Source organism: Salvelinus namaycush, chromosome 23 (genome assembly GCF_016432855.1).
Source record: "Salvelinus namaycush isolate Seneca chromosome 23, SaNama_1.0, whole genome shotgun sequence".
In the NCBI taxonomy this organism is placed as follows: Eukaryota; Metazoa; Chordata; class Actinopteri; order Salmoniformes; family Salmonidae; genus Salvelinus; species Salvelinus namaycush.
This window is the reverse complement of record NC_052329.1, coordinates 35,423,784-35,567,962: the sequence shown is the minus strand read 5'-3', so window position 1 is coordinate 35,567,962 and position 144,179 is coordinate 35,423,784. Positions and strand designations below refer to the sequence as shown.

General features: G+C 42.4%; 3 protein-coding genes and 1 long non-coding RNA gene across 5 annotated transcripts; 1 reads left to right on the top strand and 3 right to left on the bottom strand.

The window, feature by feature from the left end:
- Window positions 1-50,223: 50,223 nt before the first annotated feature.
- Window positions 50,224-62,516, top strand: gipr (gastric inhibitory polypeptide receptor). The gene is made up of 13 exons (XM_038961856.1): window positions 50,224-50,277; window positions 50,768-50,864; window positions 51,278-51,385; window positions 53,924-54,045; window positions 55,256-55,362; window positions 55,775-55,928; window positions 56,067-56,226; window positions 56,338-56,398; window positions 56,494-56,563; window positions 60,212-60,300; window positions 61,169-61,307; window positions 61,653-61,694; window positions 62,160-62,516. The coding sequence occupies exons 1-13, from the start codon at window positions 50,224-50,226 to the stop codon at window positions 62,514-62,516; spliced, it is 1,560 nt and encodes a 519-aa protein (XP_038817784.1).
- A 3,313-nt stretch (window positions 62,517-65,829) lies between these two features.
- LOC120018657 (cytochrome P450 2M1-like) lies at window positions 65,830-70,575 on the bottom strand. The gene is made up of 9 exons (XM_038961855.1): window positions 70,384-70,575; window positions 69,527-69,689; window positions 69,232-69,381; window positions 68,434-68,594; window positions 67,228-67,404; window positions 66,901-67,042; window positions 66,495-66,682; window positions 66,255-66,396; window positions 65,830-66,029 (listed from the first exon to the last, which is right to left on the bottom strand). The coding sequence occupies exons 1-9, from the start codon at window positions 70,573-70,575 to the stop codon at window positions 65,830-65,832; spliced, it is 1,515 nt and encodes a 504-aa protein (XP_038817783.1).
- A 5,191-nt stretch (window positions 70,576-75,766) lies between these two features.
- Window positions 75,767-143,628, bottom strand: LOC120018378 (cytochrome P450 2M1). Of its 2 annotated transcripts, none has more exons than XM_038961549.1 (9): window positions 143,258-143,628; window positions 136,074-136,236; window positions 135,776-135,925; window positions 130,941-131,101; window positions 130,605-130,781; window positions 130,211-130,352; window positions 129,822-130,006; window positions 88,930-89,071; window positions 75,767-76,079 (listed from the first exon to the last, which is right to left on the bottom strand). In XM_038961549.1, the coding sequence occupies exons 1-9, from the start codon at window positions 143,444-143,446 to the stop codon at window positions 75,889-75,891; spliced, it is 1,500 nt and encodes a 499-aa protein (XP_038817477.1). In that variant the 5' UTR covers window positions 143,447-143,628; the 3' UTR covers window positions 75,767-75,888. The 2 variants fall into 2 exon arrangements, with proteins under 2 accessions (XP_038817477.1, XP_038817476.1); XM_038961548.1 differs by lacking the exons at window positions 75,767-76,079; window positions 88,930-89,071 and adding exons at window positions 128,303-129,126; window positions 129,521-129,662 and having other exon boundaries at window positions 143,258-143,626.
- Window positions 78,083-79,141, bottom strand: LOC120018379. The gene is made up of 3 exons (XR_005472214.1): window positions 79,093-79,141; window positions 78,335-78,495; window positions 78,083-78,171 (listed from the first exon to the last, which is right to left on the bottom strand). It is a non-coding gene; the product is annotated as an uncharacterized LOC120018379 (long non-coding RNA).
- Window positions 143,629-144,179: the final 551 nt, after the last annotated feature.

The window sequence follows — 144,179 nt, the reverse complement described above, 5'->3', positions numbered from 1 at the left end:
TGAAAGGAATGTAGGAGAATATAACACATTAGATCTGGTAAAAGATAATACAAAGAAAAAAACGTACGTTTCTTTGTATTTTTTTGTACCATCATCTTTGACATGCAAGAGAAAGACCATAATGTATTATTCCAGCCTAGGTGCAATTTAGATATTGGCCACTAGATGGCAGCAGTGTATGTGCAAAGTTTTAGTCTGTTTTGTATCAAGACTGTCCAAATGTGCCTAATTTGTTTATTAATAACTTGTCATGTTCAAAACTGTGCACTCTCCTCAAACAATAGAATGGTATTCTTTCACTGTAATAGCTACTGTAAACTGGACAGTGCAGTTAGATTAACAAGAATTTAAGTTTTCTGCCAATATCAGATATATTTAAGTTTTCTGCCAATACTGTATATGTCTATATCCTGGGAAATCAAATCAAATCAAAGTTTATTTGTCATGTGCGCCGAATACAACAGGTGTAGACCTTACAGTGAAATGCTTACTTACAGGCTCTAACCAATAGTGTAAAAAAGGTATTAGGTGAACAATAGGTAAGTAAAGAAATAAAAACAACAGTAAAAAGACAGTGAAAAATAACAGTGCGAGGCTATAAAAGTAGCGAGGCTACATACAGACACCGGTTAGTCAGGCTGATTGAGGTATTAAGGAAACAGATTTGAAATGGATTAGTTTTCACCCTTCGACTAACAACATTGTTCTGACACATTCAAATAATACCTCGGGCTATTTTCAAAGTACACAACCCACACCATTTACACACTTTCCTACAGTAGAGGTTAGAATCATGAAAACGTATCAAAACTGCTTGAAGACTAAACCAAAGGTTCTTTTACATTTAACAGTACCGTGGTTCATTTGCTGGGTATATTGTTCTCAATAGCCTGTAAGCCACCATCAGCAGCCTTGGGCTATATTTGTCTCTGATATACAGTGCCTTTGGAAAGTATTCAGACCCCTTGACTTTTTCCACATTTTGTTACGTTACAACCTTATTCTAAAATTGATTCAATAGTTTTTTCCCTCATCAATCTACACACAATACCCCATAATGAGAAAGCAAAAACTATTTTTAACATTTTTGATAATAATAATTAAAAAAAAATGAAATATCACATTTACATAAGTATATGTGTCCTTTTATTCAGTACTTTGTTGAAGCACCTTTGGCAGCGATTACAGCATTGAGTCTCCTTGGGAATGACGCTGCAAGCTTGGCACACCTGTACTTGGAAAGTTTCTCCCATTCTTCTCTGCAGATCATCTCAAGCGCTGTCAGGTTGAATGGGGAGCGTTGCTGCACAGCTATTTTCAGGTCTCTGCAGAGACTCGAAATTGAGCTCAGGTGCATCCTTTTTCCATTGATCATCCTTGAGATGTTTCTACAACTTGATTGGAGTCCACCTGTGGTAAATTCAATTCATTGGACATGATTTGGAAAGCCACACACCTGTCTATATGTAACGGATGTGAAATGGCTAGCTAGTTAGCGGGTACGCGCTACTAGCATTTCAATCAGTTACGTCACTTGCTCTGAAACCTAGAAGTAGTGTTGCACCTTGCTCTGCAAGGGCCGCGGCTTTTGTGGAGCGATGGGTAACGATGCTTCGTGGGTGACTGTTGTTGATGTGTGCAGAGGGTCCCTGGTTCGCGCCCGTGTCGGGGCGAGGGGACGGTTTAAAGTTATACTGTTACATTGATGCTGTTGACCCGGATCACTGGTTGCTGCGGAAAAGGAGGAGGTTGAAAGGGGGGTGAGTGTAACGGATGTGAAATGGCTAGCTAGTTAGCGGGTACGCGCTACTAGCGTTTCAATCAGTTACGTCACTTGCTCTGAAACCTAGAAGTAGTGTTGCACCTTGCTCTGCAAGGGCCGTGGCTTTTGTGGAGTGATGGGTAACGACGCTTTGTGGGTGTCAGTTGTTGATGTGTGCAGAGGGTCCCTGGTTCGCGCCCGTATCGGGGCGAGGGGACGGTTTAAAGTTATACTGTTACATATATAAGGTCCCACAGTTGACAGTGCATGTCAGAGCAAAAACCAAGCCATGAGGTCGAAGAAATTGTCCGTAGAGCTCCGAGACAAGATTGTGTTGAGGCACAGATGTGTGGAAGGGTACCAAAAAATGTCTGCAGCATTGAAGGTCCCCAAGAACACTGTGGCATTCATGATTCTTAAATGGAAGAAGTTTGAAACCAAGCACTCTTTCTAGAGCTGGCCGCCCAGCCAAACTGAGCAATCAGGGGAGAAGGGCCTTGGTCAGGGAGTTGACCAAGAACCCGATAGTCACTCTGACATAGCTCTAGAGTTCCTCTGTGGAGATGTGAGAACTTTCCAGAAGGACAACCATCTCTGCAGCACTCCATCAATCAGGCCTTTACGGTAAAGTGGCCAGATGGAAGCCACTCCACAATAAAAGGCACATGACAGCCCACTTGGAGTTTGCCAAAAGGTACCTAAAGGACTCTTAGACCATGAGAAACACGATTCTCTGGACTGATGAAACCAAGGTTGAATTCTTTGACCTGAATGCCAAGCGTCACGTCTGGAGGAAACCTGAGACCATCCCGACGGTGAAGCATGGTGGCTGCATCATCATTCTGTGGGAATGTTTTTCAGCAGCAGGGACTTGGAGACTAGTCAGGATCGAGGGAAAGATGAGCAGAGCAAAGTACAGAGAGATCCTTGATGAAAACCTGCTCCAGAGTGCTCAGGACCTCAGATTGGGGCAAAGGTTCACCTTCCAACAGGACAACAACCCTAAGCACACAGGCAAGACAACGCAGGAGTTGCTTTGGGACAAGTCTCTGAATGTCCTTGAGTGGTCCAGCCAGAGCCCGGACTTGAACCCGATCGAACATATCTGGAGGGACCTGAAAATACCTGTGCAGCAACGCTCCCCATCAAACCTGACAGAGCTTGAGAGGATCTGCAGAGACGAATGGGAGAAACTCCACAAATACAGGTGTGCCAAGCTTGTAGTATCATACTCAAGAAGACTTGAGGCTGTAATCACTGCCAAAGGTGCTTCAACAAAGTACTGAGTAAAGGGTCTGAATACTCATGTATTTATGATTTACTTTTATTTTTTACAAAACCTGTTTTTGCTTTGTCATTATGGGGAATTCTGTGTAGATGAGGGAAAAAACTGTTTAAGCAATTTTAGAATAAGACTGTAACGTAACAAAATGTGGAAAAAGTCAAGGGGTCTGAATACTTTCCAAATGCACTGTACATGAAATAAATATATGGGCTGATCATTGCATAGCTGACTGCATGCATTTTTCTTCTGGCTCACATCACTTCCTGTTAAAGCCTGATTGGACAGTGTTCTGAGGCAGACTGCTGGCTAGGAACAGATGGTGATGAGATACCACTGACCATTGGAGCATTATGGAACTCGCCTTACTTGTTTGTTCATCATAAATAAAGAAGTGCTGCATAGACAACACTGCCATAAGGTACACCTTGAGTGTTCTTCAGTTCTGACTACACATGAGTCATTACATTAATAAAACAGCGGTAGCCTAGGCTATAGGTCATTCCAATCAGCATATCCCTCCACCTCTGTGTCATTAAAATACATTTTACTTTTAAAGATGCACTCTCAAACTTTTGTATAATTTCAGACACTAGTTTTGAAAGTGGGGCTCACGTGCCAAAACGTGTCTAAGTCTTTTGTGTACTAATTCATCTAATTGTGTACTAATTGTGTTATGTTAACAAATTTAGCAATTTGTATGATATCATAGGATTTTTGTAATTCTTGCGATATTCTACGAATCCAATTCGTGCAAGTATGAGTCTATGTAGTATGTAAATATGTATGCTAATGGTAAAGGTTTCCTGGGGTTCAAACTTGCATTAGTCACTAGCACACTACAATCTCCAATACTCCTCAGGTTTCTTTTATCTTCTTTTTTCATGCGTAGTAGTCGAACTGTAAAAGCTGACGTTCTAATAGAGAATCTGACCAGCAGTTGTTAAGTCCAGCCCCTGATCTCAACAAGGCTTACATTTGTGTGTTTCTGGGAAAGTGAGGACCAAATTACAGTTACTATGGATGGGCGTGATTATAACATTCCCAATACAAAAATGCATGCACTCATACGGTAAGTCACTCTGGATAAGAGTGTCTGCTAAATGACTGAAATGTAAAAATATAAGTAGACAATATTGGTTTTGTATAAGTCCTTGATATTGCATGTCAGACGCCTCCCAACAAACCAGTAACATTCCCAGAACATCATCTAAGATTCCCATTAAGTTCTAGTTAGGGTTTTATGTAACATTAAGATGATACCATCCCCAAAACATGTTTTTGATAACAAATATATTTTTTTTAGAAAATGCTTGCAAATTAAATATCCTTGGACTGCTCTCCTAAAGGACTAAAATGTTGCCCACAACATCTGTAACAACCACCACAGATCATTCCCCAAACATTCTCATTAGGTTTCCAGGTAGCGTAATAACACAATGTATCTGCCATGTTTTTAGAACATACTGCCGCAACAAAATGGCAGAGCAATCGAAATGGTTCTGAGAAAACATTACGGGAACATTCTGATAATGTTGATGGAGATGTTATTAAAAACATACATAACCACAAGCAGGGAATATTCCCACAATGCACTCATAAAGATATACTGTGACGTTATGACAATAACGTTCCCCAAACATTCTTCAGCAATCATGTCAGGATTCAATTAAATTGGTTCTGAGAAAACATTACTGGAAAGTTCCGCTAACGTTAAGATTCTCCTTAGGTTGCCAGGGGATGTAATAACACAATGTTCTGGTAATGTTCTTGGAACATACTGCCACAACAAAGTGTGGGTGCAATAGAATAACAAGAAGGGAATATTCCTACAATGGTCTCATGAAGTTAGAGTGTGACATTATGACATGATGGTTCTAATAACATTCCCTGAACGTACTTCAGCAATAAAATGTTGGAGCTAATGTTGATGGAGATATTACTACTAACAACAAGAATAAGAACAAACAAGAAACGTTCCTGCAAGACTCTTATAAAGGTATTCTGTAAGGTTATGACATGATGATCCAGAATTGTTCTAAAAACATACTTTAACGATAGTACAAGTAGTTCCCGAAACATTGCTGCAATGTTCTGCTAATATTGATGTGTAATGTTACATTACTATATGAAGTTGCCAAACTTCGAAACAAATGGCATTTCAATCTTCTTACATCATTATATTTTATTAGGGTATTGTCCAAACATAGCTATAGCTTTTTTAAAGAATGGTAATCAAGTAGATTTGAAGCTGCCATTTTCAAACCTTGCAAGCTACTTAGTCTGCTGTGTCACCAAGATCCTGATGGATTTCCCTTTGTAGTGAAATTGTAAAATTATGATTCAAACTATGGCTATATGTCTTAGTACATATGCAGGATTCAGCTAATGAAATCAGTGCTTTAGGACTTTCTCGCGGCTGTTGTGTCGTTGTCTGCTCTGGCCCATCAGAGCATGTGGTTCATTGTCCCTAGATGGGTTTGAGACAGATAGAAACAGTTAGCCTGCCAGCCAGCCTGGTATTTAGCACACTATTATCCCCCACCCAACCACCCATGCACAGTCAAAACCATGTAGCTTGTCCATTGTTGACAGGCAGTAGTGTAGTGCAGTTTTGCAGGTCCTCCCAAAAAGTCCAAACATTTGCAGTTTTATAGCTAATCTCATGCTATTTTACATAATTTGTCATGAGGCTGAGAGAAAATGTTTCCTGCTATTCTACACATTTGCCATTTTGCAATGGCGCCGGGAGGTTACCTAGGCAGAGAATTCCGGAACATTTAGAAAATATTTTTTATTTTTTATTTGTTTTTTGTTTGAATCTTTTTATTTTAGGTTTTGAATAGCTAAATGCGTATAAATTAAGCCTAGGTTACATCTACTTGTTTCGTGCACCTGGAATTTGATGGCAAATCAGCTCTTTGAACATACTGTAGCTAGCTAACAATGCTAGCAAGTTAGCTATCTAGTTACCTAGTGTGTTTTCATTTGAATATGCCACCTTATTTTCTGGTTGTTTCTAAGGTCTCCTGACCCCTGAGGACTCAATTGGATGGCCAGCTGGCAGTGATAATTCCATTGCTTAGTCTGAGGATTCCTCCAAAGTTTAGTCCGGACTGTCGTCATTGAGTGAGAGGGAACTTAACAACGAACTTCATCTCATACAAGGCAGTACGAGATGCTTGCCACCGAAGTACCTGCTCATCTTTCCCTGTTGACAAACCCCTCCCTCTGTTCCTGCTATGTGGATCCCATCTGTTGGAGGCTTGAAACACCCAAAACGTTCAACTCTAGCTGACAATAGTCCAGACTTACTCTCTGTTATGTAGCTACATATATATTTTACGTGCTACTTGTTTATTTTTTTATTTTCAAGCGCTTTGAGAATCATTCTGTAGTTAAATAAATTATTATAAATTATTATTATAAGGCTGAGAGAACAATCCTTTATTTTGTTCGATGTCGGCGTTGATCCCATACACCTCTATGTACAGAGGATCTCAGAGGGCAACAGAGCAGTCTACTGGATCCTTTAAAGGGCAATGAATGTCATTGATTGGGTAATGGGGGGGAGCAAAGTTTAGACAGATTGAATTGAACTATGAGGGCTTAAAAGCAGATGACTATCTGTGGGTGTTTGTGGACAGAGCCTCTCAATGTATACTCTGTTCATCTGCCAATAACAACAAGGCCTTTAGTTGCTGTGTGGTCTGACCGGACACTCTACAGGGAAACACTGGGATGTTTACATGTTTGTTGAACATTTACTAATTGGTGTCTATTCAGAAATGTGTGTGGGAATGAGTTTGTGTGTGTGGGTTCACGGAAGCGTGTGGGTTTTTCCAGTCTGATGCACACAGTATATACAGTGCATTCGGAAAGTATTCAGACCACTTGACTTTTTCCACATTTTGTTACGTTACAGCCTTATTCTAAAATGTATTAAATCGTTTTGCCCCTCATCAGTCCACAAACAATACCCCATAATACAACTTTTTAAATAATTTTTGCAAATTTATATAACCCCAAAAAATAATAGCACATTTAAATAAGTATAAAGACCCTTTACTCCATACTTTGTTGAAGCACCTTTGGCAGCGATTACAGCCTCGAGTCTTTTTGGGTATGACGCTACGAGCTTGGCACACCAGTATTTGTGGAGTTTCTCTCAAGCTCTGTCAGGTTGGATGGGGAGCGTCGCTGCACAGCTATTTTGAGGTCTCTCCAGAGATGTTTGATCGGGTTCAAGTCCAGGCTCTGGCTGGGCCACTGAAGGACATTCAGAGACTTCAGAGTCCCGAAGCCACTCCTGCCTTGTCTTGTCTGTGTGCTTAGGGTTGTTATCCTGGTGGAAGGTGAACCTTCACCCCAGTCTGAGGTCCTGAGCACTCTGGAGCAGGTTTTCATCAAGCATCTCTCTGTACTTTGCTCCGCTCATCTTTCCCTCGATCCTGACTAGTCTCCAAGTCCCTGCCACTGAAAAACATCCCCACAGCATGATGCTGCCACCACCATGCTTCACCGTAGGGATGGTGCCAGGTTTCCTCCAGATGTGATGCTTGGCATTCAGGCTAAAGAGTTCAATCTTGGTTTTATCAGACCAGAGAATCTTTTTTCTAATGGTTTGAGAGTCCTTTAGGTGCCTTTTGGCAAACTCCAAACGGGCTGTCATGTGCCTTTTACTGTGGAGTGGCTTCCGTCTGGCCACTCTACCATAAAGGCCTGATTGGTGGAGTGCTGCAGAGATGGTTGTCCTTCCGGGAAGATTCTCACATCTCCACAGAGGAACTCTAGAGCTCTGTCAGAGTGACCATCGGGTTCTTGGTCACCTCCCTGACCAAGGCCATTCTCCCCCGATTGCTAAATTTGGCCGGGCTGACAGCTCTAGGAAGAGTCTTGGGGGTTCCAAACTTCTTCGAATAAGGCTGTAACGTAACAAAATGTGGAAATAGTCAAGGGGTCTGAATACTTTCCGAATGGCCTGTACTTTCTCTCTCTCTTTCCAATAGGGGGACAGAAAGGGGCTTGGGAATAGGTCTGTAGAATAAAGGTAGTTTCCATGTATTGGCTCCTCTGTGCCACAGTCCATTTGCAGTTGCTTGTTGTAACATAATATATGTTCCAGCTGAAATTGAAACCACATTCATGTTTTTGGTGGAGGTCCCTCCTTAAAACCCTTTCCTGCAGTCAAATTACCTTGTGGCCTCATGGGTGAAATGTTATTAATATTTTTCATAATTTCATAATTAACAAAAAAAATGATTTTAACCCGCCGAAAATCTGGTGTTCCTATGTCAAACGGTTTTGTTATATTTCAGTCTTCTGTGATGTATATCAATTGTAATATTTGGATGCAAACTCAAAACTGAATACATTTCAACTCCATATCTGACATGGTACAGATGTCTTCTTTTTTTAAGCCCATGACCATGTGTGTGAGGTGTTTACTTTTGTTTAAGACTACCAAGAAACACTCTGTGTGACCCTGATTTAGCCCACTGCAGTAAAATGTTACTTGTGTTACTTAAGCATTAGAGGAATCCTGTATGACAAAATTGTTTATTTTACAGTCTTGTTAAGCATCCATCCAGAGAGCACCCCAGGAGATAAGACTGAGTAACTCTGACAGCTTACCAATGACGTTCCAGCTCCGACATCTGGAGCCCCAGGCCTGTGTTGCCTGTCTGCACTGAAGCCTGTAGTAATTATGACAGTAATCGTATTAGGCCTTTTAGATGTTGCTCTCCTTTTGATCTAATAGGAGAAAAAAGTTTACAAATAACATTTTAAATGAGGACCGTGCAATAGTTATATTAATAGATTGTAAATGCTCTGTCTTTAATGGAGTGACGTATGGTTTTAAATTCCTTTCTATGCAGTACTGAAGTTCACCCTCATCCTAAAGTACCCATTAAGCTACTCTCTCTCTCTCTACCCTCTCCTCTTCCCTTTTCACCCCCTCCCCGTGACTCCTCCTTAGGGGTCCAATCAATGCTGAAATGGTCACATCTCTGAACCCCTCTCTCACAGGCTGAAGTACCTTCCACACACCCTACTTACAACCTCTGGACATTAGTAACAAGGGGGAAATGCTGGCGTGCAATCCTGGAGAAAGGTATTTGCTGAAGGACAGGACGGCTAGTAAAGAATGGCTAGTGATTGACCTTACTTCGTCATCTGGTGCCAAGCCTCTACTGTATTTTTTATTTTATTTTTTATTTGACCTTTATTTAACTAGGCAAGTCAGTTAAGAACAAATTCTTATTTTCAATGACAGCCTAGGAACAGTGGGTTAACTGCCTTGTTCATGGGCAGAACGACAGATTTTTACCTTGTCAGCTCAGGGTTTCAATCTTGCAACCTTTCAGTTACCAGTCCAACGCTCTAACCACTAGGCTACCTGCCTGACATTCATCTCCAAAGGATTGAACCTTGTTGGTGAGTGGTTTTTAAATTGAATACATCTTCCATCTTCATCACTGCTAAGAATAATATAGCTGGCATTATACTGAATATAATGCACCTGCTTCATCACATCCTAAAGGACATCTTTTAGCACGCCACCACCCATTTATCTGGAGGGTTTGGCGTGTGGCCGTGGTCAGGACAGTGCCTTCAAAAAACAATTGGCTGAGGAACACATTTTACCCTGGATGATGGGGGTATTTCGGCAGCCTGTTTGTGCTCTTGAAGCTCATGAGGCTTACAGCAATCAAGGCTTGGATCACGTCCATCTCAGCCACAGCTATTATGCAATGTCATGGATTGTTGCAATGGACACTTTCCATTCCTTTTTTCACAGGTTATTCACTGTATATTCACCTACCCCTTTAAATGGCTTGGATAACCTTTAAACAGTTTTTTTCATTTATCAATGGTAAAATGTCAGCTGTGAAAGGGTATTATAACAATACATTTTTCCCACAGAGTGTGACGTGGAACATTTTGCTTATGGAAAAAGACTACTGTTTCTTTTAGCACTCTTCATGTAACATTAATGTAGAATCTATATCTGTATCTATACTGAATCTATACTTATTGTATACGGTATCATCTTTTACTACACCTTGTATGCTTGCTATATTCATCCTGGCAAGGATGGTTACACAGGGCTTTAATGCATTTTAATGTCACATTGTTAATGTTTGATTGTTCAACAGTATAATAAAGGGTCGTTCCCCCATCAGAAATATCCCATATTTTTTATATTTCTGTCTTTCCACTCTAGCATGGACTGTACTGCAGTGATTCAATTATATATTTGACAGATATAAAAGCCTTATCATCCGTTTCTCTGTTTCTTCTTCTTACTCTCTCTCATCTTCTGAGAGACATTCTGAGTGATATGGATCAGATTGGAAATCCTTTGCATTTTGGTTATCAAATGAAGAGTACATAGCATTAGCACCTTGGTGAGATGAGACATTCATATGGATGACATCATCATTTTTTTGCTTGTAAGCCTAGAGAGGTCATACTCCTTCTCATGTAGCCAATCACGATTCATCATGGAACAGCAATGCACTCCAGACTGCAGAGAGAGCTTTTTTTGCATTTTTGTTGAATGGTTTGTTTCTTGGAATAAATCATTTCTTATTGTTTTTATATTGCATTACTTAGTAATGTAATTGTTGCCATACTGGAATTGTTGGTCAGCCCAACAAACCATAGTACATGTAAAAACCATGTACAGACTTATATTTGCCTAAGCTGTCACTTGTCAAGAACACATGATTTAAGATATTATTCACCAATATTATTGACCAACTACTTTTAACTGGACATTTCTTCACAGACCACTAGTTGACAAATATTTCACATCCACCCATACTAAGTCTATAGAAATTGGATTATTCTACATACTGTGCCTGTGACAAATTTGTTTGTCAAAACTGGTCGATGTTGCTTCGAACATTACACATGCAGTATATTTATCCAGCCATGTCTATCACAGGTGTGCATGCATCTTGTCACAGCTCTGTGTAGCGCTATTGCTCTGTCTTTGTACTCTCTTCAGTCAGAATCTTCTTGTGGCCATCTCTTTGGTTTTTATTGGCACAGTGTGTAAAAATGTCAATAGTGTGAGTCAGAGTCTTTGGTGAACTGTGCCAAGCACCTGTCTCTGAACTCAGTGTCCCTCAATGTTGTGAAATGGTTATCCTCGTGGAATGTTTCAGACCAAGTGAACCCTTAAAAACTATAGGCTGCCATAAGTCTGCAGGATAAAATCTACCACTCCTCTCATAGCCCTAAGTCTAAACAAGGATTAGACTGAAATCTATGAAACTGGACTCTGGATTCTTAAGGATTAAACAGGACAACGGCAAGATGACAGCGATCTGTAAGTCATTGAGAGAGGAGGACATCAGTTCTGTATGTGAATCCATGATAACAATGACAGAAAAATCTGATTATCTCGAGGGACAATTATGGCGGAACAACATTATTGTGGGCAGAATTGCGGAACTTCTACGTGAGACCTGGACGGAGTCTGAGGACAAAGTGAGGGAAATGATCCCGGAGAAACAGAAGATGGATCACAGGACTGGAAAACCCACCACCGGTCCAGATGACAGGCCCAGGCCGATAGTGTTAAAGTTCTTGAGGTTCAAGGACAAGGTAGCTGTTCTGGACAGAGCCAAGAACTTGAGAGGAGCGTACATCTTCTTTCCTGAAGCTGTGCGCCAGAAGAAGAAAGAACTTATCCCAGTAGTGAAAGTTGCCAGAGTGAAAGCTGCCACACACACACACACACACACACACACACACACACACACACACACACACACACACACACACACACACACCAACTATTATGGACTGCTGATTGTTTTTTTTCTTCTCTTGCTTTGTTTGCTCTTTTCCATATTATGTCTACCTCTGATAAGCTACCCAGGAAAGGGCTGAAAATAGCCTATATGATAATAAGAAGATTGTGGGAGCTGTACTGTTAGATTTCAGTGCAGCCTTTGATATTATTGACCTTAACCTGTTGTTGAGAAAACGTATGAGTTATGGCTTGTCAACCTCTGCCATATCGTGGATTCAGAGCTATCTATCTAATAGAACTCAGAGGTTTTTCTATAATAGAAGCTTCTCTAATGTCAAACATGTAACGTGTGGTGTACCACAGGGCCGCTCTCTATGACCTTTCACTGGCATTAAACAAAGCATTTGTGTCCATGTATGCTGATGATTCAACCATATACGGACTAACAACCACAGCTAATGAAGTCACTGAAACTCTTAACAAAGAGTTGCAGTCAGTTTTGGAATGGGTGGCCTCTTTGGGCTAGGAGGCAGTATTTTGACGTCCGGATGAAAAGTGTGCCGAAAAGTAAACTTCCTGTTTATCAGGCCCAGAGGCTAGAATATGCATACACATGGTAGATTTGGATAGAAAACACTCTAAAGTTTCTAAAACTGTTAAAAATAATGTCTGTGAGTATAACAGAACTGATATGGCAGACGAAACCCAGAGGACAAACCATCCCCCCCCAAAAAAAGTTCAGCCTACCACTGTTTCCAATGGCTGTCATGTTTATTATGAGGCGAAATCCTCCCAGATTGCAGTTCCTAGGAACATCTTTAAAACTAAGAAAATTGGATTTGATACAAATCATTCCCTAAGTTCTAGAATCTGGTAATGAATGGTGTGGCTATTGAACAAGTTGAGGAGACTAGTACCTTAGATTGTAAACTGTCATGGTCAGAACATATAGATTCAATAGCTGCAAAGATGGGGAGAGGTCTGTCCGTCATAAAGACATGCTCTGTTTTTTTTACGCCACACTCCACAAAGCAAGTCCTGCATGCTCTAGTTGTATTTATCTTGATTATTGTCCAGTCATATGGTCAAGTGCTGCAAAGATAGACCTAGTTAACCTCTTAATTGTGGCCTAAAATGACATACCCAAATCTAACTGCCTGTAGCTCAGGCAGGACCTGAAGCAAGGATATGCATATTCTTGATACCATTTGAAAGGAAACACTTTGAAGTTTGTGGAAATGTGAAATGAATGTATAAGAATATAAGACACTAGATCTGGTAAAACATAAAACATGTATTTTTTTGTACCATCTTTTAAATCCAAGAGAAAGGCCATAATGTATTATTCCAGCCCAGGTGCAATTTAGATTTTGGCCAGCAGTGTACATGCAAAGTGTTAGACTGATCCAATGAATCATTGCATTTCTGTTCAAAATGTTGTATCAAGACTGCCCAAATGTGCCTAATTTGTTTATTAATAACTTTTCAAGTTTATAACTCCTCAAACAATAGCATGGTATTCTTTCACTGTAATAGCTACTGTAAATTGGACAGTGCAGTTAGATTAACAACAATTTAAGATTTCTACCAATATCAGATACGTCTATGTCCTGGGAAATGTTCTTGTTACTTACAACCTCATACTAATCGCATTAGCCTACATTAGCTCAACCGTCCAGCGGGTTATGCCATTATGTGAGCCATGACCGACCTTTCAAAGCACTTCATAGCTACTTACGTGAGTGCTACGGGTCGGTAGTCATTTAGGCAGGTTACCTTGGTGTTCTTGAGCACAGGGACTATGGTGTTCTGCTTGAAACATACAGGCATTACAGACTCGGTCAGAGACAGGTTGAACATTTCAGTGAAGACACTTGCCAGTTGATCAGCGCATGCTTGGAGTACATGTTCTGCTAATCCATCTGGCCCTGTGGCCTTGTGAATGTTGACCTGTTTAAAGGTCTTACTTACATCGGCTACGGCGAGCGTGATCACACAGTTGTCCGGAACAGCTGGTGCTCTCATGCATGCTTCAGTGTTACTTGCCTCGAAGCCCACATAGAAGTAATTTAGCTCATCTGGTAGGCTTGTGTCACCGGGCAGCTCGCGGCTGGGCTTCCCTTTGTAGTCTGTAATAGTTTGCAAGCCCTGCCACATCCGACGAGCGTCGGATCCGGTGTGGTAGGATTCAATCTAAGTCCTGTATTTACGCTTTGCCTGTTTGAAGGTTCGATTGAGGGCATAGCGGGATTTCTAGAGTCCCGCTCCTTGAAAGCGGCAGCTCTACCCTTAAGCTCAGTGCGGATGTTGCCTGTAATCAATGGCTTCTGGTTGGGGTATGTACGTACAGTCACTGTGGGGACAACGTCATCAATGCACTTATTGATTAAGTCAGATTTGCCAAATGGAGAGCGAGGGAGAGCTTTGTACGCGTCTCTGTGTGTGGAGTAAAGGTGGTCTAGAGTTTTTTCCCTCTTGTAACATGCTGGTAGAAATGAGGTAAAATGGATTTAAGTTTCCCTGCTTTAAAGTCCCTGGCTACAGTTTTTAATGTCCCGTTGGTAGGATAGTCTTGAACGGAGATCATCCAGTTTATTCTCCAACGATTGCATGTTGGCCAATAGGACAAATGTTAGAGGCGGGTTACCCACTCGCTGACGAATTCTCACAAGGCACCCAGACCTATGTCCCCTGTATCAGCGTCTTCTCTTCATGCGAATGTCGGGGATTTGGGCCTGGTCGATATCTGGTGTAAATCCTTCACGTCTGCCTCGTTAAAGAAAAAATCTTCGTCCAGTTCTGATATCCAGAAGCTCTTTTCGGTCATAAGAGACAGTGGCAGAAACATTATGTACAAAATAAGTTACAAACAGTGCGAAGAAATACACAAAATAGCAGAATTGGTCAGGAGCCCATAAAACGGCAGCCATCTCCTCCGGCGCCTATCTGTGTGTATGTACTGACATGTACTGTATGTGTAACTGATAGATGCACACACACGCACACTACATGTACATTTTTTAAATGTATTTTTCGTTATTTGTCGGACCCCAGTAACACTAGCTGTCACCATTGTTGTCAGCTAATGGGGATTGTGATTTCAAAAGTGTATATACTATAAAATGTTATTTTTTCTCATACTCAAAACGGCCTACTATTTAGGATGCAAGTATGGGTATTCGGACACGGCCAGTGGATTTGGTATTCCAATCTGGAATTTCATCAGTGCAGAACCCTTTGGACTAGATGGATGAATTTCCTGGATTTAGTCCTTATGTTTGTTCTTTCTCCATTTGTGTTACTTTTCCCTGTGGGATTTCCATGTGTATGTTTTATTGTTGGCTTAAACACTGTTGTTGGCTAAATCCAACAAGTTTAATGACCAATCGATATGGCACTGTCATGCCCTGATCTGTTTCACCTGTCCTTGTGATTGTCTCCACCCACTCCAGGTGTCGCTTATTTTCCCCAGTGTATTTATCCCTGTGTTTCCTGTCTCTCTGTGCCAGTTCGTTTTGTTCTGTTTCAAGTCAACCAGTGTGATTTTCCTGTGCTCCTGCTTTTGCTATTCTCTCTCTTGCTAGTCCTCCCGGTTTTGACCCTTGCCTGTTTTCTGGACTTTGTACCCACCTGCCTGACCAGTCTGCCTGCCCTGACCTCAAGCCTGCCTGCCACTCTGTACCTCCTGGACTCTGATCTGGTTTTGACCTTTTGCCTGTCCACAACTATTCTCTTGCCTTCCCCTTTTGGAACTAATAAAGCACTCAAACCATCTGCCTCCCGTGTCTGCATCTGGGTCTGGCCCTGAGCCCTTACAGGCACATCACTTGAAATGATGTCAACAAATTTGTCATCCGAATGACATGACACCTTGGGACCACAACTCGTCACATGAACTGGAGAGCCCAATGTGTCGTATTCCTAATATACTGTACATAGCTATAGCTTCTAACAAAGTCATGAACATACCAACACCATCAACAAAGAACAACCAATTTTTGTTTTCCATTTGCAGGTATTATTTACTGGTGATTATTGGCTTTACCCAGGGCTTCTTCCAGGGGTCGACATGCGAAATGTAAACCGTTCTTTACTCTACAGAGCTTAATAATCACCATGACACTCAAGATTCAGGGTCTAAGAAGGTGCTACAGTTCAATTTCTTTGAATATGAGGCATGAGGGGTAGACATGGCTGGGGAGGCACACATCAGTGCCACTATTTGTTTCATGCGTTGTTCCCCCTGCTTACGATGTATCACTGTTTTACTCTGCTCACTGGCTGGTTCCTATAATGGAAACATCCGTGATAGAGAAAGGAAAGGGGATACCAAGTCAGTTGTACAACTGAATGCATTCAACTGAAAAGTGCCTTCCACATTTAAGAGGGAGATGCTTTAGTAGCTTTCTCTATTGTTAAAGACAGTCAATCGTCTGGTTTCTGAGGCTCCAAACTAGAGAAGTACTGTACAGTATGTGTAATTGGAGTAGAATTGGTTTGTCTGTCTGAGTTCGACACATGGTTATGATTTTGAACAAACCGCAGAGAACGACTATGTTCTCATGGCTAATTCATAGATTGTGATTAGTCTGACATTAGGGCTCATGTATGCCATCATAATGATGCACTACACTGGATTGCCATTCTCATGTTGCAACGAGACTCATTAGGAAAATGCCTCCCCAGCTGTGTTCTTAGCGGGGCGGGGCCTGAGATAGACACGAGTGACTGTTAATGAGGTTATTGTCACGATCCATTATGTTTCAGGTGGGAGCGGTCAGCACTTTAAGAGACCATGAGAGGAACATTTCCTATCCAATTTCTTTGAATGGATCTGAGTCTAGAATATCTAGAGTCTGTATTGAGTGTATGGCACTCAATCTAATTTCAAATGAGGCATAAATGGGAGCGGTTTCTGCTATGTGCCCTTGCACTTTTCTCGGAGCCCAAACACTGCGCAGCCAGCAGTGGGAATAATAACAGGAGGCAATTGCCCTACCTTTCCCTACTATTATGCATAATCACTCCTGTACTTCGTTTTGGGGACACTTATGAGGCAATGACATTGTAGAACCTTGAATAGAGTCAGTGAGGATAACAAACTATCACGACACAAGCCGAGACCCAGATGCAGACGCAGGATTCAGATGGATTATAATAAATACCAGAGCTCAAACCAAGGGATAGACAAAAGGCAGGTCGGAGACCGGCAAGCGTTCATAGCCAGGGCAGAGTCCAAAACGATACAGGACGGCAGGCAGGCTCGAGGTCAGGGGCAGGCAGAGTGGTCAGGCAGGCTCGAGGTCAGGCAGAGTGGTCAGGCTGGCGGGCTCAGAGTCAGGACAGGCAAGGGTCAAAACCAGGACTATGAGAAAAAGAGCGACCGGGAAAACCCGGCGCTGAGAGAAAACCGCTGGTTGACTTGGCAAACAAGACGAACTGGAACAGACAGACAGAAAACACAGGTATAAATACCAAGGGGATAAGTGGGGAAGAAGGCCGACACCTGGAGGGGGGTGGAGACAAGCACAAGGACAAGTGAAACAGATCAGGGTGTGACACAGACAATTAGTCATGTAGCCTTGTAACATAGACAGAATGTAATTTATTCATTAGATATGATAAATAGATATTTCCTGGATGGCTCATGGGCCAGTGGAAGAATCAAGTGGAACATTTCTCAAAGAAAACACCAGAAGAACCATAACCACACACACAAAAGTTGACGACCCCGTGACACGTATGATTACTGAGCTGAATATCCCTCTTTGTGTGGTGCATCAAAAAATTACTTAGCACAGTGACTCAACACTGGCCCTTTAAATAGTGTTAACCTATTTTCCAAAGAGGCACTGTTGACGGCAACATCTGAAGCGATGCAGTTGCCTCATTAAGAAAATATTGAAAAGAAAGTGTTAAAAATGTTCATGTTAACGGTTGCTTTTAAAACCTCTGATCAACACACAACTATCCTACTGTCTTTTCCTTGAGCATTTATCTCCTGCGGCAGGGGTCAAAGCAGAAAAAGTAAATTAGGGCATTTATTTAAGATTGCAATCAATGAGAAATGCCACGTAACCCTGTGCCAGGACTGTATCTATGCTGCTGCTGTATGTGATATCATAACATTTCAGTGAGAATATTTTTGTTTCAATCTTGTGTATTGACATGTGTTTGAAAATGTGAGGATTTGGAAAGCTAGGGGAATAACCATCATTGTGTTTTCATAATGGCTAACACGAGTGCTGTGCCAAGCACTCTTTTGGATTTGCGCGAAACATAAAAAATGGTCTTCACACAGAGGCATGGTTTTTGTTTGGGTTTTGATCAGTCTACCTGTTCCCCCATGAAACACTCTCCATATGATGCTAATTTGGTGATTTTTCCCACAAATATCAACAAGACAGAAAATGATGGACCATTCTTTAATGTATGAGCCCTATTTATGAAATATCTAATGTACTGTGTACCACATTGACCTGTGAGTACTGCATTTGCTCACACAGCAATCAATGGTAAAGAATTCCAGTCTCCTGCAAGTTTAAACATTTCCTGACAGGTGTTATTGTATAAGCACTTTACATGTAAATATTCAGACCATCCACAGTTCAATATAGTTGTGTTGATTAAAACTTCTTCTGGCTGCAAGCCCGACGTCGGTACACTTATGACAACAGCCAGCTCAAAGTGCAGGGCGCGAAATTCAAAATATATATTTTTTTAATATTTAACTTTCACACATTAACAAGTCCAATACAGCATATGAAAGGTACACATCTTGTGAATCCAGCCAACATGTCCAATTTTTAAAATGTTTTACAGGGAAGACACAATATGTAAATCTATTAGCTAACCACGTTAGCAAAAGACACCACTTTTTTTACTCCACCAGTTTTTTACTCCATCAGTAGCTATCACAAATTCGACCAAATAAAGATATAAATAGCCACTAACCAAGAAACAACTTCATCAGATGACAGTCTGATAACATATTTATTGTATAGCATATGTTTTGTTAGAAAAATGTGCATATTTCAGGTATAAATCATAGTTTACATTGCAGCTACAATCAGAAATTGCACCGAAAGCAGCCATAATATTTACAGACACCAACGTCAAATACCTAATTACTCATCATAAAACATTTCTGAAAAATACATAGTGTACAGCAAATGAAAGACAGGCATCTTGTGATTCCAGCCAATATTTCCGATTTATTAAGTGTTTTACAGCGAAAACAAAATGTAGCGTTATATTAGCTTAGCACAATAGCCAGAAACACTTGGCCGCCGACGACTAGTTCACATCTACGACAGATATATGAAATAGCATCATAAAATGTTTCTTACTTTTGCTGATCTTCCATCAGAATGTTGGACAAGGTGTCCTTTGTCCAGAACAGTCGTTGTTTGGATTTAGAACGGCAACTTTCCCTCTTCAATTAGCATGCACACTAGCCAAGTGGCGCGAATCTCTCCATGTCAACAAACGGAAGAGAACGGAACACGGCAAAACTCCCGAAAAATTTTCAATAACCTGATGAAACTATATTGAAAAAACATACTTTACGATGATATGGTGACATGTATCAAATAAAATCAAAGCCGGAGATAGTAGTCGCCTATTACGGCAGCTAAAGAGAAGGCAATCCCACTGTCCACGTCGCGCTCTTCAGAGTACCGAAAATGGGGGACACGTCATTCCAAGATGATGTGTTCCATCTCAGACCAAGATAATCACCTCATTTCTTCTCTCACAGCCTCTTGACATCCAGGGGAAGGTGTATGACGTGCATGTATACTAATAGATCTCATGCCCATTTATAGGCAGGAAGTAGAAGAGAGCCTCGGTTTCAGACTTTCCACTTCCTGGTCAGGAAGTGTGCTGCAGAATGAGTTCTGTTTCACTCAGAGAAATAATTCAAACGGTTTTAGAAACTAGAGAGTGTTTTCTATCCAATAGTAATAATAATATGCATATTGTACGAGCAAGAATTGAGTACGAGGCCGTTTGAAATGGGCACCTTTTATCTGGCTACTCAATACTGCCCCTTGCAGCCCAAACAGGTTTTAACATCCAAATCAGCACTATTGAGAAAGTGCATATTTTTACAACATTTCTGATAATAGCTGCTTTTCCTGTTATAACTCAATATAATTTCCCCAACACAGATGCCAGTACATTAGTAGAGTCAATGTATTGACATAAGGATATGACTCAAGCTGGTTTTAGGCCAGAAAGTGCTTGTGAAAAAGGATAGCTATCAGCCAACACAGTCATAATCCATCCAACAATCCTTTTGTGGCCAGCTCAAGGACAGCAGTAACGGCAGTCTAGCTCTTCCTCCTCCTCGGACGAGGAGAGGCGAGAAGGATCGGAGGACCAATGTGCAGCGTGGTAAGTTTCCATAATTTAATGACATGAAAACTAGACAAGAATACAAAACAACAAACGTACTAACCGCCACAGTCCCGTGTGGCACAAACACTGACACAGGAAACAACCACCCACAAATCCCCAACACAAAACAAGCCACCTATATATGATTCTCAATCAGGGACAACGATTGACAGCTGCCTCTGATTGAGAACCATATTAGACTGAACACAGAAACAGACAAACTAGACACACAACATAGAATTCCCACCCAGCTCACGTCCTGACCAACACTAAAACAAGCACAACACATAAGAACTCTGGTCAGGACGTTACAACAGCCTTCCACTGGTTCCTGGTCTGCTGGACTATACTGCGCTTCAGTGCCTTATTGATTCAAGTAGTTAATTTACTGAATGTGGTAGAAAATCAGGGATCATGAACTAGGAACAAAATTACAAATAATTTGTAGAGTGCAAATTGACCGCAAGAAGCCCAAACAGATATAATGTTTGACTAACACATAATAATTTCAAACCTTGCTTACATTTGTATACGATCATGTGTCTCTCTATTATGCGTGGGAATACTTGGGTACAGATTTCTTAGATAAAAATCCTGGTGTTTTTACAGTGTTTTATGTCCAACAATAAAAAATAAAAAAAGTAAAAAAGTATTTTTCTCAGTACATATTTTTGTTCCAAAAATGTTGGGGGTCAAAGAAAACCACCTGTGGGGAAAAGTCGGTCCGCGGGCCGCAAGTTGGGGAGCCCTGTTTTAGGGTTATCGGGAATGGATCAGGATAATCTCAGTCAGGAGGAGAGTGTGACTTCCTGGAGACAAGAGAAAAACACATGCTACAAGCCTCAATGCTTTCATTCCAATCACTCAATGAATCATTTGTCTAATGATGGTTGGAGTGGGCCAGATCAGCTTCCTCTCTCGTACTGGGAGTAGAGGTGTGAATCTGACATACAGTTTGGTCCTCCAGGACCTGAGATGGGCAGCAGAGCTAAAAGATATCAGCTGCGATGAAGCTCATGCATGAAGCAGCTGCCAGACTGCCACTTGCCAGTTGGAACACTTTGGCCTGCAGCCATACAACGACATTCAGCCAGCATCCTTAATGATCCCTGACAAGTGCAGGAAACAACCACCGCCCAGCAATGGGAAGTTTCCACTTCTGATGTCTGATATGGTTCTATGTTTCTCATGTGTTTCCCTGCATATCCAGATCTTATCATCTTTCCAGCCAGGGGAGATTATATCCTTCTATAAACTCAGCAAAAAAATAAACGTCCCTTTTCAGGACCCTGTCTTTCAAACATAATTCGTAAAAATCCAAATAACTTCACAGATCTTCATTGTAAAGGGTTTAAACACTGTTTCCCATGCTTGTTCAATGAACCATAAACAATTAATGAACATACACCTGTGGAACAGTCATTAAGACACTAACAGCTTACAGACGGTAGGCAATTAAGGTCACAGTTATGAAAACTTATGACACTAATGAGGCCTTTCTACTGACTCTGAAAAACACCAAAAGAAAGATGCCCAGGGTCCCTGCTCATCTCCATGAACGTGCCTTAGGCATGCTGCAAGGAGGCATGAGGACTGCAGATGTGGCCAGGGCAATAAATTGCAATAAATTGCAATAAATTGCAATAAATTGCCTAAGACAGCGCTACAGGGAGACAGGACGGACAGCTGACCGTCCTCGCAGTGGCAGACCACGTGTAAAAACCCCTGTACAGGATCGGTACATCCGAACATCACACCTGCGGGACAGGTACAGGATGGCAACAACAACTGCCCGAGTTACACCAGGAACGCAAAATCCCTCCATCAGTGCTCAGACTGTCCTCAATAGGCTGAGAGAGGCTGGACTGAGGGCTTGTAGGCCTGTTGTAAGGCAGGTCCTCACCAGACATAACCTGCAACAACGTTGACTATGGGAACAAACCCACCATTGCTGGACCAGACAGGATTGGCAAAAAGTGCTCTTCACTGACGAGCCGCGGTTTTGTCTCACCAGGGGTGATGGTCTGATTCGCGTTTATTGTCGAAAGAGTGAGCATTACACCGAGGCCTGTACTCTGGAGTGGGATCGATTTGGAGGTGGAGGGTCCGTCATGGTCCGTGGCGGTGTGTCACAGCATCATCGGACTGAGCCTGTTGTCATTGCAGGCAATCTCAACGCTGTGCGTTACAGGAAAGACATCCTCCTCCCTCATGTGGTACCCTTGAGGGTCATGCTCATCTTGACATGACCCTCCAGCATGACAATGCCACCAGCCATGCTGCTCGTTCTGTGCGTGATTTCCTGCAAGACAGGAATGTCAGTGTTCTGCCATGACCAGGGAAGAGCCCGGAACTCAATCCCATTGAACACGTCTGGGACCTGTTGGATCGGAGGGTGAGGGCTAGGGCCATTCCCCTCAGAAATGTCTGGGAACTTGCAGGTGCCTTGGTGGAAGAGTGGGGTAACATCTCACAGTAAGAACGGGTAAATCTGGTGCAGTCCATGAGGAGGAGATGCACTGCAGTACCTAATGCAGCTGGTGGCCACACCAGATACTGACTGTTACTTTTGATTTTGACCCCCCCTTTGTTCAGGGACACATTATTCCATTTCTGTTAGTCACATGTCTGTGGAACTTGTTCAGTGTATGTCTCAGTTGTTGAATCTTGTTATGTTCATACAAATATTTACACATGTTAAATTGACAGTGAGTGGACGTTTCTTTTTTTGCTGAGTTTATGTCTCCTAGATTTTAATACTGTATCACCCTTAGGGCAACATTTATTGAAGCTTAGTGAGTTATTCAACTCTCTCCTGTGCTAATTTATAACGTGCTCTCTTGACAAACACTATGACTGGTGTCATATCAGCTGTCAGCAGCAGCACCAGCCTCAGCTGCACGAGTAACAAAACACATCTTGTTGTGATGGCGCCGACAGAGATGGTCCTTAGGACTATGAAGTAATTTGTTTTTTAATGTATTATTTCTTACATTGTTAGCCCAGAAAATCTCAAGTGTTATTACATACAGCCGGGAAGAACTATTGGATATAAAAGTGACGTCAATTTACCAACATTACGACCAGGAATACGTCTTTCCAGAAGCGGATCCTTTGTTTGGACCTCCACCCTGGACATGGGATCTTATCCCAGAGGCCGATCCAAAACAATGCGGTCGCCGCAGGAGAGACAGACGGAGTGGCCTACTGATCAGACTTAGAAGACGAGCACACCATCCTCCGCTTCCGAGCATATTACTCGCCAATGTCCAATCTCTAGACAACAAGGTGGATGAAATTAGGGCACGAGTTGCCTTCCAGAGAGACATCAGAGATTGTAACATTCTCTGTTTCATTGGAAACTTGGCTCACTCAGGATATGTTGTCACAGTCGGTACAGCCACCTGGTTTCGTTACGCATCACGCCGACAGAAACAAACAACTCTCTGATAAGAAGAAGGGCGGGGGTGTATGCCTTATGATTAGCGACTCATGGTGTGATCATAACAACATACAGGAACTCAAGCCCTTTTGTTCACCTGACCTAGAATTCCTTACAATCAAATGCCGACCGCATTATCTACCAAGAGAATTCTCTTCGATTGTAGTCACAGCCGTGTATATCCCCCCAAGCAGAAACCTCGACGGCCCTGAAAGAACTTCACTGGACACTAGGTAAACTGGAAACCATATATCCTGAGGCTGCATTTAATGCAGCTGGGGATTTTAACAAAGCTAATCTGAGAACAAGACTTCCAAAATTCTATCAGCATATTGAACGCGCGACACGGGCTGGTAGCATTCTGGACCATTGCTACTCTAACTTCCGCGAATCATACAAAGACCTCACCTGCCCTCCCTTCGGCAAATCTGACCATGACTCCATTTTGTTTCTCCCAGTTTATAGACAGAAGCTAAACAGGAAACGCCCATGCTCAGGTCTATCCAACGCTGGTCTGACCAATAGGATTCCTCACTTCAAGATTGCTTCGATCATGTGGACTGGGATATGTTCCGGGTAGCCTCAGACAATAACATATATGCTGACTCAGTTAGCGAGTTTATTAGCAAGTGCATTGGTGATGTACCCACTGTGACTATTAAAATCTTCCCTAACCAGAATCTGTGTATTGGTGGACAAAGTAGTCTCAATTTAACGGTTCAAACACGAGACGTATGTGGCAGGGTCTACTGTCAATCACGGAGTACAAAAAAAAGCACAGCCCCGTCGTGGACAACGACGTCTTGCTCCCAGACAAATTAAACAACTTCTTTGCTCGCGTTGAGGACAATACAGTGCCACTGAGACGGCCCGCTACCAAAGCCTGTGGGCTCTCCTTCACCGTGGCCAATGTGAGTAAAACATTTAAACGTGTTAACCCTCGCAAGGCTGCCGGCCGAGACGGCATCCCTAGCCGCGTCCTCAGAGCATGCGCAGACCAGCCTGCTGGTGTGTTTACGGACATAGTAAATCATTCCCTATCCCAGTCTGCTGTCCCCACATGCTTCAAGATGGCCACCATTGTTCATGTTCGCAAGAAAGCTAAGGTAACTGAACTAAATCGCTATCGCCCCGTAGCACTCACTTCTGTCATCATGAAGTGTTTTGAGTCAAGGATCATATCACCTCCACCCTACCTGATACCCTAGACCCACTCCAATTGGCTGACCGCCCCAATAGGTCCACAGACGACGCAATCACCATCACACTGCACACTGCCCTATCCCATCTGGACAAGAGGAATACTTATGTACTGTAAGAATGCTGTTCATTGACTACAGCTCAGAATTCAACACCATAGCACCCTCCTGGTCCACCCACACAGTCAGCATTGTGAAGAAGGCGCAACAGCGCCTCTTCAACCTCAGGATGGTGAAGAAATTTGGCTTGTCACCTTAAACACTCACAAACTTTTACAGCTGCACAATCGAGAGCATCCTGTCGGGCTGTATCACCGCCTGGTACGGCAACTGCTTCGCCCAAAACCGCAAGGCTCACCAGAGGGTAGTGCGGTCTGCACAACGCATCAATAGGGGGCAAACGACCTGCCATCCAGGACACCTACAGCACCCGATGTCACAGGATGGCCAAAAAGATCATCAAGGACAACAACCACCCGAGCCACTGCCTGTTCACACCGCTATCATCCAGAAGGCGAGGTCAGTACAGGTGCATCAAAGCTGGGACCGAGAGTCTGAAAAACAGCTTCTATCTCAAGACCATCAGACTGTTAAACAGCCATCACTAACATAGAGTGGCTCCTGCCAACATGCAGACTCAAATCTCTTGCCACTTTAATAAATGTAATAAATGTATTTAATAAAGGTATCACTAATCACTTTAAATAACATCACTTTTATAATGTCTACATATCGTACATTACTCATCTCATATGTATATATTGTATTCTATACCATCTACTGCATCTTGCCTATTGCCGCACGGCCATCGCTCATCCATATATTTGTATGTACATATTCTTATTCATCCCTTTACATTTGTGTGCATAAGGTCTTCATTGTGAATTTGTTAGATTACTTGTTAGATATTACTGCACTGTCGGAACTAGAAGCACAAGCATTTCGCTACACTCGCATTAACATCTGCTAACCATGTGTACGTGACCAATAAAATTTGATTTGATCTTGTGAAATGCTTGAACCTGAGCATTGTGCTTAGAGGGCTTCTGTGGGCTGCCACTGTTACAGTGTGTTTAGGCAGAGACGTAGCCACCATAGTCTCTCAGACTGCTGTTGCAGGTCTTGTTTCTTCAACATGCATAACCCACTCGATGTCACAGTATCCAACTCTCTGTGTACATAACATCGTAATCCTCTCATTATTTCTCTCGAGCTACCTACCAACATTCCCTTCCTTGCACCCCGCCTTCTTGTCCCCCTTCCCTTTCTCCTTAAATCTGTAAATTAAGAATTTGACAGCTCTCTTCTGACCTCGGTGAACCTTCTAAATTGTGATGCATTGGTTCCCTTGGAGTGATGTTCAGATGTTAATGAGGCTCTGTAAATCAGGTCTGACTCCTGTTGACTGGCTTTTCCCTTGTGCTGCTGCAGGATGTGCTACTGTAGGTTCCTTTCGTCTCGTGGTGGTCAGGGTGCTGAGGATGGTTTGTTTCGGTTTATCCTGATACACCCCAAGGTTGCTATTGTTTGAAACTAGAGATGGTGGCTGAATGAGGATTTGGGAAGTAAGGCATGCTGCTGTTGTGCCTCCATAACATTAATTCCCACACCCCACCAATGAAAATGGTATTTTGAGAATGTTTCCTCTCTCCTTTCCTCTCCTGATATAGCCATGCTGCTCTTATTTCTCGTATTTTAAATATATGGTGTTACACATATACTGTAGCATGTTTAATATTGTATGTGGAGGCTGCTGTATGTGTAGGAAGGGGATTGGTGGAATTGGGGGGCAAATGCATGAGTATTGAATTCCCAAAGTCAACAACTTCCTTGGAACATTTTCACATACACAGTCCTTGATCGATATGCCTGGAGATTAAACAGTGGAGTTACCACTTCACAGCCCCCCCCCCCCCCCCCCCCCCCCCCCCCACAAACCCACCTCTAGGGATGACCCTGGGGATGATCTGTTTGGGAGTGAGTGAGAGTCCCTATCAGTTCTGTTTATTTACGATGAATGGGCTCGTGCTCAGGGTGAATGATGGCTTATGAAACAAAGCTCAGTCATTCATTCTTCACCATGAGGAAAAACAAACCATTGAACCAACAGTGGGCTAAGCTAGCAGGGTGGTTAACCGTAATTGCCTGGGGGTCCCTTCTCTCCCATACATCCCAATCAGCGTTGACGCCCCAGAGCGGTGTTGGAACATGCAGCTGCAATCCATCACTTAATGAAACACACTTCAAAAACAACAGCAGATACGGCTTATCAGAGAATCAGCCAGTGTTCTCCCAGAGGTGTGCTGAGACAAATAATGTCTGTCAGAGATAATGGTGGTCACTGTCACGGCCATAGAGAGGTTTTTATTCTCTATTTTGGTTAGGCCAGGGTGTAACTAGGGTGGGCATTCTAGTTTCTTTATTTCTATGTTTTCTATTTTGTTTTTGGCCGAGTGTGGTTCCCAATCAGAGGCAGCTGTCTATCGTTGTCTCTGATTGGGAATCATACTTAGGCAGTCCTTTTTCCCTTTCATTTGTGGGTAGTTATTTTCTGTTTAGTGTCTGCACCTGACAGAACTGTTCACTTTTTTCGTTTTGTTACTTTGTTCGAGTGTTTTTTTGATATTAAATAAAATCATGAACACTTACCACGCTGCGCTTTGGTCCACTCCTTCTGACAACGAGCGTTACAGTCACACACAAAGCATGTTTCCTAGTAGAGGGCTATAGACAGAACACAGGGCAATAGGTCAGATGGATAGAGAATGATGTCATTGATAAAGAGAGGGTGTCACTCATTTAGGGTGTCACTCACTTACTCAGAGTACACGTTGGTAGCGTTTGCTAGTTGGGAGTGTTATGACAACAATTGTGTGCTAGTATAACATGCTCACAAGCAAGGTTCATGGATAAATTAGTCACTTCTTTACCATGAGGGGTGGAGGGCCAACTTCACAATAAATGCAATGCACTAAGGTCTCCCTGTATGTATGTCCCAGAATGTGAGGGTGGAGTGTGAGGAAAGTCACCCAAACTGGTTGACATTGAACCCTGCACTCTTGTCCATTGTAACCCTGATCCAGTTTGTTGCTGGGGTGTTGGGTCTAGTTTGGGCAGTCATGTGGGATTGGAGAGATATAGGTTTTGAAGGATAAACAGTCACAGTACCTTTGTGTGTGCATGAGAACAGGAACGAACAGAGAAACAATAGGTTGCTAAACAAACAGTGTGATTCTGGCACGCACATTTTACACAGTTAATATTCACTGAATTATTGTTGGTTTAGTAAGGCAGTAAATAGTCCAGTATTCTTCTCTTTTGACCTCTGAATATCCTTTATCCAGGGTCATTCTCTGATAAACTTTGAATAAAAAAAATACTTCACATAAATCTTTGGTCGTTTCCAAATTGTTTTGCTTTGAAAATGAACACTTTAGACCCATCGCTGTACCTTTAAAGGGGCAATCTGCAGTTACTACATCCACTAATGGTATTATAAGTGAATGATATAGACTAGTTTAGTTCAACTGTTGTAACCCATCAGAAGCCAAACTGTAAGCTTGTTTGTTCAATGTTTGTAAACAAAGTATATGTCAACAAACACTGTCTAGCCTCAAAACATGGTTAAAACTATCATTTTGATATCTTTGCATCCATAGCTCGGTCTATGCATTTGAGTGTGTTTAAATTTCTCCAGGCAAATCGCTTAATCTTTTACCGAAACAGTGGCGGGCAATGGGAAAATGCTTTGTTATTGTTTCGACTGCGTCAGCGCCAGACATCATTTTCCAAGAGTTTAGTGTTTCGCCCGTGTTCCCGAGCTCACAGCGCAGTCGACAGACAGTGGGCAGGCCGGATGCTAATTTGGTTCAATTCCCTGCAGAGTGATTTTAAGCTTCACATGTATCGCAGTGCTACGGGTGGAGGCGCCTCTGTCCTACAAACTTTATGGATTCCGCTACAAACCTGTAATTTTGAAATACGCTCTGTATTTGGCGTTTAAAGGCCATTTCACTTGTACACGGGATCTAGACAATTAACTGAAAAAAAATGATTCCCCGAACGGTAAGATTCTGCTTTCAGTATTAATCTCAGTGATAGTATTTATTAATGGTCTCTATTGCATTGGCAACTTTGTAGTCTGCATTGATAAAGAAATGCGTGAGATACTTTTTGAGCACGAGTTGTCTAAAAATATAGTTATTTTTAAGTGGTTTAGCTCAGTGTGAGGCACATAAAGCCACTTGCTAAGAATTGTGCATCATTTGCCCAATTATGTGTAACATGATTACAATTCGGGGAATTCAGGCGTCCAGGCTTATGCAATGCTATTTAACATGATCAGAAAGCAGACTTGCGCCTGGAAGAATTGATATTCGACCTAATTACAAAATATATTGATCATTATCACAGTGAAAATGTATTATAAATTGTAGGCTATATTATTCTTATTAGTAGTAGTAGTAGTAGGCCTAGTGATATATATATTATTAGAGTAGACTTTATATTGTATATGTTACACTTAATATTTTATATTGCTACATGTTATTCGTTTTCTTATTAGGGTTTTTCGTTTTCCTTTCCATTAGGCCTATTTATCTGATATGGGATGGTTACATGTTTGTTTCATTTTCAAAATGACACGTTTTCAAACGCCAGTAGGCTTGTTGTCACATCAAGATTGTGATAAGTGGTCGAAAGTTGATACGTTGGAAATAACAAATCATGGTTGTGCATGCCGGCTGCGGGTAGGCTTCATCTCTGTGCCTTGCGCACAACTAGCGCTCCCTACCCATGACTTTGCTATTGACAGCTCTAGTGCAGAATGATTGGAAGGCGCTAGTCTGGTGTCATTTTATCACTTGGTCAACCGTTTTATATGTATTGGTTGGACAAAAAGCTGAAATGTCTTTGGTTTGAGGCCCGAGTGTGGTTTTACCTATTTGCTGTCATAGACTGTACAATTATTTGTGTGGTGTGGTAAACAAGCTTTGAATGTGGAGAAGATCTTTGAACCAACAAAGAACGGAAACCTCCGGGGCGTTTTACGGGAAAGCAAATAAAACATTATTGCTCTTTTGTTGAGGTTTGAGGTGTGTTCAGAGGTTATTGAACACATGACATCATAAAAAAATAAAATAAATAAGAGTTAATTATTTTACATTTATCCAAGTTGTTATAGCAAGTAGCTGCAAGAAGTCATATCTACAGGTGAATTCTTCTTCAAGAGGCAATGATGAATTCCTGACAAAAGACAACTGTGCACTGACTTGCATCATTTTGATTAGATTAGTTGTTATGGTCACTATGATTTATGTTTAGAGATGTTATTTCAGAATAAAGTGTCCAGTACAGTACATTGCTGATAGGCAATCACAGATTTGGCTGAATGATAGTATTGATGGACTGTTACATGTGTCTTCCTTCACCCTCCGCTCTCCACCCTCCTGTTAGTGGTAGGGGGTTTATGCAACACAAACCTTGGCTTCCATTGTCATGCTGTAACATACAGTACTGTTCATTATTATTTAGACCAGTGCTGTTTCCTTAACATCATCCCCAAACACAATCACCTCACTACCAATGCCTCTTATGTGTAAATGCAAGCAAGATGAGAGTACTTTTACTTTTTGAACATGTGAGAAGAAAGCACTGGGTAACAGTTCAGCATGGCTCATTGCTTCGTCTTTGGTAGCAGGTGCTGTCAGATAGTTGTTACATGCAGCGCATATACACATATTTTTACGGTACTTGGACATCTTGATGTATTCATATTCACAGAGATCACCACAGGCTACACAGACACACATCAACTGAGCAAATCACATGCACATACTGACTCTCCATACCCGTCTCTCTCAAACACACTCTCTCTGTCTTTCTCTCTCTGAGAGATAGGATCACGGACGCCAGTTGTAGTAACAGTCCTGTTATGTAAAATGAGAGCTCTTTCTGTCGGGGGTGTCAGTGTTAATTGTGCTGGCACCTAATGGCTCTGTGTGCTCCTCTGTTAGAGGCACAAACAGTTGTGCCGTGTGTCTGTCAATGTACTGGCCCACGCACCTGACACCACTCAGAATGACAGGGTTGTGACATCAGGCGCTCCATGAATGTGGTGCCAAGGGGTTCCCGGTTTAGAGCAAAGGAATTTCATACCAGCAGGGGCATCTGGTTGCTGGGATATGCCACAGCTCCTATACTTTACAAGGAGTCCATGAGTACATTACTGTAATGCTTTGGTTGGCTTGGTAAACATCAGTGGCTTCGGGGCCTCCCGAGTGCTAGAGGCGTCACTACCGATCCGGATTCGATTATGAGGCGACGCACAACAGGCCCAGCGTCGTCTGGGTTAGGGGAGGGTTTGGCCGACTGGGATGTCCTTGTCCCATCGCGCTCTAGCGACTCCTTGTGGCGACCGGGCGCATGCACGCTGACTTTGGTCGCCAGCTGTAAGATGTTTCCCGATGACACATTGGTGCGGCTGGCTTCTGGGTTAAGCGAGCAGTGTGTCATCACGTAATTGGAGAGAAAAAGTGGTAAAAAATAAATAAAATAAACATCAGTGGCTTGCAACTTCTTTAAAGAGAATCCCCGGATTAAGTGTAGACGGACACAAAATAGATGTCTTGAGCAAATAAAATAGTGTTATCTGAAGTACAAAGTAAATTGTGTGTATGTGTGTGTGTGTGGCATTGCCCTATGGCACCTGGATGAAATATATTTTCATTCTTCTACTGCCTTATTGTGTCCTGAGTCCTGACCTATTTGTGAGCCAAAATTCCAATATTTCTTATTTCATTTAATAGAATGTATTAAAAAATGTACACGTAAAATCTAGGGAGAATGGTCAATGCTTGTTCAAGGTTTTCTACTTTTGAAGATTATAAAATGTACCCGTCCTTGAATATTAGCAATGATCTTCCAAACATGTTTTCAATGATTCTGTTTGTGATTTTCCGTAATGAATAGGGTTTATGTACTGACATCAAGACGGGGAAAAGTCTCAAAGGGAGATTTCCTTTTTATCTTGTTTGCCGTCTTGAAAATACAAGTAAACAACACAAGCATGTTGTGGGTGGTTAGTTGATTACTTTTCCTGATTTAAATGCAGTGTAACCTTTCATTCAGTCATACCCATGATCTGATCAAGACCTCAGGTACAATAAATCCAATTTGGTCAATGAGGTCAGCATCAATTGGCTGAAGTCTATGGAGTCCCTAAGTTGTACATTTACATTTAAGTCATTTAGCAGACGCTCTTATCCAGAGCGACTTACAAGTACATACATTCATACTTTTTTTGTACTGGCCCCCCGTGGGAAACGAACCCACAACCCTGGCGTTGCAAGCGCCATGCTCTACCAACTGAGCCACACAGGGTACAGACAGTTGATCATGGCAGGATAAAAGCCAGTAACACCAACTTTCAGTCAGATAAGCATACATAAAGCATCTATGACCATCTTATGAGGCAACACCCGGTATAGACATCAACAAAAACACTAAGACAACAGACAACAACAAAAACTGAAAAGCTCGCTTTAAACACCCAATCCTGTTGTTCACTATGGAATGTTCGCGTCTCGATTTGAAGGGAATACCTTAACTGGAATGCTATTGTTGCAGGTCTTTCTGTTGGCACTTTTACAGTACATGGGAACCCCACAAACAGTTATCCCCTCTTTTCCTTCACCCTCTAACTTAGGTAGACTTCTAAATGGCCTGAGGGGTTTGGTTTGTTTCTAATCCTCCTCTATTGAGGATGTGCCAAGGCATAGCCCTGCTGCAGCCGGGCTGAAGGCAAACGGCACATAGAGCTTTTGTTACGAACAATGAGGAAAATTGTGAGGAGTCAGGCGCAGAGAGCAAAGATATGGGGAAAAACCACTCTTTAATGTCCAACCAGAAGAACAACTGGTAACGTCAAAACATTGGCGTAAAAATCCACTTGAATAAAGTACACACTGGAAAAATAAATCCAGACTGTGGAAAACCCCAAATAAAATGAACAACCTCATACAAAACAGAAAGACAAGCCCGCACAAACAGAAGCGGGCTAAACGAACTTAAATAGCACCACCCTAACAACCAAACAATAAACAGGTGAAAACAATTAGTCAAAACCAAACGAAAAGGAAAAAGGGATCGATGGCAGCTAGTAGACCGGCGACGACGACCGCCGAGCGCCACTCGAACAGGAAGGGAAGCCACCTTCGGTAATACTCGTTACAGTACCCCCCTCCTGACGCGCATCTCCCGCAGCGTGCCGACGCCGGCCTCGAGGACGACCCGGGGGCCGAGGCGCAGGGCGATCCGGATGGAGGCGATGGAACTCTCTCAGCATAGATGGATCCAATATATCCCCCACCGGGACCCAGCACCTCTCCTCCGGACCGTACCCCTCCCAGTCCACGAGGTACTGCAGGCCCCTCACCCGGCGTCTGGAGTCCAGAATGGACCGTATCGTGTACGCCGGGGACCCCTCTATGTCCAGAGGGGGCGGAGGGACCTCCGGAACCTCACCTTCCTGCATGGGACCAGCTACCACCGGCCTGAGGAGAGACACATGAAACGAGGGGGTAATACGATAATACGAAGGAAGTAACAATCGGTAACACACCTCGTTTATTCTCCTCAGGACTTTAAATGGCCCTACACACTTGCCTGAACACTCATCAGACCACCCCTGTAGAGCTCCCTGTCTCCACGAAATCTTCGGATTGTGAATAGCCAGCCAGGGAATCCCCAGCACCACCGGAAACGCAGGTAAGGAACAGACTAATCCGTTCCTTATGATTCCCCTGCGTAATCATCTCCAAAGGAATTGTGGCCTCCCTGACCAGCCCTGACCCTAATGGTCGACTATCTAAGGAGTGCACAGGGAAGGGGGGTTCTACCTTAACTAACGGAATCCTCAACTTCTGAGCGAGTCCGCGATCTATAAAGTTCCCAGCTGCGCCTGAATCGACTAGCGCCTTATGCTGGAGAGAGGGAAAAAATTTAAGGAAACATATTAACAAAAACATGTGACCAACAGGAAGCTCTGGGAGAGTGTGGTGCTGACTCACCTGAGGTGACCGAGGAGTGTTCTGCCTGCCCTCTCGATTCCCAGATGGATTCCTCCAGCACCGACCGGAAGTGTGCCCTCTTCGGCCACAACTGGTACAGGAGGATCCTCCTCCTCCGATCTCCCTAGATGCTGCCCCTCCTAGCTCCATCGGGATGGGAGCAGGAGAGTCAGGAGGTGGAACTGACAGGACCCTTTCAGAACGTCCGCGAGCAGCTAGCAGATGGTCTAACCGGATAGACATGTCTATTAGTTCATCCAAACTGAGCGTAGTGTCCCGACAAGCCAGCTCTCTGCGGACGTCCTCTCTCAGGCTACACCTGTAATGGTCTATCAGGGCCCTGTCGTTCCACCCTGCTCCAGCGGCCAAGGTCCGGAAATCCAGCGCGAAGTCCTGCGCGCTCCTCGTCCCCTGTCGGAGATAGAACAATCTCTCACCCGCCGCTCGGCCATCTGGAGGGTGATCGAACACGGCCCGAAAACGGCGGGTGAACTCCGGGTAGTGGCCCCACGCTGAGTCGGGCCCGTTCCAGACCGCATTGGCCCACTCTAGGGCTCTACCCGTCAGGCAGGAGACGAGGACACTCACGCTCTCTTCGTCCGAGGGAGCTGGTCGAACGGTGGCCAGGTACAGATCTAATTGTAGCAGGAATCCCTGACACCCCGCCGCCGCTCCATCGTACTGACTTGGAGGCGTAATATGCAAAGCGCTGGCACCGGATCCCGCTGGAGGAGATGGTATAGTTGCTGGAGGGAGGGTAGGTGGGGTAGTAGGGAGACCACTCCTCTCCCAACGATCCATCCTCTCCATCATTTGATCCATAGCTGATCCGATGCGATGGAGGATGGACGTGTGATGAAGGACTCTCTCCTCCATCGTGGGGAGAGGGGTGGTCGCTGCTCCTGCTGGCTCCATATGTAGGTGCGGGCTTCTGTTACGAACAATGAGGAAAATTGTGAGGAGTCAGGCGCAGAGAGCAAAGATATGGGGAAAAACCACTCTTTAATGTCCAACCAGAAGAACAACTGGTAACGTCAAAACATTGGCGTAAAAATCCACTTGAATAAAGTACACACTGGAAAAATAAATCCAGACTGTGGAAAACCCCAAATAAAATGAACAACCTCATACAAAACAGAAAGACAAGCCCGCACAAACAGAAGCGGGCTAAACGAACTTAAATAGCACCACCCTAACAACCAAACAATAAACAGGTGAAAACAATTAGTCAAAACCAAACGAAAAGGAAAAAGGGATCGGTGGCAGCTAGTAGACCGGCGACGACGACCGCCGAGCGCCACTCGAACAGGAAGGGAAGCCACCTTCGGTAATACTCGTTACAGCTTTTCTTATCTGCGTCGTGTAGAGAGGGAATCTGAGGTATTAGTGCAAATATGAGATCTGAATCTCTTTACCCTATTAAGGACGATAATTGGGATGTGAAGCAACACACAAGGCTCCAGTAGTCCAAGCTTGTGTTTAGAAGCTACAGAGTTCTCGTGAATGTACTGTGTCTCTCACTGCCTCTTTTCTTGCCGCACCAATTGTTCATGTTCGATTCTTCTTTGCTATGAGTCTTTGGTCTTGACAGAGTAGGTGAAGTCCTATTTGTTCTGTTCACAGTAGGTAGGCTATTGCATTTATAGGGAAACATTTCTCGTCATGTTTACTCAGTCCTCCATATTTCACCTTTGAATGTACTGATCTATGGTTTCTACAGCCTAAGTTACTCCCAAGGAATGTCTGCTTAATGATTGATTGACTGTCTTGCCAAGTCATGGCTGCCATGTCATGTGTTTGAGTACTAATTAAAAGGACTAAGGCCCACTTATGAGGAAACATCTGTCTATCATCAAGCCTTCAGGACAGAGAAAAATAAACATGGGAATTGAATGATGCCTTCCTCTTTTATTTGGCATTGTGGTTGCCTCGTGATTTATCAGGGAAAGATCCTAATGTAACCTATCTGTTATGAGATGTCAGACATTGCTATTGTTTGTTTTATCATTATTATCACATTTCAAGGTAAGACCCAGATGCAGACTGTGTCGAAGTAACAATGTTTATTACAACAACAGGGGCAAAGGTACAGGATGGCAGGCAGGCTCCGGGTCAGGTCAGGCAGAGGCCGGTAATGCAGAGTAATGGGGCAAAGGTGCAGGACTGCAAGCAGGCAGGGTCAGGACAGGCAGAATAGTCAAAGCCGGGAAAAACTAGAAAACAGGAACTTAGACAAGACAGGAGCAAGGTGGGAAATGCTTGTAGGTTCTACAAACAAAACGAACTGGCAACAGACAAACAGAGAACACAGGGATAAATACACAGGGGAAAATGAGGGGAGATGGGAGACACATGGTGGGGGGTGGTGACAAGCAAGTGTGTGTGAGTGTGTGTGTGTGTGTGTGAGTGTGTGTGTGTGTGTGTGTGTGTGTGTGTGCGTGTGTGCGTGCGTGCGTGCATAATAATAATACATTTAATTTGTATAGCGCTTTTAATTACTAAGTTATCTCAAAGCTCTACTGAGGATTTTTTTTAAACAATTGTATACAATAAAAACAACATATATTTAGAATGAAGGCAGGTAAAATAGAGATAGTGTGCTAGTGCTAAATAGATTTTAGATTGGGACTATAAAAAATACAGTCTGTAGAAGTGAGTTTTAAAGTGGGTTTAAGGCCTGTTTTAAAAGGGGCAAGGGAGCAGAAGTCTTGGTCCTCAATAGTTCGGAGACGTGTCTTGGGGACTTGAAAGTGGCTGGAGTGAAGAGTACAGGGTGATTGAGATGATTGAGATGATTGAGATGAGGTCGCTGATGTAGATGTTAATCCATCAAGGCTTTAAATGCAAGCATGAGGATTTTATAGTTGATCCTGTAGTTGACCGGTAGCCAGTGGAGCTGGGCTAGGATCGGGGTGATGTGGTCTGACTTCTTGGTCCTGGTCAGGACCGTGGCAGTACTGATCTGGATTAGTTGGAGCCTCTGTAGTGATTTGGCTTGGAGGCCCCCAAACCGCACATTGCCGTAGTCGATCCGAGCGAAGATGAAGATGTGAAGAGTTTCTCTGCATATGGCTGGAAGAGTGATGGTATAACCCAGGCAATATTTTTAAGATGGAAAAATGATGTTTTACCTATTTGTTTTATGTCAGCAGAGACAGAGAAGGATCAAACTTGACTTCTAAGTTGGAGATGACAGAAGACAGGTGGATAGCCTGGCCGCTGATTGTAGGGCAGATGTTTCCAGCACTGGCGACCTGCTTGGGTGTCCCAATAAGCATAACCTCAGTCTTGCTACTGTTCATCTGGAGGAAGTTCTCTTTCATCCTTACCAGTGGAGGCTGCTGTGGGGAGGACGGCTCATAATAATGTCTGGAAAGGAGAAAATGGAATGGCATCAAACACATGGAAACCATGTTTTTGATGTATTTGATACCGTCCCACTAATTCCGCTCCAGTAGTTACCATGAGCCTGTCCTCCCCAATTATTTGTATACATTCTCTTGGAATGTTATCAGCCCTGGTGAACTTTGTGTGGAGATATGTTTTATAAAAGCAGATAGAGAGGAATCTGTGTATCATAGTCCGGTTCTCTGTAGACCTACAACCTCTGGTGTCTTGCCATCAATGCTCCCCCTGTGTGGTTGAAATTGTAATTGAATCACCCTTTCCTCTTTGGCATTGGGTTGTATCATGATTTATCAGGACAATAATATGATGTAACCTCAATCTATTATGTATGCATACACACAATAATGATAAAACACAATATTTGACATCTCATAATTAGGGCCAAGATGATTATTTACCCCTTTTGCGATATCCAATTGGTAATTACAGTCTTGTCCCATCACTGCAACTCCCATAGGGACTTAGGAGAGGCGATGGTCGAGAGCCATGCATCCTCCGAAACACAACCCTGCCAAACCGCACTGCTTCTTGACACACTGCTCGCTTAACCCGGAAGCACCAATGTGTCGGAGGAAACACCGTACACTAGGCGACCGTGTCAGTGTGCATGCGCCTGGCCCGCCACAGGAGTTGCTAGAGCGCAATGGGACAAGGACATCCCTGCTGGCCAAACCCTCACAACGCTAGGTAAATTCTGTGCCGCCTCATGGTTCTCCCGGTCGCAGCCGGCTGCAACACAGCCTGGGATCGAACCCTGGTCTGTGGTGATGCCTCTAGCACTATGATGCAGTGTCTTAGACCGCTGCGCCACTCGGGAGGCCCGAGGCACTGTGCTTTTACCGGTATTTCCAGCATTGTCCACTAGTGTTGCTGCAGGTAAGAAATCCTAGGAAACGTTCTGTAATTGACACAATCAGTTAATCAATGTCTGGTTGTGCGTGTGTGTTCGGTGGGGGGATTGCCTAAGCCAGGGGAGGCGTAGCTCTGTGAATCTTAATCGCACGTAACCTATTATTTGGCAGGGAATACTATTTGTAGATCAGTGATTCTACTTCTCAATGTGCTCAAGCTGATCCTCTCCAATGGACTCAGAAGATGTCGCAAAAAAATAGGTCAATTTGGGGCAGTTAAAGTGGAGAGTCAATGAAACCAACCATGGAAGTATATTGGAGCAAATTCCAGGGGTAGTCCCAACCGGAACTCGAACCCAGGTCCAGTAACTATCATGCCAACACCTTAACCGTTACTGAATGTTTCCTAGGATTTCCTACCTGCAGCAACACTAGTGGACAATGCTGGAAATACCAGTAAAAGCACAATGCTTCAAAAGTGCCCCAAAACACCTGCCCAAATGATGACATGTTAGACATTGTGTTTTATCTTTATTGTGTGGGTGGGTGCGTGCGTGTGCTGGATGGCGTGCCTGTGCATATCTGCATGCATGTCTTTGCCCATTTCTGTGTACTTTGCCATACAGTATACCGGTATCTGTGCGTAAACAGTGCCATGTGGAAATGACAGGTCTCTCTCTGAAGTAAAAATCATTCAGTGGTTACTATGTAGATCCCCCCCCCAATCCCTCCCTCCCCTCTTCTACACAACAAGATGATTGAAAAATGGATGTCACACAGGGAGAGGGGCCAATTGGTCCACAGCTTCTTGTAACCTTCCACTGCTCATCAGAGCTCTGATCTGCCTCAGAGATACTACAGCAGCAGGAATTCAACAACAATTCCTCTCCTCTTCCCTTGCAGGCTATAGTACTGAATCTGAATTTGAAAAGGCATTCATCCGTTTTATCGCTGTAGATTCCATCATCCATGCACCACACATTTCATGTTTGAAATATGCTGGCTACATGTCAAAGTGCTGATGCATAGAGGAGGTTGAATTATTTCCCGCTTTCTGTGTCTACAGCAGTGTAAAGGGAGCAGTGGGTTGTGCTGGCTTGCTCCAGCTTGCCGTAGCTAGACGGCCTCTGTCTGTCTGAAACCGATCAGATCAGGTCCCACCCGACTTTCCCCTAGTTATGCACACAAGCTCAAATCTCCAGTTCTAATCTTTCCCCGTTTGAAGCTGCCGTGCTTCCAGACCTTGGTAAGTGTTATTACCTTAGTCACAGACAATGAGTTGGAGGGGCCACAAGGGCCACTGGACTGGCCTGAAATAGCCCTGGTGTTAAGGAGACCCAGTAGCCTAGCTTTGATCCTCTTACACCTCCTGCCCAAACCGTTTCCCGTTTGACCATGATGGAGAGGGTCACACGCCATCCACCCTGTTTTAAAAGCATATCTGCCTTTGAGGACAGAAAAACTGTGACAGCACTGGTAAGAGACAGTCCCTCTACTGCAAGTTATATGCAACCAACCCCTGGCTCATGTGCTTCCTATTACTGTCGGTGAAAGATGCCAGCTTCCATGGACACAAGATTAACTGTATTGTAGAAACTTTGGGAAATAGGGAAAAAAAACGACTGAAAAACTGTGGCGCAGTTTAGATAACACAACTGACCACATATCCTTATACCTTGGGCTTCCCTTGTTTTCATCCTCAAAAGACTGTGACTCTACTCTATATCACAGGGCTGGCATTGATACATGAGGTCATTGCCATGGTAAGTAGACCTGAAATACATAAATAACAGTCTAGATCTGTGCACTATATTCATCAATTCTCCAGGCTGTCGTTGGTGAATATTACTCCACCTGACAGTCCCATTTTACGGCTTTCTTCAACATCTCTTCACCTGCTTATATTTGTGTCTATTTGATTCCAGGCAAAGCGCCATTCTGCCCCAAAGCGATGTTCTTTTTTGAATTTTCCTCTAATGGATCTAGTCAAAGACGCCCTGTGTGTTTTCCCTCAAATATGTCATGAAGATGTCATTTGTGTTTAAAAATAACATTTGTAACAACTATCCCTGAAAATTGCTCCATTCTGATGTAATATTGCCCACCAGATTCCAAATCACTGAGTGCATGATTCACTCTTTGCAGTGAACTGTCAGTCAGAGCTTTGGATCTCTTTAAAGGTAAGCCAGATGTTTCATAACAGCCTTTGCAGATTATTTTTGTTGCGTTCTAGTCTAAGCCTTTTATCATTACACCTGGCTCTAGCAGGGTTGACAGAGGTTTGCCAAGGACACGGGAATAGGATCCGTTGTCTCCTTCAAAGCGTGTCGTCAGGGAAAACCTGAGCCAATGTTTGAAGGAACCTTAAACGGAGGACATTTCACTCACCACTTCATCTGGTGGATGGAAGCGTATGTGTGTTCCTTCAATAGGCCAGACTTGTCACTGCCGACACAGTACAGGGATGGATTAAACCTACACAGATATGTCAAAACATTGCAAGCGTATAACACCTCATGAAAAGAGGCATGATAAACATGCCACTAATGATATAAAATACTCTAGATTCTATCACTTTTTGAAAATCACATGTTACCACGAGTGTCTGTAACGTAGCTTGGTTTTTGAGAAGTAATTCCTTTCTTGACATTGAGTAAGTCATCCTTGCTATGTTGGCTTTCTCCCTATTGCTCACGTCTCACAAACGTTGTCCAAACCTGTTATGGCAGCCCAGGTTGTCTCATGATGCTGCCTCTTACCTGTCTACACTCTGGCGTCAGATGGGTTCGAGTTTGAGTGGTTTCCTGCCAGGTATGACTGGCATTAGCAGGTTATCATCACTCCCATCTCATGCCTGGATTTCAATTATCTTTTCACTTTCTTTGCAGGGTATACATGTGTAGGCTAGCTCTTTGTATAGCTACAGTCTATGTGCATACTGTAGCTGTACATTCCACTGAGACCCTACAGAAAATATGTATTTTTGAGATGATAATGCTGTAATTGTTTGCCTAAAACCTCAGCAGCTTCAACGGTAGAATCGCCTGGATGTTTTGTGAGACCAATTCCAATAATGAGATAATTAAATCCTGAATATTCTGGCAGAATGTGAAATCTCATAAAAAGTCATGTTTTATTCACCATGGTACACTGGAATTGCCCGAGGCCCGAGGCCTCACTAACGAGTTGGGTTTTAATTAGGATTCATTAATGTGCAAATATCCCCCACCACATAACGAGCAGGCTGTCACCCAGCAGACGTGCGATAATTTCCTCATATGTTACCAGTGGCAATTTTATCATGTAATCTTGGTGGAGCAAACTCAAAATAAATGTTTTAGATGCATGCCAGCAAAGCCACAACACAACACTAAACAATACATTAATTGCATTATAACGGCGACAAGCGATGCCCACAAACTGTTACCTCCTACATAAAGCTATCCCAACAGCAGAGCTTTCTTTTCAGCACCATTCAGAATCCTTACCACCGCTACACCTTCAAATCAAATCAAATCAAATTTTATTTGTCACATACACATGGTTAGCAGATGTTAATGCGAGTGTAGCGAAATGCTTGTGCTTCTAGTTCCGACAATGCAGTAATAACCAACAAGTAATCTAACCTAACAATTCCACAACTACTACCTTATACACACAAGTGTAAGGGGATAAAGAATATGTACATAAAGATATATGAATGAGTGATGGTACAGAACGGCATAGGCAAGATGCAGTAGATGGTATAGAGTACAGTATATATATATGAGATGAGTAATGTAGGGTATGTAAACATAAAGTGGCATAGTTTAAAGTGGCTAGTGATACATGTATTACATAAAGATGGCAAGATGCAGTAGATGATATAGAGTACAGTATATACATATGAGATGAGTAATGTAGGGTATGTAAACATTATATTAAGTGGCATTGTTTAAAGTGGCTAGTGGTACATTTTTACATAATTTCCATCAATTCCCATTATTAAAGTGGTTGGAGTTGAGTCAGTATGTTGGCAGCGGCCACTAAATGTTAGTGGTGGCTGTTTAACAGTCTGATGGCCTTGAGATAGAAGCTGTTTTTCAGTCTCTCGGTCCCTGCTTTGATGCACCTGTACTGACCTCGCCTTCTGGATGATAGCGGGGTGAACAGGCAGTGGCTTGGGTGGTTGTTGTCCTTGATGATCTTTATGGCCTTCCTGTGACATCGGGTGGTGTAGGTGTCCTGGAAGGCAGGTAGTTTGCCCCCGGTGATGCGTTGTGCAGACCTCACTACCTTCTGGAGAGCCTTACGGTTGTGGGCGGAGCAGTTGCCGTACCAGGCGGTGATACAGCCCGACAGGATGCTCTCGATTGTGCATCTGTAGAAGTTTGTGAGTGCTTTTGGTGACAAGCCAAATTTCTTCAGCCTCCTGAGGTTGAAGAGGCGCTGCTGCGCCTTCTTCACAACGCTGTCTGTGTGGGTGGACCAATTCAGTTTGTCCGTGATGTGTACACCGAGGAACTTAAAACTTTCCACCTTCTCCACTACTGTCCCGTCGATGTGGATAGGGGGGTGCTCCCTCTGCTGTTTCCTGAAGTCCACAATCATCTCCTTTGTTTTGTTGACGTTGAGTGTGAGGTTATTTTCCTGACACCACACTCCGAGGGCCCTCACCTCCTCCCTGTAGGCCGTCTCGTCGTTGTTGGTAATCAAGCCTACCACTGTAGTGTCGTCCGCAAACTTGATGATTGAGTTGGAGGCGTGCATGGCCACGCAGTCGTGGGTGAACAGGGAGTACAGGAGAGGGCTCAGAACGCACCCTTGTGGGGCCCCGGTGTTGAGGATCAGCGGGTTGGAGATGTTGTTACCTACCCTCACCACCTGGGGGCGACCCGTCAGGAAGTCCAGGACCCAGTTGCACAGGGCGGGGTCGAGACCCAGGGTCTCGAGCTTGATGATGAGTTTGGAGGGTACTCTTGTTTAAGACAGCTGAGCTGTAGTCGATGAACAGCATTCTCACATAGGTATTCCTCTTGTCCAGATGGGTTAGGGCAGTGTGCAGTGTGGTTGCGATTGCGTCGTCTGTGGACCTATTGGGTCGGTAAGCAAATTGGAGTGGGTCTAGGGTGTCAGGTAGGGTGGAGGTGATATGGTCCTTGACTAGTCTCTCAAAGCACTTCATGATGACGGAAGTGAGTGCTACGGGGCGGTAGTCGTTTAGTTCAGTTACCTTAGCTTTCTTGGGAACAGGAACAATGGTGGCCCTCTTGAAGCATGTGGGAACAGCAGACTGGGATAAGGTTTGATTGAATATGTCCTTAAACACACCAGCCACCTGGTCTGCGCATGCTCTGAGGACGCGGCTGGGAATGCCGTCTGGGCCTGCAGCCTTGCGAGGGTTAACACGTTTAAATGTTTTACTCACCTCGGCTGCAGTGAAGGAGAGCCCGCAGGTTTTGGTAGCGGGCCGTGTCAGTGGCACTGTATTGTCCTCAAAGCGAGCAAAAAAGTTATTTAGCCTGTCTGGGAGCAAGACATCCTGGTCCGCGACGGGGCTGGTTTTCTTTTTGTAATCCGTGATTGACTGTAGACCCTGCCACATACCTCTTGTGTCTGAGCTGTTGAATTGCGACTCTACTTTGTCTCTATACTGGGACTTAGCTTGTTTGATTGCCTTGCGGAGAGAATAGCTACACTGTTTGTATTCGGTCATGTTTCCGGTCACCTTGCCCTGGTTAAAAGCAGTGGTTCGCGCTTTCAGTTTCACGCGAATTCTGCCATCAATCCACGGTTTCTGGTTTGGGAATGTTTTAATCGTTGCTGTGGGTACGACATCGTCAATGCACTTTCTAATGAACTCGCTCACCGAATCAGCGTATTCGTCAATATTGTTGTTGGACGCAATGCGGAACATATCCCAATCCACGTGATCGAAGCAGTCTTGAAGCGTGGAATCAGATTGGTCGGACCAGCGTTGAACAGATCTGAGCGAGGGAGCTTGTTGTTGTTCTGTTTGTAGGCTGGAAGCAACAAAATGGAGTCGTGGTCAGCTTTTCCGAAAGGAGGGCGGGGGAGGGCCTTATATGCGTCGCGGAAGTTAGTATAACAATGATCCAAGGTTTTACCAGCCCTGGTAGCACAATCGATATGCTGATAGAATTTAGGGAGTTTTGTTTTCAGATTAGCCTTGTTAAAATCCCCAGCTACGATGAATGCAGCCTCAGGGTGTGTGGTTTCCAGTTTACAAAGAGTCAAATAAAGTTCGTTCAGGGCCATCGATGTGTCTGTTTGGGGGGGAATATATACGGCTGTGATTATAATCGAAGAGAATTCCCTTGGTAGATAATGCGGTCGACATTTGATTGTGAGGAATTCTAGATCAGGTGAACAGAATGACTTGAGTTCCTGTATGTTGTTATGATCACACCACGTCTCGTTAATCATAAGGCATACACCCCCGCCCCTCTTCTTACCAGAAAGATGTTTGTTTCTGTCGGCGCGATGCGTGAAGAAACCAGCTGGCTGCACCGTCTCCGTTAGCGTCTCTTGAGTGAGCCATGTTTCCGTGAAGCAGAGAACGTTACAATCTCTGATGTCTCTCTGAAATGTTACCCTTGCTCGGATTTCATCAACCTTATTGTCAAGAGACTGGACATTGGCGAGTAGTATGCTAGGAAGTGGAGCGCGATGTGCCCGTCTCCGAAGCCTGACCAGGAGACCGCCTCGTTTGCCCCTTTTACGGCGTCGCTTAGGGTCGCCGGCTGGGATCAGATCCATTGTATTGGGTGGAAGGCAAAACACTGGATCCGCTTCGGGAAAGTCATATTCCTGGTTGTAACGATGGTGAGTTGACGTTGCTCTTATATTCAGTAGTTCCTCCCGACTGTATGTAATGAAACCTAAGATTACCTGGGGTACCAATGTAAGGAATAACACATAAAAAAACAAAATACTGCATATTTTCCTAGGAACGCGAAGCGAGGCGGCCATCTCGGTTGGCGCCGGAAGTTGCACAATCTGGTAATCAGCAGAGCCTTGTCTGGCAGCGAAACAATTCATCCAGCCTCGTTTACTGCCTTTTTTTAAAAACATAGCTGATATGGCTGACTTGCTTAAACAAATACTGACATTTGAGATGTACAAACTATGGCATAAGGGAACGATGAGCGGATAAGAGACATTCCGTAATTTCGATTAAGACATTAATTTAATGAGCGAGCTAAGACGGACATAGTCAATATAACTATGTGTTCAGCACTTTTGAAATGTACAGCAACAGAATGCAGAACATGGCCTGCTTTTACATTATTTTCCCTGTACACCAAGTGAGAACCGTAGGATAAATAAAGGGGGCATTTAAGCAGACAATGAAAGCTCTTACAATATTAGATGATGACATTTCTCAAAAACAGTTTATAGGCTACATGTGCACTGCCGAGTCAGAACAGTAACGTTAGGCGAAATTAAGAAGTGAAAATAGACCAAATTATTAGGGTGAGGCACATGGGCTACTAACAGCTTACTACACAACATACACTTAGTATTACTTTCTTAGCTACAGTATATATATCTCCCTGGCATATTACATCACTTATGCAGCAGCATACAGTATAAGACATTTTTGGACTCACCTTGTTGTGATGTGCTCACTTGAACAGGAAGGTGGCACGGCGGTCCTTCGTGGGCAAATTTTGTTATCAAAGAAAGAGAAAGATTTACAATTCCGAGTTGGATGACCGTTCAAAACTTATTTTCCCAATCTGAGCGGGTTTATTCCCGACTTCCCAGTTGCAATGCTTGCAGTTAGCCACTGTCCCCGATTCCTTCCAAACAATTCATTGTTGAATTTGCGATTTCCAACTTGTTGTGTAATGTTTATATCCAATGGCCGATGAGCACCGATACGTTTGATCTATAATTTATCTTCATATGACAAGGATTAAAAATGATTTGCCAGTAGATTGTCTACTTGATTCATGATGATGACTGCTAGCTAAGATTTTGAAAGTATTATGTTGACATGATCAGTCCAATCAAAGCTACTGTAGATATAATGTGATTTGACATCATTTTATCCATGGCCAATGACCTTGAGCCTTGAGTGACAGAACACTGAACCAATCACGATGCAATGCTCCTATTTTCTGCTGGCCTGCCCCACCATCACAGAAAGCACTGAGCTAGGCTGAAACACCTACATTTTGGAGCTGCCCCCCCCCCCCCCCCAAAAAAATATATATTCTTTATTTATTTAGCAAAAAATGTGGGGCTCTGCCGGGTCACCACTGTATGTTACGATGTAAAGTATTGTCTGTTGGATAATGCGGAACTTCCTTTTCTGTTTTGTGCGGCCATAGTACCTGTAAGGGTTGGATTAGGGTTCAGTAGCTTGGCTGACATGTTGACTTAAACAAAGATGTGTTTTTCATGATGAGATGACATGGTAATAATGACCTATCAGGCTGTTATACACTGCTCAAAAAAATAAAGGGAACACTAAAATAACACATCCTAGATCTGAATGAATGAAACATTCTGATTAAATACTTTTTTCTTTACATAGTTGAATGTGCTGACTACAAAATCACACAAAAATGATCAATGGAAATCAAATTTATCAACCCATGGAGGTCTGGATTTGGAGTCACACTCAAAATTAAAGTGGAAAACCACACTACAGGCTGATCCAACTTTGATGTAATGTCCTTAAAACAAGTGAAAATGAGGCTCAGTAGTGTGTGTGGTCTCCACGTGCCTGTATGACCTCCCTACAACGCCTGGGCATGCTCCTGATGAGATGGCGGATGGTCTCCTGAGGGATTTCCTCCCAGACCTGGACTAAAGCATCTGCCAACTCCTGGACAGTCTGTGGTGCAACGTGGCGTTGGTGGATGGAGCGAGACATGTTGTCCCAGATGTGCTCAATTGGATTCAGGTCTGGGGAACGGGCGGGCCAGTCCATAGCATCAATGCCTTCCTCTTGCAGGAACTGCTGACACACTCCAGCCACATGAGGTCTAGCATTGTCTTGCATTACAAAGAACCCGGAGCCAACCGCACCAGCATATGGTCTCACAAGGGGTCTGAGGATCTCATCTCGGTACCTAATGGCAGTCAGGCTACCTCTGGCGAGCACATGGAGGGCTGTGCGGCCCCCCAAAGAAATGCCACCCCACACCATTACTGACCCACCGCCAAACCGGTCATGCTGGAGGATGTTGCAGGCAGCAGAACGTTCTCCACGGCGTCTCCAGACTCTGTCACGTCTGTCACATGTGCGTGTGAACCTGCTTTCATCTGTGAAGAGCACAGGGTGCCAGTGGCGAATTTGCCAATCTTGGTGTTCTCTGGCAAATGCCAAACGTCCTGCACGGTGTTGGGCTGTAAGCACAACCCCCACCTGTGGACGTCGGGCCCTCATACCACCCTCATGGAGTCTGTTTCTGACAGACGTTTGAGCAGACACATGCACATTTGTGGCCTGCTGGAGGTCATTTTGCAGGGCTCTGGCAGTGCTCATCCTAATCCTCCTTGCACAAAGGCGGAGGTAGCGGTACTGCTGCTGGGTTGTTGCCCTCCTACGGCCTCCTCCACGTCTCCTGATGTACTGGCCTGTCTCCTGGTAGTGCCTCCATGCTCTGGACACTACGCTGACAGACACAGCAAACCTTCTTGCCACAGCTCGCATTGATGTGCCATCCTGGATGAGCTGCACTACCTGAGCCACTTGTGTGGGTTGTAGACTCCGTCTCATGCTACCACTAGAGTGAAAGCACCGCCAGCATTCAAAAGTGACCAAAACATCAGCCAGGAAGCATAGGAACTGAGAAGTGGTCTGTGGTCACCACCTGCAGAACCACTCCTTTATTGGGGGTGTCTTGCTAATTGCCTATAATTTACACCTTTTGTCTATTCCATTTGCACAACAGCATGTGAAATTTATTGTCAATCAGTGTTGCTTCCTAAGTGGACAGTTTGATTTCACAGAAGTGTGATTGACTTGGAGTTACATTGTGTTGTTTAAGTGTTCCTTTTATTTTTTTGAGCAGTGTATGTCGGTTCTTGGTTTTAGTCTAATACCTTCATTGGTCAAGAAAACCCTCACAGTTAGTGTGCTTGTTCAGGAGTTACCAAACAAGTTAATCCAATGGCTATCCAATGGCATCTCCAGCTTTGGATCTTAATTCTTATTTTCAGAGCGTTCTTCTGAAGTGAAGTCAAAGCTTTTCAGGGTGTTTTGAAATGGCTGCTCATAGTTTGCGAAGCAATAAAGTACCGACAGTGTACTGTGGATCACAATCTGTGTTTTGAGTAGCTACTCTTGATGTTGTGTGTATGCTACAGTGTTTGACTGCAGACTTACTGGATTTTCTTTTGTACAGAGGAACAACATAGAGACACCTGCTGGGTCCCCCTCAACTCTTTTCTGGCCTAAAACTTAAACATGTCATGTTCGATAAATGTACACAGTTGGGGTTATCTTTGTAGGCTTAGAACGTTTTTCAAATCATGAGAGCATTAGCAAGAGAAAAATAGAATTCAGAGAAAAATACATCTTGTCAATGTGACTGATGTTATGCATACAACTTCCAAATTCCTTGTACAGAAAAAATGACCCGTCATAAAGGACTCCTTGTAAAAATTGATTAGATTAGTTGATTTGATTACAACCCTTTCATTGGATCCTCTGCGTGCATGAAGCATGGCCCTAAAAGCACAAACTCAAAAGCACAAACAATGACGTTATCACAGTACAGTATGTACATTGAGGGAGTTGCTGTATAGACCAATGTGTTCCAGCTCTTTAAGTAACATAGCAGGGACAATGGGAACAATATGTTATGTTCAGTGTTTGTATTTTTTAAAGAGAAATCACAGGTTCTTACACTGTTTAGCACAACACCCCCCACACAAAACTATGAATAATTGACTGCAACCCGGTCATACATGATTTAACAGAACACTTTGTCTCTGGATACAGGCGTCTCTTCTTCAGAGCTATATTTAGAGAGTTAGGCCAACTTTTTGAATTCTGAATATTGTTTTAATTTTTAGATATTCAGTTATATAGCATTATACCATGGCATTGTTGAATACTCATTTCTGATTAGCTTGAAGGGCATTCCAGAGTGAGGATTATTTCCCTATAACGCACGGTATACAGTGTATGATAGCAAGCTAGGACTGATAATTTGGTTAGCTAAACTAGCAAGTCTGTATGTATGGTTACCAAGGCACCTACTGTAGATATCTAGTAAACTTGCTAGCTACTTCAGTAGCCCCGTGTTAATTATCCCTTACTTGTTTAAATATTCCCCATGTAATGATAATGGGGTGCAAACATGGCTGCCATAGAATGTTGTAGTGTCATGCAAATGCATCCTAATGCAGAAACCTCAAGGTCCTCTCCAAATACAGTACATGTCTCTGGGCTTCTTTATGTAGATGTTTACAACATTACAATAATTGGCTCTCCCATCAGATTGTCAGATAGCACTCTGGTTAGGTTTCATTGAGAAGTCTTTGGGAGACGTGGGTGTGGACATGACATCGATGCTCAAATTGTGCTGCCATTTGTCTAATAACGCATGCCCTTGTCTCCAATCCAGTCCCAAGTAACGAAGTGTCCCCATTAGTGTCATGCTCACAGAGAAAGCCAGAAATTAGCCTACACTACAGTAGCAACAAAATGGGTGTCTTGTTGTCACTGTGTCATTGGGAAATAGTGGGCTGAAACCTCTAGTGCTCTAATCAGCTACATGGTCTAATTGGCCAACGTTTTGACTTCCTTTCCCCAATCAAATGCCAAATCCTATGCCCATTGTGGACCACACGCTTGTCTTAGCGTAATAGGTGATAAGAATTGTAACCCAAACCCATATTGTGTGATTGCTCTGTACTGTATACAGTAGGTCTAACTGACTGTGTGTGTTGTTTTGCAGGGTGTGGGCTATGGGGTGGAGGTCTGAGGCATGGCCTGGTTCTGGCCCCCCTGGGTGAACAACACCCAGTAGCCCTGAGATGATGAGTGGCCCTCCGCCCTGGCACTCCTCTAAGTGATGAAGACCCCTGCCATCCTCCTCCTCATCCTGTCTGTCCTGTGCAGAACTGTGGTAGGCACTTTTGACTTTGTTTCTGCTCATTACGGCAGTAGTGATTGTGCTTAACATTACTTTCCACCTTCAATCCATCCGTAGAAGTGTGTCAGGTCATTAGACGCTGCCGTCGTTCGTTTGTTGGATTACCCTTAGGAGCTGTTATGAAATGTAAGTCATGTGAAGATGATTCACTGTTCTGAATCACTGCAGGTCATAATGGTCTCAGTGTGCTATATAGAACACAATCAGAGTGCTGGGAAGCTGATCTGAACAGCAGTGCAATGTGCTTTGCATCCTCAATCGATGCAGCTGGTTTTAGTGGATGTGTCAGCTTTTATGGAGAATTTAAGTTACACCACTACAGTAAGCCAAGGATTTTGTGTTTTATATCCAGTCAGATTTTACACCCAGTCAGGCCCACTGCAGTTAGGTATTGTGGGGCTTACCCAGAAGAACCCACTGGGGTTGACCCCTGATCCTCCATCTTGTGATTTGTGACCGGCAGCTTGTGTCAACGAAGTCGGTGAAGCACACAGTGGAGGAATGGAACAAATACAGGAGCGAGTGCCTGCTGAGAATGAGCACGGACCCCACACCCCCAGGTAAGACTCAAAGACATACACCTGTCCTATGTCCTAATCAGGCACACCTGATTGTGGGTTTACCGATAGAATAGAATAACATCTAAAACGTTATTGTGTAGACAGTGGAAATATGCCTTTGGCTTCACAATTTAAAAAAACACCAGGAGCTTCATCACCCCTCTCCTTTCCCTCAAACAAATATATATTTCAGAGTCCACAGAATCTACCCAATTCTTAGACTAAGTACCATGAGACAGGCTTCGACTTAATGTCTGACCCAAAGGACTGGATCCATTGCAGGGCATCATTACTACTGTTTTCCCAGGTGGTCTTCATCCAAACACTAAACATTCTCTATCCTACTTAGTTTAAGACAAAATCTTAGGGATTCAGGGTCTGCTTACTGCTTATATACTTACTTCTACCCCCAGGCTTATTCTGCGGCCGCATGTTTGACATGTACGCCTGCTGGCCGGAGGGCATCCCCAACACCACCGTTAAAGTGCCCTGCCCGTGGTACCTCCCCTGGTACAACCAAGGTACTGGTGTGGCATTGGTTAGTGCTTTATGGTTTGGTAGAACAAATGAGATTCTGTTTCATCCAACTTCCAGCTAGGAGGTTAATGCTAACACCGTTTCTATCTAAAGCCGTGCAGAATCAGGCCCCCAGTGTCTGGTCTGGTGTGTGAAATCACAAGCTCTGCTAGTCAGCTACTGCATAGAAACCTAGAGGGGGCAAAAGCCTGGGGCCTTATTTATAACCGTGCACCATTTCTGTAAGTCTGCGCACGTACAAAAATATTGAGATTTATAAACTTGACGCACGCCATATGTACGCATGTTTCCCATTATAAATCAGCCCTGTCGTAAAACTGTGGATACGTGAACGAGCATTAAAAATTCGCCTGGAAAACGCTTCACCTTTTATGGTGACAATAACGCCCTTTATTTGCTGTATAATTTGGAACTATTGGAATTACACCATGGCATACAAGAGACACGTTGCTGTTTAATAGTTTATCAATAGATTATTGGGTTTTTGGTTGTCCTGCCTTGGTATGGACCCTGAGATTAAATAAGCAATGATGTCGCGCTCCTATCTGTAACGGCAGTCTAAGTCGTCCTCCTCCTCAGACGAGGAGAGGCGAGAAGGATCTGAGGACCAAGGTGCAGCGTGGTAATTTTCCATTATTTAATAAACACAAAACAAGACACTATACAAAATGACAAAACAAACTAACCGTCACAGTCCTATCTGGTGCAGACAAAACACAAAGACAGGAAACAACCACCCACAATCCCCAACACAAAACAAGCCACCTATATATGATTCTCAATCAGGGACAAAGATTGACAGCTGTCTCTGATTGAGAACCATATTAGGCTGGGCACAGAAACAGACTAACTAGACACACAACATAGAATTCCCACCCAGCTCACGTCCTGACCAACACTAAACAAGCAAAACACATAAGAACTCTGGTCAGAACGTTACACTATCGCACAGCAATACTGTAATCTACCCTGTCAAATATTTTACATAAACTACCAGCCTATTTACTGTGTTGGCAAAACGTTTAATCTTTAGCAGTGATTTATGCTGTGCCTGGAACAGGACTGTGTCCGTTTCTGAACGTGAAAACAATGGCAAATTGTCATGGACCTGTCAGCAGAACATTTGATTTCAACAATGTTTTATATCGACTTTTCCCCCAACCTAAATACGATGGACTGCCCGAGCATTCTGAAACATTGGTAGGGCTACTACATTTTTTAAATCACAGTACTTACAGTTCTATTTCTCGTGTACTTTTGTTCTATTTGGCTTTTTTTATTTATTATAGTACTACTGATATGCATTACTGTATTGTTGGGAAAGAGCATGCAAGAAAGGCATTTCACTGTACTTGTGCAAGTGACAATTAAAATGTGAAACTTGATTCATACTGTAGGCCTACTTCAATGTAAACGATCGGCTGTTAAATTCGACTGTAGCCTAAATTCTGTATTATAAACTGCGCTGCCTATGCTATTGCAAATCTTGAAATACATATAGCCTATTTACATGGCTACTAGGTCCAATTAAATGAGAGATGCACATGGTAATTGTTGTATGGCTCCTTTGGTAATATGAACCTATCACGGACAGAAAAGTGAGGAATATATTCTGCAATGGTTATGAAAATAGGAAAGATATTTCTATGTCTAGTTATAAGATTCCTATGTCAAATTGTTTTTTACAAAACAAATCTAACAGATTTTCGCTCTTCTCACTAATGGAAAATGTTGCATTCTTGTTAATATGTTTTCCTGTTTTTAGTTTTTTTATCAATAAGCTTTTCATCATATCCCTCATTTGCACAAAACACTTACTTGCCAGCTTGCCATACAATATCTCAACCACTAGCAGATGTGCTTTTGCATGGTCTAAAGTTTGCGGGAAAGTGAACACATTCTCATGTCAAGTATTTTTTTTAAATAAATGCCTACTTTTGCATGAAAACTGGAGCACGCACATTTTGGGCTATATTTTGTACATACACACGGTCTATAAATGAGGCCCCTGGTCTGCCCTAAAAAGCCTATGTAAATTACGATCGCCAGAACGGCCCCAGCAAAAATGTTCCAACTATTTTGGCCTCTAAAATTTGTTTATTATGATCAAGTTCGATCCACACTGTGAATTATTTTAAAGGCCACTACAAATTAAATAGTGATTCATTCTGACTACTACATTTGTCGTCACACATGACCATGTGCTGACATAGACCAATCACGGGCCGGCAGGCTATTAGGAGGCTCCCGGTCAATGCTCAGTCAGGATGAAAACGACTACATTAACCATGATCCTTAGCTAGTTATTGCCACTTTCACCATGATCCTTAACAATTTTGTGGTGCCATTCAGCGATATGGCGTGCTTAAAATTCAAGTAGTTCCGGCTTCATGCGCCATCGGGAATACGTGGATGATGTCAGCGCTATCACTATCTGCTGGTTTTAATGTCTATGTGCAGAATTGAATTTATCTCATCTGTTTGCCTTCTTCCTTTATCTCTCCCTCCCCGTGTCTGTGCAGTTCGTAATGGATATGTGTTGCGGGAGTGTGGGCCTGATGGCCAATGGGCCATTAACAACACCAGTAGCACCTGGAGGGACCACTCCCAGTGCAACGCAGACAATAACCAGCAGGTGGCACAGGTAATACCCATCATGCACCATTCCTGAAGTAGACCCTCCTCTCAGAGCACATAATAACATGCGTTGCTAAGAGTAGGACAGTAGACTTTCAAAGGGTTAATGCTTTTAATTACTGAATGTGACTTTTAGAAAACTACACCAGTAGTCTTAGGAGACCCTCCAAGTACTGACAGATGTTTTGAGAGGTAAACTAATGAATAGCCATTCAAAAAGCAAGGATTAATAGAGTAGGTACTCCAATGGGAAACCACCTGTAGGGGACATAGAAATGCAATTACCAGAATGGCCATTCTTTTACGATAATGCTAGAGTGCTCTGATTGCTTATGACTGTTGAGGTGGGCTAGCAGCAGCAGCAGCCGTTGCTGTGCCCTAATGTTGACTTCCACTCATCCCTATCAGCATGCTCAACTCGCGTCCTCCTTACCCTCTCTTAATATCACATCTAGTGCTGCACTCCATTACGAGCTCAGTAATGAAATGGCCCGTTTACTACGTAAATATAAAAGATCTCATTACTTAGTCGGTATTACATACAGGGTTATAGATCTGCCAGGGCTACAGAGTGTGAGGGGTGAGCTCTGAAAGACACACAGTCCTCTCTTTATGAAGAGGGAGACAGACGTCACCTAGGGGTTATGTTGTTGCTGGCAACCGATGATGCAACGCTGCTTTGCCTCATTGGCCCCACAACTGAAATGTACTCCAGTCTGCAGCCAGACTTTCTGATGATAAGAAAAATAGGTGGGTAAACGGTGATCACCGTTCACGGCCATTCGCCGTGAATAAAATAACGCTCCCTATATTTCCAATGCATTTTTCCATGATAGGTGGGTAAATGTGCGTTTACGCTCCACTTCACCATTGTTTGACACCAGTTACACTCACGTGTTCTAATCTGTGAGATTCATAAGCCTAGAGTATACAATAATGGAGTGTCACATGTTTTTAACAGGAGCTTATTACTGTACTGAGCGTCATTAAAGCATTCATGAGCATTTTCCAAGGCATAGGCAACAAGACAAGAGGACTTCTTGCGGTCAGTGCATCTACTTCGTCTGTATCTGTGTCTCTGTTTGCACTCTACTAAAAGGACAGGGCATTCGTTCAGTACAGCACATCCATAAGAGAGTCAGAGAGTTATAGGTGAAAACAGGGTCATGTTCCCTCGTCTACTTGGGATTTGAGTGCAGGTCTTTGTGTGTCCACAGGAGAACCAGATGGTGATCTTGGCCTACTTCCGGGTGATGTACACTGTGGGCTACTCTCTGTCCCTGGCCAGCCTTTCCCTGGCCCTCATCATACTGCTCATCTTCAGGTAAATACTGGCTCTGACCACAGTCATAAACAGCATACAGTACATCTTAATATGTCAGGATTTGACTCTATGGGACTGTTTGTTAGGACAAGGCAATGGATTCACTTCTAGTCTTCTGATGTGAATTAGGCAAATGTAAATCATACAGTAGTAGGAAACTAACCCTGCAGCAACAGGAAATTTGAATTATTATGTGGATTATTATGTTACTGCAAATTCTGACATTTTAAAGTGTAAATTACAAACTTTAGAACCTTGGATACACTACAAGTTTGCATTTCCTGCTCTGCAGGAAAATTCTCAGTAACAAAAGCGTGATCAAATTAAGACCCTACATCTGTATATGACATATACATGATGCTGGAAAGAATTTTGTGATACAGTCATCTCAATGTCAAGTGTTGTACCCTAGGAAACTAAGGTGCACCAGGAACTATATCCACACCAATCTGTTTGCGTCCTTCATCCTGCGAGCCATATCCATCCTCACCAGAGATGCTGTTCTCACCAGGGACACCCCCGAGTTCAGAGACAACAGAGACGTGTCCAACGTCCTCAGTGATCAGGTCGGGAACTAAAGGCTATACACACTAATGCAGGTTACAGAAATACACACACACACAAACGAACAGTTTACAGACTCAATTCATCATTCGTACTTTAGACAGCCATCCTTGACCTCTTCCCCTGACCTTTGCCCCCAGGCTCTCTCTGGCTGCCGTGTGGCCCAGGTGCTGATGCAGTACTGTGTGGGGGCTAACTACTACTGGCTGCTGGTGGAAGGCCTGTACCTTCACAACCTGCTGGTGCTCATGGTCTTCTCTGAGAACAGCTACTTCTGTGGATACCTCTTCATCGGCTGGGGTGGATACACACGCACACTCACACATACAGATGGACACACACACACATATGATAAATTATATAAATGCTGTTTCCTGACAGTAATGTATGGGTTTATGACACTGTGTGTAGGAACCCCAGTGTTATTTGTGGTCCCCTGGATTATTGTGCGGTACCTGTATGAGAACGCACGGTGAGTCCCTCTCATTTCCATTCAGTCTTATTTCCTCATCATCTGTTACTAGAAACAGAATTCCGACTGAGAGATTGTGACTCACCTCCTCCCAGGTGCTGGGAGATCAACGAGAACATGGCGTACTGGTGGATCATCCGCACACCCATCCTCCTGGCCATTCTGGTGAGTGTGTGTTGACGTGTGTGTCGACTATGTTGTGCGCCCTAAAGCAATGGGGGCCTATGGGTGAGTCATTCGTCAACGCCCCGCTCCTCTCCTCCACCCCCCACACCTCCCCCTGCTTCCCCTGCAGTTTTGTCTCTTTGAAGTTAGCAGACCGTGACAAACCTGGGGAAATTGTGCGAAGGTGAAAGCTGAGTGGGCATGTTTTGGTTTCCGGAATGTACTGTACATTAAAATTAATGGATGACTCATAAACCCAGAAGAGATAAAATGAATGTCACCTGGTTTCTTTTATTTTCTTAGTAACACTTAGAAATAAGGACCTAGACCTTTAATACTTATGAGTGTTTAATTAGTGTCACGTTCCTGACCTGTTTTCTGTTGTTTTGTATGTGTTTAGTTGGTCAGGACGTGAGCTGGGTGGGAATTCTATGTTGTGTGTCTAGTTTGTCTGTTTCTATGTCCAGCCTAATATGGTTCTCAATCAGAGGCAGATGGTAATCGTTGTCCCTGATTGAGAATCATATATAGGAGGCTTGTTTTGTGTTGGGATTTTGTGGGTGTTTGTTTCCTGTCTCTGTGATTGTCTGCACCAGATAGGTCTGTGTCGGTTTTTGCACATTTGTTATTTTGTATTGTTGTTTGTAGTGTTTTACTTGCTCTTTATTAAACATGTTTAACACTAGCCGCGCTGCACTTTGGTCCTCTCCTTCACCCCTGGAAGAAAACCGTTACAGAAACACCCACCAAACCCGGACCAAGCAGCGTGGCAACGGGCAGCAGCAACAGCAGCAGCGGTACAAGGAGGAATGGACATGGGAGGAGATTCTGGACGGAGAAGGACCCTGGGCAGAGCCAGAGGAGTGTCGCCGTCCCAAAGCGGAGCTGGAGGCATCAAAAGCGGAGAGGCGGCATTATGAGGCGCTTGCAAGGCAGAGTGGGTGGAAACCCGAGAGGCTCACCCAAAAATTTCTTGGGGGGGGGGGGGGGCTAAAGGGGAGTGTGGCGAAGCCGGGTTGGATACCTGAGCCAACTCCCCGGGCTTACTGTGGAGTGAGAGGGCGTCGTACTGGTCAGACACCGTGTTATGCGGTAAAGCGCACGGTGTCCCCAGTACGCGTGCTTAGCCCAGTGCGGACTATTCCACCTTGCCGCACTGGGAGGGCTAGGTTGGGCATCGAGCCGGATGTCATGAAGCCGGCCCAACGTATCTGGCCTCCAGTACGTCTCCTCGGGCCGGCGTACATGGCACCAGCCTTACAGGTGGTGTCCCCGGTTCGCCTGCATAGCCCAGTGCGGGTTATTCCACCTCGCCGCACTGGCAGGGCTACGGGGACCATTCAACCTGGTAGGGTTGGAGAGGCTCGGTGCTCAAGAGCGCGTGTCCTCCTTCACGGTCCGGTATATCCGGCGCCACCTTCCCGCCCCAGACCAGTACCACCAGTGCCTACACCACGCACCAGGCTTCCAGTGCATCTCCAGAGCCCTGTTCCTCCTCCCCGCACTCGCCCTGAGGTGCGTGCCCTCAGCCCGGTACCTCCAGTTCCGGCACCACGCACCAGGCCTACTGTGCGCCTCAGCAGGTCAGAGTCGGCCGTCTGCTCAACGCCGCCTGCACTGCCTGTCTGCCCAGCGCCGTCTGAGCCATCCGTCTGCCCAGCGCCGTCTGAGCTGCCTGCCTGCCCAGCGCCGTCTGAGCCATCTGTCTGCCCAGCGCCGTCTGAGCCATCTGTCTGCCCAGCGCCGTCTGAGCCATCCGTCTGCCCAGCGCCGTCTGAGCCATCCGTCTGCCCAGCGCCGTCTGAGCCATCCGTCTGCCCAGCGCCATCTGAGCCATCCGTCTGCCCAGCGCCATCTGAGCCATCCGTCTGCCCAGCGCCATCTGAGTCATCCGTCTGCCACGAGCCATTAGAGCCGCCCGTCTGTCCCGAGCCATTAGAGCCGCCCGTCTGTCCCGAGCCGCTAGAGCCGTCTGTCAGTCAGGAGCTGCCAGAGACGCCAGCCAGTCAGGAGCTGCCAGAGACGCCAGCCAGTCAGGAGCTGCCAGAGACGCCAGCCAGTCAGGAGCTGCCAGAGACGCCAGCCAGTCAGGAGCTGCCAGAGACGCCAGCCAGTCAGGAGCTGCCAGAGACGCCAGCCAGTCAGGAGCTGCCAGAGACGCCAGCCAGTCAGGAGCTGCCAGAGACGCCAGCCAGTCAGGAGCTGCCAGAGCTGCCCTCCAGTCATGAGCTGCCCTCCAGTCATGAGCTGCCCTCCAGTCATGAGCTGCCCTCCAGTCATGAGCTGCCCTCCAGTCATGAGCTGCCCTCCAGTCCGGAGCTGCCACTCAGTCCGGAGCTGCCCCTCTGTCCTGAGCTACCTCTCTGTCCTGAGCTACCTCTCTGTCCTGAGCTACCTCACTGTCCTGAGCTACCTCCTAAATCATGTGGGGGCCTTGGGGAGGATTCTTAGGCCAAGGTCGTGGGCGAGGGTCGCCACTCAAAGGACGCTAAGGAGGGGGACAAAGACAGTGGTGGAGTGGTGTCCTCGTCCTGCGCCGGAGCCTCCACCGCGGACAGATGCCCACCCAGACCCTCCCCTTGAGTTTTAGGGGTGCGCCCGGAGTTCGCACCTTGAGGGGGGGGGTTCTGTCACGTTCCTGACCTGTTTTCTGTTGTTTTGTATGTGTTTAGTTGGTCAGGACGTGAGCTGGGTGGGAATTCTATGTTGTGTGTCTAGTTTGTCTGTTTCTATGTTTCTATGTCCAGCCTAATATGGTTCTCAATCAGAGGCAGATGGTAATCGTTGTCCCTGATTGAGAATCATATATAGGAGGCTTGTTTTGTGTTGGGATTTTGTGGGTGTTTGTTTCCTGTCTCTGTGATTGTCTGCACCAGATAGGTCTGTGTCGGTTTTTGCACATTTGTTATTTTGTATTGTTGTTTGTAGTGTTTTACTTGTTCTTTATTAAACATGTTTAACACTAGCCGTGCTGCACTTTGGTCCTCTCCTTCACCCCTGGAAGAAAACCGTTACAATTAGCATCTCTCAGTGAAACTCTGAGAGGAAGAGAATATACTTTTTTCTGTGGTATTTTGCATCAGAAGCAACATGCCAGAAGAGATGAGGATTCACATATGACTTGCCATTTGTCCCACAACTCTTGCATTTCCCCTCAGGACAAAATGCCTAACATGGTTTGACATAATAAATAAAAAGACTGTGTTTTGTATTTCTGTTTCACCTTTCATATTGTACTAATGTGTATATTTTTGTAATTACAATGCTCATCTGTAAAAGAGGCTTTGGTCTCAGCATGACTCCCTGTCAAAATAAAGGTTAAATAAATAAAAGGAGTAATTCATACGTAATATGGCGTGCAGTTACACTCTGTCACCTGGACTTTGCAGTTAATACCCCTAACATGCTGCAGTCTGACTTTGGAACTCAAACTTTAGCTTTTCACATTATTGTGGAATTCTGACATATTCACCCTACTTCAACAGTAGCAGTTATCCTTGTTTCCCTTTCTCATACAATACTGAAATGCCGCAGAGCAGACCTATTTGGATATATATCCTTTTTTGATGTCAGATTGTTACATTTTCTTGTTGGTGTCAATAAAGATAATATTGTGTGGTTTGATGTTAATTTTTTTTTAAATTCCAGGTCAACTTTTTCATATTTATTCGGATCATACAGATCCTTGTCTCCAAATTAAAGGCGCGCCAAATGAGGTACACAGATTATAAATTCAGGTAAGAAAGATACAGCAGCTTCTAATCCATGAATGGCATTAAAGCAAACCAGAATAAAAACACAAAACAAACACGGTATTGTAGCTTCTGACACTGATTTAGTCAACTCATTGCTTACTCATTGCTTGTCTATGTGTTTCTTGTCACGTAACTTTGTCTATGTCATACCTTGTTAAACGCCCTTCCATTCACGGAACATTGCCGTGCGATGTTGTCAACTATCGTCTGGCGTGAACACACAAGGACTCTGCTCTTGTGCGAGTCAGAAGACATTGTGATGACCTAACACTATTCACACTAAAGGCATTTGCTTCAAACTCAGTTGACATCCATTACCTCAATAATTCATCACTAAATTGACTTGCACTTCTACTAACACTTTATGGCATGCAGAGTAAAGGGAGCTGTGGAATCCTTTGATGTTTATGTGGTATTCAAAGGGGCCTTCCCATCCTTTGATTGTGAGCCGTGGTCCTTTGAGACGGCATAGACTTTTTTTTAGGAAACCAGCCACATCCAGCAGATCAGTCGCATACCTAATGCTCTGAACTAAGCCTGGCCTCAAGGCACACTGGACAACATGAGTCTGATTGGAATCTAAGCACAAATGCAGCTGATACACAGATTCTGAACCACCAAAGAGTCATGGGAAGAGGAGGCTTTTTTGATTTCCCAAGATGCTTTGTTTGAAGCCGTTACTTATCATCCCTGCTCTGTGGAAGTTGTGGCTTTCCTTGTTTGGCTTTTATGCGTTTGTGTGAAACGTGAACCATCCATTGATGTGAAAGACATTCACCATATAGGACCAAACAGACCTCTCTAATAGTTGCCCTTGCTTGGCTCTGTAAAGGATGCTCTGTGTGTGCAGGTTGGCTAAGTCCACTCTGACCCTCATCCCTCTCCTGGGCATCCATGAGGTTGTCTTTGCCGTGATGTCAGAGGAACAGACAGAGGGCATCCTCCGAAATATCAACCTCTTCTTTGAACTTTTCTTCAATTCTTTCCAGGTAATATGATGAGGTACAAAGGTTATGCATTTGTGTGTGTGTGTGTGTGTGTGTGTGTGTGTGTGTGTGTGTGTGTGTGTGTGTGTGTGTGTGTGTGTGTGTGTGTGTGTGTGTGTGTGTGTGTGTGTGTGTGTGTGTGTGAGTGTGCGTGCGTGCGGGCGGGCGGGCGGGCGGGCGGGCGTGCGGGGGTGCGCAGGAGCATGCATGTGTCCCGTGCGTGCAGGCATTCTTTCTTGTTACTGCATGTTATTTCTCTCTGTGGTGCTTCTGTTAGGTGTGTGTTAGATAAGGGGAAAATGGAGAGATCACTCTTCTTCTGATACCTGTCTCTCTCTCTTCCCGCAGGGTCTCCTGGTTGCCATCCTGTACTGCTTTGTCAATAAAGAGGTGAGTAACGAAGTGAAGTGTGCTCTCAACAAAGCCCAGGGCAAAACAAGTGCACTTGAACATCAGTAGCAAACACCTGAGGTGATGGCACATTCGTCTCTGTTTGTTCCTATGAGAAGCCAGCGCTTTCTGTGACCTGCTGGGTATGTCACCTTGTCACTGTGGGTTAGCTGTCACAGAGAAGCTCACTACCTACGTCAACGGGGCAACGAGATGTCAATGAGGGACCCAGCCATGTGTAGAGTCAAGAAGTGTATAGGCCACTGTGACATGAAGGGTCCGATGTATCTCCTGTTGAGGTATGGGCTAGTTTGGTTGAGGTAGCCTACAGAGTAGTGAGTAAAGAGAATAATGATCAAATTTGATATAATTTGTCTTTTAAAAGGTCAGGAAAAACTCATTACTTTCCCTCGTTCATCCCTCTCTCCCTCTCTCCATCTCTCTCCCTCTGTCCATCTGTCCCAGGTGCAGTCAGAGATAAAGAAGAAGTGGCAGCGATGGAAGCTGGGCATGACCGTCCTGGACGACCTTCGCAACACCGGCAGCAACACGCCACAGGGGGGCACCGGCGGCGGGCAGTGCCACCACGACCCGCCCTGCCAGCCTGACTGTCCACAGGAGGATATCCACAACCTCTCCTCGGACGCCTCCGCCTCGGAGCCGCATGCCCACCCGCGCCCACACCACCACCCAGGGGCCAAGAAGGGCAAGGCCTACTGCTACATTTCCGCCCGCAAGCAGGTGCTGAACGGCCTTGATGGAACTCCGCTGGGCAACGGGGGAGGAGAAGGAGCCATCAAATACTCTGAGAGCTACTGCTGAGTGGCCCTGTTGGGGGCTAACGAGGGCTAACGAGTAGCTGGCTACCTTTGTAATTTCTAGTGGAAGGAATCCGAACCAGACAATCACCTGCTTCCGATTCAGTTGTGTACTTCCAGATCTATGTGGCCTACTTGGTGTTTCGTCGAACCCATGTCTTAATAATTGTGTGAACATGATCCGGGACTCTTTGGATGATTGCCAGAATGCCTTTTCTGCACTGTGTGTTGTGACTCCTAGAGGCTTCCAGTGGCAGATAAGATGACCCATCCCAAGTGAAATATCGCCTCAATCGACCCAGATGTTGAGGAAAGCTACTTAAATTAGGAAATGAACACCGTCCAACCTTTATCTGCTCAGATTTGACTGTTTTGGGGGGTTTGCCTCTTTGTTCTCTACCTCTCGCTCTACTTGTGGACAAAGTGGAAAAGTTACGTGCCAACCGTGGACCGTCTTTTCATGTGCAATGGATATTATAACAATAGTGTGTTTTATATGTTGGTATTGGAAAAAGTCTCTGTGAGTGACTTAGAAAAGGCAAGAGGTGAGCAAACCAATACTGTCTTCCTCAGTGAGTTAGCCACACACACACACACACACACACACACACACACACACACACACTGGTTTCCCTAGGCAACGCTGTGTTTTGAATTCCTCTCACCCAACCGTTGAAAACCTCTCATGCCCCTTGCTCTCTAGCCATACGTTTATCGCAACCTTATAGTCGTAGCTGAATACAGTGAGCAAAGGAACCGCGCTCTTACGCAATACCAATATCATAGACCTCAAGGAAGGCACATCACTTTCATGGTGGCGGCTGTGTGTGAGGCATGACTCCTGCAAAATGACTCGAGGCTGAGAAAGACAGGCACGTAATCAGAAACATCTAAGGAGGGTTCGATCACATGCACTATATAGAAGATAACTAGCAAGAGATGTATTCTTCAAATGGAGTCAGTGGGGGAAGGGGAGTTCCTTTACTGCGCTGTATAAAGGGGTTGAATGATTTGTAATGTCCTATTAACATAGTGAAAACTATCACAGAATGGAAGGTGACCATAATCCAGAGGTCTTTTAAGCGCTGTATCTATACGCCACAGGAGGTTGGTGGCACCTTACTTGGGGAGGACAGGCTCATGGTAATGGTTGGAGTGGAATAGGCGGAATGGTATCAAATATATGAAACACATGGTTTCCATGCGTTTGATTCCATTCCATTTGCTCCGTTCCAGCCATTATTATGATCCGTCCTCCCCTCATCGGCCTTGGTGCAGTCTGCGGCACCTTCTGTAATATTCTCCATTTTTCACAGGTTTGTGGAGTCTGGGATGAAAATGATCTCTCTCGTGGTGAGTTATGTTACTGTTACTCACCACAAATCGTTTTTTTCTTGTAGCTTTTCCAGACTAACCACAACCACTTACCACCCAGCTGAAGGTTTTACATCCTGCTGAGCACAGGTCGTAACATGCCAAGAGGGAATCTCTCCTCTGCTTCTGGGGATTAAGGTCCCAGCGCCCCTGCGGCCATGTAGCTTAATCACTATGGTTCAATAGGAAATGGCTCTCTACACGATAGACCACAGCCACAAAATACACATTTAGTATTCTGCTGCATGCGTGTTGATGGTATGCTGTAGGTCTACATGTCTGACGTCATGTTTGCAAAGCTAGGATCCATTCTGTTCATCCTCTGTGAAGACGTCTGGTACGTTACATACATCTGTGTAAGGTTGCCAAAAACTCAGTTCTCCGTGCTGGAATCTGTGAGAAACAAAATATTTTGCACTGATCTCACCCTCAGTGAAGTTTTGAAACACCAATTACCCAATATGAGTTTAGCTAAAGGTGCTTTATTTGAACCCAGCTAACAATCCCCCACTCTTATTTAAAGACGGGTTTCAATCTAAAACTAGTACAGCACAACCCTAACTTCTCCAGATATAGCTTGATTACTCGGTGTGTATGGATCTGTCTGAGCATCCAGAGCCCTCAACTCATTTTACTGTTTGTAATTAGTCTCTTCTTGAGGGTCACATTGCACCTAATGGCTCCCCACCGGTTGAACAGGGGTTCTGTATAAATGTAGGCAATTAAACCAGGCAATTTCCAACTTCACTTTTGAAATAGCTCCTCTAACCAACATACACAGAGGCCCCATCTTCACACATACCAATGGAGTAATGAGGTAGCCTTGTCTTTCTGTCTTCCTATTCACTCCAAATGGGAACCCGTTACCCAAGCATGTCCACCATCTCTCAGTGTCAACAAAATGCAGCATGTCATACAAATGAACATTCATTTTGTCACCAGGAGTATTCCTAATAGGGTCATTACTGGTGCTTGACAGAGGGGCCTCAATGCCTCTGGTGGCATAGATCATTACTCTAATGGTGTGTGTGTGTGTGTGTGTGTGTGTGTGTGTGTGTGTGTGTGTGTGTGTGTGTGTGTGTGTGTGTGTGTGTGTGTGTGTGTGTGTGTGTGTGTGTGTGTGTGTGTGTGTGTGCGCGCTATTATCTTAATTTCCAAAGTGGCTTGGCTGATCCTCACAACTGAAATAGCATTCACGAACTGAGCATTGCACTTCACAAATATCTTCTAGTATAATGTACCTTTGGCAACAGCACGCATAGCCTTTGGAATTTCTTTGGCAAACATGACAAAATACTGTGTTGTTTGTAAAACTGCTTATGTCAGACATTGACCTTTCAATTAAAAAATGACCAGATGTAGCATATAGTTAGTTAGCATTGCTAGTATGTGTTACAGTGGTAGCGTGACCTGGATCTAGAGAGTGGATCCAGTAAATTGAGGTCAAAGGGAGGTAGATTCAATGGAAGCCTATGTTAGAACCGTGCAGTGGGTTAGGACTGTACTGTCACCCTGGACCCATAATACATTGGGTCCATTGTGGCAGAGGTGGAACGTGTTACATAAACGGACATGACCTTCTGACGTGACTCCACATGTTCTATATACCTGTCAACAGGTAAACTTGGCGCACTGACACTCAAATGATATTTAACTCTGTGTGAGTAGGTTATCATCACCGGGAGATTACAGTACAAAGAGCAGCACTAAATCTCACATATAAGACTATGTGACATGAATGGACACTATTTTTACTCACTTTTTATTTACGTGTTTGTTATTTAAATTAAATTATTCTTAATCTGACAGTATTTGTCTATTGTTTTTTTGTATCTAACAAAAAAATGGACATTAATAATGACATGACAACTTTGCTGTTGAGCTTCCTTATTCAGAAAAGAAATCACATTGAATTTAATCAAGATTAAAAGCTGTTTGATCAATTAAATATTTGGTGTCCTGAGTTTGACATAGCAGGTGTAGGGGCGCGCCAGGCGACCATGAAAGTAGGATACTACACTGGCGTCAATTTCCTCTGGAGGTTTGGTGCCCCTGAAGGTGAAGCGCTGAAGAAGGGAAGTAAAGAACAGGAAGAGCACCGTCCTGGGAATCCCCATTCCATCTCCCAGGCAGTAGCGCTTCCCTGATGGACAGTGAGAGGAGAGAAGTTACCTTCAGCAGTCAACCTACACTCCTGAGACTGAAACCTACACATTGGCCTTGTTTGACATGCAAAACCTATCAAACAAGATGCTAGCAATGTGTATATTGTGTGATGATGTTTAGTCTTTTTATCTGAGAGCTACTACAGAGTGGTTATTGTTTTCACATTCTCATATTATTCTATTAGCCAATTGTAACATTTTACCCAGTCCAAAAACAAGAAATCCATTGTTTTCCTTAAAGACTCCATTTTCATCCAGGAAGTTCTCTGGGTCAAACTCATCTGGGTTCTTGAACAGTTTGGGGTCAAACAGCACAGATGACAACAGCGGAAACACCGTGGTACCCTGGAAGAATTACAAAAGAGTACTTACGTAAAACAATTGACAGTTTAACAAGTCAAAATGATAGACGTTTAGGATAAGTCTGCGGAAATGGTGGTCACCTTTGGGATGTGGTAGTTGTGGAACGTTGTGTCTCGGGTCATTTGGTGAGGGAAAGAAATGGGAGCAAGACTCATACTTCTCTGGATTTCGTGGATTACAGCGTCCGTGTAGGGCATCTTATGTCTGTCGTCAACTGTGGGGACTCTGTTTGAGCCAATCACCTCGTCTATCTCCTTCTGAACTTTCTCTGAGGAAGAAAGACAGTCATAGGCCTTCATAGCTTTTGGGTTAATATACAGTGTTTACAGTCTATTGGGAATGAAGAAATGCCCGCATGTATGTGCTGCTTACATGGTGTGTAATGTAAACTCTCTGTTGCAGCTATTTGGCTGGTTTACCAGTACTATTTTCTATTTGCAATACATTTGTATAATTTCAATAACAGTGATGCAGAAGAGAGAATACCTTGGATGTCAGGGTACTTGATCATCATCAGACAGGCGTGTGATAGGGTGGAGGACTGGGTCTCCGTGCCGGCAGCAAACAGATCCCACACACACGGAAACAAGTTCTCATAGTTGAACTCGGTCTCGGGGTGACCCTTCTCCTAAGGAAAGTTGGAAGATACCTCTAAATCTTACACTGATAGATTTGTGAAAAAGTACGATTTTTGCACAAAGGTTCAGACCCACGTAAACATTGATCATATATTTTCTTGTGGCTAGTTGGTGCTATTACAATATTTTGATACTGTGAAAGAGGTTCAACATCAAATTCCAAATTCTGTTTTACCTCCAGCATTTTAACCAGGAAGACGTCGAAGTAGTCCTGAGGGTTAAAGGTGTCCAGGTTTTTAAGGCGACGATCTGCTTCCTCTCGTATGTAAGCTTTGGCCTTGTCTATGGCCTTACCCAGCTCATGGTGTTTTCCTGGAAAGCACTCAACAATTCTGGGGAAAATGTTGTACAGCTAGAAGAGACGCAACATTGGAAACATGGGAATGAAAGAAGGGGTGGTTGTTATATTCAAATGGTGACACATTTGACACATATGGTGACACAAATGGTGACACATACTTTTGTTATCATTATCCATTTCGGCAGGCAAGCTTATAAGACACAATCAAGTCATGCTTTGGAAGAGCGTGTATAGATAAATAACAGGCATACAGTGTATTTATCCACCTTGGATTTGTTTCACATTTTGTTGCATTACAAGCTGGGTTTGACATTTATATAATTATGATTTCTTTGTCACTGATCTACACAAAATACCAAATAATGTCAGTGAAAATAACATTCTATACATTTATTTTTTATTTTTTATTTTTTAATAACTCAAATGTCTTGGTTATATGAGTATTTGCCCTCTTTGTTGTGGCAAGCCTTATTAGGTTCAGGAGTCCATTTACCTAACAAATCATAGAAGTTGCATGGACAATAATAGGGGTTAACATGATTTATTGAATGACTACACGATCTCTGTACCCCACACATACAAGTATCTGTAAGTACCTTCACTTGAGTAATGTTTTTTGAGGACAGATTCAACCACATTGGCTTTTCCAATGCCTCGCAAAGAAAGGCACCAATTGGTATATACAAATGTTTTTTTGTTTTTTTACAGACACTGAATATCTCCTTGAGCATGGTAAAGTTATTAATTAGGCTTTAGATTATGTATCAATACAACCAATCATAAAAAAAGTGAAATCACTGAGCGGTTTCCTTCCTTTCTGGCAACTGAGTTAGGAAGGACACCTGTATCTTTGTAGTGACTGGGTGTATTGATACACCGTCCGAAGTGTAATTAATAAATTCTCCATACTCAAAGGGATATTCAATGTCTGCTTCTTTCCCCCCCATCTATCAATAGGGGCCCATCTTTTCAAGACATTGGAAAACCTCCCTGGTCTTTGTGGTTGAATCTGCATTTGAAATTCACTGCTTGACTGAGGGACCTTACAGATAATTGAAGGCACTGTATGTGCTACCATACCATTGCCACTTTGCTTTTTAGCATGTCGAAGTATGTATAGACAGGCTTGTAGAGGATCTGAAACTCTGGGTCGTTGTATTCAAACCTGCGCCCAAAGACTATGGACCAGAATAGGTTGATGATAGAATGGAACAGGAGTTCTTTGGGGTCGACAGTGGAATCTGGAATAGAGACAGCAGACAAGCATAAACACGCATGCTTGCACACCACAGGAGGTTGGTGGCAAATTATATATTTAAAAAAACATTTTACCCCTTTTTCTCCCCAATTTCATTATATAAAATTGGTAGTTACAGACTTGTCCCATCGCTGCAACTCCCGTACGGAATCAGGAGAGGCGAAGGTCGAGAGCCATGCGTCCTCCGAAACACGACCCTGCCCAGCCGTACTGCTTCTTGACCGAAGTCAGCGTGCATGCGCCGACCCGCCACAAGGAGTCACTAGAGCGCGATGGGACAAGGATATCCCGGCCGGCCAAACCCTCCCCTAAACCGGATGACGCTGGGCCAATTTTGCTGTGACACAGCCTGGGATCGAACTGGGTCTGTAGACCACTGTGCCACTTGTGGAGGCAGGTTGGTGGAACCTCAACTGTGGAGGACAGGCTTGTGGTAATGGCTGGAGCGGAATAAGTGGTATGGTATCAAATACATCAAACACATGGTTTCTATGTGTTTGATGCCATTCCATTCACTCTTTTCCAGACATTATTATGTACCGTCCTCCCCTCAGCAGCCTCCTGTGATGCACTCATGCACGCACACACACGTACAGATGACACCGACAAAAACAACATACCTCCATGTTCACTGAAGGTTTTCACTAGACTCTTAGCTTCCTCTTGGACCCTCTCCTCGAGGCTCCTGCATCCTTTTCCAAGGTTTTTCAGGGACATCAAGGAGAAACTGCGAAGAGTTTTCCATCTCTGCCCATTACTCAATCCCACCCCTAGATTGATGAGTACAACAAGACAGAGAGATAGGATGAACAATGCACAGTACTTCCCTTTTCTAAGCAAAGTCAATTCCCACGCAGATTACAACACTATGACACATGTATTTTACAACATCCCTCTTCCAGTCATTTTACTCACCGTGTTCGTTAACAAGTTTCAGGGTAATGGCAGAGTTGGCTCTTCCATTGAAATCTTCTCCTTGGTTGACAAAAGCATCCTTGATAGCCTGATAGCCAGAGATCACCACTACAGGTTTGGAGCCCAGCCATACAGTAAACACTGAGCCATATGTCTTACTGAACTGATGAGAGATGAGAGGAACCCATTGATTCTTGAAGAATATAACGTATAACTCCTTCATGAACTTAGTACAACTGTCTTATCCCCTCATCTTATCCCATTGTTTTTAAACAAATGCTCGGGGTAGAGTAGATTACTTTGTAAATATAATCTGTTACAGTTGCTAGTTACCTGTCCAAAATAAGAATCAGTAATGTAACTTTTGAAATGTCCAAACTCAGTAACTTTACTTTCCCCTCAAGAGGCAATAGAAAAAGACACAAATGATCCATCAAACTAATTTGGTATGTCTTCATAGTGGTCTCTGACTCGTGATCAGACTCGCTCAGGTGGAACAAACTTCAACTTGTGCCTTTTTTAAATGCAGAATTGAATGTCATTGACAAAAAAGTATATATTTTTATTGCAAACATCCTTTCTGAATAATCCAATAAGTAATCATCTCGTTTTTCAAAAGTATCTGTAATCTGATTACAATATTTTTGGTGGTACGTAACTGATTAGTTAGTTTTGTAATCAGATTACATGTAACTGATTACAGTACATGTAATCAGTTAATCCTCAACACTGCAAACAATGTATACTGTAGCTTCAAATTATTAAAACTATAATATTGATCTATGACTGCAGTACTTGCATCCGTAGCTACATCTATGACTTTGAGAAAATCAAACAGATTGTAGCTTTTAACTGACCTTCATGTAGGACATGTCCGGTCGTTTCAGATCCATTTGTAACAAGTTACCAAGCAGAGGAATTGGTGAAGGACCCGGAGGCAAACGTCCATAGCTGCTCTGTTTCCCCATGTACTTCCAAAGTAAAATAATAACCACTATAGCCATTATTATGGACAAAATGTTAGTCTGCAGTACATGTAGTAAATCCATGTTGAAGTCACTTAAGGACTAAGATGTGTCTGAGCAGTGTGGCAGTTACTCTTAGCTATGTACTGTAGGCAAAGAGAGAAAGTGGGACGTTGTGTGCAAGATGCTACAGGTAAGCTGTGGTTGGAGGGTAAACAGGAACTATCATTTAATGAATGACTAATAAACAAGAAAGATGTGTCTGACGACTGTCAGAAAAAATAGTGACTCTTTTAAGGGCTCCTCACAACACCCTCGGGGTATGTAGAGTACGCTCTCCTGCACTGTATGTAGCCTATTTTAACAGACAACGTGTATAACTGATTTGTAAAAAATGTTACGCAGACAAAATCAGTTAAGAAAATAAACCGCACAATAGACGGGTTCAAATCAAAATGTATTGGTTGTGTACACATATTTTGCAGATGTTATCGCAGGTGCAACGAAATGCTTATGTTTCTAGCTCCACCAGTGCAGTAATACCTAACAATACAAAACAATACACACAAAGCCAAAAAATAAAATTAAGAAATATCAGAACGAGCAACGTCAGACTCCAGAATATAAATATATATGTTTATGATGGTGTGTATAGACAATGGACAGTATATGAATAGAAAAGGAGTGAAAAGGTGTGAACAGCACCTGTTCTATAAGGATGAGCCTTGCCTAGACTACAGTATATACATATGAAGTGGGTAAAACAGTATGTAAACATTATTAATGTCACCAGTGTTAAATGACTATGTACAGTTGAAGTCGGCAATTTACATACAGCTTAGCCAAATATATTTAAACTCAGTTTTTCACAATTCCTGAAATGTAATACTAGTAAAAATTCCCTGTCTTAGGTCAGTTAGGATCACCACTTTCTTTTAAGAATGTGAAATGTCAGAATAATAGTAGAGAGAATGATTTATTTCAGCTTTTATTTCTTTCATCACATTCCCAGTGGGTCAGAAGTTTACATACACTCAATTAGTATTTGGTAGCATTGCCTTTAAATTGTTTAACTTGGGTCAAATGTTTTGGGTAGCCTTCCACAAGCTTCCCACAATAAGTTGTGGGAATTTTGGCCCATTCCTCCGGACAGAGCTGGTGTAACTGAGTCAGGTATGTAGGCCTCCTTGCTCGCACACGCTTTTTCAGTTCTGCCCACAAATTGTCTATAGGATTGAGGTCAGGGCTTTGTGATGGCCACTCCAATACCTTGACTTTGTTGTCGTTAAGCCATTTTGCCACAACTTTTGAAGTATGCTTGGGGTCATTGTTTATTTGGAAGACCCATTTGCGACCAAGCTTTAACTTCCTGACTGATGTCTTGAGATGTTGCTTCAATATATCCACATAATTTCCCACCTCATGATGCCATCTATTTTGTGAAGTGCACCAGTCCCTCGTGCAGCAAAACACCCCCACAACATGATGCTGCCACCCCCGTGCTTCACAGTTGGGATGGTGTTCTTCGGCTTGCAAGCCTCCCCCTTTTTCCTCCAAACATAAAGATGATCATTATGGCCAAACAGCTCTATTTTTGTTTCATCAGACCAGAGGACATTTCTCTATAAAGTACGATCTTTGTCCCCATGTGCAGTTGCAAACCGTAGCCTGGCTTTTTTATGGCGTTTTTGGAGCAGTGGCTTCTTCCTTGCTGAGCGGCCTTTCAGGTTATGTCGATATAGGACTCGTTTTACTGTGGATATAGATACTTTTGTACCTGTTTCCTCCAGCATCTTCACAAGGTCCTTTGCTGTTGTTCTGGGATTGATTTGCACTTTTCGCACCAAAGTACGTTCATCTCTAGGAGACAGAACGCGTCTCCTTCCTGAGCAGTATGACGGCTGTGTGGTCCCATGGTGTTTATACTTGCGTACGATTGTTTGTACAGATGAACGTGGTACCTTCAGGCGTTTGGAAATTGCTCCCAGGGATGAACCAGACTTGTGGAGGTCTACCATCTTTTTCTGAGGTCTTGGCTGATTTCTTTTGATTTTCCCATGATGTCAAGCAAAGAAGCACTGAGTTTGAAGGTAGGCCTTGAAATACATCCACAGGTACACCTCCAATTGACTCAAATTATGTCAATTAGTCAATCAGAAGCTTCTAAAGCCATGACATCCTTTTCTGGAATTTTCCAAGCTGTTTAAAGGCACAGTCAACTCAGTGTATGTAAACTTCTGACACACTGGAATTGTGATACAGTGAATTATAAGTTAAATAATCTGTCTGTAAACAATTGTTGGAAAAATGACTTGTGTCATGCACAAAGTAGATGTCCTAACCGACTTGCCAAAACTATAGTTTGTTAACAAGAAATTTGTGGAGTGGTTGAAAAAGGAGTTTTAATGATTCCAACCTAAGTGTATGTAAACTTCTGACTTCAACTGTATATAGGGCAGCAGTCTCTAAGGTGCAGAGTAAAGTATTGGGTGGTACCCGACTCGTAACATTGACTAAGTTCAGGGCAGGGTACTGGGCGGAGGCTGGCTAGTAACTGTGACTAAGTTCAGGGCAGGGTACAGGGTGGAGACTGGCTAGTAACAGTGACTAAGTTCAGGGCAGGGTACTGGGCGGAGGCCAGCTTGTGGTGACTATTTAACAGTCTGATGGCCTAGAGATAGAAGCTGTTTTTCAGGCTCTCTGTGCAAGCTTTGATGCACCTGTACTGTCTCCTCCTTCTAGATTGTAGCGGGGTGAACAGGCCGCGGCTCGGGTGGCTGAGGTCCTTGAGGATCTTCTTGGCCTTCCTGTGACACCGGGTGCTGTAGATGTCCTGGAGGGCAGGCAGTGTGCCCCCGGTGACCTCACCCATCTCTGGAGAGCCCGGTGGTTGCGGATGGTGCCGTTTCCACACCAGGCAGTGATACAGCCTGACAGGATGCTCGCCATAGGGCATCTGTAGAAGTTTGTGAGGATCTCAGGGGCAAAGTCAAATTTCTTCAGCCTCCTGAGTTTGCACCTTCTTGACCACATTGTCTGTATGGATGGACCATTTCAGGTTGTCAGTGATGTGGACGCAGAGGAACTTGAAGCTTAATGATGAGCTTGGAGTGCACTATGGTGTTGGTTGTCTAGCAACAAAACCGATGCGTGCACAACTATGGGGCAAAACAGACTGGATTGGCTTAGATTGTTGATGACATGTAAACTATATTTTGTGAGCACTGGTCTCTCAAATACATCGTTATGGTTGTTGGTAGCTAGCTAGATAGCTAATTATTAGCCATATTAGCAGAAATGTGACAGTCAAAACAAGATATGGTATCAACAGCAAGATCAAATGAGCTGAAACGAGCCACTTACGGTTCACGACATGGCAGTTTCGTGTCATTGTTGTTAGCTATCTGGCCATCCAGAACCATAACATACAGCTTTCTGTCCATTTGAAGCGCACATTGTTTTCATGACGTTGTTAGCTAGCCAGTCTATTTTCTTGCCAGTATCACTGACAGTGAAAAAGTATTTGCTCCCTTTCTGATTTTCTCTATTTTTGCAAAAAAAAATTCAACAGATTATTATCAGATCTTATTAGATAAAGGAAACCTGAATTTACAAATAACAAACAAAATGTATACTTATTTTATTTATTTAATTAACAAAGTTGTCCAACACCCAATTCCCCTGTGTGAAAAAGTAATTGCCCCCTTGAACTTAATAACTGGTTGTGCCAGATTTAGCTGCAATGACTGCAACCAAATGCTTCCTGTAGATACGTCTCTTACATCTCTGTGGAGGAATTCTGGCCCACACTTGCATGCAGAACTGCTTTAACTCAGCAACATTTGTGGGTTTTCAAGCATGAACTGCTCGTTTCAAGTCTTGCCACATCTCAATTGGGATTAGGTCAGGACTTTGACTAGGCCATTCCAAAATGTCTTTTTTTTTGCTTTTTAACCATTCTCGTGTAGACTTGATTATGTGTTTTGGATCATTGTCTTTCTGCATGATCCAGCTGCGCTTCAGCTCACAGATGGACGACATGGGTTCCATTATGCCGGGCGAAAACCAAACACTGCATTCCACAGTAAGAACCTCATATCAACGAACAGCATGGTGGTGGTAGTGTGCTGGTTTGGGGATGCTTTGCTGCCTCAGGACCTGGACGACTTGCCTTAATAGAAGGAACCATGATTTCTGCTCTGTATCAGAGAATTCTACAGGAGAACGTCGGGCCATACATCTGTGAGCTGAAGCTGAATCATGCAGCAAGACAGTGTTTCAAAACACACAATAAGTGTACATGAAAATGGTTAAAAAGCAACACATTTGAAGTTTTGGAATAGCCTAGGCTGATCAACAACTATAGTAAGAGTTTTGTTGGAGTCATTGCAGCTAAATCTGGCACAACCAGTTATGAGTGTAAGGGGGCAATTACTTTTTCACACAAGGGCATTGGGTGTTGGATAACTTTGTTTATGAAGTAAGTATGTAATCGTTGTGTCGATTTTGGTTGAAGATCTGAGTACATTCATAATCAAAAATATGTAAAAGTAGAGAAAATTAGGAAGGGGGCAAATACTTTTTCACAGCACTGTAGGTTTAAGTTTGCAAACAAACTCAATATCAGTTGAGCCAAACACAACCATTGTGTCAAAAGCATATGAAAAATGTGTTGTACCATGACAATACTATTTTCATGAGTAAATTGATTTATTTTTCTGGTAACCACTAACATTCCACTAACAGTGTTCTTCAGGTCTGGACACACAAGATATTGTTTGAATCTGGCTGAAGTGTGTAGTACTATTTATTAGTTGAAGCAAAAGTTACAACCAAATGTTGTGTTACAATACATCAGTCATGTTGAAAACAAAGGCAGACCCCACAGTATACATAGTGTACAGTACCCCTTAGTGCTCTGCCAGTATAGATGTACAGTCCTAACCACATAGCAACCTACACAACAAGACCAATTTCAGTTGCTTACATTTTAACACCTGAAACGTTTGGTCCTTTCACCATAACGTTTCAATAGACAATTGAATATGAACCTATATGCCTGTGCAGAAATGTTGTCCTATTTAACAAGGGCACAAAGCAGGGGAGTGTGATAAAAAGTATAGAGATATGGTAAGCAACATCTCTGATGGGAATTCTTGAAACCTGACCAAAAACAAGCTTAAAAATGCATGAATGTGGACAGAAATTTGCCTTGACATATCAACCAATACCTTAGAGATCCTCATACCTGAGGATAATAGCAAGATACATGCAACTCACTAACCCGTCTATAGTTGTCTACAAGAAAAAAGGTGGTAAATGTAAGGCTATGGTTACTGTATAATGACAAGCAGCTGCCTGTGAAGCTGAACCTGTGACCTCTCCACAGTAAAGTGGTCACTCCTCAGTCCTGAGTTTGATGTAGCAATCATAGGAACGTGGCATGCGGCCAAAGCTGGAGCACACTGGCTCGATGTTGATCTCCTCTGGAGGTTTGGTGCCGGTGAAAGTGAAGCGCTGCAGGAGGGAGGTAAAGAAGAGAAAGAGCTCCACTCTGGCCAGAGCCTCCCCAGGACACGCCCGCTTCCCTGAGGGAAAAGAGAAAGGAGAAGGGAGAGGTAATTGTCAGTCAGCTGAGCCTATAACTGAATTGAAGTTAACAAGAAACCTGAGAACCTCTGGTTAAGTTTTTTAAATGAGTGGGGAAATCCTAGGCTGGTGGATCAGGCTAGCTCCACCAGGCTAGGGCTGTCAAACCCTGATCTGTTTCACCTGTCCTTGTGATTGTCGCCACCCCCCTCCAGGTGTCGCTTATTTTCCCCAGTGTATTTATCCCTGTGTTTCCTGTCTCTCTGTGACAGTTTGTCTTATATGTTTGTCAAGTCAACCAGCGTGTTTTTCCTGTTCTCCTTTTGCTAGTCTTCCTGGTTCTGACCCCTGCCTGACTCTGGACTACTTTCCCGCCTGCCTGTCCTGACCTTGATTCTGCCTGCCCTTCGGTAACTCTGAACTGGTTTTGACCTTTTGCCTGTCCATGACCATTCTCTTGCTTTACCCTATTGGATTATTAAATATTGTAAGACTCCAACCATCTGCCTCCTGTATCTGCATCTGGGTCTCACCTTGTGTCATGATAAGGGCAGTCACAATCCTCTCATATTTTAATGTTTTTTGTGGCTAGGATAGATACAGGAACTCACTTAATCCACAAACTACTTGCAGCATGATCTTACTCAAAGCGAAGAATCCATTTTTCTTAAAGACTCCATTCTCATTCAGAAAGTTCTCTGAGTCAAACTCATCTGGGTTTTTAAACAGTTTGGGATCAACAAGCGCAGAGGACAGCAGAGGCAGGACCATGGTACCCTGAATGAATTACAAAATAACATCCTTCACTTGCAATGAAAACTGCACGTTGATCAGTAAAACAATTTTAACAACACTTCCACCATGTTAAACAAAAGATGGTGAAATGTAACATTCAGTGTTGGTACAGTTACATAATTGTGGTCACCTCTGGAATGTGGTAGTTGTAGAACTCTCTCTGATCACTTTGTGGGGGATAGAGGTGGGACTGAGGTCCATGTATCTCTGGACTTCGTGAATGACAGCATCCGTGTAGGACATTTTAACTCTGTCATCAACCGTTGGCACTCTTGAGCCAATCACCTCGTCTATCTCCTTCTTCACTCTCTTAGGAAGATTTAAGTCACACTTTACATTACGTTGCACTGATACTATGTACGGATTGTTGTTGGAGTTATTACATGTCACTACATCGTAATAACAAATGTCAAACTATTTATAGTCCAGGACTATTCTTTTTGGGATTACAATGTTATCTAATAGGTCTAGGAGACTTGGATGCAATCGATAAAGAGCTGGGTAGCAGGGTACCTTGAATGTGAGGGTACTTTATCATCATCAGAAATGACTGTCTTAGGGTGGATGATGTGGTTTCTGTTCCAGCAGCAAACAGGCTCCATGCAGTCATCACCATATTATCATTGTTGAACTCAGTGTTGGGATCATCTTTGTCCTAAGAGAAGAGAATAAGTCACCATCAGTTATGTAAGTAAACAGCGACATCTGGTGGCTAGTTGTTGCCATCTCCACATACCTATTACCACTAAATACATTGGAAAACCAGACATTGGCCTCTCACTTGTCTATTCACTCATGATAGCCGAACTAGCATAAGTGGACATGGATGGTATCTTAATTCCAGCCACATTCCATATTTTCATAATGTGTAAGAGGTTCACCCTCCAATGTGAGGATCATGCCGTGTTTTCTACCTCCAGCATTTTAACCAGGAAGGCCTCGATGAAGTCCTGAGGTTCAGAGGTGTTATTCTGCCCTTGAATTGCGTTCCCATGCAAAACAACTAAGTCTTCAATAAAACTCCCAAGGCGTGAATTTTCTTGAATGAATATATTGAAAACGTTTATGTTGTGAAACTGCAAAATACAGAAAAGAATATACTTTAGTATTCAATTCACATCGACATACTGTAGCTGTATATTATACATTTCAAGTTGAAGTTCCATAAATACAAAGGGTTTTAAGATGGATTTCTGCTTGCCCTTGTGTGTAATCTTTGGCCTTGTTTATGATACCAAACATCTCATGGTGATTGCCTGGAAAGTACCAAACAATTCTAGGGAACATGTTGTACATCTGAAAGAAAAGGGATGGAAGGGGAGGGGTTTTGTTAGTGAAAACAATGGCTTGGTCAGCTCAAGGCCATTTTGTGCAATTACTGTGATAGAGCTTCAATTTAGCAGGGCGTTGAGAGCAATGGAAGATTCTATGAAAAGAGATGAGCTGAAAGTTACTGTACCGCTCCAATAGGGCTGCTGAGGACATTGAAGTAGGCATCAACAGCCTTTTGGATGAGCTGAAACATTGGGTCGTCATTTTCAAACCTGTGCCCAAAGACTATGGAGCAGATCACATTGCCAACACAATTGCAAAGCAATTCTTTGGGATTGACAACTGAATCTAGATTAGAAAAGGAAGGCAAGGACAGACAAATACTTTAAAATACCTGATTGGTTATCCATGAAGTATGTAATATTATGATGGTGAAACTTTTAGAAATAGCTGTGAGAAGCAACAACTACGTTTGAATTAAACACTAGTTTTTCCATGTCTTTTAAAGTAAAATGTTACCTTTTCAATGACATGTTTAGTGTTAAAATCTTGCTGAAGATAATATACTGAGAATAATGTATACAGTTACTTCCTTACCTGTGATGACATTCACCCTGCCCCAGTTCTCAGTTACACTGATTACAAAACAAATGTTAAACTCCCTTGTAATTTATCCCTAGGGTCCTGGAGGGAGAGGCAGGTCCTGGCAAAGTGCTCTGTCTGGTTTTGTACTGGGGAGGTTTTACCAGTGGCGGACTTACCATTAGGCAGAAGAGACAATTCCCTAATCAAGGGGCCTCGCTCGTGAGTTGGCAAAAAAAATAAATGTATAATTAAATCATTTCTACGCTTGAGGCCCCGCATGCTCCGCTCGAGGATATTGCCAATAAAGTTATTATAAAATATATTTCAAATGCAAGAAAAATACTCTACCTAACAATCTACCTCCATATTCACTGAAAGCTTTCACTAGCATCTTAGCCTCTTCTTGGACCTGTTCTTCGATGCTCCTGCGCCCCATCCCAAAGTTGCAAAGAAGTGCCTGTCCAATAAGGCTCAAGGTCATTGGCCACAGATAAAATGACGTCAAATCATGTTATATCTACAGTAGCTTTGATTGGACTGATCATATCAACATCCTACTTTCAAAATCTTAACAAGCAAGCTAGCAGTCATCATCATGAATCAAGTCGACAATCTACTGGCAAATCCTTTTCAATCCTTGTCATATGAAGAGAAATAATTATGAGAAATTATAGATAAAACGTATTGGTCGGCCACTGGACATAGCATAGACTAGAAAATGTTCCGGGATTCTTCCGAAGGCAATGAGGAGTACACCACATCAGTCACTGGCTTCATCAATTAGTCCATCAATGACGTCGTCCCAACAGTGACTGTGCGCACATACCCCAACCAGAAGCCATGGATTACAGGCAACATCCGCACTGAGCTAAAGGGTAGAGCTGCCGCTTTCAAGGAGCGGGATTCTAACCCGGAAGCTTCAAACCATCAAACAGGCAAAGAGTCAACACAGGACTAAGATTGAATCGTACTACACCGGCTCCGACGCTCATTGGATGTGGCATGGCTTGCAAACTATTACAGACTACAAAGGGAAGCACAGCCGCAAGCTATCCAGTGACACGAGCCTACAAGACGAGCAAAATTACTTCTATGCTCGCTTCGAGGTAAGTAACAATGAAACATGCATGAGAGCATCAGCTGTTCCGGACAACTGTGTGATCACGCTCTCCGTAGCCAATGTGAGTAAGACCTTTAAACAGGTCAACATTCACAAGGCTGCAGGGCCAGATGGATTACCAGGATGTGTACTCCAAGCATGCATTGACCAACTGGCAATGTCTTCACTGACATTTTCAACCTGTCCCTGACAGAGTCTGTAATACCAACATATTTCAAGCAGACCACCATAGTCCCTGTGCCCAAGAACACTAAGGTAACCTGCCTAAATGACTACCGACCTGTAGCACACACGTCTGTAGCCATGAAGTGCTTTGAAAGGCTGGTCATGGCTCACAACAACATTATCCCAGAAACCCTAGACCCACTCCAATTTGCATACCGCCCCAACAGATCCACAGATGATGCAATCTCTATTGCACTCCACACTGCCCTTTCCCACCTGGACAAAAGGAACACCTATTTGAGAATGCTATTCATTGACTACAGGTCAGCGTTTAACACCATAGTGCACTCAAAGATCATCACTAAGCTACCGCCCTTGCACGCTGCTGCTACTCTCTGTTTATTATCTATGCATAGTCACTTTACCCCTACCTACATGTACATATTACCTCAATTACCTCAACTAACCGGTGCCCCAGCATATTGACTTTGTACCGGTACCCCTGTATATAGGGGTACCTTTGTACTGCTGCTCTTTAATTAATTATTTGTTACTTTTATTTTTTATCAAATTTTTACATAACACTTATTTTTCTTGAAACTGCATTGTTGGTTAAGGGCTTGTAAGTAAACATTTCACTGTTGTATTCGGCGCATGTGACAAATAACATTTCATTTGATTTGATAAACATTACACAAAAAGTTAGACATCTCAAATTCAACAATGAGTGGTTTGGAAGGCATCAGTGGCATTACATTGCAAACCAATCACTTGCCTGCTATTCAGTGGAGTGGGTATGTGGTGCTAAGTCTGGGTTAAAGGGTCTCTTTTCAAAGCTTAAAAGGATAAACATTCAACACTGTCAATCCAGCATTACTTCTGCTGCGCTCAAAACGACTGTAAACTCGAAACTGGGAAATCTGACTTCAGTGAGTTCAAGACAACTGAGAACTCTGAAAGAAATGAGCTCCGACTGGGAAAATACGTTTTGAACTCGGGCCTCTTTCTAGAGCTCCGACCTGAAGATCTCTAACGTCATCATGATTCAACCTTGTTTTTGTCTGAGTTCCCAGTTGTCTTGAAAGCACCATAAATCCAGAGAATGCCAGACTTTGATGACAAAGTTGGATGACAAAATTTGCCCACGAAGGCCCGCCGGGCCACCTTCCAGTTCAAGTGAGCATAGCACAACAAGGTGAGTCCAAGAATGTCTTGTATGCTGCTGCATAAATGAAGTAATATGCCAGGGAGATATGTATACTGTAGCTAAGAAAGTAATATTAAGTGTATGTTGTGTAGTAAGCTGTTAGTAGCCCATGTGCCTTACCCTAGTAATTTGGTCTCCTTTCCCGTCATAATTTCGCCAACTTTTCTATCTTCATGGTGCACATAGTTTGTTTCAGAGAAATGTAATCATTGAATATTGTAAGAGCTTTCATTGTCTGCTTGTATGGCCCCTTTATTTATCCTACGGTTCTGACTTGGTGTACAGGGAGAATACTGTATGAACGGCACATGTTCGGAATTCTGTTGCTGTACATTTCAAAAGTGCTGAACAAATAGTTATATTGACTATGTCCGTCCTTGCTGGCTTAATCAATAAGATTTCCTCTAATCTGCTCGTCGTCCCCTTACGCAATCTCAATTGTCCCCTTACGCAATCTCAATTGTCCCCTTACGCAATCTCAATTGTCCCCTTACGCAATCTCAATTGTCCCCTTACGCAATCTCAATTGTCCCCTTACGCAATCTCAATTGTCCCCTTACGCAATCTCAATTGTCCCCTTACGCAATCTCAATTGTCCCCTTACGCAATCTCAATTGTCCCCTTACGCAATCTCAATTGTCCCCTTACGCAATCTCAATTGTCAATAGAAACCACATTTGCTAAGTAAGTCAGCCAAATCAGCTATGTTTTTTTTTAAAGGCAGTAAATGAGGCTGAATGAACTGTTTCGCTGCCAGACAAGGCTCCGCTGAAGGTGTTGGGACTGCTGTTGGGACTCTGCTGTTGGGACATCTTTATGTAGGTCCTAACAGTTTGTGGGCACCATTTGTCACCATTATAGTGAAATGAATGTATTGTTTAGTTTTGTGTTGTTGCTTTCCATCTAAAAACATTTTGCGGTGAGTTTGCCCCACCAAGATTTACATGCTAAAATAGCCACTGACTACAAAGCATAGCACCATCATCTTCAGTACAAGGCTACAATTGCACAATTTACTTGAATACCTCTAAACAGTGAAATACGATGTTATACCCATATAATGATGTACCATATACGTATACAATTACAAGGCATATAAACAACGCACTGGGGGACAGTATCCTATACAAATAATTACAGGGTTACTAGTAAATGTCTGAAATGATATGACAACCAAAACAGAGCTAGCCAGCTCACAATAGCTAGCTTGCGGTAGAAACGGCTAATTAGCATAACAATAAATATGACATTATCGTTGCAGAGTGCATCTTCAAACATAAACACCTGAAAGATATGAAATATGTACTTACATGTCAACACGGACGCACACTGGCCTTGGCTAATACAATGAAAGCTAACTGGTATGAAAACACAAGGATGGCTGGAACTTTCTCTCACTTGACTTCTCTCAAGCTGATCTTCTCTGAGATGGAGATCGCCCAGCATGCTCTGTTCCACTTCTGTCCAGTGTTTTCCACAAAGCATATTGCATGTACAGTAACTGTCACGATCGTCTTCTGGTGAAAGAGTGGACCAAGGCGCAGCGTGATACGAATACATCTTCCTTTTTATTGACGAAGATGAACACGAAAACGAAACACTTTTACAAACTAACAAAACAACAAACGATCGTGAAGCTATAAAAACTACGTGCACACATGCAACATAGACATAGACAATTACCCACAACCTGCCTAATGCCTATGGCTGCCTAAATATGACTCCCAATCAGAGACAACAATAGACAGCTGTCTCTAATTGAGAACCAAACTAGGCAACCATAGACTTACCTAAACACCTACACTGAACACAACCCCATACACTCTACAAAACCCCCTATACAATACAAACACCCTAGACTAGACAAAAACACATACATCCCCCATGTCACACCCTGACCTAACTAAAATAATAAAGAAAACAAAGATAACTAAGGCCAGGGCGTGACAGTACCCCCCCCAAAGGTGCGGACTCCGGCCGCAAAACCTGACACAGAAGGGGAGGGTCCGGGTGGGCCTTCTTACGGCGGTGGCTCGGGTGCGGGACGTGGACCCCACTCCACCATAGTCAATCCCCGCTTTGGTGGCGCCTCTGGAACGGCGACCCTTGCAGCGAGTCCCGGACTGAAGACCATCCCAGAGGGCGCCACTGGACGGAGGGGCAGCTCCGGACTGAGGGGCAGCTCCAGACTGAGGGGCAGCTCCGGACTGAGGGGCAGCTTCGGACTGAGGGGCAGCTCCGGACTGACTGACGGCTCTGGCAGATCCTGGCTAACTGACGGCTCTGGCAGATCCTGGCTGACTGGCGGCTCTGGCAGATCCTGGCTGACTGGCGGCTCTGGCAGATCCTGGCTGACTGACGGCTCTGGCCGATCCTGGCTGGCGGGCGGCACTGGCAGATCCTGACTGGCGGGCGGCTCTGGCAGATCCTGACTGGCGGGCGGCTCTGGCAGATCCTAACTGGCGGGCGGCTCTGGCAGATCCTGACTGGCGGGCGGCTCTGGCTGCTCCTGACTGGCGGGCGGCTCTGGCTGCTCCTGACTGGCGGGCGGCTCTGGCTGCTCCTGACTGGCGGGCGGCTCTAGCGGCTCCTGACTGACGGACGGCTCTGAAGGCTCAAGACAGACGGGCGGCTTTGAAAGCTCAGGACAGACGGGCAGCTCAGACGGTGCTGGGCAGACGGGCAGCGCAGGCGGCGCTTGGCAGACGGACAGCTCAGACGGCGTTGGGCAGACGGGCAGTGCAGGCGACTTTGGGCAGACGGACAGAGCAGACGGCTCTGGGCAGGCAGGCCGCTCAGATAGCGCTGGGCAGACGGCAGACTCTGGCCGGCTGAGGCGCACAGTAGGCCTGGTGCGTGGTACCGGAACTGGAGGTACCGGGCTAAGGACACGCACCTCAAGGCTAGTGCGGGGAGCAGCAACAGGACGCACAGGACTCTGGAGACGCACAGGAGGCTTGGTGCGTGGTGCCGGAACTGGTGGTACCGGGCTGGAGACAGGCACCATAGGGCGAGTGCGTGGAGGAGGAACAGGGCTCTGGAGACGCACTGGAAGCCTGGTGCGTAGTGTTGGCACTGGTGGTACTGGGCTGGGGCGGGGAGGTGGCACCGGATATACCGGACCGTGCAGGCGTACTGGCTCCCTTGAGCGCTGAGCCTGCCCAACCTTACCTGGTTGAATGGTCCCCGTAGCCCGACCAGTGCGGGGAGGTGGAATAACCCGCACTGAGCTGTGTTGGCGAACCAGGGACACCATGCGTAAGGCTGGTGCCATGTATGCCGGCCTGAGGAGACGCACTGGAGACCAGACGCGTTGAGCCGGCTTCATGGCACCTGGCTCAATGCCCAATCTAGCCCGGCCGATACGAGGAGCTGGAATGTACCGCACCGGGCTATGCACACGTACAGGAGACACCGTGCGCTCTACCGCATAACACGGTGTCTGCCCGTACTCTCGCTTCCCACGGTAAGCACGGGGAGTTGGCGCAGGTCTCCTACCTGACTTCGCCACACTCCCTTGTAGCCCCCCCCAAGAAATTTTTGGGTTTGACTCTCAGGCTTCCAGCCTCGCTTCCGTGCTGCCTCCTCATATCGCCTCCTCTCGGCTTTAGCTGCCTCCAGTTCTTCACGAGGGAGGCGATATTCTCCCGGTTGTGCCCAAGGTCCCTTTCCATCCAGTATTTCCTCCCAAGTCCATGAATCCTGTGTATGTTGCTCCTGCTGCTGCTTAACACGCTGCTTGGTCCTGGTATGGTGGGTAATTCTGTCCTTTTGTGGTGGGTAATTCTGTCACGATCGTCTTCTGGTGAAAGAGTGGACCAAGGCGCAGCGTGATACGAATACATCTTCCTTTTTATTGACGAAGATGAACACGAAACGAAACACTTTTACAAACTAACAAAAACAACAAACGACCGTGAAGCTACAAAACGTTAGTAGCTTGTGTCTGCACTTTCGTTTTGTAGCTTCACGGTCGTTTGTTGTTTTTGTTAGTTTGTAAAAGTGTTTCGTTTCGTGTTCATCTTCGTCAATTAAAAGGAAGATGTATTCGTATCACGCTGCGCCTTGGTCCACTCTTTCACCAGAAGACGATCGTGACAGTAACAGACAGTTACATGACCTACAGCTACATGTTTGTGTTGCTTCACGGTCCCCGCTGTTCCATAAGTTGTATTTTTATCTGTTTTTTTTAATCTGAGTGTGCGTGCGCGCAAGTAGAAAAACATGTGGACTCCCCCCAATTGAAAAAAGGTAAAACGAAACAAAGTGCAGCTAGTTTTCAGTCTTTACAGCTTCGGTTTCAAGGGATTGTGTTAGCTGTGTTGTTGGCTAGCTCCTCTGAACAAGTGTCCTGACAAGTGAGGACATTTTCTAAGCCAGGTGAAATAACACCTCATTTGCTCATTGTTATGGATGTATCCAAATAAATGTCACTAGAAAACAGCTTAAACAAATGCAAATGCTGCGACTTTGCTGTTATTCTGGATGCACTTTTTGACCCGACTGTAAGTTAGCCGTAGTTGGCTAGCTAGCAAGCAAGGGATAAGAACTTTGCCAGCCAGTATGGCAATGGAGCATTTAGAAGGAACTGCTGGGTCGCGTCTCTAGCAACTGAACCGATTGAACTAACGACCAGCCGGCTTGTGTAGCAACCCTAGATTTGTGTCGGGACTATATCTTGTGGAAGAATTAAATAGTATGAATAAATTCATCAAAATAACTTTGTTTATGAAACTATGTCAATCATTATTTTAAATATGTTGGTAACCCGTTATATAAAAGTGATAATGCCCTCTAAGCCGGTGTTTGGAGGATATATTGACACGGTTTGCAACACCCATGTCCATATGTCCTCCAAACACCGGGTTCTCAGGCATTATCACTTAATGGTAACACACATATTCTTTTGTCATTTTGGCAGGCAATCTTACGACGCAATCAAGCTATGCTTTGGAAACAAGCATAAACACGCATGCACACACACACAAACCTTACTCTTGGACCCTCTCCTCGAGGCTCTTGCATCCTATTCAGAGGTTTTTCAGGGACATCAAAGAGAAGCTGCCTAGTAAACACTGAGCCATATTTCTTACTGAGCCGATGAGAGATGAGACGAACCCATTGATTCTTGAAGAATATAACTTATAACTGCTTCATGAACTTACAACTTTCTTATCCCCTCATAACCCCAAATAAGTCTGGGACTGGGTGACTACTCAGTATCGAGGGAAAGATGAACAGAGCAAAGTAGAGAGAGATCCTTGATAAAAAACCTGCTCCAGAGTGCTCAGGACCTTAGACTGGGGCGATGGTTTACCTTCCAACAGGACAACAACCCTAAGCACACAGCCAAGACAACACAAGAGCAGCTTTGGGACAAGTCTCTGAATGTCCTTGAGTGGCCCAGCCAGAGCCCGGACTTGAACCCGATCGAACATCTCTGGAAAGACCTGAAAATAGCTGTGCAGTGACAGTCCCCATCCAACCAGACAGAGCTTGAGAGGATCTGCAGAGAATAGGACAAACTCCCCAAATACAGGTGTGCCAAGCTTGTAGCGTCATACCCAAGAAGACTTGAGGCTGTAATTGCTACCAAAGGTGCTTCAACAAAGTACTGAGTAAAGGGTATGAATACTTAGGTAATGTGATAAATAGATTTGCAAAAATGTCTAAAAACCTGTTTTCACTTTGTCATTCTGGGGTATTGTGTGTAGATTGGTTAGATTTTTGTTAATCAATTGTGGAAAGACCACCAGAGGGCAGGCTGGACTCACGGATAGTAGCCCAACTAGGCATGTGAGTCAAGGGGACCTGAGGCAATTAAGCACAGCTGATGGTACTAATGACCTATGATCTTTTCCCTACAAGAGAGAGGCGGGAACCAGCAAGAAGGGAGGAAAAACCTATCTCTGGAAGAAGGCTACCAAGAGAGAGAAGCTAACCACGAAGAACCATTAAGACAGTGACAAACCCGTGACTTTTGTTGTAGTTTAAAGATAATCGTATTGTGTTCCTGTTTCATCTGGAGAAGATGTATGTTTTTCCTTGGGAGATTTTCATTGATTATGTTGGAGTGTTTGTATTGACCAAAATCCCTCAATAGAGAACTGTGTTCAATCAAGAAACCAACTCCTGACTCGTTTATTCCACCTTTCCGCTTTAGAGTGACGCCAAATTACTTGGTCCGCTGAAACAATTCTAGAATGAGGCTGTTACGTAAACATTTTCAGAAAAAGTGAAAGGGTCTGAATACTTTCCGAAAATGTACAGGGCCCAAGTCTCTATTTTCATGAGTTAATTGATACATTTTTCTGGTAACCACTAACATTCCAGTAACAGCGTTCTTCTTCTGTGAAACAGATATTGTATGTGTACATGGATATGGCTATACTTATGTGTCTACACAAGTCTAATACGACAGTTCTATGTGAGCAGGTAATCCGAACACAAAGCTCACTTTTTAATGACAGGTCTGGACACACAAGATATTGTTTGAATCTGGCTGAAGTGTGCAGTACTATTTATTAGTTGAAGCAAAAGTTACAACCAAATGTTGTGTTACAATACATCAGCTATGTTGAAAACAAAGGCAGAATAACATAGTGACCCCACAGTATACATAGTGTACAGTACACCTAAGTGCTCTGCCAGTATAGATGTACAGTCCTAACCACATAGCAACCTACAAAACAAGACCCATTTCAGTTGATTACATTTTAACACCTGAAACATTTGGTCCTTTCACCATAACGTTTCAATAGACAATTTAATATGAACCTATAGGTCTGTGCCAAAAATATTGTCCTATTTTACAAGGGTACAAAGCAGGGGAGTTTGATATACAGCATATGGTGACCAACTCTGATGGCAATTCTTGAAACCTGACCAAAAACAAGCTTTAAAAGATGTTAATGTAGACAGAAATTAGCCTTGAAATATCAACCCATACCTTAAGAGATCCTACCTGAGGATAATAGCAAGATGCATACAACTCACTAACACTTATATAGTTGTCTACAAGAAAAAAGGTGGTAAATGTAAGGCTATGGTTACTGTATAATGACAAGCAGCTGCCTGTGAAGCTGAGCCTGTGACCTCTCCACAGTAAAGTGATCACTCCTCAGTCCTGAGTTTGATGTAGCAATCATAGGAACGTGGCATGCGGCCAAAGCTGGAGCACGCTGGCTCGATGTTGATCTCCTCTGGAGGTTTGGTGCCAGTGAAAGTGAAGCGCTGCAGGAGGGAGGTAAAGAAGAGAAAGAGCTCCACTCTGGCTAGAGCCTCCCCAGGACACACCCGCTTCCCTGAGGGAAAAGAGAAAGGAGAGAGGTCATTGTCAGTCATCTGAGCCTATAACTGAATTGAAGTTGACCAGAGGTTCTCAGGTTTCTTGTTAAGTTTTTTTTAAATGAGTGTGAAAATCCTAGGCTGGTGGATCAGGCTAGCTCCACCAGGCTAGGAAAGGCCCAATCCTCTCATATCTTTTAAAGTTTTTGTTGTGGATAGGATAGAGAGATACTGGAAAGTTATTAGGAGAGTGTGCTGAAAAGCAGCGGGTCAGATTCAAACCAAACCCACGCTGGCAGCGGAACATAGTACCTCCAGAGAGGCAGCGGCTTACTGTAGACTGCAAGACCACCCCAGGCCACTGGGTTTCTTGTTTTTAACTCACATAATCCACAAACTACTTGGAGCATGATCTTACCCACTCCAAAAGCAAAGAATCCATCATTTTTCTTAAAGACTCCATTTTCATCCAGGAAGTTCTCTGGGTCAAACTCATCTGGGTTTTTAAACAATTTGGGATCAGCAAGCACAGAGGACAGCAGAGGCAGGACCATGGTACCCTGAAAGAATGACAAAATACCACCCATCACTTGCTATGAAAACTACATGTTGATCCGTAAAATGTAAATCATCTTTTTTAAACAACAGTTCCACCACGTCGAACAAGATACAGTGAAATTGAACATTCAGTGTTTGTACAGTTTCATAATTGTGGTCACCTCTGGAATGTGGTAGTTGTAGAACTCTGTATCTCTGATCACTTTGTGGGGTATAGAGGTGGGAGTGATGTCCATGTATCGCTGGACTTCGTGAATGACAGCATCCGTGTAGGGCATTTTAACTCTGTCGTCAACCGCGGGCACTCTTGAGCCAATCACCTCGTCTATCTCCTTCTGAACACTCTCTTAGGAAGATTTAAGTCACACTTTACATTACGTTCCACTGATACCATGTACAGATTGTTGTTGGAGTTATTACATGTCACTACATCGTAATAACACATTTCAAACAATTCATAGTCCAGAATTATACTTTTTGGGGGATTACAGTGTTATCTAATAGGTCTAGGAGATTTGGACGCAATCGATAAAGACTTGGGTAGCAGGGTACCTTGAATGTGAGGGTACTTTATCATCATCAGAAATAATTGTCTTAGGGTGGATGATGTGGTTTCTGTTCCAGCAGCAAACAGGCTCCATGCAGTCATCACCATATTATCATTGTTGAACTCAGTGTTGGGATCATCTTTGTCCTAAGAGAAGAGAATAAGTCACCATCAGTTATGCAAGTGAACACCGACATCTGGTGGCTAGTTGTTGCCATCTCCACATACCTATTGCCACTAAATACGTTGGAAAACCAGACATTGGCCTCTCACTTGTCTATTCACTCATGATAGCCAAACTCACATAAGTGGACATGGATAGTGTCTTAATTCCAGCCACATTCCATATTTTCATAATGTGTAAGAGGTTCACCCTCCAATGTGAGGATCATGCCGTGTTTTCTACCTCCAGCATTTTAACCAGGAAGGCCTCGATGAAGTCCTGAGGTTCAGAGGTGTCAAGGGTTTTAAGACGGATTTCTGCTTGCCCTTGTATGTAAGCTTTGGCCTTGTTTATGATAGCAAACATCTCATGGTGTTTGCCTGGAAAGCACCAAACGATTCTAGGGAACATGTTGTACATCTGAAAGAAAAGGGATGGAAGGGGAGGGGTTTTGTTAGTGAAAACAATGGCTTGGTCAGCTCAAGGCCATTGTGTGCAATTACTGTGATAGAGCTTCAATTTAGCAGGGCGTTGAGAGCAATGGAAGATTCTATGAAAAGAGATGAGCTGAAAGTTACTGTACCGCTCCAATAGGGCTGCTGAGGACATTGAAGTAGGCATCAACAGCCTTTTGGATGAGCTGAAACATTGGGTCGTCATTTTCAAACCTGTGCCCAAAGACTATGGAGCAGATCACATTGCCAACACAATTGCAAAGCAATTCTTTGGGATTGACAACTGAATCTAGATTAGAAAAGGAAGGCAAGGACAGACAAATACTTTAAAATACCTGATTGGTTATCCATATATAATATTGTGATGGTGAAACTTTTAGAAATAGCTGTGAGAAGCAACAACTCGTTTTTCCATGTATTTTAACGTAAAATGGTACCTTTTCAATGACATGTTTAGCGTGAAAACCTTGAAGATAATATACTGAGAATTATGTATACAGTTAAACCGATTACAGAATAATGTATCTCAGTTACACTGATTACAAAACAAACGTTACCCATGGGGTCCTGGAGGGAGAGGCAGGTCCTGGCAAAGTGCTCTGTCTGGTTTTGTAGTGCGGAGGTTTAACCAATGGTGGACTTACCATTAGGATCACATCATCAAGGGGCCTCGCTCGTGAGCTGGGCATAATATTATTTGTTGTTGTAATTAAGTTATTTCAACGCTTTTTTCCCCCTCATCCATCGACACACAATAAATACCCCATAATGACAAAGCAAAAACAGGTTTAGAAATTTTAGCAAATGTATAAAAAATAATTTACATCATTTACATACACTACCGTTCAAAAGTTTGAACTCACTTAGAAATGTCCTTGTTTTTGAAAGAAAAGCAAATTTTTTGTCCATTAAAATAACATTAAATAGTTCAGAAATACAGTGTATGTCACGCCCTGACCTTAGAGATCCTTTTTTATTCTCTATTTTGGTTAGGTCAGGGTGTGACTAGGGTGGGTAGTCTAGTTTTTTCATTTCTGTTGGCCTGGTATGGTTCCCAATCAGAGGCAGCTGTCTTTCGTTGTCTCTGATTGGGGATCATATTTAGGCAGCCTTTTCCTACTGGGTTTTTGTGGGATCTTGTCTATGTCTAGTTGCCTGCGAGCACTACATTCGTTTCACGTTTCGTTTTGCGCTTTATTGTTTTCTGTGAGTGTCATCCAATAAACATGTGGAACTCTATGCACGCTGCTCCTTGGTCCATCAATTCAACCAACGATCGTGACAGTGTAGACATTGTTAAGTTGTAAATCACTATTGTAGCTGGAAACGGCAGATATTTTAATGGAATATCTACATAGGCGTACAGAGGCCCATTATCAGCAACCATCACTCCTGTGTTCCAATGACAAACTTGGATTAGCTAACACAACATATCATTTTAAAAGGCTAATTGATCATTAAAAAAAACTTTTGCAATTATGTTAGCACAGCTGAAAACTGTTGTTCTGATTAAAGAAGCAATACAACTGTCCTTTAGAATAGTTGAGTATCTGGAGCATCAGCATTTGTGGGTTTGATTACAGGCTCAAAATGGCCAGAAACAAAGTACTTTCTTCTGTGTCTATTCTTGTTCTGAGAAATGTAGGCTATTCCATGCGAGAAATTGCCAAGAAACTGAAGATCTCGTACAATGCTGTGTACTACTCCCTTCACAGAACAGCGCAAACTGGCTCTAACCAGAATAGAAAGAGGAGTGGGAGGCCCCGGTGCACAACTGAGCAAGAGTACAAGTACATTAGTGTCTATTATGAGAAACGGATGCGTATCAAGTCCAAAACGGGCAGCTTCATTAAATAGTACCCGCAAAACACCAGTCTCAACGTCAAAAGTGAAGAGGCAACTCGGATGCTGGCCTTCTTAGAAGAATCCTGGTGGTTCCAAACTTCTTCAATTAAAAAATTATGGAGGCCACTGTGTTCTTGGTAAACTTCAATGCTGCCGAAATTATTTCGTACCCTTCCCCAGATCTGTGCCTCGACACAATCCTGTCTCGGAGCTCTACGGACAATTCCTTCTACCTCATGGCTTGGTTTTTGCTCTGTCATGCACTGTCAACTGTGGGACCTTATATAGACAGGTGTGCGCCATCACAAATCATGTCAATCAATTGAATTTACCACAGGTGGACTACAATCAAGTTCTAGAAACATCAAGGATGATCAATGGAAACAGGATGCACCAGAGCTCAATTTTGGGTTTCATAGCAAAGGGTCTGAATACTTATGTAAATAAATTTTCCAAAAACGTGTTTTCACTTTGTCATTATGGGGTATTGTGTGTAGACTGATGAGGGGGGAAAAAGTATTTAATACATTTTAGAATAGGGCTGTAACGTAAAAAAAAGTTGTGGAAAAAGTCAAGGAGTCTGAATAGTTTCCACGAGACAGCGGGGCGCTGTTTCGCTCGAATGCTTTCTCCGATGAGATAAATGCGCAAGTGGCTGAAACTAAGGAAAGTAAAGTAATGTGAATAAATGATGGTTAATAAATGAGTAACAGGCAGTCACTTGTATTAATTGTTTAATTCTGTGTTATAACAACATTTAAACAACATAATGCATACTGCACTTCATGTTTTAAAAAAATAACTGAAACCGAAAACCGCAATTATCTGATCGAAATGACCTCAAACATCAGTAATCCCTCAGCACTAAAAAGGTACATGTTTACAGGTAAATTACATGTCTATACTTTAAAAGCCCTGTACACCCCATGGGTGTTACTGTTACTATATTCTGCAGTAAACCATGTATCTTCAGTTTCTCACATTCCAACAACCTGAGTAATATTGCCCATAAAGTAATTATAAAATATATTTCCAAGGCAAGAAAAATACTAAGAAAAACAATCTACCTCCATATTCACTGAAGGCTTTCACCAGCATCTTAGCCTCTTCTTGGACACGTTCTTCAATGCTCCTGCGCCCCATCCCAAGGGTTTTCAGGGTCATCAGCGAGAACCTGCGAAGATCTTTAGATCTCTTCCCACTGCTCACCAACACCCCTACAGTAAACAGTATGACAGAAGCACAAAGAGGAATAATTAGAATAGCATAACATAAACCTAATGTAATTTCCACACAGACTGACTGTAGCAAGGTCAATGACACCCACCCACTCCCATTTAAAAAATAATAATAATCACCCACCATATCCTTTAGAGACTGTCATGATCGTGGGGTAGTTGGCTCTGCCGCTGAACTCTTCTCCTTGTGTGACAAAAGCATCCTTGATAGCCTGATAGCCAGAGATCACCACTACAGGTTTGGAGCCCAGCCATACAGTAAACACTGAGCCATACTTCTTACTGAGCTGAGGAGAGAAGAACCACAGGATTATAGAAACCAGTACAGTGATGTCTCAGATCCCAGGTTTATATGGAGCACAGCTGACAGTCCTGGGATGTGTGACATGGAAGTGAAATGATTGTGGCCCTGCTATTCCTTTGGATAAGTGGTGGAGCGACCCAAGAGAGCAAGAAATGCAGTGGCAAATTGAGTACATTATACTCACTTAGATATTGAAAATGTGTCAACATAAATGTATTTATAGCATGTCATTTTATGTTCCCAACAGTAGCGGTGTGTGGGTAAAATCACTGAGGAAGTCGAGCCCCCCCTCCAACCATATTACAACCTATGTGTTGTGATAATTGCGTTGCTTGCTCCATAACCTTTCAATTCATATGCCTTGCAATATATAGGCCTAAAGGCCGAGCCAATAAGAAGACCATTCAACCACACCTGTAAGTGAGGACTTGGTGGACTGTATATTCTTTAGGTTATGTTTACTTTGTGTTCGCTCCCGTGTGCTGGTTGTAACATCCATAGTTATTTAGATTGCGTATGTTTATAAGAACTGAGGTCGGGGCTGTAACTGACAATTAACCTGTAAGTCTATGTCGTTGGTTTTTTATTTGAATTGTTTACGTGTTTGCTATGCGGGGGAAACGATAAGACAAGAGGAACTACGTGGCTAATAACTGTTGTAACGGGGATCATTATCGTAGCAACACACCTTTGGGGTGAAGGCAATCTCGCGCTGTGTTAGCTAAATTTTCATGTCTTCGGGTGTAGTTCGTAAAGGTTGAAGTGTGTATGTTAGAATGGTAACGTTATAATAATTAAGGATGAAGCGTGAATTCATGCCAGGAATAATAAGTGTGAAGTTTTTGATTTCCTCCCTTCTGTAATAAGCAGCCAATGAGGTATTTTTCCTTTATTCATGTGTTTAAGTGTTTTATTTTATTGGAAATATTGTTATTTGAAACATGATATCACTTGGCCTATTACAACATCACCATCTCATATGCAGGCATAGCCATGTGTTTATAATAAACCATTACTATAACATAAACCATTATTATAACAATTTATAATAAACCCAGCATGTAAAAGATCCAAACAATACATAATTCTAAAAGTATAGGTATTAGGAAACCATAGGTATTACGAATACCCATATTAACATACTGTATACGACATACTTAATGAGTATATACTACATACTATTAGTTCATTATAGTATACTGTAAACAAACAGTCCTTTCAGTTGAGCGTACTAGCTCTTTGCCTGTCTACCGGAAGTTGATGCTGTTGCTATGCATCCTCTTGCTAGCTAGTTAGCATAACAAATTACAAGTTAGACATCTTACGACTTCGGGTGTGTTCTTAAATTCAATCTGGAGTGCCAGAGTGCGCTTGTAAATTCAGAGCGTTGTCATATTGTCTTGGAGTGCACACTGGATGCTCGGGCCAAGGAGTAGGGTTGATTTGAGCGTTCTGACCTTACAACGGCAGTCAAGCACCCAAGCTAATGTTGGCTAGCTTTCTAGCTACTTCCAGACACAAATGAGACCACTCTGACCATTTATCTCGCCCTAGCAGAGCTGGTTAGGCAGTTTTCATGTTATCCAGAGCGTTGGTGACTATAACTGTGCTGCTGGCAACAATTTCATTACGCTTTTTTGCCAACGTTTACTGACACCGGTACACTCAGACGAGAGTGCTCTGAAATCGGAGTAGATAGCCAGAGCGAATTTACGAAAGCACCCGAATGTCCATTGAGAACGCACAACAACTACCATTTAGCTAAGCTAAGAATGACTGGAATAATCAAGTATATAAAAGTTGGGTAGTTAGTTAGATAGCCTATAGTTAACATACTGCTAAGTTTGATGTATAAATAGCCAACTAACGTTAGGTAGCTAGCTAACAACATATCGGTACATACTGCTGTAATGATATGGTATGTGGTTTGTAAGGACAGCATAGTGTTAGAATATTTTATCAAGGGTTAAAATAAATGATTAAATAATTCTACCCAGAAACTTAACCATTAGGATTATTTTTTAGGTAGCATGTAGGAGTGTAGAAAGGAATGTCTGTGTGTGTGCCTAAAGAAAACTAAGGGATCATTAACCTATGGTTGAACCACTAAGCTATAACTCTGTGGAGATAAGGGAGAATAGTTCAAGCCCTCTGGGTTTTCTGTATCTGGGGGTGGGGGGCTGGAACTGTCAGCTAAGTGGTAATAAACTGTGGTAAAAGGCTTCAGGAGATAATCCAGATTAGTGTGTATGTATGTGCGTTAGTAATAGAAGGGATAAAAAAAATCGGTTTTGTATATGCACGTCAGAGATCTCTCGAGAATAAACACTATTGATTAATTTGGACACGGGTCTATGTCTATTTTATGCAAATAAGGATCTTACATATTCTTAGAAACGGACAGAGTGTTTGCTTTGTATAATTAAATTGGTTAATGAACATATAGGAAACAAATTCCTTCAACAATTGGTCCTTCGAGCCGGATTTCAAAACCTACCTCTGTCGTCCCAGGAAACTGCTGAAGACAAAGACCTGACCTCTGAGTTGAGGGTAAAATTCAGGCCAGGGGCGAACTGGTACACGACAGAGGTGGTGACGAGATCCAAAATACATTGCTTTTCCCAGTCTAAAGAAAAGGTCAGTAGTCTTTGTTCTCAAATTTGGGTGGAATGATTTGAGATATCTTTGATTTGGTATTCTAAAAATGCTTAGAATGTATCAATAATAGGAGTTTTTGCTATTCCAAACAGATTCCAGGGGTTTTGTATGACCAGAATACACAGGGTTTTGTATTACCAATATACACAGGGTTTGTAACAGGTCCGCGATGACCTGAGGTAAGGTGCGCTACCATAAATAAAACTAAACTTAATAACTGAGGCCCGTTCGCCCGAGATTAAGCCGGGATACTAAATAGGTGTTGTTAGGTAGTACGTCTTGTACAAATAATAACTAACAGGATAACTTAACTTCTAGTTCCTCCCAAACCCGGATCCGGGAGCACCCCCATCAGTAAAAAAGCTGACTAGCATAGCCTAGCATAGCGTCACAAGTAAATACTAGCATCTAAATATCATTAAATCACAAGTCCAAGACACCAGATGAAAGATACACATCTTGTGAATCCAGCCATCATTTCTGATTTTTTAAATGTTTTACAGGGAAGACACAATATGTAAATCTATTAGCTAACCACGTTAGCAAAAGACACCACTTTCTTACTCCACCATTTTTTTACTCCATCAGTAGCTATCACAAATTCGACCAAATAAAGATATAAATAGCCACTAACCAAGAAACAACTTCATCAGATGACAGTCTGATAACATATTTATTGTATAGCATATGTTTTGTTAGAAAAATGTATAAATCATAGTTTACCATTGCAGCCACCATCACAACTCTCACCAAAGCGACTAGAATAACTACAGAGAGCAACGTGTATTACCTAATTACTCATCATAAAACATTTCTTAAAAATACACAGCGTACAGCAATTGAAAGACACAGATCTTGTGAATCCAGACAATATTTCAGATTTTCTAAGTGTTTTACAGCGAAAACACAATATAGCGTTATATTAGCATACCACAATAGCAAACATCACAACAGCATTGATTCAAGCCAAACATAGCGATTACGTATAAACCACCAAAAGATATTAATTTTTTCACTAACCTTCTCAGAATTCTTCAGATGACAGTCCTATAACATCATATTACACAATGCATATAGAGTTTGTTCGAAAATGTGCATATTTAGCGGCACAAATCGTGGTTATACAATGAGAAAAGTAGCCAAGCTGCAAAGAAAATGTCAGGAGAAATCTTGGGAAAGGCACCTATTCTAATCGATAAGTAATCATAAACTTGACTAAAAAATACAGATTGGACAGCAAATGAAAGATAAATTAGTTCTTAATGCAATCGCTGTGTTAGATTTTTAAAATTAACGTTACTGCGCAATACAGCGTGCGCTAAAGCGAGACCGCCCCATAATTCATGGCGGAATTATTATTTAACATTTGTCAACATAAGTACGAATTAACAGCATAAAGACTGCTTACTATTAGCTGAGCTTCCATCAGAATCTTGGGCAAGGTGTCCTTTCTCCAGAACAATCGTCTTTGGGTTGAAAGATGTCCTCTTGTCCGGTCGAAATAGCCGCTAATGTTAGCCACCAACTGGAGAGGTGTCCAACTCGTGAAAGCGCATGACAAAGAAATCCCAGAAAATCGCAATAAACTGCTATAAACTGCTATAAGTCGGTTTAAATTAACTACCTTATGATGTCTTTAACACCTATAACGAATAAAAACATGACCGGAGATATAGAACTACTAAAACGAAAGCGTTTGCAGGACGCCATTGTGATGTCTTCTTGCGCCAGGCGCACCGTTGAAAAGGACGGTACTTCCGTTCCACGGTCTTATATAAGGTCCCAGATTGCGCAATCCACTCCATTCAAATTCTCCCCGCTTACTGACATCTAGAGGAAGACGTATGCAGTGCATGTAGCCCGATGGCTTACATGGGGACTTATAAACTGACCTCAGAACAGGGACCTCGATTTCTGAAATCTCACTCCCTGACAGGAAATGTGCTGCAGAATGAGTTCTGTTTCACTCAGAGAAATAATTCAAACGGTTTTAGAAACTAGAGAGTGTTTTCTATCCAATAGTAATAATAATATGCATATTGTACGAGCAAGAATTGAGTACGAGGAAGTTTAATTTGAGAACGATATTTTACAAAGTTGAAACAGCTCCCCCTATATTGACAAGAGGTTTTTAACCTACTCAACACATGGATAGTGTCCAAAAAATAGGAGAGGGAAGCCTAAAGTAGCGGATTTAGATACGATATATTAGTGTACTTTAAAAAGCCCTCCGACACAAATAAGAGGTTAACTAGGGATTTACGACTCCTGGGTAATAGCTTATAGTTGTAAAGGTAAGACCTAATATCCGATCGAAAGTCAACGCTATAGATAAAGTTTCCAGAAAGGAGAAACACACATTAAACATTACATACACATAGAGTGTGTAAAAAAATACACATAGATTTTCCGGAATGGCACGAAGGTATCTGCACGCACTAAACTATCTAATGTTGAGACCTAACCGTTAAATTGGCCAATATACATTAGCCGATCTAATATAATAAGATCTAACAGTAAGACCTAAAAGTAAAACTGGTTGAAGTAATTGATCTAAAGTATATTAGTAGGGAGGGAGGCAAGAACTACCGGAGGCGCGCAAAATAGGTTTGACCATTCCACGAAAAGAAAAACACACATAGATCATAGAGGCCTAATATAGACACACACACCATAGAGTGTGAGAAGAAATCAGAGTTTTAACTTCTTTGGGCTGCAAGCCCGAAGCCGGGCACAATATGACAACAGCCACTTCAAGTGCAGGGCGCGAAATTCAAAATATATTTTTTAGAAATATTTAACTTTCACACATTAACAAGTCCAATACAGCATATGAAAGATAAACATCTTGTGAATCCAGCCAACATGTCCGATTTTTAAAATGTTTTACAGCGAAAACACCACATATATTTATGTTAGCTCACCACCAAATACAAAAAAGCACAGACATTTTTCACAGCACAGGTAGCTTGCACAAAACCAACCAAACTAACCAAGAACCAACCAAACTAACCAAGAAACAACTTCATCAGATGACAGTCTTATAACATGTTATACAATAAATCTATGTTTTGTTCAAAAAATGTGCATATTTGAGGTATAAATCAGTTTTACATTGCAGCTACCATCACAGCTACCTTCACAAATAGGACCGAAGCAGCCAGAGTAATTACAGACACCAACGTCAAATACCTAAATACTCATCATAAAACATTTCTGAAAAATCGATGGTGTACAGCAAATTAAAGACAAACATCTTGTGAATCCAGCCAATATTTCCGATTTTTTAAGTGTTTTACAGCGAAAACACAATATAGCATTATATTAGCTTACTACAATAGCCTAACACACTACCGCATTCATTCATCAAGGCACGTTAGCGATAGCAATAGGCACGTTAGCGATAGCGAATAAACCAGCAAAAGATATATAATTTTTGACTAACCTTGATAAGCTTCATCAGATGACAGTCCTATAACATCAGGTTATACATACACTTATGTTTTGTTCGAAAATGTGCATATTTAGAGCTGAAATCAGTGGTTATACATTGTGCTAACGTAGCATCTTTTTCCCAGAATGTGCAGATATTTTTATGACACTCAACTATTCTGACCAAATAACTATACATAAATGTTACTAAAAAATACATGTTGTATAGGAAATGATAGATACACTAGTTCTTAATGCAATCGCTGTGTTAGAATTCTAAAAATAACTTCATTACGACATCCAGCTTAGTTATAGCGAGAGAGTGCCCAAACTCTGGGCGCAAACAACTATTTCACATGTTCGACAGATATATGAAATAACATCATAAAATGGGTCCTACTTTTGATGATCTTTCATCAGAATGTTGTACAAGGGGTCCTTTGTCGGGAACAATCGTTGTTTGGATTTAGAATGTCCTCTTCTCCAGTCAATTAGCACGGAAAGCTAGCAAAGTGGCGCAAAGCTCTCCTTCCTGAACAAAGGCACACAACGCAACACGCCTAACGTCACGAAAAAATTTCAATAATCTAATAAAACTATATTGAAAAAACATACTTTACGATGATATTGTCACATGTATCAAATAAAATCAAAGCCGGAGATATTAGTTGTCTATAACGACAGCTTATCAGAAGGCAAAACCAGGTCCCTTCACGCGCTCTCCAGAAAACAGGAAACTGGTGACACGTCATGCCGAGAGCTTTTATTCGACCCCAGATCAAGTTATACACTCCATTTCTTCTCTCACTGCCTGTCAACATCTAGTGGAAGACGTATGAAGTGCATGTATTCTAATAAATATCAAGGACATTTATAGGCAGGCCCTAGAACAGAGCATCGATTTCAGATTTTCCACTTCCTGTCAGGAAGTTTGCTGCAAAATGAGTTCTGTTTTACTCACAGATATAATTCAAACGGTTTTAGAAACTAGAGAGTGTTTTCTATCCAATAGTAATAATATGCATATTGTACGAGCAAGAATTGAGTACGAGGCCGTTTGAAATGGGCACCTTTTATCCGGCTACTCAATACTGCCCCTGCAGCCCAAACAGGTTAAAAAGCACAACACATAGAAGAACAAGATAATAATTTGCGTATGTAATAGATATATTAATCATATTATAGAGACGCATATTAAGTAGTGACATAGACATTAATTGTGAGAGACTTAGAGATAAAGTTTTAATAACAATGGCCAGTATATTTTCAAAGGAGGTCCCGGAATTAACGGGAGATGAGCGCTTAATGGAACAGAGAGAAACAGAGAGCCAAGAAACGCTGGCCTCCGCTCCCACAGCCGAAAAAGTTAGCCAATAGGGCGGGGGTGGGAGTAAAAAACTATATCCTTCTCTAGTAAACCAAGAGGGAGGGAGAAAAAATGAGCGGAGATGTTTTAATTGTAATAAAACTGGACATTTCGCCAGAGAATGTAAGACACCTTGTAAACATTGTGATGAAAAGGGCCATAATCACTGCGATTGTAAACAGAAACCACAGGGAAAGTGGGGTAAAAAAGAAAAGAGAGAGGCGCCCAAAGCCTGACTCAGGCAGTGACGATGATGAATCCTGACTAGAAACTGATCATTCTAAAATAGTCAGGAAGGAGTTAGTCGACTGGTACAACGAATATGACTGTGACAGTATTGAGGACAAATTAGACCTTGATATGTTGGATAAGTTGGACTCTGAGACCGAGGTGTTTGAATTAGCAACAGTAGACTTTACTCTCGCTCAAGAAGAGAAACCCTTCTTGACACTGACGGTCATGGGGAAAATAATTAAATGTCTGTGTGATACGGGGGCATGCAGGACAGCTATATGCAGTGAGGACGCACCGAAAGGGATTCAATCCTCGCTGGGGAAAAGCTTGGACCTTTAAATTAGGGCTATTTTCTGGGAAATTGTCTCGGTGCCAGAGTTACGACTACAGACAATTATAATAATTGGGTTGTTTGAGGCTCCGTCATTCCAATAGTGATGGTGGTCGAGGGGTGGAACTCTTGCCTACAACGCGGGAGACTCGGGTTCGTATATTAGACTAAAATTCTATCGGATTGTAATTCAACTATTGATATGTTTTGCCGGGAAAGATACGGTTGTTAGTGTTTGTTTAAGATATAAACTGAACGTTTTAATAGCTTGTTTAGGTTAAATTGAAAGACTAAGCCATTCAAAATAATAGCGAGGCGATTTCGATGTAATACGTTATGTTGCCTAAATGATCTGATGGAATAGGCTGAAGTCGTATTTAAATTACTGAATCATAGAAGAGACAGTTACCTAAATCTAATGAATTACGATAGAGTTGTGTTCATCTAAATGTTTTTATTATTATGGATTGACTGACATACGTTATAAATTTAGCGAAGTACATGGTACTTTTACATTTTGGAGTAGAGAAAGTTGGAAAGTTTGATTTTACTTTTATGATAGAATTAACCTCTCTGGGATAGCGGGACGCTTGCGTCCCAACTGGCCAATAGCCAGGGGAAATGTAGAGCGCCAGATTCAAAAATATTATATAAAATCAAACTTTCATTAAATCACACATATAATATACCAAATTAAAGCTACACTCGTTGTGAATCCAGCCAACATGTCCGATTTCAAAAAGGCTTTTCGGCGAAAGCATAAGATGCTATTATCTGATGAGAGCACAATGTCAACAAAGAGAGTGTAGCCTATTTCAACCATGCCGGCGCTACTCAAAACGCAGATATAAAATATAAAACATGCATTACCTTTGACGAGATTCTTTTGTTGGCACTCCAATATGTTCCATAAACATCACAAATGGTCCTTTTGTTCGATTAATTCCGTCCATATATATCCAAATTGTCCATTTATTTGGCGCCGTTGTACCAGAAAAAAACAGCTTCCAATAAGCGCAAAGTCACTACAAAATATCTAAAAAATTACCTCTAAACTTTGCCAAAACATTTCAAAGTACTTTTGTAATAGAACTTAAGGTATTTGTAAACGTTAATAATCGATCAAATTGAAGACGGGTCAATCTGTTTTCAATACAGGAGATCAACAAACTAACACTACTTTTCTAGTCTTGCGCAACTCTCAAACAGTACACAAGACGTTACTCTACTTCCATTTCACAAATGAATAACCTCAACCTATTTCCCAAGACTGGTGACATCCAGTGGAAGCAGTAGGAACTGAGAGTAGAGTGATTAGAAATCTGGCCTGCAAATAAAACCTCATTGAACAGACAGTGACTTAAAAAAAAAAAATGGTTAGTCCTCAGGGTTTTGCCTGCTACATAAGTTCTGTTATACTTACAGATATGATTCAAACAGTTAGAAACTTCAGAGTGTTTTCTATCCAAATCTACTAATAATATGCATATCTTATATTCTGGGGATGAGTAGAACGAAGTTGAAATTGGGCACGCTATTTTTCCCTAAGTGAAAACTCTGCCCCCTATCCTGAGTTAAAGCAGAACTCAATCTGAGTAGGGGATATATTTTTGCCTAGAGGCAGGACTAAGAGTTGGTTGCAGTGTTACCAACTAATTTTCTGGGTAAATTGCTGGAGGAAGGTTGATTTGTTGCTAAATAATGTTGTGATATCATTGTGTGATAACGTACATAAGTGACCAACGATATTAATTGGGTTTGGCTTGTTGAACCCGTAGAACTGCTGCTGCAGTCAGCCAATAATGATTTGCAAATCGTTGAAATTGCTGCTGCCTGGGCACGGGCTGAGAGCCTGCTGCTGACGTCACTCACAATGCACTGGTGCAGCCAGGCAATGATGTTGTGACTGAGGGAGTGACAGAGAAAATTGTTTGTGTCATTTAGAGGGAAAATGCGTGCATTGTAGCTTTGAGACACTTTTAAAAAGTTGCTAAAAGTTCAAAAAAAAAAAAAATGTAAGTAGCTGAATTTGTCAGGATAGTCTGAAAAGATGCTAAATATAGGAAAAACCAAATTGCTAGAAGGGCATCACTGGTTGGTTGTGAGAGCTGGGTTATATTTGGCTGTAAGCGATTCAGGTCGGAATAGTTGAATCGTAAAAGTTTGGTGATAGTTTCTGGTTATTGATTTTTGGTTTGATTGTTTAGGTAACACCAGTGAATTTGAAGTTAACATATTCTAAACATTATAATCTGTTTCCATTACGTGGAACCAGGTCCGGTAGGTTAAGGGAATTGAAGGTTAGTTAATATTATTTTAAAGGATAGGTGCACGTTAATCACAGTTGTGGGTATGTAATGGCAGGATATTCCTATTAAGAATTTTGTGAGACTGTCTGCAAACAGAATGAATGGGTTTCACATATAACCATTGAGGAAATTTAAAACTAATGATTTGAGGAAGTAGCTAGAATTATCATAATTATTAGGTTTTGTTTGAAGTAAACATTTGGGTTTGAGGGGATCTCCATGTTTCCCAGAGACTAGTGATCTTAAAGGGGTACACTCACATATGGAATATTAGGAGTTTTATTTTCTGAGTTTTAATTAAAAACGTGAATCCTTTAGATGAAGGGTTCTTTAATTTGTCTAATATAGTATGTAACATGACTGTAAAAGGGTGGTATAACCTTTGACCTCTATCATGGCTTTCTCTTGTGGTCTGATCAGCCTCATGGGAGGGCCATTTGGATGGAGATTTAGAGGTCGTTGGTGATACTGATTTTAAGGTAAATTGAGTAATTGATAATTATGAATGAGTTTATAGTTCTTTTACATAGTGGTAATTTGAACCAATAAGAAGAAAGAAATGGCATAGCCTTGGATTAATGGTAGATTTATGTTAAGTATTTAGAACATAATCCAGGCCAACAGGACAGGGATAAATTACATTTGTGTTGATTCCGAATTATGCGGAACACAGAGATAACCTTAATCAACCTATGTAATTACTTTGGAGATGGCCACCATAGACAGGTAATTTTTCCAAAATCTATGAGTTCAGACTGTAAGACACTTAGTCAAGATTTGGCAACCACCCATATAATTGACAGACCAATTGGAGAAAGGAGGAGCCCTCCCCACACTGCTGAGACCTTGAAGGTTGGGAGCAGAGAGGAGAAGGTGGGGAAGGGGGGCAGCAAGATAGGAGTGACACAGACTGAGTCACGGTTACTGAGGGGAGACAAAGAGGGAATGAAAACTTAGTTGGTTTCAGGAACTAAGGGGCAGCACTGATAACTTTTAAAGTAGATAAGACACTTGACAGAGAATTGATACATGATAGACATGAACGTATGTGGAGAATGAAAGGGGCGATCCTACATGATAAGGTCAGAACATGAGGATAATTTACTAATCTTACCTAAGTCATTGTTTAGAAGATGCGGCAAGGATGTTACCTGGGCGGAGCCAGGTATCAAAGGGGGGATGGGTAAGTTGTGGCCTAGGATAGGACGGGGCCTAGGGGGGCCTAGGATAGGACATTTTGTGGCCTATTGGATAATAAAATAATACAAAATAAAAAAACTTATAGCTAACAAGTAGACATAGAAGTTGAAGATATACTAGCAGAACACATGAGAAGACTGTTTGTTAACCAAACCCGTATGTCCAAGATTTTGTGTCCAACAGGTGAATTACAGGAGAAGGTGATTCACTCAATCCAACCAGGAGACTGGGGGGGGGATCCAGTCCCTGAGGAGAATAGACGGGAAGCAGCCCGTTGAGAAGGCCCATACCAGGTTACGTTAAACCACCGCCTTTGCAATTAGAATAGCTGAGAGAGTCACTTGGGTTCACGTTACCCACTGCAAGAAGGTATGTACCCATATAAGCACTGCTGATCACACATAGACTTAGGAGAAGAACCGAGAACCAACAGGGTCCGGGGGTTACCTCCTTAAACGAAGATTTCCTACCCCGACAGTTCCACACTATGTGTGCTCCTAGAAGTGTGAGTATGGGATGGTACCTAGCAGACCGACTAAGGGCAGGCGAGGGTTGGCGGTTTTTGGGAAGAGTAGGGGCTCTGAGCTGCATCCTAGTCTTTGAAACCTTTCTGATTATCCAAATCAACCACCTGGAGGTACTAGTTATATGACGCCATTGTCATTGATAAGAAGTAAAATATAAACTATATAATTCACTGATATGTGACTAACAAAATAAGGAGTCAAAGAAGATCATGATGTAGGATTTAAGGTAAACATTACACAATTACCTAGGAAAGCAAATAACTGTACAGGGATTGGGATGGCCAGATTGAAGTACTCGGCCAACCCACCTCGGTTCACTTTAACTTCTGATGAGTGCCAGTGTTAAAGATACAAGGATGGCACCGAGAAATTAGATGATTTGAATGGCTGAAAGGTAATCGTTAATGTGACGGAGTTAGGTTTGGAAGGACAGGAGACAATTCTTAACATCACAGCACCTATAACTGATGTAGGATGGGCTCATACCAGCAAAGGACGCATACGACAGAAACTACCAAAAAGGTGGTCAGGAAATTGTGCCCCGGGGTTATTGGTCAAACCAGTTCGAGTTAGTCATCAGAGGCCAGTTATAGGAGGCTAAAGTAGGCACAGGAGGTGTTTTGACCAGGATGGGAGTTTAGATGGATGCTATTGGCATCCTCAGGGAAGTTACAGATGAATACAAAAATATGGATCAAATAGGTGAAGACTTAACCACTACATTATATTGATGGTTGACAATAAAAATAAATATGGATTGGATTAATGACATCTATTATAAGAAGATTATAACGAAAATTCTGACAAAAAGAGTTATGATTCTGATGTAGGCCTGGAACAGTCAATGTAAATACATATATCGTTTTTTTTTGTGTGGTTGATTTTGAGTATAATGGATAAATCGAATGTAAATACATGTATTGTTTTGGTATATTTTTGTATAAAATTAATGTTTACATATAGTGTTTGATATGTCAGGATGTATTATTTAGTCATTAAGGGTGGATTGTTAGAATATTTTATCAAGGGTTAACCTCTACCGCTTCTCTCTCCTCCTCATCAAAAAAGCTGACTAGCATAGCATAGCCTAGCGGGACAGGGATATCATATAATATAATTTCATGAAATCACAAGTCCAATACAGCAAATGAAAGATAAACATCTTGTGAATCCAGCCATCATTTCCGATTTTTAAAATGTTTTACGGCGAAAACAAAATATGTATTTATATTAGCTAGCCACAATAGCCAAACACACAACGGCATATTTTCACCATGTTTCCACCGCATAGGTAGCTTTCACAAAACCCACAAATAGAGATACAATTAATCACTAACCTTGAACAACTTCATCAGATGACAGTCTTATAACATCATGTTATACAATACATTTATGTTTTGTTCAAAAATATGCATATTTATAGCTACAAATCCTGGTTTTACATTGCAGCCACCATCACAAATAGCACCAAAGCAGCCAGAATAATTACAGAGAGCAACGTGAAATACATAAATACTCATCATAAAACATTTATGAAAAATACATGGTGTACAGCAAATGAAAGATAAACATCTTGTGAATCCAGCCAATATTTCCGATTTTTTAAATGTTTTACAGCAAAAACACAATATAGAATTATATTAGCTCATCACAATAGCCAAACACACAACGCCATTTATCCACCGCAAACATAGCTTTCGCAAAAACCAGCAATAGATATAAAATGAATCACTAACCTTTGGACAACTTCATCAGATGACAGTCTTATAACATCATGTTATACAATACATTCATGTTTTGTTCGAAAATGTGCATATTTAGAGCTGCAAATCGTGGTTATACATTGTGAATACGTAGCAACAATTCACCAAAATCTCCGGAGATATTTTGGACAGTCACCTAATCTAATCAAAGAACTCATCATAAACTTTACTAAAAAATACATGTTGTACAGCAAATGAAAGATACACTGGTTCTTAATGCAACCGCTGTGTTAGATTTTTTAAAATAACTTTACCACAACATACAGCATGCGTTATTGTGAGACAGCGCTCACCTATTCTCTGCGGTGTTGGAGTCAACATATTACACAGAAATACGAAATGACATCATAAATGTTGTCTTACTTTTGCTGTTCTTCCATCAGAATGTTGTGCAAGGAGTCCTAGGTCCAGAATAAATCGTTGTTTGGTTTTAGAATGTCCATTTCTTCTGTCGAATTAGCAACTTTGGCTAGCCATGTCGAGCTCACGTGTCCATCATCTCTTGACGCATGGAACGAAAAATTCCAAAATTCCCAATAAACGTTGAATAAACTGATCAAACTCGGTTGAAAAATCATACTTTATGATGTTTTTCACATATGTATCAAATAAAATCAGAACCGGAGCAATTCGCCGTGTATACCTAGCGCTTTTCAGAAGACAATGTTGAGTTCCCCCGCGCGCCGTCGAAAACTGACAAAATACCGGACCTGCCACTCCAAAAGCTCTTATTCGGCCTCACATCAAGCTAGACACCCCATTCAACCTTCCACTGCCTGTTGACATCTAGTGGAAGGCGTATAAAGTGCATACATATCAATAAATAAAAGCCAATTGAATAGGCAAGCCCTGACACAGAGCCTCGTTTTCAGATTTTTCACTTCCTGTTTGGAAGTTTGCTGCCAAATTAGTTCTGTTTTACTCACAGATATAATTCAAACAGTTTTAGAAACTTCAGAGTGTTTTCTATCCAATAGTAATAATAATATGCATATTGTATGATCTAGAACAGAGTACGAGGCCGTTTAATTTGGGCACGATTTTTTCCAAAGTGAAAACAGCGCCCCCCTATTCACAAGAAGTTTAAGATAAATGATTAAATAATTCTACCCAGAAACTTAACCATTAGGATTATTTTTTAGGTAGCATGTAGGAGTGTAGAAAGGAATGTCTGTGTGTGTGCCTAAAGAAAACTAAGGGATCATTAACCTATGGTTGAACCACTAAGCTATAACTCTGTGGAGATAAGGGAGAATAGTTCAAGCCCTCTGGGTTTTCCATATCTGGGGGTGGGGGGCTGGAACTGTCAGCTAAGTGGTAATAAACTGTGGTAAAAGGCTTCAGGAGATAATCCAGATTAGTGTGTATGTACAGTGGGGAGAACAAGTATTTGACACACTGCCGATTTTGCAGGTTTTCCTACTTACAAAGCATGTAGAGGTCTGTAATTGTTATCATAGGTACACTGCAACTGTGAGAGACGGAATCTAAAACAAAAATACAGAAAATCACATTGTATGATTTTTAAGTAATTAATTTGCATTTTATTGCATGACATAAGTATTTGATCACCTACCAACCAGTAAGAATTCCGGCTCTCACAGACCTGTTAGTTTTTCTTTAAGAAGCCCTCCCGTTCTCCACTCATTACCTCTATTAACTGCACCTGTTTGAACTCGTTACCTGTATAAAAGACACCTGTCCACACACTCAATCAAACAGACCCCAACCTCTCCACAATGACCAAGACCAGAGAGCTGTGTAAGGACATCAGGGATAAAATTGTAGACCTGCACAAGGCTGGGATGGGCTACAGGACAATAGGCAAGCAGCTTGGTGAGAAGGCAACAACTGTTGGCGCAATTATTAGAAAATGGAAGAAGTTCAAGATGACGGTCAATTACCCTCGGTCTGGGGCTCCATGCAAGATCTCACCTCGTGGGGCATCAATGATCATGAGGAAGGTGAGGGATCAGCCCAGAACTACACGGCAGGACCTGGTCAATGACCTGAAGAGAGCTGGGACCACAGTCTCAAAGAAAACCATTAGTAACACACTACGCCGTCATGGATTAAAATCCTGCAGCGCACGCAAGGTCCCCCTGCTCAAGCCAGCGCATGTCCAGGCCCGTCTGAAGTTTGCCAATGACCATCTGGATGATCCAGAGGAGGAATGGGAGAAGGTCATGTGGTCTGATGAGAGAAAAATAGAGCTTTTTGGTCTAAACTCCACTCGCCGTGTTTGGAGGAAGAAGAAGGATGAGTACAACCCCAAGAACACCATCCCAACCGTGAAGCATGGAGGTGGAAACATCATTCTTTGGGGATGCTTTTCTGCAAAGGAGACAGGACGACTGCACCGTATTGAGGGGAGGATGGATGGGGCCATGTATCGCGAGATCTTGGCCAACAACCTCCTTCCCTCAGTAAGAGCATTGAAGATGGATCGTGGCTGGTTCTTCCAGCATGACAACGACCCGAAACACACAGCCAGGGCAACTAAGGAGTGGCTCCGTAAGAAGCATCTCAAGGTCCTGGAGTGGCCTAGCCAGTCTCCAGACCTGAACCCAATAGAAAGTCTTTGGAGGGAGCTGAAAGTCCGTATTGCCCAGCGACAGCCCCGAAACCTGAAGGATCTGGAGAAGGTCTGTATGGAGGAGTGGGCCAAAATCCCTGCTGCAGTGTGTGCAAACCTGGTCAAGACCTACAGGAAACGTATGATCTCTGTAATTGCAAACAAAGGTTTCTGTACCAAATATTAAGTTCTGCTTCTCTGATGTATCAAATACTTATGTCATGCAATAAAATGCTAATTAATTACTTAATCATACAATGTGATTTTCTGGATTTTTGTTTTAGATTCCGTCTCTCACAGTTGAAGTGTACCTATGATAAAAATTACAGACCTCTACATGCTTTGTAATTAGGAAAACCTGCAAAATCGGCAGTGTATCAAATACTTGTTCTCCCCACTGTATGTGCGTTAGTAATAGAAGGGATAAAAAGAACGGTTTTGTATATGCACGTCAGAGATCTCGAGAATAAACACTATTGATTAATTTGGACACGGGTCTATGTCTATTTTATGCAAATAAGGATCTTACATATTCTTAGAAACGGACAGAGTGTTTGCTTTGTATAATTAAATTGGTTAATGAACATATAGGAAACGAATTTCTTCAACACATAGCTAACAAATTGTCAGCCAACATAATGTGGAAGATGACTTTTCAAATAAGTTATTACTTTATTACATTGCTCAACATTTTCTTAACATTTGTCATAGTTTGTTAAAGCAATGAATTTGTATCAGCCATTTTCTTAAAATCTGAAAATGATGTGAAGCCACGCCCATTTCCTGAACAATTGCATTATGGGCCCTAAAGTACGGAAATAGTGTCCTCTGCGTGTATACTTCAAATTTTGGCGAATTTAGTACGACATCAGGGAACTTTTGGCACACTAACTATACCCATAATATGACCAATAAGCATACCCTATACTCAATTTAAGTCACAAATAGTATAGTTAGTGCGGTTAGTATGAGTATTCGAACACAGCTCATGTGTAACATTAAATGCAGACTCATGGCCTGTTAGCACAGGTGCACCTTAATGTTAATTAAGGTCGTGGCCTGAGGTATAAATGTTTGGATTTGATACACATAGAGCCACTGTAGAGCAGCTCCAGTAAGGAATCTGATTTACAAAGCCTTGTATTGACAAGTGATGACTACATGGTACTGGAGTTGGGAGAAGCTGGTGAGTATTAGGACAGTGACAGGGGGAGGGGATTTTGGGGAGGGAATGGAGTAGGAAGAGGTTGAAGAGAATGAGGGAACCAAAGGTTGAGGTTGAATCTGATGGGGATGGTGATAGTTTCAAGTTTTAATGTCACATGCACAAGCACAGTGAAATGCCTTTCCTGCAAGCTCTAACCCGAACAATGCATTAATCAATAAAATGTAACACTACCATATTTACAATGTGCAGGGATACTGGATCGATGGAGGTACACTACCAGTCAAACGTTTTAGACCAGCTAAAGGGTTTTCTTAATTTTTTACAATTTTCTACATTGTAGAGTAATAGTGAAGACATCAAAACAATGAAATAACACATATGGAATCATGTCATAACCAAAAAAGTGTTAAACAAATCAAAATATATTTTAGATTTGAGATTCTTCAAATAGCCACCCTTTACCTTGGTGACAGCTATGCATGCTCTTGGAATTCTCTCAACCAGCTTCACCTGGAATGCTTTTCCAACAGTCTTGAAGGAGTTCCCACATATGCTGAGCACTTGTTGGCTGCTTTTCCTTTACTCTGCGGTCTGACTCATCCCAAATCATCTCAATTTGGTTGAGGTCGGGGATTGTGGAGGCCAGGTCATCTGATGCAGCACTCCATCACTCTCCTTCTTGGTCAAATAGCCCTTACACAACCTGGAGGTGTGTTGGGTCATTGTCCTGTTGAAAAACAAATGATAGTCCCACTAAGCCCAAACCAGATAGGATGGCGTATCGCTGCAGAATGCTGTGGTAGCCATGCTGGTTAAGTGTGCCTTGAATTCTAAATACATCACAGACAGTGTCACCAGCAAAGCACCCCCACACCATAACACGTCCTCCTCCATGCTTTAGGGTGGGAAATACACATGTGGAGATCATCCGTTCACCCACACCGCGTCTCACAAAAACACAGCGGTTAGAAACAAAAATCTCCCATTTGGACTCCAGACCAAAGGACAAAGTGCACCGGTCTAATGTCCATTGCTCGTGTTTCTATGCCCAAGCAAGTCTCTTCTTCTTATTGGTGTTCTTTAGTCATGGTTTCTTTGCAGCAATTCGACCATGAAGGCCTGATACACAGTCTCCTCTGAACAGTTGATGTTGAGATGTGTCCGTTACTTGAACTCTGTGAAGCATTTATTTAGGCTGGTAACTCTAATGAATTTATCCTCTGCAGCAGAGGTAACTCTGGGTCTTCCATTCCTGTGTCGGTCCTCATGAGAGCCAGTTTCATCATAGTGCTTGGTGTTTTTTTTCGACTGAACTTTAAGAAACGTTCAAAGTTCTTGAAATGTTCCATATTGACTGACCTTCATGTCTTACAGTAATGATGGACTGTCATTTCTCTTGCTTATTTGAGCTGCTCTTGCCATAATATGGACTAGGTCTTTTACCAAATAGGGCTATCTTCTGTATACCACCCCCAACTTGTCACAACACAACTGATTCTCTCAAATGCTTTAAGAAGGAAAGAAATTCCACAAATTAACTTTTAACAAGGCACACCTGTTAATTGAAATGCATTCCAGGTGACTACCTTATGAAGCTGGTTGAGAGAATGCCAAGATTGTGCAAAGCTGTCATCAAGGTTAAGGGTGCCTACTTTGAAGAATCTCAAACATAAAACATAAAACCACTTTTGTGGTTACTACATTATTCCATATGTGTTATTTCATAGTTTTGATGTCTTCACTATTATTCTACAATGTAGAAAATTGTAAAAATAAAGAAAAACCCTTGAATGAGTAGGTGTCAGCTTTTGACTGGTACTGTATTTGCTTGTTTGTGCATGTGTTGGTTTCCATGCTCAAACCCACATCCTTTGTGCATTTACTACTACTACCGTAAAATACAGTGATGAAAATGAAGTACATACTAACAATTAACGTCACACCTTGCCAAATTTGGACTTTTTGTATAATGTGAGGTCATGATACTGTAGGTTAACTTTTGGTTGAACAGATTTGAAGTTGCCATAAACTTGGTAATTATTTACTAGTTAACCATCAGGTACAGACTGTGCCTTCTAAGCAAATAATTTCTATCTCTGAGGCCTCCAATGTCAAACAGAGTAGACACAAACACGTCCTGGTTGATATATTACTGTGGAAAAGGTGCTTCTGTAAAATATATTTGGGAACCAGTGGCGTGTATTCATGGATGCCAAGGGATGCCAGGCTTCCCAAAAATGTTGACACATTTATTTTATTTTAAATCTTTCGTCTCTGTGTTTCATAATTTCCCTTCAATTCACAAGAGGCTGAAAGTATCTCACAGGAGAAAGCATCCGAGTGAGCAAAACAACGCCCCTCTGTCTTTCTAGTTGTAGGCCATCTGTCTGATGCTGTCTGGTCCAAACGAGTATGACATTGTTCCAAACTCACTTTGCGGAATTCAAAATGATGATGCTTGTCTTTTATAATTCAGATATACAGTAGCAGTTAAACGTTTAGACACACCTACTCATTCCAGGGTTTTTCTTTATTTTTTACTATTTTCTACATTGATGAATAATAGAAGACACCAAAACTATGAAATAACACATATGGAATCATGTAGTAACCAATAAAGTGTTAAACAAATCAAAATATAGTTTATATGAGATTCTTCAAAGAAGCCACACTTTGCCTTGATGGCAGCTTTGCACAATATTGGCATTCTCTCAACCAGCTTCATGAGGTAGTCCCCTGGAATGCATTTCAGTTAACAGGTGTGCCTTGTTTAAAGTTAATTTGTGGAATTTCTTTCCTTCTAAATGCGTTTGAGCCAATCAGTTGTGTTGTGATGAGGTAGGGGTGGTATACAGACAATAGCCCTATTTGGTAAAAGATGCCTTCCTAATATTTAGTTGCACCCCCCTTTGCCCTCAGAACAGTTTCATTTTGTCAGGACATGGACTCCACAGGGATGCTGGCCCATGTTGACTCCAATGCTTCCGACAGTTGTGTCAAATTAGCTGGATGTATTTTGGGTGGTGGACCTCTCTTCATATACACGGAAAACTGTTCAGCGTGAAAAACCAAACCGCATTGCAGTTCTTGACACACTCAATCTGGTGTGCCTTGTACCACACCCCGTTCAAAGGCACTTAAATATTTTGTCTTGCCCATTCACCCTCTCAATGGCACACATGCACAATCCATGTCTCAAGTCTCAAAAATCGTTCTTTAACCTGTCTCCTCCCCTTCATCTACGCTGATTGAAGTGGATTTAACAGGTGACCTCAATAAGGGATCATAGCTTTCACCTGGTCAGTCCATGTAAAGGAAACGTTTTGTACACTCAGTGTATTTGGATGCCAACCACCATAAAACCTAATCCAAGAAGAACATTGAGCCATTAAATGTACTACCAGTGCAATAATATGGGACTAAAAACAATGCCTACAATGAAAATTATTTGATAGACTAGAAGTGTGGTAATGTTTAGGCTGTTACAAATGGTATAAGGGGATTCTGTCAACTTTGAGAAAAACGATTTAGTTGAACCTGTTGCTCACGCGCGTATCTGCCATCACTATAATGTTCCCACCTAATCTAGATTTACATTTTAGTAATTTAGAAGATCTCTTCTTCCTTTAATCATTGAGGACATGTATTTCCATTAAGGGCATTTGTATATCTGGCCCGCGTTACCCCGTTGTGGGAGTTTAAATCGGGTGAAAGGTGATTGCAAAGGTGATGTAGTTAACCACGTGGAGTAATGAGCAGGCTTCTGTGTTTTCACATGCGAAAGTGATTACTTTTGATAAAAACTTTGTCTTCCCGATTGAAATTAGTTTTAATGTTCTAACATGTGTTTTTTATGGAGATGAGACGATGCACCTTGCTGCCTTGTTGACAACATGACCGAGCGGCGCATATAACTATTTGATTTGAGAAAGGTGCTCCTCCCTCCCCGCTTTCGTTCGATGACATGCCGGGCCATTGCCAGGTTCAAACCGGTCCATCTTAATATAACGCCCCCAGTATTAGCGCTGTCACTCGGCTTTCTTGTCAATATAATGGATCATCCCTGATGAAACTCACAATTGTGCAACTTCAACCCACTTTTTGCAGTAGAAGGCTCTGACCCGGTACAGAACTTGGAGGGGCAAATAAAGCTTTCCGATATCAGTTTTTCTGTTAACTCCGTAGCCGATCATTGTCCTCGACTCTACTGAAGATGGATGTACTTCATATTTTGCAGACGAACTTTGTGTCTATTGTAATCGGCTTTGTCGTTATTCTTTTACTGTGGATGAATCGAGGCAAACAATGCAACTCGCGTTTGCCTCCTGGTCCTGCACCGATTCCTCTGCTCGGTAACTTGTTACGAATGGATGTGAAAGCGCCATACAAGCTCTACATGGAGGTCAGTCAAATACTTGAGCTAGATCAGTGTGCAAGGTTATGTCAAAGATATAGAATATGGGTGTAGAATGGGATATACATTTAATTACTTTTCCACAGAACTTGGCAAAAATGCATTATTTTCATTCATACAAGCTAAATGTAGGCTAGATTATTATTGTTTTACATTAATTTCTGTGTTGGTTATTGTAGCAACAAAGCAGTTCAGTATTTTCATGTGACTGCTTAGTTACCAGCCTACTGTACATTTTTATTGAATTGCCCCTCTTGTTTCAATATTCATCCAAAGTTTACTACATGCATGTATTTGAGAACTGAAAAAGTGTGTGTGTGTGTATATATATATATATATATATATATATATATATATACATACACATATACACACACTTTTTCAGTTCTCCAAATATATATATATATATATATATATGTATATATCTATCGATTCCATAAATTAATTTGTGGAATTTCTTTCCTTCTTAATGCATTTGAGCCAATCAGTTGTGTTGTGACAAGGAAATTTTCGGTATTGACTGACCTTCATGTCTTAAAGTAATGACGGACTGTCGTTTCTCTTTGCTTATTTGAGTTGATCTTGCCATAATATGGACTAGATCTTTTACCAAATAGGGCTATCTTCTGTATACCACCCTACCTTGTTACAATACAACTGATTGGCTCAAATGAATTAAGAAGGAAAGAAATTCTACAAATTATCTTTTAAGAAGGCACACCTGTTAATTGAAATGCATTCCAGGTGACTATCTCATGAAGCTGGTCTAGAGAATGCCAATAGTGTGCAAAGCTGTCATCAAGGCAAATGGTGGCTACTTTGAAAAATCTAAAATATATTTTGATTTAACACTTTTTTGGTTACTACATGATTCCATATGTGTTATTTCATAGTTTTGATGTCTTCACTATTATTCTACAATGTAGAAAATTGTAAAAATAAAGAAAAACCCTTGAATGAGTAGGTGTCAGCTTTTGACTGGTACTGTATTTGCTTGTTTGTGCATGTGTTGGTTTCCATGCTCAAACCCACATCCTTTGTGCATTTACTACTACTACCGTAAAATACAGTGATGAAAATGAAGTACATACTAACAATTAACTTCACACCTTGCCAAGTTTTGTCACGTTCTGACCATAGTTCTTATGTGTTTTGCTTGTTTTAGTGTTGGTCAGGACGTGAGCTGGGTGGGCATTCTATGTTGTGTGTCTTGTTTGTCCGTTTCTATGTTTGGCCTAATATGGTTCTCAATCAGAGGCAGATGTTTTGTGTTGTCTCTGATTGGGAATCATATATAGGTGGCTTGTTTTGTGTTGGGGATTGTGGGTGGTTGTTTCCTGTCTCTGTGTTTTCTATGCACCAGATAGGGCTGTATCGGTAAGCCACGTTTGTTATTTTGTAAGTGTTCACAGTTTTGTCTTGTTTATTAAAATCATGTTGAACACGAGCTCCGCTGCGTCTTGGTCCGATCCCTGCTACACCTCCTCTTCAGACGAAGAGGAGGAAGGCTGCTGTTACAAGTTTGGACTTTTTGTATAATGTGAGGTCATGATACTGTAGGTTAACTTTTGGTTGAACAGATTTGTGGTTGCCATAAACTTGGTAATTATTTACTAGTTAACCATCAGGTACAGACTGTGCCTTCTAAGCAAATAATTTCTATCTCTAACAGAGTAGACACAGACACGTCCTGGTTGATATATTACTGTGGAAAAGGTGCTTCTGTAAAATATATTTGGGAACCAGTGGCGTGTATTCATGGATGCCAAGGGATGCCAGGCTTCCCAAAAAATGTTGACATTTATTTTGTTTTAAATCTTTTGTCTCTGTTTCATAATTCCCCTTCAATTCGCAAGAGGCTGAAAGCATCTCACAGGAGAAAGCATCTGAGCGAGCGAAACAACGCCCCTCTGTCTCTAGTTGTAGGCCATCTGTCTGATGCTGTCTGGTCCAAACGAGTATGACATTGTTTCAAACTCACTTTGTGGAATTCAAAATGACGATGCTTGTCTTTCATAATTCAGATATACAGTACCAGTTAAACGTGTGGACACACCTACTCATTCCGGGGGTTCTTTCTTTTTACTATTTTCTACATTGATGAATAATAGAAGACACAAACTATGAAATAACACATGGAATCATGTAGTAAACAAAAGTGTAAAACAAATCAAAATATGTTTTTTATGATATTCTTCAAAGAAGCCACACTTTGCCTTGACAGCTTTGCATAATATTGGCACTCTCAACCAGCTTCATGAGGTTGTCACCTGGAATGCATTTCAGTTAACAGGTGTGCCTTGTTTAAAGTTAATTTGTGGAATTTCTTTCCTTCTTAATTAATGTGTTTGAGCCAAGCAGTTGTGTTGTGATGAGGTAGGGGTGGTATACAAAATATAGCCCTATTTGTAAAAAAATCCATATTGTGGCAAGAGCAGCTCAAATAAGCAAGCGAAATGACAGTCCATTACTGTAAGACATGAAGGTCAGTCAATCCGAAAAACTTTTAAAGTTTCTTCAAGTGCAGTCACAATAACCATCAAGCGCTATGATAACTGGCTCTCATGAGGATCGCCACTGGAAAGGAAGACCCAGAGTTACCTCTGCTGCAGAGGATAAGTTCATTAGAGTTGATGAGTCCAAATTTGCGATTTTTGGTCAAGTGCAGCGTCTGTTTGCTCCTCATTACACACCATAGACCAACAAATATTCTTTACATCAACATAGGAATCACTACAAAACTTTTTCTGTGACCTCATACACTTTATTAGGCCCAGCCTTTGGAACTTTGATTTTCCTAGATATGGCTACGATATTGTTTTCACTACATCCGATGGATCTAGATACTGCTTTCAAGCCTATTTCTGCAGCATTAGTCATGATTTGATCAATACATGTTGATTTCATTCCTGTGCTGTTTGTAACTACCCTGGTAGGTTGACTGATAACCTGAACCAGTGCACAGCTTGATGAAAGCCAGTCAATATTTAAATCACCCAGAAAATATACCTCTGTTCCTTTCACATACATTATCAGGCATTTCACAAATGTTATCCAGATACTGACTGTTAGCACTTGGTGGTCTATAGCAGCTTCCCACAAGAATGGGCTTTAGGTGAGGCAGATGAACCTGTAGCCATTGTACTTCAACAGTATTTAACATGAGATCCTCTCTAATCTTTACAGGAATGTGGTTCTGAATTTAATCAGCAACACCTCGACCACTCACACTTCTGTATTTCTGTAAATGCTAAAACCTTGTATTGCTACCACTGTATCATCAAAGATACTGTCCAAGTGAGTTTCAGAGATAGTCAAAATCTGAATGTCATCTGTTACTAGCAAGTTATTAATTTTATTATTATTAACTTTGTTTCTTAAGCTACATATGTTAACGTGGGCTATTCTGAGCTCTTTTCTGGATGCTTGCTTGTTTTCATTGCTTTACTGGGAAGTTTAGCAGAAGTACGATATTCTCATGTTATTTATATTAGTACAGGGTGAGCTGCACACAGTGGACTTCCTACTAGGGCACACCGCCTCAGTGCCAACAACATACATCTGGTCAATAGGCACATGATTGCTGTATACAATAGCTGTAGGATCACCAGAGGCATTCATGGCAATTAGAAGGACATAAATTAGGTTACTTACATTGTGTCTACCAACGTCCCTGGTGTAATTGTCACGCCCTGACCGTAGAGATCCTTTTATTCTCTATGTTTGTTTGGTCAGGGTGTGACTCGGGTGGGAAAGTCTATGCTTTCTGGTTCTTTGTTTTTGGCCGGGTATGATTCTCAATCAGGGACAGCTGTCTATCGTTGTCTCTGATTGGGAATCAGATTGAGGCAGCCTTTTTTCCTTTTCTCATTTGTGGGTTGTTGTCTTTGTTAGTGGCATGTATAGCCTTACAGAGCTTCACGTTCGTTTTGTTGTTTATTGTTTTTATCGGCGACATTTAAAATAAAAGAATGTACGCTTACCACGCTGCACCTTGGTCCGGTCATTTCCTTGACGTCGATCGTGACAATAATGTACATTTGCTAAAGCATTATGACGACTCAGCGACACAATGGTAGGGATTAACTGAGCTGGGCTTGGGTCATTGATAAATCGTTGTCTCAACACAACCTTATAATGCTGTGAAAGGATCCATGAACCCAAATGCTTTGGGTGGATCCCATCCTCTTTATAAAACGTGTTTTGTTTCCAAAAGGTATCGAAATTGTCAACAAAAGTTACACCCATTGAGCTGCAATAATCACGTAGCCTGTTGTGAAGAGCGATAATCCTGCTAAAGCGCTCAATGTCATGATTCAGAGAGGGAACAGGGCCAGATATGATGGGTCTTTTTATTAGTGCCTAGCAGAGAGTCAATCAGCTATTTAAAATCCAGTTTCAATTCTTCAGAGCTGCCCTTCAGAATGTCATTTAAAACCCACATGGACTATGATAGAATCAATTTCTATCTCCTGAAGTGGTACATTCGGGAGCAGCTTAGTAATGTCATTTACTTGAGCTCCAGGATAGGACATTGTTTTTGCACCAGGAACAGTCACATTTATTACCAAAATCACAGCTGGCGAGAAGGACGAGGAAATCCGCCCACTCCCTTGCTTTTATAGGGATTTTGAGATCCCTATAAAACCTCTTCGGGCTAGGGGGCGGTATTTTCACGTACAGATGATATCGTGCACCAGCTGTTGCATAAGCCCCCGCCCCTTGTCTTACCAGAGGCTGCTGTTCTATCTTGTCGATAGAGTGTATAACCTGCCAGCTGTATGTTCTTAATGTCGTCGTTCAGTCACGACTCGGTGAAACATATTACAGTTTTTAATGTCCCGTTGGTATGATATACGTGCTTTCAGTTCGTCCCATTTATTTTCCAGCGATTGAACGTTAGCTAGCAGGACGGAAGGCAAAGGCAGATTAGCCACTCATCGCCTGATCTTCACAAGGCACCCTGATCTTTTTCTGCAAAGTCTCGGTTTCCTTCTCCAGCAAATGACGGGGATCTGGGCCTGGTCGGGTGTCTGTAGTATATCCCTCCTGTCCGACTCATTGACGAAAAACTCTTTGTCTAATCGGAGATGAGTAATCGCAGTTCTGATGTCCAGAAGCACTTTTCGGTCATGAGAGATGGTAGCAGCAAAATTGTGTACAAAACAAGTTACGAACAATGCGAAAAAACAAACAAAATAGCATGGTTGGTTAAAAGCCGATAAGACGGCAGCCATCCCCTCTGGCGCCATCATAAAATGCTCAGGCCTATAATCCTCGTCAAACAAACAATTGCCGCATTGTAACTCGGAGTGATCCAGTTTGTTTCGAAACAAAGCGTAGTAGTTTCAGCTCCTACAGTGCTGGAACCGTTAATTTACTTCTCCAGACAAAGAGGGCTCCATTGTAAAACTTGTCTTTGACTAACTTCATTAGCTTGATGGCTAGCAGCTTAGCTAGGTTAGTGGCTCTGTCAAGCAGACTTCAACCTGTCGGTTCAGAGGGATTCCAGGACAAGAAATAGCGGTCCTAACTGTTAAAAGCTAACCACGTTGATGGCATTGGCATTTCTCTATAAGTAGGGTGAGTCAACATATTTTTCTACTTGCACGAAGGCCAGAAATCAGAACCATGGACAGGCACGTCATATTTAGCTTATGTTGATTGGACTAAATTGTTTTTGGTATCTTTTAGTTGTCACTGTATTAGACTAAGCAGAGGTGATTTGATGATGCTGAAATGTTGAAGTTGAAATGGTACTGGAATAGCTACTGTTTTCTTCGATTTGTGGTAACTCTTTCATTCTAAATCAATTGTTGTTTAGTGGTTGGAAAATGTTGGAAACATGAACTTGCTTGACCATGCTGTAGGTCATGTAATTGTCTGTTACTGTACATGCAATATGCTTTGTGGACTTCACTGGAGAGAGGTTGCTCTCCGGTTTTGTGATAAAACAAAGGTGTTTTACAAAAGACTGAAGTATTTGTAGTTAATCATATCAGTAATGTTAGTTCATCATATCAGAGCTGTAGCGCCGCCCACTGGTGAAGTGGAGCAGAGCATGCTGGGCGATCTCCAGCTCAGAGAAGTCAAGTGAGAGAAAGTTCCAGCCATCCTTATTTTCCTACCAGTTAGCTTTCATTGTGTTAGCCAAGTCTTTGTTGATATGTAAGTACATATTTCATATCTTTCAGGTGTTTATGTCTGAAGATGCGCTCTGCGACGATAATGTTGTAGTTATGGTTATGCTAATTAGTCGTTTCTATCACTAGCTACTATAGTTATTGTGCGCTGGCTAGCTCTGTTTTGATTGTCATCATTTCGGACATTTAGCCCTGTATTTGTATAGGGTAATTTCGTTTATATGCCCTGTAATTGTATACATGTATGGTACATCATTATAGGGGTATTAGATCAAATTTCACTGTTTAGAGGTATTCAAGTTAATAGCGCAATTGTAGCCTTGTATTGAAGATGATGGTGGTATGCTTTGTAGTACAGGTGCGGCGGCTCCCCTATGATGTCAAATGAGTACAGTCAGATTCAAGTTTCTTTGCGCTGTGTGGTCCTGTATAGCATTAAGTCATTATAGTCATGTTAAACCATGCATATTGTTTATAAGAGATGTGATTTGGAGATTGTATTCTGTCATTTACCATTGTATCTTTATTTATCTCTTTACTTGCAGACCACGCACGCAGACACACACACTTTGGTTGAAGCAAGTTGCCGGACCACTAAGTGCCTTATCCCATCCATACTACATACACTGTGCGGTGCTGTTCTGTGCCTGTGCATCTTAACCGTTATTAAACCACCTCAACTGGAATCATACCTGTCTGTCATCTGTGCCTTTACCAGTGTAATGTAGTGAACATTAAACCATAATCCAGTTTGTGTATTGGTACTTGGGATTCCAGTTCCATGTTTTACGGTAGCCAGACAGCGGGAGTGATATGCCATGTGAACTGTGTAATACCAGCATACTTCTGAGTAAAGTTAAACTAAAGTTTACAAACGGCCCTGTAGCCCCTCCAGTAACCGCGAACACAACCGTTCCTTGATTTTAACTGGCGGCTTTATTCTGTAGTTGTAGTCAGAATTATCACCTTCCGTGAGAACTATAAAGTAAATGAAAATATAGTTAAGCACACTCGTACAACCTTCTTGTCTTACGAGTGACTTATTAGCTTGGTATAACTCTGAAGTGCTTACATACATAAACAGTTTCGCCGGAGCTATAACAGTATCAGAAACTTTTTCTAACTAGGGGGCGCAATTTTAACATTTGGCAAAATATGCGTACCCATTTTAAACTGCCTATTTCTCAGCCCCCGAAACTAGAATATGCATATAATAGTCAGATTAGGATAGAAAACACTCTGAAGTTTCCAAAACTGTAAGAATTTTGTCTGTGAGTTAAACAGAACTGATATTGCAGGTGAAGACCTGAGAAAATTTCAAGCAGGAAGTGGCACTCATTTTGAGAGCTCTGTGTTCCAATGCCTTCCTATCGCATATGTGAAGTCTCATCAATAAGACCTCTTTTTCTATGTCTTCCAACCTTTCTGAAATCCCCATCCCGGATCCGGGATTTCTGTCATTAAAAACCCTGACTAGCATAGCGTAGCCTAGCGCCAGAGTGTAATCATAAAATATAATTTCATGAAATCACAAGTGCAATATTGCAAAACACAGTTTAGCCTTTTGTTAATCCATCTGTCGTCTCAGATTTTAAAATTATGCTTTCCAGCGAAAGCAATACTTGCATTTGTGTAAATGTATCGATCGCTCGACAAAACAATAAGAACAGCTAGCGCCAGGTAACTCGGTAACAAAAACCAGCAAAGCAATCAAATTAATCGTTTACCTTTGTTGATCTTCGGTTGGTTTCACTCACGAGACTCCCAGTTAGACAGTAAATGTTCCTTTTGTTCCATAAAGATATGTTTTATATCCAAATACCTCCGTTTGTTTGATGCGTCATCACAAGTAATCCACCGGAAAAAGCGTTTGCGACAACGGCGGAAAAAATTCCAAATTATATCCATAATGTCCACATAAACATGTCAAACGTTGTTTTTGATCCAACTTCAGGGTGTTTTTCACATATCTATTCGATAATAAATCAACCGGGACAGTTGGCTTTTCACTAGGAGCGAGAGAGACAATGGCTACCTTTCAGATTTGCCCAAAAATCACCCGGAGAGCCCCCACCTGTCCACTTACCCAATGTGCTCTTGCAGGCTCATCCTTCAAAATAAAGGCCTGAAACTACGTCTAAAGGCTGTTGACACCTTAATTTTTCTCAATAGGGGGTGCTGTTTGCACTTTGTAATAATTTCGTTCCCAAATTAAACTGCCTCGTACTCAATTCTTGCTCGTACAATATGCATATTATTATTACTATTGGATAGAAAACACTCTCTAGTTTCTAAAACCGTTTGAATTATATCTGTCAGTAAAACAGAACTCGAGTTGGAGCAATTTTCCTATGAGGATGTGAGAATGCTGAATTCTGCAGGCTGTTCTGAGGTCGGTTTATTAATTTGCCTGTCTTCTATTGGTTGAGATGCACTGCATATGCCTTCCCCTGGATGTCAGCGAATAGTGAGAATTGAAATGGAGTTGCTAGGCAGATCTGAGGCCTTATAAATGGGCTGGCAACGTGGGGTTCTCCCTTTCTTCTCTTCGCCATGACGCAAAAAGGACCTCAGGATGTCGTTCTAGAAAGCTCCCGTTATAGCCCTTAGATATATCCGTCTCTGTTTTTATTCGATATAGGTGTTAAAGACATCATAATGTTGTTATTTTAAACCGAGTTATATCAGTTTATATCAGTATATTGCGATTTTCGGGTATTTATTTGTGCTGCGTTCTAGGGACTTGGGCACGTCTGGCCCACATGGCTAATGTTTACTGCTAATTCCAACGTTGAAGGCGACAATCTACAACCGAGCAACGATTCTTTTGGAAAAAGGACAACTTGCCCAAGATTCTGATGGGAGCTCATCAAAAAGTAAGAACTATTTATGATGTTAATTCGTTGTTCTGTTGAAAAATGTTAAACTCATATTCCGCCATTAATTTCGGTGCGGTCTCGCTTTAACGCACGCTGTATGTCGTAGTAACGTTAATTTTAAAAATCTAACACAGCGATTGCATTAAGAACTAATGTATCTTTCATTTGCTGTCCAACCTGTATTTTTTAGTCAAGTTTAGGATTAGTTACTGATTAGATTAGGTGCCTCTCCCAAGATTTCTCCCGACATATTGTTGGCAGCTTGGCTACTATTCTCATTGTATAACCACGATTTGTGCCGCTAAATATGCACATTTTCGAACAAACTCTATATGTATTGTGTAATATGATGTTATAGGACTGTCATCTGAAGAAGTTTGAGAAGGTTAGTGAAAAAATTAATATCTTTTGCTGGTTTATTCGTTATCGCTATTGTTGGCCTGAATCAATGCTGTTGTGTGGTTGGCTATTGTAGTAAGCTAATATAATGCTATATTGTGTTTTCGCTGTAAAACACTTAAAAAATCTGAAATATTGGCTGGATTCACAAGATCTTTGTCTTTCATTTGCTGTACGCTGTGTATTTTTCAGGAATGTTTTATGATGAGTATTTAGGTAATTCACGTTGGTCTCTGTAGTTATTCTAGTTGCTTTGGTGAGAGTTGTGATGGTGGCTGCAATGGTAAACTATGATTTATACCTGAAATATGCAAATTTTTCTAACAAAACATATGCTATACAATAAATATGTTATCAGACTGTCATCTGATGAAGTTGTTTCTTGGTTAGTGGCTATTTATATCTTTATTTGGTCGAAATTGTGATAGCTACCTATGCAGGAAAAAAATGGTGGGAAAAAAAAGTTGTGTCTTTTGCTATCGTGGTTAGCTAATAGATTTACATATTGTGTCTTCCCTGTAAAACATTTAAAAAATCAGAAATGATGGCTGGATTCACAAGATGTGTATCTTTCATCTGGTGTCTTGGACTTGTGATTTAATGATATTTAGATGCTAGTATTTACTTGTGACGCTATGCTAGGCTATGCTAGTCAGCTTTTTTACTGATGGGGGTGCTCCCGGATCCGGGATTGTGTGCAAGTAGAAGTTAATCACCAAAGTAGGCTTGAGCCAGCAGGATGGTCGGAATGCGGCAACAAGGAGCCTGGAGAAGATGAGAGCAAGCGGTGGAGCGTAAGGTCACATAATCCGAGTTGTGGAAGGCCGAGCCCCATCACATCAAGTTCTTGATCCAGGCCGTCTACGATGTTTAGCTAGCTAGCGTTAGCCACAACAAATTGGAATTCATAACATTTCATACGCTTTGCAAATTAGTAACATATCATACGAATTGTAATTCGTAACATATCATACGAAGTGGATGGTGGACATCCACAAATGAATACATACGAAACGTAACATATCATACTAAATGGAGTATTACGTACAAAATAATACAAAATGCTCTGAGACCAGGCTGAATTTAGAAGTATCTTCCTAGAACGATCGGGTTAAACTGTGACAACTTGTTTTCATGTGTGGGATAGTGGTGCGCGGGTCAGCTGTTTGTTCACCCTCCCGAAATGGCAAATAACATATTGGCAACCGCTACAGACAGTATCTAACTGAACATTTGCATTCTCTCAAGATGCTGAAAGAAAGAATTTTAGACTAACATTTAGTTTTAAACAGCAGATATTTGTATAACTCTTGCTGCCTGTCTCTCCGACATTTGCCACATTGTTTCAATATTCAAATTCGATCACCAGCTGTCCCATAATAATGAACGTGTCAGGAGTCCTGACCAGACAGACAGGCAGCGTTTCTCAGCCAGTCGAAATAATGAATCAGCTGGCATCATTTTTATGAATACTAACAAAGAAAATGTCAATAGAAAAAAGGTCAAACGAAACGAAGTGCAGCTAGTTTGCAGTCTTTACAGCTTCGGTTTCAAGGGATTGTGTTAGCTGTGTTGTTGGCTAGCTCCTCTGAACAAGTGTCCTGACAAGTGAGGACATTTTCTAAGCCAGGTGAAATCACACCTCATTTGCTCATTGTTATGGATGTATCCAAATAAATGTCACTAGAAAACAGCTTAAACAAATACAAATGCTGCGACTTTGCTGTTATTCTGGATGCACTTTTTGACCCGACTAAGTTAGCCGTAGTTGGCTAGCTAGCAAGCAAGGGATAAGAACGTTGCCAGCCAGTATGGCAATGGAGCATTTAGAAGGAACTGCTGGGTCGCGTCTCTAGCAACTGAACCGATTGAACTAACGACCAGCCGGCTTGTGTAGCAACCCTAGATTTGTGTCGGGACTATATCTTGTGGAAGAATTAAATAGTATGAATAAATTCATCAAAATAACTTTGTTTATGAAACTATGTCTATCATTATTTTAAATATGTTGGTAACCCGTTATATAAAAGTGATAATGCCCTCTAAGCCGGTGTTTGGAGGATATATTGACACGGTTTGCAACACCCATGTCAATATGTCCTCCAAACACCGGGTTAGAGGGCATTATCACTTAATGGTAACACACATATTCTTTTGTCATTTTGGCAGGCAATCTTACGACGCAATCAAGCTATGCTTTGGAAACAAGCATAAACACGCATGCACACACACACAAACCTTACTCTTGGACCCTCTCCTCGAGGCTCTTGCATCCTATTCAGAGGTTTTTCAGGGACATCAAATAGAAGCTGCAAAGTTTTCAATCTCTGCCTAGTAAACACTGAGCCATATTTCTTACTGAGCCGATGAGAGATGAGACGAACCCATTGATTCTTGAAGATTATCATTTTTAACTTCTTCATGAACTTACAACTTTCTTATCCCCTTATACCCCCAAATAAGGCTGGGACTGGGTGACTACTCAGTATCGAGAGGAAGATGAACAGAGCAAAGTACAGAGAGATCCTTGACAAAAACCTGCTCCAGAGTGCTCAGGACCTCAGACTGGGGAGACGGTTTACCTTCCAACAGGACAACGACCCTAAGCACACAGCCAGGACAACGCAGGATCGGCTTTGGGACAAGTCTCTGAATGTCCTTGAGTGGCCCCGCCAGACCCTGGACTTGAACCCGATCGAACATCTCTGGAGAGACCTGAAAATAGCTGTGCAGTGACACTCCCCATCCAACCTGATAGAGCTTGAGAGGATCTGCAGAGAATAGGACAAACTCCCCAAATACAGGTGTGCCAAGCTTGTAGCGTCATACGAAGAAGACTTGAGGCTGTTATCGCTGCCAAAGGTGCTTCAACATAGTACTGAGTAAAGGGTATGAATACTTAGGTAATGTGATAAATGGATTTGCAAAATGTCTAAACCTGTTTTCACTTTGTCATTCTGGGGTATCGTGTGTAGATTGGTTAGATTTTTGTTAATCAAATTTAGAATGAGACTTACGTAAACATTTTCAGAAAAAGTGAAGGGGTCTGAATACTTTCTGAAAGTGTCACTATTTTCATTATTTTCATGAGTAAGTTGATATTTTTCTGGTAACCACAAACATTCCAGTAACAGCGTTCTTCTTCTGTGAAACAGATATTGTATGTGTACATGGATATGGCTATACTTATGTGTCTACACAAGTCTAATACGACAGTTCTATGTGAGCAGGTAATCCGAACACAAAGGTCGCTTTTTAATGACAGGTCTGGACACACAAGATATTGTTTGAATCTGGCTGAAGTGTGCAGTACTATTTATTAGTTGAAGCAAAAGTTACAACCAAATGTTGTGTTACAATACATCAGTCATGTTGAAAACAAAGGCAGAATAACATAGTGACCCCACAGTATACATAGTGTACAGTACCCCTAAGTGCTCTGCCAGTATAGATGTACAGTCCTAACCACATAGCAACCTACAAAACAAGACCCATTTCAGTTGCTTACATTTGAACACCTGAATCGTTTGGTCCTTTCACCATAACGTTTCAATAGACAATTTAATATGAACCTATAGCCCTGTGCCAATTTTTTTCCCCTATTTTACAAGGGTACAAAGCAGGTGAGTGTGATATACAGCATAGAGATATGGTGACCAACATCTCTTAAGGCAATTCTTGAAACCTGACCAAAAGCAAGCTTTAAAAGACATTAATGTAGACAGAAATTAGCCTTGAAATATCAACCCATACCTTAGAGATCCTACCTGAGGATAATAGCAAGATGCATACAACCCACTAACGCTTATATAGTTGTCTACAAGAAGAAAGGTGGTAAATGTAAGGCTATGGTTACTGTATAATGACAAGCAGCTGCCTGTGAGGCTGAGCCTGTGACCTCTCCACTGTAAAGTGGTCACTCCTCAGTCCTGAGTTTGATGTAGCAATCATAGGAACGTGGCATGCGGCCAAAGCTGGAGCACGCTGGCTCGATGTTGATCTCCTCTGGAGGTTTGGTGCCGGTGAAAGTGAAGCGCTGCAGGAGGGAGGTGAAGAAGAGAAAGAGCTCCACTCTGGCCAGAGCCTCCCCAGGACACGCCCGCTTCCCTGAGGGAAAAGAGAAAGGATAGAGGTCATTGTCAGTCAGCTGAGCCTATAACTGAATTGAAGTTGATCAGAGGTTCTCAGGTTTCTTAATTTTTTTTAAATGAGTGGGGAAACCCTAGGCTGGTGGATCAGGCTAGCTTCACCAGGCTAGGAAAGGCCCAATCCTCTCATATCTTTGAAAGTTTTTTTGTGGATAGGATAGAGAGATACAGGAAAGTTATTAGGAGTGTGCTAAAAAGCAGCGGGTCAGATTCAAACCAAACCCATGCTGGCAGCGGAACATAGTACCTCCAGAGAGGCAGCGGCTTACTGTAGACTGCAAGACCACCCCAGGCCACTAGGTTTCTTGTTTTTAACTCACATAATCCACAAACTACTTGGAGCATGATCTTACCCACTCCAAAAGCAAAGAATCCATCATTTTTCTTAAAGACTCCATTTTCATCCAGGAAGTTCTCTGGGTCAAACTCATCTGGGTTTTTAAACAATTTGGGATCAGCAAGCACAGAGGACAGCAGAGGCAGTACCATGGTACCCTGAAAGAATGACAAAATACCACCCATCACTTGCTATGAAAACTACATGTTGATCCGTAAAATGTAAATCATCTTTTTTAAACAACAGTTCCACCACGTCAAACAAGATACAGTGAAATTGAACATTCAGTGTTTGTACAGTTTCATAATTGTGGTCACCTCTGGAATGTGGTAGTTGTAGAACTCTGTATCTCTCATCACTTTGTGGGGTACAGACGTAGGACTGAGGTCCATGTATCTCTGGACTTCGTGAATGACAGCATCCGTGTAGGGCATTTTAACTCTGTCGTCAACCGTGGGCACTCTTGAGCCAATCACCTCGTCTATCTCCTTCTGAACACTCTCTTAGGAAGATTTTAGTCACACTTTACAATACGTTGCACTGATACCATGTACAGATTGTTGTTGGAGTTATTACATGTCACTACATCGTAATAACACATTTCAAGCAATTCATAGTGCAGAAATATTTTTGGGGGGATTACAGTGTTATCTAATAGGTCTAGGAGACTTGGACGCAATCGATAAAGACTTGGGTAGCAGGGTACCTTGAATGTGAGGGTACTTTATCATCATCAGAAATGACTGTTTTAGGGTGGATGATGTGGTTTCTGTTCCAGCAGCAAACAGGCTCCATGCAGTCATCACCATATTATCATTGTTGAACTCAGTGTTGGGATCATCTTTGTCCTAAGAGAAGAGAATAAGTCACCATCAGTTATGTAAGTAAACAGCGACATCTGGTGGCTAGTTGTTGCCATCTCCACATACCTATTGCCACTAAATACGTTGGAAAACCAGACATTGGCCTCTCACTTGTCTATTCACTCATGATAGCCAAACTCACATAATGGATGGTATCTTAATTCCAGCCACATTCCATATTTTCATAATGTATAAGAGGTTCAACCTCCAATGTGAGGATCATGCCGTGTTTTCTACCTCCAGCATTTTAACCAGGAAGGCCTCGATGAAGTCCTGAGGTTCAGAGGTGTCAAGGGTTTTAAGACGGATTTCTGCTTGCCCTTGTATGTAAGCTTTGGCCTTGTTTACGATAGCAAACATCTCATGGTGTTTGCCTGGAAAGCACCAAAAGATTCTAGGGAACATGTTGTACATCTGAAAGAAAAGGGATGGGAGGGGGTTTTGTTAGTGAAAACAATGGCTTGGTCAGCCCAAGACCATTTTGTGCAATTACTGTGATAGAGCTTCAATTTAGCAGGGCGTTGAGAGCAATGGAAGATTCTATGAAAAGAGATGAGCTGAAAGTTACTGTACCGCTCCAATAGGGCTGCTGAGGACATTGAAGTAGGCATCAACAGCCTTTTGGATGAGCTGAAACATTGGGTCGTCATTTTCAAACCTGTGCCCAAAGACTATGGAGCAGATCACATTGCCAACACAATTGCAAAGCAATTCTTTGGGATTGACAACTGAATCTAGATTAGAAAAGGAAGGCAAGAACACACAAATACTTTTAAAATACCTGATTGGTTATCCATATATAATATTGTGATGGTGAAACTTTTAGAAATAGCTGTGAGAAGCAACAACTCGTTTTTCCATGTATTTTAATGTAAAATGGTACCTTTTCAATGACATGTTTAGCGTGAAAACCTTGCTGAAGATAATATACTGAGAATTACAGTGGGGCAAAAAAGTATTTAGTCAGCCACCAATTGTGCAAGTTCTCCCACTTAAAAAGATGAGAGGCCTGTAATTTTCATCATAGGTACACTTCAACTATGACAGACAAAATTAGAAAAAAAAATCCAGAAAATCACATTGTAGGATTTTTAATGAATTTATTTGCAAATTATGGTGGAAAATAAGTATTTGGTCAATAACAAAAGTTTATCTCAATACTTTGTTATATACCCTTTGTTGGCAATGACAGAGGTCAAATGTTTTCTGTAAGTCTTCACAAGGTTTTCACACACTGTTGCTGGTATTTTGGCCCATTCCTCCATGCAGATCTCCTCTAGAGCAATGATGTTTTGGGGCTGTTGCTGGGCAACACGGACTTTCAACTCCCTCCAAAGATTTTCTATGGGGTTGAGATCTGGAGACTGGCTAGGCCACTCCAGGACCTTGAAATGCTTCTTACGAAGCCACTCCTTCGTTGCCCGGGCGGTGTGTTTGGGATCATTGTCATGCTGAAAGACCCAGCCACGTTTCATCTTCAATGCCCTTGCTGATGGAAGGAGGTTTTCACTCAAAATCTCACGATACATGGCCCCATTCATTCTTTCCTTTACACGGATCAGTCGTCCTGGTCCCTTTGCAGAAAAACAGCCCCAAAGCATGATGTTTCCACCCCCATGCTTCACAGTAGGTATGGTGTTCTTTGGATGCAACTCAGCATTTTTTGTCCTCCAAACACGACGAGTTTTTTACCAAAAAGTTATATTTTGGTTTCATCTGACCATATGACATTCTCCCAATCTTCTTCTGGATCATCCAAATGCTCTCTAGCAAACTTCAGACGGGCCTGGACATGCACTGGCTTAAGCAGGGGGACACGTCTGGCACTGCAGGATTTGAGTCCCTGGTGGCGTAGTGTGTTACTGATGGTAGGCTTTGTTACTTTGGTCCCAGCTCTCTGCAGGTCATTCACTAGGTCCCCCCGTGTGGTTCTGGGATTTTTGCTCACCGTTCTTGTGATCATTTTGACCCCACGGGGTGAGATCTTGCGTGGAGCCCCAGATCGAGGGAGATTATCAGTGGTCTTGTATGTCTTCCATTTCCTAATAATTGCTCCCACAGTTGATTTCTTCAAACCAAGCTGCTTACCTATTGCAGATTCAGTCTTCCCAGCCTGTTGCAGGTCTACAATTTTGTTTCTGGTGTCCTTTGACAGCTCTTTGGTCTTGGCCATAGTGGAGTTTGGAGTGTGACTGTTTGAGGTTGTGGACAGGTGTCTTTTATACTGATAACAAGTTCAAACAGGTGCCATTAATACAGGTAACGAGTGGAGGACAGAGGAGCTTCTTAAAGAAGAAGTTACAGGTCTATGAGAGCCAGAAATCTTGCTTGTTTGTAGGTGACCAAATACTTATTTTCCACCATAATTTGCAAATAAATTCATTAAAAATCCTGCAATGTGATTTTCTGGATTTTCTTTTCTCATTTTGTCTGTCATAGTTGAAGTGTACCTATGATGAAAATTACAGGCCTCTCTCATCTTTTTAAGTGGGAGAACTTGCACAATTGGTGGCTGACTAAATACTTTTTTGCCCCACTGTATGTATACAGTTAAACCGATTACAGAATAATGTATCTCAGTTACACTGATTACAAAACAAACGTTACCCATGGGGTCCTGGAGGGAGAGGCAGGTCCTGGCAAAGTGCTCTGTCTGGTTTTGTAGTGCGGAGGTTTAATCAATGGTGGACTTACCATTAGGGTCACATCATCAAGGGGCCTGGCTCGTGAGCTGGGCATAATATTATTTGTTGTTGTAATTAAATAATTTCAACGCTTTTTTCCCCTCATCCATCGACACACAATACCCCATAATGATAAAGCAAAAACAAGTTTAGAAATTTTAGCAAATTTATAAAAAATTATTTACATCATTTACATACACTACCGTTCAAAAGTTTGAGATCACTTAGAAATGTCCTTGTTTTTGAAAGATAAGCAAATTTTTTGTCCATTAAAATAACATTAAATAGTTCAGAAATACAGTGTATGTCATGCCCTGACCTTAGAGATCCTTTTTTATTCTCTATTTTGGTTAGGTCAGGGTGTGACTAGGGTGGGTAGTCTAGTTTTTTCATTTCTATGTTGGCCTGGTATGGTTCCCAATCAGAGGCAGCTGTCTATCGTTGTCTCTGATTGGGGATCATATTTAGGCAGCCTTTTCCCACTGGGTTTTTGTGGGATCTTGTCTATGTCTAGTTGCCTGCGAGCACTACATTAGTTTCACGTTTTGTTTAGCGCTTTATTGTTTTCTGTGAGTGTCATCCAATAAACATGTGGAACTCTATGCACGCTGCGCCTTGGTCCATCAATTCAACCAACGATCGTGACAGTGTAGACATTGTTAAGTTGTAAATCACTATTGTAGCTGGAAACGGCAGATTGTTTATGGGATATCTACATAGGCGTACAGAGGCCCATTATCAGCAACCATCACTCCTGTGTTCCAATGACAAACTTGGATTAGCTAACACAACATATAATTTTAAAAGGCTAATTGATCATTAGAAAACCCTTTTGCAATTATGTTAGCACAGCTGAAAACTGTTGTTCTGATTAAAGAAGCAATAAAACTGTCCTTTAGAATAGTTGAGTATCTGGAGCATCAGCATTTGTGGGTTCGATTACAGGCTCACAATGGCCAGAAACAAAGTACTTTCTTCTGAAACTCGACAGTCTATTCTTGTTCTGAGAAATTGAGGCTATTCCATGCGAGAAATTGCCAAGAAACTGAAGATCTCGTACAACGCTGTGTACTACTCCCTTCACAGAACAGCGCAAACTAGTTCTAAACAGAATAGAAAGAGGAGTGGGAGGCCCCGGTGCACAACTGAGCAAGAGGACAAGTACATTAGAGTGTCTAGTATGAGAAACGGATGCCTCACAAGTCCAAAACGGGCAGCTTCATTAAATAGTACCCGCAAAACACCAGTCTCAACGTCAAAAGTGAGGAGGCAACTCAGATGCTGGCCTTCTTAGAAGAATCCTGGTGGTTCCAAACTTCTTCAATTAAAAAATTATGGAGGCCACTGTGTTCTTGGTAAACTTCAATGCTGCCAAAATTATTTGGTACCCTTCCCCAGATCTGTGCCTCGATACAATCCTGTCTCGGAGCTCTACAGACAATTCCTTCTACCTCATGGCTTGGTTTTTGCTCTGTCATGCACTGTCAACTGTGGGACCTTATATAGACAGGTGTGCGCCTTTCCAAATCATGTCCAATCAATTGAATTTACCACAGGTGGACTACAATCAAGTTGTAGAAACATCAAGGATGATCAATGGAAACAGGATGCACCAGAGCTCAATTTTGGGTTTCATAGCAAAGGGTCTGAATACTTATGTAAATAAGATATCTGTTTTTTATTTTTATACATTTGCAACATTTTCCAAAAACCTGTTTTCGCTTTGTCATTATGGGGTATTGCGTGTAGACTGATGAGGAGGGAAAAAAGTATTTAATCAATTTTAGAAAAGGGCTGTAACGTAACAAAATGTGGAAAAAGTCAAGGGGTCTGAATAGTTTCCACGAGACAGCGGGGCGCTGTTTTGCTCGAATGCTTTCTACGATGAGATAAATGCGCAAGTGGCTGAAACTAAGTAAAGTAAAGTAATGTGAATAAATGATGGTTAATAAATGAGTAACGGGCAGTCACGTGTATCAATTGTTTAATTCTGTGTTATAACAACATTTAAACAACATAATGCATACTGCACTTCATGTTTTTTATTTTTTATTAATTAAACCGAAATCCGCAATTATTTGATCGAAACGACCTCAAACATCAGTAATCCCTCAGCACTAAAATGGTACTTGTGTCACGTTCCTGACCTTATTTCCTTTGTTTAGTCTTGTTTAGTTGGTCAGGACGTGAGCTGGGTGGGCATTCTATGTTATGTGTTTCTATGTTTGGTTTAGGGTTGTCAACTAGCCTGATATGGTTCTAAATCAGGGGCAGGTGTTTTACGTTTCCTCTGATTGGGAACCATATTAAGGTTGACTGTTTTCACTGTTTGTTTGTGGGTGATTGTTGCTGTGTCTGTGTTTGTTCGCCACACGGTACTGTTTCGTTTCGTTCGTTTGTTCCTTCCTGTTCGTGCGTTCATGTTTTATTGTGTTCTCAAGTTCAGGTCTGTTCACGTCGTTTTGTTATTTTGTATTTTGTCAGTGTTGCGCCTTGGTCCTCCTCTCTTCCACCTAAAGACGAGCGTTACAACTTGTTCACAGGTAAATGACATGTCTATACTATAAAAACCCTGTACACCCCATGGGTGTTACTGTTACTATATTCTGCAGTAAACCATGTATCTTCAGTTTCTCACATTCCAACAACCTGAGTAATATTGCCCATAAAGTAATTATAAAATATATTTCCAAGGCAAGAAAAATACTAAGAAAAACAATCTACCTCCATATTCACTGAAGGCTTTCACCAGCATCTTAGCCTCTTCTTGGACACGTTCTTCAATGCTCCTGCGCCCCATCCCAAGGGTTTTCAGGGTCATCAGCGAGAACCTGCGAAGATCTTTAGATCTCTTCCCACTGCTCACCAACACCCCTACAGTAAACAGTATGACAGAAGCACAAAGAGGAATAATTAGAATAGCATAACATAAACCTAATGTAATTTCCACACAGACTGACTGTAGCAAGGTCAATGACACCCACCCACTCCCATTTAAAAAAAATACAAAATAATCACCCACCATATCCTTTAGTGACTGTCATGATCACGGGGTAGTTGGCTCTGCCGCTGAACTCTTCTCCTTGTGTGACAAAAGCATCCTTGATAGCCTGATAGCCAGAGATCACCACTACAGGTTTGGAGCCCAGCCATACAGTAAACACTGAGCCATACTTCTTACTGAGCTGAGGAGAGAAGAACCACAGGATTATAGGAACCAGTACAGTGATGTCTCAGATCCCAGGTTTATATGGAGCACAGCTGACAGTCCTGGGATGTGTGACAAGGAAGTGAAATGATTGTGGCCCTGCTATTCCTTTGGATAAGTGGTGGAGCGACCCAAGAGAGCAAGAAATGCAGTGGCAAATTGATAGAGTACATTATACTCACTTAGATATAAAAATGTGTCAAAATAAGTGTATTTATAGCATGTAATTTTATGTTCCCAACAGTAATGGTGTGTGGGTAAAATCCCTGAGGAAGTCGAGCCTCCCCAACCATATTACAACCTATGTGTTGTGATAATTGCGTTGCTTGCTCCATAACCTTTCAATTCATATGCCTTGCAATATATAGGCCTAAAGGCCGAGCCAATAAGAAGACCATTCAACCACACCTGTAAGTGAGGACTTGGTGGACTGTATATTCTTTAGGTTATGTTTACTTTGTGTTCGCTCCCGTGTGCTGGTTGTAACATCCATAGTTATTTAGATTGCGTATGTTTATAAGAACTGAGGTCGGGGCTGTAACTGACAATTAACCTGTAAGTCTATGTCGTTGGTTTTTTATTTGAATTATTTACGTGTTTTCTTTGCGGGGGAAATGATAAGACAAGAGGAACTACGTGGCTAATAACTGTTGTAACGGGGATCATTATCGTAGCAACACACCTTTGGGGTGAAGGCAATCCCGCGCTGTGTTAGCTACGTTTTCATGTCTTCGGGTGTAGTTCGTAAAGGTTGAAGTGTGTATGTTAGAATGGTAACGTTATAATAATTAAGGATGAAGCGTGAATTCATGCCAGGAATAATAAGTGTGAAGTTTTTGATTTCCTCCCTTCTGTAATAAGCAGCCAATGAGGTATTTTTCCTTTATTCATATGTTTAATCTGATACTGTTATAGCTCCGGCTAAACTGTTTATGTATGTAAACACTTCAGAGTTATACCAAGCTAATAAGTCACTCGTAAGACAAGAAGGTTGTACGAGTGTGCTTAACTATATTTTAATTTACTTCATAGTTCTCACGGAAGGTGACAATTCTGACTACAACTACAGAATAAAGCCGCCAGTTAAAATCAAGGAACGGTTGTGCTCGTGGTTACTGGAGGGGCTACAGGGCCGTTTGTAAACTTTAGTTTAACTTTACTCAGAAGTATGCTGGTATTACACAGTTCACATGACATATCACTCCCGCTGTCTGGCTACCGTAAAACATGGAACTGGAATCCCAAGTATCAATACACGGACTGGATTATGGTTTAATGTTCACTACATTACACTGGTAAAGGCACAGATGACAGACAGGTAGGATTCCAGTTGAGGTGGTGTCACGTTCTGACCTTAGTTCCTTTTTTATGTTTTTATTTTAGTTGGTCAGGGCGTGAGTTGGGGTGGGCATTCTATGTTGTTTTCTATGTTTTGTTCTGTCGTTATATTTCTATGTGTTTGGCCTAGTATGGTTCTCAATCAGAGGCAGGTGTCAGTCGTCTCTGATTGGGAGCCATATTTAGGTAGCCTGTTTTCCATTGTGTGTTGTGGGTGGTTGTTTCCTGTTTCAGTGTTTGCACCATACGGGACTGTTTCGTTTGTTTGTTCGTCTTTTGTTATTTTTGTTCTGTGTTCATTTTGATTAATTAAAAATCTATTATGGACACTTACCACGCTGCACATTGGTCCGATATTTCCTACTCCTCCTCAGACGAAGAGGGCGAAAGCCGTTACAGAACCACCCACCAGAAAAGGACCAAGCAGCGTGGTAACCAGGAGCAGAGGGTTCTGGACTCCTGGACATGGGAGGAAATGCCTCCAGCTCCTCCGAAAAAGGAGCTGGAGGCAGCTAGAGCGGAGCGGCGCCACTACGAGGAATTGGCGCGAGGTAACGGGCACGAGAGGCAGCCACAGAATTTTTTGGGGGTGGGGCACACGGGTAGATTGGCGGACTCAGGTAGGAGACCTGAGTCAACTCCCCGTGCTTACCGTGGCGAGAGAGTGACTGGGCAGGCACCATGTTATGCGGGGGAGCGCACGATGTCCCCAGTGCGCACGCATAGCCCGGTGCGCTACATCACAGCTCCTCGAATCGGCCGGGCTAGAGTGGGCATCGAGCCAGGAGGGATGATGCCGGCTCAGCGCATCTGGTCTCCAGTGCGTCTCCTCGGCCCGGGGTATAATGCACCAGCCCTACGCACGGTGTCTCCAGTTCGCCAGCACAGCCCAGTGCGGCCTGTTCCAACTCCCCGCACTTGCCGGGCTACAGGGGATATCCAGCCAGAACGAGTGGTGCTAGCTCTGCGCTCAAGACCGCCAGTGCGCCTCCACGTCCAGTGCATCCGGTGCCTCTGCCAAGGCCTCCTGCATGTCTCCCCAGCCTGGTGAGTTCTGTGTCTGTGCTAAGCACTAACCCTCCTGCATGTCTCCCCATCCTGGTGAGTCCTGTGCCTTCTCCCAGAGCCAGGCCTTCTGTGTGTCTCTCCAATCCAGTGATAATCCATGGCAAGAAGCCTCCAGTGATATCCATGGCAAGAAGCCTCCAGTGATAATCCATGGCAAGAAGCCTCCAGTGATAATCCATGGCAAGAAGCCTCCAGTGATGATCCACGGCACGAAGCCTCCGGTGATGATCCACGGCACGAAGCCTCCGGTGATGATCCATGGCACGAAGCCTCCGGTGAGGATCCATGGCATGAGGCCTCCAACAACGCCCTCCTGTCCGGAGCAGCCAGAGTCTCCCTCCTGTCCGGAGCAGCCAGAGTCTCCCTCCTGTCCGGAGCAGCCAGAGTCTCCCTCCTGTCCGGAGCAGCCAGAGTCTCCCTCCTGTCCGGAGCAGCCAGAGTCTCCCTCCTGTCCGGGGCAGCCAGAGTCTCCCTCCTGTCCGGGGCAGCCAGAGTCTCCCTCCTGTCCGGGGCAGCCAGAGTCTCCCTCCTGTCCGGAGCAGCCAGAGTCTCCCTCCTGTCCGGAGCAGCCAGAGTCTCCCTCCTGTCCGGAGCTGCCTGAGCCGGCGTCAGTCAGGAGCTGCCCGTCACTCCGGTGCCGCTGGACTCACCCATCACTCCGGCGTTGCCGGAGTCTCCCGCCTGTCCGGCGCTGCCGGAGTCTCCCGTCTATTCGGGACCCTCTGAAAGGGTCCCCAGCCCGAAGTCGGCGGCGAGGGTCGCCACTCCAAAGGCACCACATAAGTGGGCCAAGACTATGGTGGAGTGGGGTCCACGTCCCGCACCAGAGCCGCCACCGCGGTGAAATGCCCACCCAGATCCTCCCCTATAGGTTCAGGTTTTGCGGCCGGAGTCCGCACCTTTGGGGGGGGTACTGTCACGTTCTGAACTTAGTTCCTTTTTTATATTTTTATTTTAGTTGGTCAGGGCGTGAGTTGGGGTGGGCATTCTATGTTGTTTTTCTATGTTTTGTTCTGTTGTTATATTTCTATGTGTTTGGCCTAGTATGGTTCTCAATCAGAGGCAGGTGTCAGTCGTTGTCTCTGATTGGAAGCCATATTTAAGTAGCCTGTTTTCCATTGTGTGTTGCGGGTGGTTGTTTCCTGTTTCAGTGTTTGCACCATACGGGACTGTTTCGGTTGTTTGTTCGTGTTTTGTTCTTTTTGTTCTGTGTTCATTTTGATTTATTAAAAATCTATTATAGACACTTACCACGCTGCACATTGGTCCGATATTTCCTACTCCTCCTCAGACGAAGAGGAAGAAAGCCGTTACAGGTGGTTTAATAATGGTTAAGATGCACAGGCACAGAACAGCACCGCACAGTGTATGTAGTATGGATGGGATAAGGCACTTAGTGGTCTGGCAACTTGCTAAAACCAAAGTGTGTGTGTGTGTGTGCGTGCGTGGTCTGCAAGTAAAGAGAGAAATAAAGATACAATAGTAAATGACAGAATACAATCTCCAAATCACAAATCTTATAAACAATATGCATGGTTTAACATGACTATGATGACTTAATGCTATACAGGACCATACAGCGCAAAGAAACTTGAATCTGACTGTACTCATTTGACATCATAGGGGAGCCGCCGCACCTGTACTACAAAGCATACCACCATCATCTTCAGTACAAGGCGACAATTGCGCTATTAACTTGAATACCCCTAAACAGTGAAATAGGATCTAATACCCCTATAATGATGTACCATACACGTATACAATTACAGGGCATATAAACGACGCATTACCCTATACAAATACAGGGCTAAATGTCCGAAATGATGACAATCAAAACAGAGCTAGCCAGCGCACAATAGCTATAGTAGCTAGTGATAGAAACTACTAATTAGCATAACCATAACTACAACATTATCGTCGCAGAGCGCATCTTCAGACATAAACACCTGAAAGATATGAAATATGTACTTACATATCAACAAGGACTTGGCTAATACAATGAAAGCTAACTGGTATGAAAACACAAGGATGGCTGGAACTTTCTCTCACTTGACTTCTCTCAAGCTGATCTTCTCTGAGCTGGAGATCGCCCAGCATGCTCTGCTCCACTTCACCAGTGGGCGGCGCTACAGCTCTGATATGATGAACTAACATTACTGATATGATTAACTACAAATACTTCACAGTCTTTTGTAAAACACCTTTGTTTTATCACAAAACCGGAGAGCAACCTCTCTCCAGTGAAGTCCACAAAGCATATTGTATGTACAGTAACAGACAATTACATGACCTACAGCATGGTCAAGCAAGTTCATGTTTCCAACAATTTTCGGACCACTAAAAAACTACTGATTTAGAACAACAGAGTTACCACAAATCGCAAAGAAAACAGTAGCTATTCCAGCACCATTTCAACTTCAACATTTCAGCATCATCAAATCACCTCTGCTTAGTCTAATACAGTGACAACTAAAAGATACCAAAAACAATTTAGTCCAATCAACATAAGCTAAATATGACGTGCCTGTCCATGGTTCTGATTTCTGGCCTTCGTGCAAGTAGAAAAATATGTTGACTCACCCTACTTATAGAGAAATGCCAATGCCATCGACGTGGTTAGCTTTTAACAGTTAGGACCGCTATTTCTTGTCCCGGAATCCCTCTGAACCGACAGGTTGAAGTCTGCTTGACAGAGCCACTAACCTAGCTAAGCTGCTAATGATGGACTTTCATTTCTCTTGCTTATTTGAGCTGCTCTTGCCACAATATGGATTTTTTACAAATAGGGCTATATTTTGTATACATAAATTCCACAAATTAACTTTAAACAAGGCACACCTGTTAACTGAAATGCATTCCAGGTGACAACCTCATGAAGCTGGTTGAGAGAATGCCAATATTATGCAAAGCTGTCATCAAGGCAAAGTGTGGCTTCTTTGATGAATCTCATATAAAACATATTTTTTATTTGTTTCACACTTTTTTGTTTACTACATGATTCCATGTGTTATTTCATAGTTTTGGTGTCTTCTATTATTCATCAATGTAGAAAATAGTAAAAAGAAAGAAAACCCCCGGAATGAGTAAGTGTGTCCACACGTTTAACTGGTACTGTATATCTGAATTATGAAAGACAAGCATCGTCATTTTGAATTCCACAAAGTGAGTTTGAAACAATGTCATACTCGTTTGGACCAGACAGCATCAGACAGATGGCCTACAACTAGAGACAGAGGGGCGTTGTTTCGCTCGCTCAGATGCTTTCTCCTGTGAGATGCGTTCAGCTTCTTGCGAATTGAAGGGAAATTATGAAACACAGAGACAAAAGATTTAAAACAAAATAAATGTGTCAACATTTTTGGGAAGCCTGGCATCCCTTGGCATCCATGAATACACGCCACTGGTTCCCAAATATATTTTACAGAAGCACCTTTTCCTCAGTAATATATCAACCAGGACGTGTCTGTGTCTACTCTGTTAGACATCTGAGCATTGGAGGCCTCAGAGATAGAAATGATTTGCTTAGAAGGCACCTGATGGTTAAGTAGTAAATAATTACAAGTTTATGGCAACCACAAATCTGTTCAACCAAAAGTTAACCTACAGTATCAAGACCTCACATTATACAAAAAGTCCAAATTTCGCAAGGTGTGACGTTAATTGTTAGTATGTACTGTATTTTACGGTAGTAGTAGTAAATGCACAAAGGCTGTGGGTTTAAGACATGAAGGTCAGTCAATACCGAAAATGTCCTTGTCACAACACAACTGATTGGCTCAAACGCATTAAGAAGGAAAGAAATTCCACAAATTAATTTATGGAATCGATAGAGATATATATACATATATATATATATATATATATTTTGAGAACTGAAAAAGTGTGTGTGTATATACACTGCTCAAAAAAATAAAGGGAACACTTAAACAACACAATGTAACTCCAAGTCAATCACACTTCTGTGAAATCAAACTGTCCACTTAGGAAGCAACACTGATTGACAATAAATTTCACATGCTGTTGTGCAAATGGAATAGACAAAACCTTTTGTCTATTCCATTTGCACAACAGCATGAGAAATGTATTGTCAATCAGTGTTGCTTCCTAAGTGGACAGTTTGATTTCACAGAAGTGTGATTGACTTGGAGTTACATTGTGTTGTTTAAGTGTTCCCTTTATTTTTTTGAGCAGTGTATATATATACATATATATATTAAGAAGGAAAGAAATATATATAATATAATATTATACATATATATATACACACACACTTTTTCAGTTCTCAAATACATGCATGTAGTAAACTTTGGATGAATATTGAAACAAGAGGGGCAATTCAATAAAAATGTACAGTAGGCTGGTAACTAAGCAGTCACATGAAAATACTGAACTGCTTTGTTGCTACAATAACCAACACAGAAAATAATGTAAAACAATAATAATCTAGCCTACATTTAGCTTGTATGAATGAAAATAATGCATTTTTGCCAAGTTCTGTGGAAAAGTAATTAAATGTATATCCCATTCTACACCCTTATTCTATATGTTTGACATAACCTTGCACACTGATCTAGCGCAAGTATTTGACTGACCTCCATGTAGAGCTTGTATGGCGCTTTCACATCCATTCGTAACAAGTTACCGAGCAGAGGAATCGGTGCAGGACCAGGAGGCAAACGCGAGTTGCATTGTTTGCCTCGATTCATCCACAGTAAAATAATAACGACAAAGCCGATTACAATAGACACAAAGTTCGTCTGCAAAATATGAAGTACATCCATCTTCAGTAGAGTCGAGGACAATGATCGGCTACGGAGTTAACAGAAAAACTGATATCGGAAAGCTTTATTTGCCCCTCCAAGTTCTGTACCGGGTCAGAGCCTTCTACTGCAAAAAGTGGGTTGAAGTTGCACAATTGTGAGTTTCATCAGGGATGATCCATTATATTGACAAGAAAGCCGAGTGACAGCGCTAATACTGGGGGCGTTATATTAAGATGAACCGGTTTGAACCTGGCAATGGCACGTCATCGAACGAAAGCGGGGAGGGAGGAGCACCTTTCTCAAATCAAATAGTTCTATGCGCCGCTCGGTCATGTTGTCAATAAGGCAGCAAGGTGCATCGTCTCATCTCCATAAAAAAACACATGTTAGAACATTAAAACTAATTTCAATTGGGAAGACAAAGTTTTTATCAAAAGTAATCACTTTCGCATGTGAAAACACAGAAGCCTGCTCATTACTCCACGTGGTTAACTACATCACCTTTGCAATCACCTTTCACCCGATTTAAACTCCCACAACGGGGTAACGCAGGCCAGATATACAAATGCCCTTAATGGAAATACATGTCCTCAATGATTAAAGGAAGAAGAGATCTTCTAAATTACTAAAATGTAAATCTAGATTAGGTGGGAACATTATAGTGATGGCAGATACGCGCGTGAGCAACAGGTTCAACTAAAGTTGACAGAATCCACTTATATCATTTGTAACAGCCTAAACATTACCAAAC

Coding starts and splice junctions, on each gene's coding strand:
- LOC120018378 (XM_038961549.1), bottom strand. CDS start 143,446: ATGGATGTACTTCATATTTTGCAGACGAACTTTGTGTCTATTGTAATC. Junction 131,102..135,775: donor AGCCTTCAGTGAATATGGAG/GTAGATTGTTTT, acceptor TTTCTAATCTAG/ATTCAGTTGTCAATCCCAAA. Junction 130,782..130,940: donor TCAGCAGCCCTATTGGAGCG/GTACAGTAACTT, acceptor CTTTTCTTTCAG/ATGTACAACATGTTCCCTAG.
- LOC120018657 (XM_038961855.1), bottom strand. CDS start 70,575: ATGGATTTACTACATGTACTGCAGACTAACATTTTGTCCATAATAATG. Junction 67,405..68,433: donor TAAAAAGCAAAGTGGCAATG/GTATGGTAGCAC, acceptor CGTCTCTTCTAG/CTGTACAACATTTTCCCCAG. Junction 66,030..66,254: donor ATTTCTTGTTTTTGGACTGG/GTAAAATGTTAC, acceptor ACTGTCCATCAG/GGAAGCGCTACTGCCTGGGA.
- gipr (XM_038961856.1), top strand. CDS start 50,224: ATGAAGACCCCTGCCATCCTCCTCCTCATCCTGTCTGTCCTGTGCAGA. Junction 56,564..60,211: donor CCATCCTCCTGGCCATTCTG/GTGAGTGTGTGT, acceptor TTTAAATTCCAG/GTCAACTTTTTCATATTTAT. Junction 60,301..61,168: donor TACACAGATTATAAATTCAG/GTAAGAAAGATA, acceptor CTGTGTGTGCAG/GTTGGCTAAGTCCACTCTGA.